Raw genomic sequence first — 139,594 nt, 5'->3', positions numbered from 1 at the left:
CCTCTGAACCTGTTCCAGTTTGTCTGCATCCTTCTTGATGTTGGAATATGTGGTTCAACTCCAACTGGTGGGTTGAGGCTGCATGGGGTTAAAAAGGGTAGCTAGAGAGGAGACCTCCAGATGGCTAGGCTAATACCTATCCTTTGATCTCCTGCTGTCTCTCCCTTCCTGCTAGACTGATATGCAAAGGATGTTGACCACATCTCCTTCCTCCTTCCTTCTTCTTCTTTCTCTTGAGAGGGAGAGCAGACATCTTCTCTTTGTCTCTCCTTCTCCTCTAAGCATGAGGGCAAACACTAGGCTTAGTGTTTGCATCTCCAACTTAGCTAGTTAGCTAGATGTAGAACTCTTTCCTATCAAGTATGTATTTCCAGAATAAAGTAGTTATTTCTTATTTTAAAGCTTAAAGTCTCTGTCTGACTAATTTGCAGGGAAGGTGTAATCTTTAGCAAAGATTCAAACACACATAAAGGCTCACTCAGTTTCTCCATTCCCAGTTTTGCCACTCTCCGACACTTGAAGTGTGGTGTCCAGAACTGGATGTAGTACTCAAGATGAGGCCTAACCAATGCCGAATAGAAGGGAACCAGTTCTGTTCAGGCTGTTCAGCAGTTGGGGCAGACTGAATGAGAAGGGGTGGACTCTTCTTCCTTAGAGGTTAGTAAGTGGGGTCTGCAGGGGGGATGTTATCTACCTTGGTGGTTGTGGTAGGGGCTTCCTGCATCAGCAGGGGGAGTAGAATTCTACGGTTCCTCCCTGTGTGGTTCAGGGTGGAGCCAGGCTAGGAGGATAGTGCCTGCCTGTCGTGCCAAGTGAGCGACGCTGGCAGAGTAAACCCACTTTTACGAGGATTGGCTGAGCCTGAGGCTTCATCGGGCAGCAAATGTAGAAGCAAAGCAGTGGAGGGGCATAGGGGAACTCAGCCCTGCAGCTGATCCAGCAGGCTTGAACTCCCCGTGGCCCAACACAGTATGCTGCCTTATTGTCAGACCATTGGTGCATCTAGCTCAGTATTGTCTACACTGACAGGCAGCAGCTCTCCAGGGTTTCGGGCTCAGGGGGGACATTCTCAGTCCCAGCCCTGCCTGAAGATGCCAATGGGATTGAGCCTTGGGCCTTCTGGAAGATGCTCTTTCATTGCTCTTCCTGCTGATCGGTGTTGACTTCAACTCTGCCTTCTCAGGGATCAGCTCTGCAGCCAACTTCTGTGCAGGGGACTCTGCCTGTCCCACATCTGACATCATATATGACATCAGGTCAGTGTGTAGTGTAGTACAGTAGTGTAGTGGCAAATTCAGAACCACAGGGTCCCTTCATTATAGTCACAGCCACTATCCCCCTTTTATACTGCTGGGTTGAGAATGAGATCCATGTTAATACCTTCTCCCATAACAATCAATCAATCAATCAATCTGTTTATTGCGGTCATTGACCCATAGAAAACATAAAATGTGCCAGCTAATAAAATTACATACATAGGCAGAAAGATATTGTATAACATGGCCATATAAGGTACATAGCAATGCATGATACATAGTACATAATATTATGAGAATGTAAAAATATAAAGTTACAAGGGAGGAGTAAAAGGAAAATAGCTCGGAACAACATATTATTAGGAAATTCAGGATGAGATTTGAGTTCTTTTAAATTGAGCTGCATTTATAAATTTAGCAACGGACAAAGTAGAGATCCTATTCAGGCCCCTCAACAGACAAGTTAGCAAGCGTTCTGGGGATTGATTAGTGTAGTTTTTCATAATCGGGAAAAGGTATTTATTACGTTCAAATGAGTAAAGTGGGCAATCAAGAAGGACGTGCGAAAGAGTTTCTATAGCACCCGATTTGCAGGGACAAATACGTTGGTTGTAATCAGTACCCCGATATCTTCCTTCCAGTACTGCTGAAGTTAGACAGTTGAACCTGGCTTTAGTAAATGCAATTCTGTATTTTGGAACAGTTAGGAAATCTAAATAAGAGGCATGCTTACTAATGTCAAAGGTCAAGTTAGAATAAAGAGGAGAGCAGGGACTTCCCAGGAGGATCCCTCCGCCTGTGCAGCCTCTGAGACGGCTCCCGTCTTGGATGACACTTTTTCAGTTTTAAATCCAGTCAGAAGGGTCTTTTTTGACTGGGGATAATTTCTTCCGGATAAGGAAGAAACGTGAGATTTCCCACACAGCTTTGTTGTGATTGTTGGAGACTGGAATTCGTCAGAATTGTCTGTGAAAGAAGGTCTCCCAGCAGCTCGGACGGAGCGAGGATTTCCAGCTAGCTCAGCTGAAAAAGTGACCCGTTTTTTTTTTCTTTAAAGAAAAACGGCCTAACAGGCAAGTATTCTCCTGTCTACACTTATTACTTTCTTATCTACACAGCTAAAGAGATTTGTCAAGGAACCAGCAATTAAGAAAACCTGGGTGAGCCAAAACTTTCCTTTTCTTTTACTCACAGAACTAAGGGGGAAGAAAATAAAAATAGCCTATCTTTTTTTATTGCAAAAAGCTGACATGGAAAATAGCATTATAAAGATTACAACGGATGAGGGTTTTCTTTTTGATTTATAAGACTTTTGTGTAATATATGTCTGGGACTATTTTTTCTGATCTACTTTTTTTTTTTGACGAATCTGCTCATTTTCTCTGCTACTAGTTATTTGGACGCTGTGAACTAAAGCTGTTTTTGCACTTCTGGGCATATAAGAGATAAGGGCTGTCTAGAGTGTGACGCCAGTTGGTTTGAAAGATTAACTCCTTTGTAACTGAATAAAGAAATAAACTGCTCTTTGCTTGGGACATTGAAAATTGAAGGAGTTTTGTTCCTTTGGCTTTAAGAATGACAATTAAGAAGATTATGGATGTACAAGAAGGGACTTTATCTTTAGACATGTTTCAGAAAATAATGAATGGGATTAACTCAATAAAACAAGAACTGAGAAATAATAGTCAAGCGTTGAGAATTGAATTTGACGAAATGAGACAGGAGCTGAAAGAAATTCAGGATTCTATGAGAAAGGAGAATAAAGATGGATCTGGAAAACCAAAAAAGGATGAAAGAGAAATTAAAGGCAAGGTTCAAACTATGGAGATTGGATTAAATATGGATATGGAAAAAGATTTGGATTTCCTGGCTGTGATGGATCCTGGAGACAAATATTACGGTTTGGAACTCAGCGCTGTCCCTGAAGGAATTGAAGAGATTGGAGATAAAGATATTATCGGTTCAAAAAAATTCCTGGACTGGAAGGATTTGATGGAACTTGAAATGGAGAAAGCTAACAGAATTAATCCCTGTTTTGCGTCAATGGAAAAATCTTCAAGAGATGTGCTAGTGTATCATATAAAAAAGAGGAACAGAGATGCGGCTTTGCAACAATACTTCAGTGATACGTTCGGAACTGATGGCAAGAAAATATCTGTGAAAAAGGAAATTCCTATCAGACTCTTATTAAGATTATTGGGCGCGTAAAGATGGAAGATGGAACCAATACGGATAATGGAAGAAGAGCGATTTGAAATTACTGGACTTAGTAGACTTGATGAGTTGGATTAATTGACATGTTTATCCAGAAAAAAAATTGATGGACATATATCTCAAGGAGTGGAAACTTCTCTTTGACTTTTTGTGGAAGAATAAAATGATATGATGTTAATGAGATTTGTAACCAATTAAGATAACCGCTGGAGGAAGGTGATTTTATAATCTATCAAGATACAGGCTTGTTATATATTATAGACTTATAGCTGAACTACGACAAATCGGAAGTCAATTTTTTTATATATATGTATATTTCTTTTTATTGTATTAGTTATGGATTTGTGTTTTTTCTTTTTGTATTGTTTTGGTTTTGAAAATTTGAATAAAAATTAATTGAAAAAAAAAGAATAAAGAGGAGAGCAGACTTTGTGTGCTGCTGCCATTGAACTTTGTAGTTCTAAATCTCTGAGTCGCATTCTAATATTGAATTTGGCTGTTACGGGATCTAACATAGGTATTCTGAGGATAGTCCTAATCTGGGAAGTTTATCCTGGAAGGTTTTCATCCACAGAGAGAGGTAGGTGTCTTCCCATAGTAGTCATAAATAACCGGGAGGGCAATCATAGGACAATTTAAGCCAGAAATTAAATGTGTGGACCCATGCTTGATATTCAAGCGAGGGTTGGGCAGCTTCCAATCTGAGAGCAGCATTCGAGACACACCTTGGGACAGCAAAGATTTGGCGTAAGAAGGAGGAGAGTACTGCTTCTATGGAGGAATTGTATGCAGTAATCCAAAGTGGGGCGCCAAATAGGAGTTGAGGGATGATCTTTGTTTTATAAACCTGAATGGCAGCTGGGATAAACTGCCCTCCTTTGATGTCGAAAAAGTGTAAAATGCTTTTCATAGTAGTCCGGGCAGTCGAGACAGCCGCACGGATATGGGGAGCCCAAGATAGTGAGGAATGGAACATTATACCAAGATATTTGTAGCTCGTAACCTGGGATATTCAGTTGCCATTAATTATCCAGTCAGAGATTATAATTTTCTTGGAAAACGCTAGAATTTTGGTTTTGGAGAATAGTAATTATTATCCAAACAGTATGTCATAAAAGCTCTAAACAGGCGTTTTAGGCCTATTTTGGAGAAAGATAAAAGGGCCGCATCGTCTGCGTATAGCAGGATGGGACATCTGTGATTGCTTACTTTAGGGGAGTGAAAAGTTGGAGAAAGACAGCTTGAGTACAAATCATTGATGAAAAGGTTAAACAGTAATGGGGCCAGGACACAGCCCTGTCTAACCCCTTTCATTGAGGGGATCGAGTTTGTCAGACCCCCATCACGTCCGCATCGAACACGAATAGATGTATTCTGATGTAAGTTATATATTAAGCATAGATGTCTTCTCCCATAACAACAGACATCCCTAGGAGCCAATCACCATGAAAGGGGAAAGTGTTAGCTAGTAAAAAGTGTCTTCTCAGTGGCTGACTCATCTCCTTTCACTCTGACTAGCTTCAATCAGCAGGAAAGGACAAGGAAGCATGATAGAAGAGTTGCTGTTGCATTCAGGTCCTGCTTGCATGCTTCCCTTTGGGGCACCTGGTTGGCTACTGTAAGGACAGGATGCTGGCCAAGATGGGCCCCCTTTGGGCTGATCCAGCTGTAGTGCTCTTCTGATGTTCTTTGTAGCTTGTCCTTCCTTTTCCCCTAACTAGCAGGATGCATCTTTCCTTTGTTGGGTTCGTCAGAGGTCAGGTGCTCCCTACATATTATTTTCTGCAAATACTATTACACAATAAGTGCAGGTGGGTGTTAAAGAATCACCACTACTACCACCAAATGTCAAATGCAAACTGTGAAAACTGAAAAAAAAAACCTTAGGCATGTCACCTGCTGTGCAAGAGTTAAAGTCCAGCAACTCATTAAGAATTAACTGTATAGTTAATGTACACTGCAATGGTAAGGCTCTTTTGTGTGCAGTGGGGCTTACTTTCTGATAAGTGGGTACAGGATTGCAGCCTAGGCTTTGATTTAAGGCTTGCATTGCAGGAAAGCAGGGTTCCTTTAACAGCTGTGTGTCAGGCAGAAATTTAACAGGTTAAGCCTTTTCTAATATGGAGATGTAATCATGGGGAAAGCTTCACACTTGTTCACATTACTTATGTGTGGCCACTGATTTATATTTGGGCCTTGGACTCCCCCTGCAAAAGGACACACAAATGTGCATGACACAAAGCATATGCAAATATATCCTGCAAGTGGACTGGATGGCCCAATCCATATGCAGTGAACAGGACCCAGAAATTTATGTTGGCACCCCTGATTGACATGATCCCAGGGCACAGGACTATCTTCTCACAAAGACAGACCAAGGGAGAAAGTGAATCAAAGCAGCAAAGTGGAGACCTGATGGAGGACCCCGACCAGTGTGAAGACAGAGGCAGGATTGTCTGTCTCAGGTGAAATTCTGCAACTGAGGCAGGGAACCAAAGATCATCGATGCCTTCCTAGTGGCAGCCACTTCAGAGAGTTGCACTCGGACAGTCCTTGGCTGGCAGCCACCACACAGCCAAACAGAAACACCCAGACCAGCAGCAGCTCTTCCGTTTCCTTGCCGTGCTCCAACCAGGGAGGTCTCTGAGGCCTCAGCGCCATCTCAGGATGGGGCAGGAGACCGAGGACGGCAGGCTCAGCGCTCCGCTCCGTCCTCTGCAAAGGCCCAGGAGGAGGAAGCGGAGGGCAAGCCCTCTCTGTGGCTCTGTTTGCCCAGGGAAATAAGGGGAGCGGGCAGCTTCCACAAACATCAGGCAGAGAAATTTGACTGGGGAGGAGGAGGTGGTGTGTGGGACGCTGCTGGTGCTGCCGATGGCGGGGACTGTTGCCCGAGGGGGGTGGGGGCAGCTGCACCCCAGAGCTGGGGCAAGCAGACTGCAGGCCCATCTCTGGCGGGCGACTGGGGTAGGAGGGCAGCCGGGTGCTGGGGCTCAAGACATCCTGGCCCTTCCTATCGAGGGGGGGGGTTCCCTCTGCAGCTGCCAGATGCTCCCGCTGGCTTCCACCTTCACCGTTTTGCCGCCCTGACCAGCCCCAGCCAGGCACACACGCCAAGGGCGGCCAAGGGTTCACCCCCCCGCCCCATATTGTCCGCAGCCCCGGCCGGGGAGCTTGGGGGTCCTGCCCCTTGGCCCGGCCTCTCCGGGTCCTCCCTACAGGGGGTGCTTCGCGCAAGGAGGGCTTCGGACAGCCCCCCGGCCGGTTGTGGGACCTCAAGAGCCGGAGGGGGGGAAGGCGGGCTCCCCGTGGGGCTGGGCCGCAGTGTCGCCGGGTCCGCCCGTCCTCCTCGCCGCTTTTCTTTCCGGGGGGATGCCCGGGAAACTCGCCCAACGCCCCGCCCACACGGGGGGTCCCAGCCCTTCGCCTCCCAAATCCGGTGAGACTCCAGAGAGCCGCGGCGCGGCCGCCGAGCAGGGGCTGCATTTTGAGGGGGAAACTGGAGGGCAGCGGCGATTCCTCCGCGCGGGGGTCCGGCTGTCGGGAGGGGCGGACCACACTGCGCCTGCGCGAAAGCATTGGCGGGAGCCCGGAAGGGGCGCCTCTCTAGCCTTGTCTATTGTCTTTCCCGCAGCCGGAAGCGGCTCCATCCCTTCGCCCCTTCTCGGGCCATGGTGGGGGCGGCGCTCTGGGTAAGGCTCGCGTGGCAGTGGAGGCGCTTTGCAGGCAGAAGTGTCCCTCCTTCCCCCCGTGGCTGGCCAGAGCAGGCAGCGCTGGGCAAAAATGGGGAAACGGTTTGGCCTCACCTCGGGCAGCGCCCCCTCCGTGTCCCCCAGTGCTGCTGCTCGCTCTAATCAGGGGCCGGACTAGATGCGCTCTAGGTCACCTCCATTCTCGCCACCACCCAGAATCACACTCCCAGCCTCTGGTTCATGCATGGAAAGAGTTGCAGCTCTGTCACCACTATGACATCCAAGGCAGGTCTGAGCTCCACCTACTGCTTAAGAGGGACTCATGAAGTATGAGGGGCGCGCGAGAGTGTAAAGGGAAGCTGCCAGCCAGAGCAGGCAATGCTCCTTGGGGCGAGGCAGTTCATGAACCAGCCAGGCAGCTTAAATGTCGCCGCTGGGAGCAAACCGGGTGTGACTCTTTGGGGCCTCCAGAAGCCCCCCCCCAGGCCTCACCTCGGTATTGGGCTGCCCTGCAGCTAGTCCCCTTTCCTAGCAGAGTACCCAACTTCAGGTGGCAGCTCCAGCTGAAGGGCAGGCTGCAGCAACAGCACCCCAACTGGATAAGGCCAATTATAGTCAACACATCATGGCCGGGGTGGGGGGGGAGTGGTTCCATGCGCCTTGAAAGAGGTGGTGATCCAACCACTCCTTTCTGGGTTCAGGTCTGGTTATGGGGCTGAATCGGCCTTGGTCACCCTGATGGATGACCTTTATTAGGAGAAGGACGGGGGAGTGTGACCCTGTTACTCTTAATTGATCTCTCAGCAGCTTTTGATGCCATTGACCATGGTATCCTTCTGGGTCGACTTGGTGAGAAGGGTACTGGAGGCACAGTTTTACAGTGGTTCCGATCCTATCTCCAAGGTCGTTTTCAGAGAATATCATTGGGTTTTTGCCTTTTGGCCCCCTGGCAGTTGTGCTGTGGGGTGCTGCAGGGTACCATCTTGTCCCCCATGCTGTTTAACATCTATATGAAGCCCTTGGGAGTGGTCATCAGGAGATTTGGGGCAAGGTGTCAGCAGTATGTTGATGATACCCAGCTCTATTTTTCCATAACATCTGAATCAGGAGAGGCCGTGCAAGCCTTTGACTGCTGCCTGGACTCGGTGGTGGGCTGGATGAGGGCCAATAAACTGAGTCTGAATCCTAGCAAGATGGAGGTGCTGTGGGTTGGTGGTTCCTGAGTTTGGATAATTGGTCAGTTGTCTGCTTTGGATGGGGTCGTACTCCCTCTGAAAGAGCAGGTTCATAGTCCAGGGGTGCTCCTTGATCCCTCTTTGTTGCTAGAGGCCCAGGCCTTTAGTGGCATTCTTTCTGTCAGCGGGACTCAGCAAAGAGGAAGCATTCAAAGGGACTCCTTCCACATCCAGCCACCGTCGTTGCCAGATCTCAGGAGCCGGTTGGAATTGGAGGCTGTGTCATCCTTGCTTGGTGGCCTGTGAATTTTCTTTCTGAACCTCCTTTGGCACCCCAGTTATGCCAGCAGTTCCTTCAACATGATCTCTTTCTGGCTGTGCAACTGCTTTTATATTGGCTTCCTCCATTTTAGGGTCAATATATATCCCCATTTTACAGCTGGGGAGGTGAGGTGGAGTGACTTGGCCAAGGCCAGCCAGAGCGCAGTTGGGGCTTGAACCCTTTGTCAGTCCAGACAAAACTCTGGTATCTGCATGGGGGGGGGAGAATGCAGGGCCTCCTCCTTCCCTCCTGCAGGGGCCAGGTGGGCCAGAGGTTGTGGGGGGGGCTCTCTCACTCTCTCTGTCCTCCCAGCAACGCCTTAAGGAGGCAACTGTGATTCTTGGCGGAGGCGGCCTGATCTTCACCTCGTACCTGGTGGCCAAGGGAGATGAACACTTCTATGCAGCGCGGCTAGTGCCGTTCCTGCAGAAGCTGGTCGGCCCTGAGACAGCTCACACACTGGCTGTTCACCTCCTTGCTCTCGGGATCCTGCCTCGCTCCAGCCAGGCTGACTCGGATGCACTGGTGCGTGTATTTGAGGGGTGTGGGTCGGTCGGTGGGGAGACGCTGGCTAATGCACTCCTGCTCTGGACCCTGCCAGTACTGCTGATATGCCCAGCTCCTTCCCTTGGGCCTGGCATGCCCCATCTATGCATTATCACGGGTCAGGATAGAGCCTTGTTCGTCTCTGCTACTGTTTAAAGTTTTCTGCTGGTTAATGGATGCTAACCTGGCTTTTTCTCAGGGGGTGGAAGTCTTTGGGTGTCGGTTTCGGAACCCCATTGGTATAGCTGCCGGCTTTGACAAGCACGGAGAGGCTGTCGATGGTCTCTTCAAGATGGGGTTTGGCTTTGTGGAGGTGGGGAGCATCACCCCAGAGCCCCAGGAGGGGAACCCCAGGCCCCGTGTCTTCCGGCTGCCAGAGGACCAGGCCATCATCAACAGGTAGGAGCTGGAGCAGAGGCCTTTGGAAGCTCCTGCAGGGGAGGAAGGGGATGCTGCAGGGGCTGCCAGTACCGTGACAGGAGGCGGTGTTCACTTGAGCTGTTTCCACCTCCTCCTAGGTATGGGTTTAACAGCCACGGCCACGCAGTGGTGGAGCGCAGGCTTCGAGCCCGACAAAAGACTCAGCGGCAGCTCACTGATGGTGAGGTGGCTTGTGTGCCCCCCCCATGAGTCATGGGAAATTCTCTCCTCCTCCTTACTGCCACTGCAGAAGTATTTGCTTGTGGTGGTCAGATCTGATGAGGAGGGTTGCAGGAGCGTAACACCTGCCTTTGGAGGGTGGCCAGAATGGGTAACGTTGCAAGTGCCTTGGAATGGGAGGGTCTCTGGATCCGGCCCTGGTCCCTTCCTAGAACAGCTCTGGGGTCTGTCCGAGCACCAGTGGCTGCTTCTGTTTGCCTGGCCTAGTCAGCCTGACAGCAGCCCCGTCCTCCCTGGGCACCTTATGCAGCAGAGTCGGCTTTGCAGCCTCCCTGAGCGGCCTTGTGTTCTCCCTAGTGGGGCTGCCTCTTGGGATAAACCTTGGCAAGAACAAGGCTTCTGTGGATGCAGCAGCTGACTACGTAGCCGGGGTTCGGGCGCTTGGCCCGCTGGCCGATTACCTGGTGGTGAACATCTCCAGCCCCAACACGCCGGGACTGCGGGCCCTGCAAGGCAAAACAGAACTGCGCATCCTGTTGGCCAAGGTGGGTATCTTTCCCTGGGTGGTGGTGGTGGAATTAAGCAGATTATTTGCCCATCTGAGCCTGCAGTCGTTGCTTGCCGTGCAGTGTGCCTCCTCCTCTTCCTGTTCCTCTCCCTCTCTGCAGTCTGGCCTGCTGGGGAGGGTGTTGCAGAGGCCTCTGCTCTGTTGTGCGGCCCAGGGGGAGGGTTCTCCTGCCTCTTCCTCCATGGTGGCGGGGATGGGAGGCGGGCACAGGGCAGATTAGCAGTGAAACCATGGCGACTGCAGATTCCATCGTTAGTGTCTGGGCAGGTACTTAAGGCAGTGTGACGCTTGTGCCCTTCTGGGCAGCGTGGACGTGCCCACGGCCTTTGGCCAACAGCTCTGTGCCCCTTCCTGGCAGGTGCTGGCTGAGAGGGACGCCCTGGCATCCAGGCACAAGCCAGCTGTCCTGGTGAAAATTGCGCCGGACCTCACAGCTCAAGACAAGCGGGACATCGCCAGTGTCGTCTGTGAGGTGATGGACGGTGGGGGGCAGGGGTGGTTCTGTGGCCTCCTTGATGACCCCTTCCTGCGCAGACCGCCACCTCAGTTCCTGCTGGTTACTCTGGCTTTGCGCGTGTGGCTCTCGATCGGTTTACGTGAGGGATTGCTTGCTCCGTGTCTGCCTGGCCAATCCCTTCCCTCTGTGGAACTGGTGCTCCTCCTACACATGGCTGCATAATTTCCATTCTGCATTTGCAAGGAGTTGATCCTTCCTTGTGGCAGCACCTGTCCTTTGGGACTCCCTGCCTCTTGACATTAGGCAGGTCCCCTGGCTATATTGTTTTAGGCACCATCAGCTTTATTTGTTTTTAATTGTGATGCTTTTGTGTGTTTTTGGTTTTAGGGGAATGTGGATTTCAGCTGTGTTTCACTTTTGTACACCACTTTGGAGGGCTTTTTTATCAAGCAGTCTATACATTTTCTAATAAATACATTTGTGGATTGGAGGGGCTGACCTTACAGGCCATGGGGGTGGGGGGCATTGCATATGCTGTGACTCCTAAGAGTGATTGTGCTCCCCTTTTCCCAGTTAGGCGTTGATGGACTGGTGGTCACCAACACCACTGTGAGCCGCCCCAGTACCCTGCGTGGGGCTCTGCGTGGGGAAGTGGGGGGTCTGAGTGGTGCTCCACTCCGAGAGCTCTCCACTCAGCTGGTCCGTGAGATGTACTGTCTCACCCGAGGTAAGTGGACTGGGGGGGGGGAGATGCTGGTGGGAGGACCAATGCGACCCCTCCCACCAGTGGCACCTTCCTGCTCCCCAGGGCAGGTCCCCATCATTGGCGTTGGTGGAGTCTGCAGCGGACAAGACGCCTTGGAGAAGATCCGCGCAGGGGCCTCCTTGGTGCAGATGTACACGGCTCTCACCTACAGGGGGCCGCCTGTTGTGGGCGCTGTGAAGGAGGAGCTGGCGGCCCTGTTGAGGTGAGTGGGAAGTGGGGGCCCCTCCCAGCTGCTGGAGGGGGCTGCCCTAAAGACCCTAGTCAGGGAGAGATGGTTGGGGGGGAAAGGGAGTGCATTGTTATAATAGCTGGTTTTTACTTTTATTATTTCTGTCACTAATAAAAGAAAACCTATTTTTGTTAATAACAGAGTAAACCCAGAAGAATCTTGAACCTTATTCTAAATGTCTAGGTAAGCTCTGCAAAAGAGCTGCCCTCACTGGATGAGATCTTTATTGCTTTAGGAAAATGTGAGGCACTCCTACCCTTGTTGGTGGCTTCTCAAGTTCCAGCATAAAGTTTTTCACCCGCATAGGAGGTCCAGCCTCTGATACCCTCAACCGACGAGGTAACTGGGATTCTGGCAAGCATTTCCAGAAGGATCAGCAGATGGAGGCCCATGGTGGCACGGGATTGGCCAGTAGAGGGAGCTGCGCAGACCTCCCAGGGCCCGAGAATGGCCTCTCCCCACCGAGGTCATTGCACTGGGCTCCTTATAACTTTCTTTGGTACCGTTACTCTGTTTGACATTGCAAGAAGGAGCCTCCCAGCTGCCACTCCCTTGTTACTCTTTGTATCGGCGCCAAGTATCTAGTCCTCACTACTGATGGTCTGTGCTTCTCTGGCCCTTCCTCATACTCCAGTTCTGTATGTTTTGGTTTCCTCTCCTCTAGACCTGCAGCCTGTTCTTATTATTTATTTATTTATTAAATTTATATCCCGCCCTTCCTCCCAGAAGAAGCCCAGGGCGAAAAACAAAAAAAACCTCTAAAACATCTTAAAAACTGACTTTAAAATATATTAAAACAAAACATCTTTTAAAAAAAAGCTTTAAAAACATCTTAAAAAGCAATTCCAACACAGATGCAGAATGGGATAAGGTTTCTACTTAAAAGGCTATTTGAAAGAGGAAGGTCTTCAGTAGGCGCTGAAAAGATTTATATATATATTTATTTATTTATTAAACTTGTATACCGCCCCATAGCTGAAGCTCTCTGGGCGGTTTACAATAACTAAAAACAAATACAATTTAAAATACATCTTTTAAAAAACAATTACAATAACAGAAATGGTGCCTGTCTAGTATTTAAGAGGAGGGAATTCCAAAGGGTCGGTGCTACTACACTAAGGTCCACTTCCTCCTGATAACATGGTATCTGCAGGAGGCCCTCACCTGCAGAGCACAGTGATCGACTAGGTATGTGATGAAGGGGTGCCAATCCCTCGGCACTCTTCACCGTCCCAGGTAATTTATTACACCCAAGGTAAAAGAACACAAACTCTGGCAAAAGAAATGCAAGAAGACAATAAGGGATGCTAAAAAAGAATTTGAGGAGCACATTGCTAAGAACATAAAAACCAACAACAAAAAATTCTATAAATACATTCAAAGCAGGAGACCATCTAGGGAGACAATTGGACCCTTGGATGATAAGGGAGTCAAAGGTGTACTAAAGAACGATAAGGAGATTGCAGAGAAGCTAAATGAATTCTTTGCATCTGTCTTCACAGTGGAAGATATAGGGCAGATCCCTGAACCTGAACTAACATTTGCAGGAAGGGATTCTGAGGAACTAAGACAAATAGTGGTAACGAGAGAGGAAGTTCTAAGCTTAATGGACAATATAAAAACTGACAAATCACCGGGCCCGGATGGCATCCACCCGAGAGTTCTCAAAGAACTCAAAGGTGAAATTGCTGATCTGCTAACTAAAATATGTAACTTGTCCCTCGGGTCCTCCTCTGTGCTGGAAAGTGGCAAATGTAACGCCAATCTTCAAAAAGGGATCCAGAGGGGATCCCGGAAATTACAGGCCAGTTAGCTTAACTTCTGTCCCTGGAAAACTGGTAGAAAGTATTATTAAAGCTAGATTAACTAAGCACATAGAAGAACAAGCCTTGCTGAAGCAGAGCCAGCATGGCTTCTGCAAGGGAAAGTCCTGTCTCAGTAACCTATTAGAATTCTTTGAGAGTGTCAGCAAGCATATAGATAGAGGTGATCCAGTGGACATAGTGTACTTAGACTTTCAAAAAGCGTTTGACAAGGTACCTCACCAAAGACTTCTGAGGAAGCTCTTCAGTCATGGAATAAGAGGAGAGGTCCTCTTGTGGATAAGAAATTGGTTAAGAAGCAGAAAGCAGAGAGTAGGAATAAACGGACAGTTCTCCCAATGGAGGGCTGTAGAAAGTGGAGTCCCTCAAGGATCGGTATTGGGACCTGTACTTTTCAACTTGTTCATTAATGACCTAGAATTAGGAGTGAGCAGTGAAGTGGCCAAGTTTGCTGACGACACTAAATTGTTCAGGGTTGTTAAAACAAAAAGGGATTGCGAAGAGCTCCAAAAAGATCTCTCCAAACTGAGTGAATGGGCGGAAAAATGGCAAATGCAATTCAATATAAACAAGTGTAAAATTATGCATATTGGAGCAAAAAATCTTAATTTCACATATACGCTCATGGGGTCTGAACTGGCGGTGACCGACCAGGAGAGATACCTCGGGGTTGTGGTGGACAGCACGATGAAAATGTCGACCCAGTGTGCGGCAGCTGTGAAAAAGGCAAATTCCATGCTAGCAATAATTAGGAAAGGTATTGAAAATAAAACAGCCGATATCATCATGCCGTTGTATAAATCTATGGTGCGGCCGCATTTGGAATACTGTGTACAGTTCTGGTCGCCTCATCTCAGAAAGGATATTATAGAGTTGGAAAAGGTTCAGAAGAGGGCAACCAGAATGATCAAGGGGATGCAGCGACTCCCTTACGAGGAAAGGTTGCAGCATTTGGGGCTTTTTAGTTTAGAGAAAAGGCGGGTCAGAGGAAACATGATAGAAGTGTATAAAATTATGCATGGCATTGAGAAAGTGGATAGAGAAAAGTTCTTCTCCCTCTCTCATAATACTAGAACTCGTGGACATTCAAAGAAGCTGAATGTTGGAAGATTCAGGACAGACAAAAGGAAGTACTTCTTTACTCAGCGCATAGTTAAACTATGGAATTTGCTCCCACAAGATGCAGTAATGGCCACCAGCTTGGACGGTTTTAAAAGAAGATTAGACCAATTCATGGAGGACAGGGCTATCAATGGCTACTAGCCATGATGGCTGTGCTCTGCCACCCTAGTCAGAGGCAGCATGCTTCTGAAAACCAGTTGCCAGAAGCCTCAGGAGAAGAGAGTGTTCTTGCACTCGGGTCCTGCTTGCGGGCTTCCCCCAGGGACCTGGTTGGCCACTGTGAGAACAGGATGCTGGACTAGATGGGCCACTGGCCTGATCCAGCAGGCTCTTCTTATGTTCTTAATTGATCCTGGCAAAATATCCTTCCCTGCCAAGGCTGTGCATGCTCACAACAGCCCTGCAGTGCAGGTAGACTGCCACCACCCCTTATACTGGTTAACCACTCTGCACCAAGGGGGAACTCAGAGCCCAGAAAACTTGCCAGGGGTTCCCAAGAGTCAAGAGCCAAACTGGTACTCCTTGCTCTGGAGCCTTAGGCAAACACCCAAATTACACAGTAGTCACGGTCAGTGGCCAAGGTACCAGGTTCAGAACTAACCTCCTGAAAGGAACACACACTGGTAAATAGAAGTAATTTTATTAAAGAATAAAAGAGGTACACAGTTACAGCAGCAAAATGGTTCCTTAACATCCACACCCCAAAGCAGCAAGGTAAAACATAGAGTTCAGTCACAACAGAAAACAAGAAAGCTATCTAACCTAGCCTCATACTTCCATGAAGGCATTCAATTGCTTAGCCACCTCTCCTCAGAGAGATAACAGTCAGGATAGTAGATGGCAAATGGAACCTCACCGGGCAACATCAAGTAGCCATGATGGGACCCAGAAGAGGAACAAAATGTAAAAGTTTTCTGCTCATACTTATGGCAAAATCCCCAGCAACAGCCAGAGACAATTATCCAGTCAAGGGCTTCTTCATGAGGTAAGGGCCCATCAATCACCGGCCAAATGGCACATCTTCCCTGAAGCTTCCCAGACGTTACGACCTTGATGGAACCAGAAAAGGGGTCAAAGACCAAGATGCAGCCTGTTATCTGCAGGCTTTCATCAGGGGATAATGGCTTATAAGATTATAAGATCAGCAAATCGCTTTCTGTACTGTCTCAAATTTGATGAAAGCCTGCAGATAACAAGCTGAAACGCGTTGGGTTTTATCTATAATAAAAGTTCCTATTTTCCAGTATCTTGGTCTTTGACCACTTTTTTGGTTTCTCTTTTGGATGCTAGCCACCCTCTGCTTTTACGACCTTGATGGAGCCTGGCCTCTACTGACATGCGGGTGTTCAGTTGGGCCTCCCTGATTATCTGCAGGTGGGAAGTAAAACTGCCAACTCATGGTGCTAATACAGAGGCCAGATGGTAACCTGTGAAGATCCCACACTGTCAAATGAAACCCCACAATTCATTGCTACACAACCATCTTGAGTCCAGGTTTTCAGGACTGGGTATATAAGGGCCAAGACAGTCTTTCAGGTGTCCTGGTCCTAAGCTGCATAGGGCTTTGTACACCAAGACTAGAACCTTGAACTTGGCCCGGCAGCTAATGGGCAGCCAGTGCAATTCTTCCACTCCTTCCTTGCCTACTTATCTCCGTTCCCAATGACCTTTCGCTTCCACTAAGACTGCAGTACCTTCCTGTTATTTGGCAGCCTTTGCAGCTTCAGAGCAGTGCTGGACAAAAACAGTCATTAATCTACACCAGTCTTTGGCTTTTTCATTCCCCCCCCTCCCCCACCCACAGGTAACACAGAGCTTGCTTTCATCGTTTGCCTGAACATCTGTCCTCTTGTCTGTATGTGTCTGCAATTAAAAGTGCACCGTATAAAAGAGGAGGTGGTCTTGGCCCTGCTGGTGCAAGAAGCCATCCTTGGTTTCCTGTGACTCACTGGCAGGTCACAAGTCCGTCTCTCCAAGGACCTCCTTAGTTACCTTTAGTAGCAGGGCTGGGGGTGGAACCAAGGGGTGGAGTTGGTGTTTTAGGGCAATAAGCACCCTGCTTGGGGTGCGGTTTTTACCTTCCAGGCTCCAAGAAGCCAGAGAAGTGGGCTGGGGCTGCACTGAGTGGTCTGCTCACTGGGTGCTGTCTTTTTTCTGTTGCGCAGGGAACAGGGATTCCGGAGTGTGCAGGATGCTGTGGGCGCAGATCACAGCCTCTGAGGACTCCTGGCATGGGCTTGATGTGACAACAGGGACCCTCTAGGGCACAGAGATGCTGGTTTGCCCAGAGGTAGCGGCACCCAGGGTGTGCTGCTTTGCAGTCCAGCTGGCCCTCTCCCGTTCCTTCCTTGAGGGGAGCTCCTCTCAGAGTCAGGCGCCTTCCCACTATTTCTGGCAAGAAACAAAGAAGCGCCTCCCTTGCCCCGTTTCCAGAACTTCCCGAAGGGGCTTCTTCATGCAAGCTGTCGCAACCGGGCAAGCACTGTGTGTTCCTGGCATAGAATGAACAAACATTGACACAGTCAGCGGCTAGCTCAGTCTGGCTTCTCTCATCAGGAATGACAAAGCAACGTGGGGGTGGGGATTTCATGCCGTGTATCCTCAGGGCCAAGAATTCCCTCCATCTGCTGAGAACTACTTCGGGCAGGTCTGTGCAGGTGGGGAATTCCAGTCTCTCTTGGGTGGGATATAGCACAATAGGAATATGGCAGACATGTTCTGTCTGTCTCATCCCAGAGCTGCTGCCCCCCCTGAGTTTGGGCACTTGGCAGGGACATGATCAGTGGGGTGGGGTGGGGTGAAATTGTATGGTATGTCTCCTGCCTGGTCTTCAACAGGTGGTGGATCATCTGTCCACCTAGTGGGTCTTTAAATAAAGCTTTTGGTTCCTTCAACTTGGTCTGACGAGCATTGGTTTTTTTTTTCTTTCATAAACAGTGTATTTGATGTTGTTGACTTTGATGGAAACCAGCACATGACAGATTCAGAAGCAGTGGCAAGGGTGGGCAGGGCTTCTTTTTGATTAAAAGCCAAGTCCAAAGGAGAGGATCTGAACAACAGCTGAGCATAGGCGGATCCCAAGGGTGGCTGTTCTGACATGAAGAGCTTGAACCTCTGGCTCAGCAAAGAGGTAGTACGGAAGAAAAAAGTTCCACTTTCCTTCATGATACATAACTGCAGAAAACAAGCAAACCCAAGTTAAGGTAAAATACTCAATTAGAGGTTATACAAAAACAGGAAAATAAAAAATTAGTATTGCATAAAGTAAGATGTATCCTGCAAATAAATACTAAGAATGCACTCTCACGTCCCTCTTACAGGCTAACTGCCAATTAAAACGAAGTGCTCCTTAAGATGAATTGGCCTGATGCGTTTCCTCATAAATGTGGGAACTACTTGAGAGGTTAGCTCCAGGCCTTATCAAAATAAATTCAATTACAACGGTGCAATACCTCTTCTATAACTACACCTCGGCCAGAGCAATTGTTACATTTCAAGATCCCAGAATCACAAATTTGTTATACAAAAACAAGGAGAAACTCTCATGCCACCAATTATGGGTAACAAGATACTTCGAAGATTTTGCTTCGCCACAAAGCCTTCTGAATTTCTCAACACCACATCTCAATCGACACATGCAATTAAAATCGTCAAGGAAGGCTGATAGGACAGCGAGGGTAAATCTAGAAGATCAACATCCAATGACGAAATTCATCAATGCAGATTTGACAACTATCCACAATAAATCTAAGATACTGAACATGCTACCTGAAGAGTTGCTGCTTCTTGAACTGTACCCCGACTTTAACTCCGAAGAACAGTTGGAGACTATCAACAGATTGAAAAACCTTATACAGACCCTGGAAAATGTAAGGAAAGAGACTAATTCACTTGATCCACGTGACTCCCTAATCGTTTCTAATTTCCGGGATGACGTAGATTCTTCACGGGACTCTAATATGATACAATCGTTACATGCTAGTCCCCTAAACCTACCTTCAACAGTCTTCTCTCCTATTTCTGTTATCCGAATCCCAGATGATAACATCCTTGAGAGCTCCCAATGTTATATAACCAGGGAAAGTGAGCATAGAGAATTGATTTCACAACGACATACAACTATGCGCTACCCACCAAACTGACTACAACCCAACCCAAAGGTGAAAGAATTAAAAATATTATCATGGAACATTGCTGGATGGATTAGGAAATCTACGAATCAAGCTACAAAAGACTTTTTAACTTCCTATGATATAATTTCACTTCAGGAAACCTGGACTCTAAACGAACCAACTCTTGATGGCTATATATCCTTTCACCTTCAAGCAACACCTAGTGAAAGGGGAGGAAGGGCTAAAGGTGGGGTTTGTACCTTTATTTCAACCTCCCTGAAGGCCAAAACTACAACTTCTGGAAAATTACAAGATCTGGCCATTGCTCTCACCTTGGATTTTATTCAATTCTCAATAATACTTATAAACGTATACTTACCCCCTACACGAAGCAATAAAATAGCCAACAAAAGAATTTCGTTGCTTGAGGCTTTTATAACCAAGCTGATGACTGAAAATCCTGAAAAAAAACTGATTTTACATGGTGATTTTAATGCTAGAATTGGTGTCTCAGATATGGCTCTTTATCAAAAGTATCAGCAATTACCTCTATTACCAATGGAGATAGCAAATATACCATCGCGTTCTTCTAAAGATAACGGCATAAACTATGCTGGATTATTGCTAATGAAGATGTGTATGGGAGCAAATCTCATTTTGCTAAACGGTCGAACTTCTGGTGACACCAAAGGGGATTTTACTTATTATTCATCTAATGGTTCGTCCCTTATCGATCTAGTGTTTGTTCCAATAGAACTTTTCTTCTTGATAAACAAACCTCATATTAACAACCGCCCGGAAAGCGATCATGCCAGTTACTACAGAAATTAATGTCAACTTAGCGGATGTTCACTTACCTTATAGGACATTTATCAACAATGAAATAGAATTACGGCCAGCTAGAGTTAAATGGATACCCAAACTTAGTACTGAGATTTCCAATATATTAAACGCCTCGCCCATTGTTAAAATTAAAGAGGAATTGTTAGAGCCTACCCCTGACACCAATTCACTTTTTCTTTTTCAAAAACTTATGGCAAGCTTACAAACAATTATTGTAAAAAATACACGGCCTTGTTTTACTCCCTATCAATCAAAATCTAAGACGTGGTTTGATAGTGAATGCGTGGAGATCAAAAGACAAATGATGGATACTTACCAGAGAGCCACTGCCTTGGGATCCCAGGAAGACTTACAAGAATACTGTGAAGCAAAGAAAAAATACAAATCTTTAATAAAGATCAAAAAACAACAAGAAAGAAACATCTCTTGACAGAATCTACTTAACGCTGCAAAATTAAAAAACACCAATATTTTTTGGTGCCTTGTCACATCTTATTGGCCAAAATCTCAACTTCAAAATTCTGCAAATGTTCCAGCTCACATTTGGGAAACTTATTTTTATAATCTCTATCTGGACGGAACTGATCTTAGATCAGTGCCATATCCCTCCAATGAGAGCATCCAGGACTGGCCCCCAGTAAATAAAAATGAAATCATCTATTTAATTTCTAACTTGAAACCCAACAAAGCCCCTGGGCCGGATAATATCCCCCCAGAAGTCTTCAAGGCTAATGTAAATTGGTGGGCCCCTGTCCTCGCCTCGTTGTTCACGTACATTGACTCATCTTTAGAAATACCAAAAGATTGGGGACTGACCACAATTGTCCCTATCTATAAGAAAGGCCCCTCTAATGACTCGATCAATTATAGGCCGATCAGCTTAATAAACATAATTAGCAAATTATATGCAGGCCATCTACATATAAAACTAGCTGATTGGATCGACCAGAATGATATAATAGCGATCGAACAAGCAGGCTTCCGCCCGAAAAGATCAATTTTTGATCATATATTAGTACTTCATCACCTAATTAAATTAAATTATTATTATTACTTTATTTAATAATTTGCATATAGCCATTGGCTGTTGCAAAAGGAACTATAAACATTTGTACAAAATGAAATAAAACGTTCTAAGTTAAAATACAGAAAAATTCAAACAATTTGGTTACAACAACTATTTGTGACGAAGGAGGCTCTAAGTTTCTTAGCTGCCAAAGCAAAATTGGCAATAGGAATTATTATGCATGGTTGAATGGAAGATAATAGGGAAATCACTATCTGAGTACTACTATTGTTTGGTTGAATTAGTGGTAGTATAAATCTCGCTCTTGGGATAGAAAACAATGGGCATTCTAGCATATAATGTATTAGATCTTCCGGGACTTTACAGCTTGCTATGCATAGCCTGTCGGCGTGAGGGATGCCTAGGTATCTGCCATAGAGATACGCCGAGGGCATCACCTGAAAACGGAGTTCAGTATATGCTCTTTGGAGGGGGGCACTTGTCAAAATATCCAGGTAGTGGGGCCACACTTGGTTAGGTTTGATCTGAGGAAACCATTTGGAAAATTTTGAGGTAGCAATTACTAAACTGTCTAGCTTTGCATCCTGATCGTAGATCTGTTGTCGCAGGGCCTTTGCATTTAAATTAGCAAGTATAGGAGGGATCAAAAGATATTGTACCCCCAGAGCAAAGAAATTTTTGGCCCAACCCCCATTTTCCATCTGCTCCTCCCAACAGAGTCTGACCAGTGAAGAAGGATCAGCAACCGAGAATTTCTTCCAGAGTCGCAAGAATGCTAAATCGACCCTGGCCATTAGGGAGGGAGAATTGAGTTTGGCTCTTAAATGAGCCGCTGGGGTGCCCTTGGGTAGACCCAGGATTTGTTTGTAAAAAGTGTTTTGGATCGGCTCAAGGGCTAGTCGCAAAGAAGGGCCCCAGATCTCACACCCATACAAGATGGCCGGTAGAGTTTTTGTTAAATAAAGTTTGGTCATGGGTCTCAACAGTTGGCCTCCCTTGGAATAAAATTTTTTTTTCAGTAAGCCGAGGGCCCTGAGTGCTTGACATTTAATGTGGGCCAGTTGGTGGGACCATGACAATTTATTATTTATGTATATGCCCAAATATTTGAAAGTGTGGACCTGCTCAATAGAATGTCCATTTAAACGCCAGATGGATTTGATTTTGCTATATTTCCCACATGTCATTATTTTAGATTTTTTGTAGTTGATCTGAAGACATTGGGAGCATCACCTAATTGATAAATATGCGGGCAGGGAAGGAGGGACCTTTTACACGGCCTTCATAGATTTAAAATCTGCATTCGACTCAATATCTCGCCTCCGTCTCTGGTCGAAACTAAATTATCTTGGTATGGATAGACGTCTTATAGCCTTAATTCAAGGTCTTTATAGTAATACCTCATTGCAAATAAGATGTAGTACCAAAGGCCATTTATCTAATCCAGTCCCAACTTCAAGAGGAGTCAAACAAGGCTGTGTACTAGCTCCTGTACTATTCAATATTTATATTAATGATATAGTACACAATTTAACATCAGTCTCTGCTCATCCACCTATTTTGGCTAAGAAACCGAGAAACATCCTACTATATGCGGACGACGTAGCCTTGCTCTCAAGAACCCAAATTGACCTGAAACGCCTCTTAGCCAAACTAGCAACTTTTTGTTCCACGGAATTATTGACAATAAACTATCAGAAAACTAAAATAATAGCTTTTACCCGTAAAAAAACTATCCATTATTGGCAGATCCATGGACATAAAATTGAACAAGTCAATTCTCTAAAATATCTGGGCTATGTATTCCAAGCTTCAGGTAGCCATCAGATGCTTAATAAACTTATGACTTCTAATGCACGGAGAACGATGAAAGCACTATTGACGTTCTATTACTCTAAAGGAGGACAAGCTTTCCTCCCAGCTATTAAAATTTTCAATGCCAAAATACTATCACAGCTGACTTTTGGCTCCCAAGTTAATAAGAACCTGAAATTCAGTGAGTTTGAAGCAATTCAAACCATTTTTTTAAGATCCATCATGGCAATTCCTACATGAGTTCCCAATAATATCCTCAGACTGGAAGCGGGAGTCCAATCAGTAGAAACTAAGATATGGTTATTAAGGATTAATATTTGGTTAAAACTTACTTTTAACCCCATTGGTCTTGCCCCTGATATCTTAAATGACAACTTCCAATCTGTTTGGGCAGGACTAGTGACAGATAAACTTTCAAAGATAGGCTTCTCCTCCCAACTTATTTCTCTTATTGGACCTGAAGCAGCTTTTGTCAACATACGACAGCGTCTGAAACACATAGACTACCAACAACAGCTATTGTTAATCAAAAACAAAGACATAATTCTAAATTCTTTACTCCAATGCCATACTTATTAAATTTAGAAATCCCCAAATATCGTAAAGCTTTTTCTCAGATCCGAATGGACGTCTTACCTTCAGCTGTTATGGAAGGCAGATTATCCAAAATACCGTACAAAGATTGTGTGTGTCTCTGTGGGGAAGATACAGTTGAGAACAACACACGTGTACTTCTATACTGCTCTCTCTATAAGACCTTAAGGCAACAACTAATTACCCCTCTGCTGTCGCCTTTTTCTCATAAATCTGAACTTTTTTGGTTGGAATATCTCCTAGGAGATACATCTTCAAAAACAACTGTGCAAGTAGCAAAGTTTAGTGCCGCTGCCCAAAATCTACGATGCAACATTCTAAAAGATTCTTTTAACTGAGAACATAAAAAATCCCATTTTGACTCATTCGATGCTACTTTGAACCCATCTCGATCAACATTCTTATGCAATTGTAAATCTTTCTCAATCTATTAGACACTTAATTAAAAATCTATAGTTTTACTTCTTTTATATCTATTTTAAATTCAAATTTATGTATTTTACTAAAATACCATATAGCATTTAGTTATATGTACACCCTGTCTTACTATGTTTTATGCTGACCAATTGGTCGAATAAATGGATTGATTGATTCCTCATAAATGGCCTCTTCAGTCGCCAAGCATTTCTAATCCTTTAGCTTCCACATAAAAATTGAGTATGAAATAAGTAGATGAAACTTGTCCAAAGGCAAAATATTTAAATCTCTGTTAGTTTCTGATTCCATGGCAAACATCCAAATTTTGTTGTTACGTGCCTTGAAGTCGATTATGACTTGTGGTGACCCTATGAATCAGCCACCTCCTTATAAACCACCCTGTTTAGATCTTGCAAGTTCTGGTCTGTGGCGTCCTTAAACATCCAAATAAGGACAATTATTTTCAAAAATCATTAAGTCATAAGGTAGGCCTATAACTGAGTGTTTTTACCTTAACTTTTTTTTGAAAAGGGGTTCCAGCACCAGTAGGGCGCCTGCAGCAGATCTTGGAAGCTCTGGCCAGGGAAGGGAAAGGGAGTTGGCGATTCTTTGGAGGCATTGAATGCATGTTGTTTTGGTCTCCATTTGTTAAGGACCAGCCTTTCAAGCTGGGCCCTGGCAGCCAATGTGGGCTCTGCAGCAGTGACAAAACCCACCAAGGAAGCCTCCATGCTTCTGTAAGAGGAGCAGGCTGTCCTAGCTGGTCTTGATGAGGCCTGCCTTTTTCTTGAACATCTATGATGACTAGCCTGGGTCCAATGGAAACACAGGAGAGAGCAGACTCTCCACATGCTTACACTTTTCCCAGTTGCTGAATGTGCACTTTGAACAGGTGTGGGGCCAAGATGGATCTGTGCTGCGCCTCCTTGGGAGGCAATGAGCAGCTGCCCTCTGGGGCATCCATGGAGCCTGACCAAATCTAGTAGAGTTAAGAGAGGGTTTCATTTATACATTTTTAAACCATCCTTCACAATAAATAAATACCTTAAAATATAAAATTAAAAAACAAACAATTTTTTTCAGCTTAAAGCAAGGTGCATCTTCACAGCACACCAAATCTCTATGAGGAGGTAATCCCCTGTACCTTTGCACTACAACATCAGCCCCAGACAGCACGGCCAGTAGTCAGATTGACAGCCGGTGCAGTTTATGGAAAAGGGGGGCTCTATGGTCCTGAAGAGGCACAACCCACAACTCTGGCAGCTGTATTCTGTCCTAGATGCAGCAACCAGACCATCTTCACAAGTAGCCCCATGTAGAGTGCACTGCAGTAATCTAAATGCAAGGGTACCAGAGCATGCATGCATGCCATTTATATCCCACTGTTCTTTGCTCCAAGATAACTCTTGCAAAGCTTTCCTGGTTCAGGAATGCTTGGAGCTGGAAATGGGGATCTGCCTGTGCAGACCTCTCTCTAGGTCTGCTCCCTCAGGCCTGCCCTGATCTTTTCATGGCCAGGAAGTAGGACCTGAAGTCCTCTTCCTGCTACCTGAGAGCAGGAGAATGTGGCAATGCCTGAGAAGGGGTCATATGCTGAGGAGCGCTGGCCCAGATCCACTTGGCACCTGATGGGAGGGCTTGTGCCTGGCGACTGGGAAGGGCAATGACCTTGGCAAGGACAGTTATTACAGGAAAATGCATGTACAGGAGACCACGCCTGAGCCTGGCATAAAAGGGACACAGGGTGAGCCCTTTCATCCAGATGTTCGGAGGAAGCCACAGGAAGCAGCAGCAGGTACTTGTCTGTACTCCCTCCCTCCTCCTTGTCCACCAGCCCAGAGCTCTGCAGATGCTTTTTGTGCTGGGTAGCTAATGTGGTTATTTGGCTCAGAAGTGCTGCCCCTTTTTTTGAGGGCTGCTGTTGGACCCCCTCTTAGGAAGACTGGGCCAGGGTGGCCCAGCCCTTTGCTATCTCCAGGAGGGAACGTCCCACCCCACACTGTGAGCTGGGAACCCATAGGAATTTTGGAACGGGGGGAGGAGGTTTTAAATTCTGCTCAGGGCAAGGAAAAGGGCCCTTTTGAGCACAACGTGCATTTAAAATGAGCTGGTGCACACCCAAGAACAACAGCTGTTTCATGCCCTGGAGCTGCACTCCCCCCAAAGCTCATGAACCCGTTTTCTTGGGACTGTTCCTGACCCCCACATGGTGAGCAGAACTGTTTGCGGTGGAAAGAGAGGCTTCCGCCGCAGGCTTGGACCTCCCTCCTCACAATGCTTTTCCTCACAGGATGTTCGTTCTTCTGGCTGGCTGGATCTGGGGTGTTATTGCCCTGATACACAGTGGAGGTTGTCAGACCGTATCCACAAAGGGTAGGTGTTGAAAGGGGAGGGGAGGTGAACCTTGGGATTCACCTGGGCTGCTGAGGGGGCTGGCAGCAGGAGGGTGGAGCAGTGTGAAAACAGCACAGGGTGGGGATTAGGGGCCGCAAGGTGAGCACTCCCCATGCCCTCCAGGAGCTGAACTGTTGCTCCTCCTCAGCAGAAATCTGCCCGCCTCCAGAAGAGATTGAACATGGGCATATCGAACGCTTCGTCAGTTATCAGTTGACCCTTATTACCAGCTACAGACTCCAATCAAAGGTAAGCATGGTCTGGCACTGCTGTGGTGCATCACAGACTGAACCTGGTCTCTAGACCCCCTCGCATGACATCCTGATGCCTACGCTGAAGTATTTTGGGCAGCAAGCAAAGACTTTTATTTCCCCAGGCCTTTTAAAATAATTTATTTGACTCTCTGCAGTTCACTGTTTTTAAGAAGGTGGAGGGTTTCTTTCAGCCCTTCAATGATTATTTTGTTGATTTGGGAATGGTGGTTTTGTCTGTTACAGGATATTTGTCCTGCAATTGACTGGAATATTAACACTACAATTTTTATTTGTTATAATCTGTTCATAGTAAGCAGAGTCCTATGGGTGACAAACAAGCAATGCCTTGCTTGCAACCTTCTACAGGCACCCAGCCGAATGCTGGGCTCAGTGGGCCTTTGCTCTAATCCGGCAAAGCAGTTCATCCAGGGACGTGATGGGATCTGGAGTGTCAGGGCACTGGGCCTCTCGTGTCACGCAGAGCACCCCATTTCCAAACCAGTCAGCAGCCTTGGCTAACTCTGGTATATGTTTCAGGTGCATTGAAAGGCAGTCTGGAGAATAAAGACACATTGCCAAACCAGAGCTCTTGTTTTTTGTAATTAAGAGCTGATATTAGTTTCCAGCAATATCAGATAGCAAGGAAGAAATTCTTTCCCATTCCCTCCCCATCAATTTTGAGCTTGTATCTGAAACCTCATCACCTCCGCCGCTGTGCCAAGGAGGAGGCAGGGGTCCAAAGCCACGGCGCGTCCCACAGCAGTCAGGAGGGTCTCAGCTTTCACTCTCGAGGTCCAGGAAACCAGTGTCTCCTCCTGAAATCCCCCCGTGTGTTGAGCCCTTTCCCTCCCTGCCCTGAGCCTGCCTCTTACCTGCTTTCTCAGGGCCGTTCCAGTGTGACCAGCAGACGCAGCTCTGGCTGAACAAAGCAGGCGATGCAGAACTTCCGGTCTGTGAGCCAGGTAAGAGGGAGCAGCCGCCAAGCTGAAGGGCCTAGCAGAGGCAGGACTTGGGGTACTGTCCCAAGGGCCCATCAGCCAGGAGCTGCCATAAAGCTCAACCTCCAAAGGGTACAGAAGAGCAGCCACAAGCCAGCGAAAAGGTGCCCAGCACATACCTCAGTGTGAATGACCAGGGTGGGTGGATGGCATAGATGGTGCCCCTTGCTCGGCAGCCCATTTGGAAGAGCTCCAAGTGGCAAAACTACATTTAAAATGTACTAATTAAAAGTATGTCTTACTTGCTGCCTTTCCAGCCCTCTGTGGTTTATATATTATTTGTTAAATGTCTTGGCCACTCAAAGTGGCTGCAGCTCCACAAGCTTTGCACACAGGTCCATCGTCCTTGAGCTGTGAGCATCCTGTTGGTGGGGGCAGATTGCACCTTTGTCCCCGCCAGGTGTGGGGGGGTGGCTCTTTGTGTGGCAAGGTGAACCAGGCTGGGGGAGGCTCCTGGGTCACAGGTGGCTCAGCAGGACAGGGAGGGGCCTTGCTGTTCCCACTGCTGTGGCTCAGGCAGCCTCTTCAAGCTGCCTCTTTGCACCCCCCCCCAGTGTGCGGGAAGCCAGAGTCGCCGGTCAGCCAAGTGCAACGCATCATTGGGGGCTTCAGGGCTGCCAACAACAGCTTTCCATGGCAAGTGAAGTTGCTCACCAGACACAATCTCACGGTGGGTGCCACACTGATCAGTGACCGATGGCTCCTGACCACGGGCCGCAACCTTTACCTGAACCACAGTGCTGATGCCCAACCAGAGGAGATTGCGCCCACCCTGCAGCTTTTCCTGGGTGATGGGCAGCCAGCTGGCCCTGTGGAGCGCATAGTCCTGCACCCCAACTTCACAGGAGAGGTGGATCTGGCCCTGCTGCACCTCCAGCACAACGTGTCTGTCGGGGCGGCTGTGATGCCCATCTGCCTGCCCCAGAAAGACTACGCCAAGCCCGGGCAGGTGGGCTTTATCTCTGGCTGGGGCCGCAACGTCTTCTTTGCCCACCCAGAGCGCTTGCGTTACGTGCAGCTGCCCGTGGCCGACCAAGAGGACTGTGCCACATACTACGCGGCCGGCAGGCCCTACGGTGTTGAGTTGCTGCTGGGCAACCAGACCTTCTGCGTGGGCATGAGCGAGCTGCGGGAAGACACCTGCTTTGGGGATGCCGGTGGGGCCTTTGTGGTGCAGGACCCCAACGACGACATCTGGTACGCAGCAGGCATCCTCAGCTTCGACAAGACCTGCTCCACCGCCAAGTACGGGGTCTATGTGCGGCTCTTCAGCCTGCTGGGCTGGATCAAGGAGACGCTGGCTGCTGCCCCCTGAGCCACGCCGGGCTCAAGTGCCCCCCTCCATACTGGGGTAAGCAGCGACCCCGCGGAGGTCAAGCCACGGCCTCCCCCTCCCCCAGGAGCAAAGCACCCCCCCACCTTTGTTCTACCAACCCATTAAAGTCCCAGGCTGTAAGGCACCTGAGGCCGGTGCGTGGATGGGTCACCGCCTGGGAACCACATGCAAGCCGCATTGGGTTTCTAGCATGCAAAGAAAGGCGAGGTAGAAATGTAAGAAACAACAATAATAATAATAATAAACAATTAAAGCTTTTGGTGGTTTGTTCTGGACAGCTTGCTGGTGGCTCTTGGGTGACTGGGCGCCCCAACCTTTTCCTTCGCAGGGCGGCACTCCGAGCAGCGGGGGCGCCCCAGGCTGAAGCCGAGCAGCAGGGACGGGCCAGCGGGAGCCCCGTTGCTCCGGGCGCCCTCTCCGCCGGCAGGGGGGGAGACGCCACCCGGCAGCCCCTCCGGAGGCCAGGGACCCCTCGCCGGGAGGGAGGGTCGGTCTCGGGGGCCCTGAGGGGCACCGGAGACGGGCGGGCTGCCGGCCGAGAGGAGGAGGAGCGCCGTCGGCTGTGACGTACGGAGGGCGGGAGAAGCCCCGCCCCCCGGTTCGGCCACTGCCGCCATAGACCTATAAAACTGGTAGAGGGACTGCAGTCCGAGCCGCGCTGGCGAAGCCCGTCGGGTAGAGAGCGCGGTAGCCGCGCGAGGTCTCCAGGGTCTGGAAGTCACCTACCGGGATTGTCACTCGGCAGCCCTGCGGGGCCCCTCCAACCAGGGTCTCTCTCCCCCCGCCGACCCGGCTGCAACGCGGCTGCGCAGTGGCCCCTTCACTCCCCCAGAATCTCAGTGAGGCCCCAACACAACTCTGAGGCACGCTAAGGTTTTCCTAGCTCTGTAACGCTCTTCGGCGGCTGTAGGAGCCCACACCAATGCTCGCGAGGGGGCGGTGCTACAACATCGCCTTCCGGCCGCCGCCGCGCCTCCTAGCGCCCACCACGAGGATGAAAAAGTTTCACTTCCGCCTCTAGTTCAAAACTGCAGGTTGCAGCCGCAGCCGCAGCCGCATCCCCTTTTGGAAAAGCTGCGGGGAGACATGATGATGTCCATCCAAATGGTGCTTTAACGCCAGGTGCTTTATCTGTTAACTATTTCAAGAACGTGCAAACTGTCATTGGAAAAGTAACTGATTTTTTAAAATAAACGTTAGTTATTTATTATTTGAATTATTTATTTATTTATTTATTTTATTTCATTTTTAAACCTCCCATAGCGAATAGCTCTCTGGGCAGTGAACAAAACAAGATTAAAATACAATATTACAATAAAATTACAATAAAATCAGCAACGTTAAACGAAAAACATTAAATGAAACACATTGAACATTAAAATGCCTGGGAGTATAGCCAGGTCTTAACCTGGCGCCTAAAAGAAAGTACCGAAGGCGCCAGGCGTATCTCCTCAGGTAGGCTGTTCCACAGTTCGGGGGCCACCACAGAAAAGGCCCTAGATCTAATAACAATCCTCCGGACATCCTGATGAGTTGGTACCCGGAGGAGGACCTTGGATACTGAACGAAATGAACAGGTAGGTTCATAGCGGGAGAGGCGTTCCACAAGGTATTGTGGTCCCACACCGTGTAAGGCTTTATAGGTCATGTTAGATCCAAACCCAACACGCAAGCTGTCCTGTTATCCCAGCTCACTTATTACACCCCGGGAGAGTGCGGAGCTGAGTAAATATGAACCCACTATCAGAGATCAAGCAACACAAAACAAAGCCTTTGCAAAGGGGACCCAATACTTACAAGCCAAAGCAGGTGAGCATGGGAACCGCGTTTATTGATAGATGGGGGTTTATATAGGCTTACCCCGAAGTTTACAGTATCATGTTCACGTCATAAAACATAAAGAAACAATTGCTAACTGCCATAGCTTTAGGACATATGTGAGAAACAAAAGGGGTACAGGAGAAGAACAAAGTGGAAACATTGCACTGTCAACTTGTCTACATATTTCACATGTCCTTGAGATAAGCACTATGCAGGAACGGACAAAGGCGTATGGGAAGAGGAGGTTCAGTTGCAACCGGGCGCCCTCTAACTCAAACACAGACATGGTATCATTATGTCTTGCATATCAAAAGGGAGGGATACAACTCGAGAGCTATGAGGGACAATAAAGCAGTCTTTAAACACAGACATTTCTGTGTGAAACATTTTGACAGCAATAAGCAAAGCCATAAGCATATATACGATATGAAATGCATAGTAGGGGAGTCTCCAGCGTAATCCGGCTTTTATTATATGAGCCACTGGAACGTCGGTAAGGGTCAGGTCACAAGGAAATAAATCTACATTTTATACCGAAAGTCAGATAAATGCCACTTTGGTTCTATTTCTCATGAAGCCTAAGCTGGTTTAGGTAAGACCAGTGAATTATAGTTTTATTAACACTGGGGTTTCAATTTAAACACAACACTGGCACTGGGGGTTTCAATTCAAACACAACAATCCCCCCTTTCAGCCCTGAGAGACTAGCTAGTCTCTCAGGTAGCTGTATCACCTTGCTTGGGTTGCCAAATCGGCCTTAAAGCCATTTCCATGTAAGTTGGTTGCGGTTTTCGGAAAATGACAGTGTGAGCTTGTTTATACAGACTGAGGCCAATTGCATCAAATTTGGAATAGCAGATTGAGGCTTTCGGGAAAATGAAGAAATCAGCCTATGCAGGCAGGCGGAAGCAAGCTGGATTAAATTTGGGATGCATTGTATACAGCAACAAACAGCTATTAATAATACTATAACTATTACAACATAAAACACAATCTTGCGTCAGTCTGCTCAACTTCCTTTTCAGTACATCGACCAAGGAACTGTCAAGTATGACTGGGCCTTTTGATACTACTAGAATGGCCCGTTTGCTTGGTTTTGGTCCCTAAAACTAAACTCAGAGACCTATAGAGATTAACTGAATAACATTAGAAATACATTGCAAGTAACAACATCCAGTATTAATAATAATAATAAAAAAACCTATTACTATAATCACATAAAACAATATCTTCTGCCAGCTAGACCAAAATTCACAGAGCCACCAAGGGCCAGCAGGCATTTGGCGACCCGTTAAGCCTCATAGGAAAAGAACAAGTCAGTGACCTGAGGAAAATGAAATGCAACAAATGCTACCATCTCAACAGTAATATTACCTTACCCACTGTTTTATGTCCCATTCTTCAAAGTCCAATTGCCATTTTCAAGTGGGTATATCACATGTATTGGTCATACAGACCTCACCTCTTACTAAACCGCTTATCACCCAGCCCTCCTCTGCCTCCTTTAAGCTGTAGCAGGAAGCAAAGGAGACTGTACTCCTTAAGTGACAAAGGGAACTCCCACTTATCCATGTGGTGAAGTGTGTGTTCCTTGTTTTGGTTGTCCCTGTCTTCTGTAAAATCCAGGCCAGTGGGGGGGGTCTCAATATAAGAAGACCCCCTATGTCTGTATATATTTTCTGATATGTGTGTTTCTAGTCAAGAAAAAAGGAAAACTAATGCTATTTCTAACGAGCAATGGGATTCCCTGTGGATGGGGGTGTATCCGCCAAGGATTAAGATAACATTTATGCGACAGCGTTTAACTCTGCCCTTGTTTTTCTATGCACAAAACCTCTGGAACGCATTACCAGCCGTGGGGGTATGTGTGAGTTGGAGTGGAAGTTATAGCTCTTGGCTTTTGCACCTCCTAGATTCCACTTGAACCAAAACGGGGTTAGCCAAGCTGTACCACTCCCTCCTTTTATGTGAAAGGCAGATGTACACAGATGACCTTTCACATAGGCTCCAATACTGACTTCCAGGGTGTGACTGTGCCATACGAGATGAATACACATTACAAGGGTTAATTAGACAAAGATCAGAATTCAAATCACCACAATGGGGTGCATTATAAGTGTTAAACCTTCTTTGGCATCCTTATCCCAGCCAAACAGGGAATTCCAAATACATCCATGTTACTATATCTGTGAGTGCTTATCTATAATGTAAATGACTGTATGGCAATCATGTGCTATCTAGAGTGTACTTGCTTCTCCATTTGTTTAACTGCTTCTAATTGTTTCTGTACATAGGATGAGAAAGTAGTGTCTGAAGATTAGCTAGGTCATAACCTAATGTGATGGGTTTGAGGTGTTGAAACAAATCTGGATTAACTAATATTCTCTGGATGATCCATACATGGACTTTAAATGGAAAGTCACATCCTACCTTAATACCACAAAGGCATCTATTGAAATGTTAGCATAGGTTGTATATAGTACTTATCAATAACATCATAATCACAAAATATTCTAAGGCTCATACACCCATGTCCAGAATATACAATAGTTGAACTTAATTCATTTCTTAGCATGAAAAAGCCATAAGATACATTAATCATTTTGAGAGAAAAGCAATCTTGATGGAATTCCAAACTATCATCTTCCTAGATTCTTAAGTGTTGACATCCATTCACATTAATTGTTACCTATTCCTAGCCATTGTAATGACAGAGTGAGAAAATAAACAAATGGGTCAAAACTTCACATTGATGAACCTTACATCTGAAGTAGCCAAATTCAGTAAAACCCCTATTACAGAATCACTCAGAAGGATTTGAAAAGTAAAAACATCTAAAGAACAAAACAGCCATAACATATAAATTATGAAGGGAAAACAATAACAACAACACATTCTTAAAGGACAATGCATAAACAGTTACATTCAATATTACAATGGAAATATTACAAAGAAAGCAAGTAAATAAAACAAATAAACACACTGTGGGATGGCTTGCACAAAGTTCATCCTGTTCCTGTTCATGTTCAGTTACAGCTTCCACTGAACATGTGTGTCTTTTGCTGATGTTAGGCAGAGAAACTGAAATAATGAAAGAATCTTCATTTCCCCCCCCCTTTTCCCCCGAGTGACTGTATGAAAAGATTGCAAACTTGCACAAGGTGCCCGTTTCAGGTTGCTGGCCAATATAAGCCCGAAAATAGTTCTGTGGTTAGGTAGAATGAAGCAGGCCTCTATGCTGTTATTGCAGCAATACAGGAAAATAGCATGCCAGTTGCATATCGTGTTATGGTCCTGGAGCACTTCAAAGATCGAGTCCAAAATGTCTCAAAATAAAAAATCTTCTATGATACACACGCAAAAGGAAAATGTTCCTTGGGGAGAAAACACTTCAGTACAGGAAGGAAAATATAAAAATAAAACATCCATGGCCACAGATGAGACTTCTGATTAAAGTGGACAAAACCAAAATATTGTCTTTGCAACAGACAGACAAAACACACAACAGTACAACATATTCTAAACTCCTGAGTTTCCCCATCCTCTGGCTATGTAGAGCCTTGCTCATGAAAAGCAGCCACGGAAAGCAGAGAAAAAGGATTTATACCTCTTGCTATGAATACAAAACAAAGAGATGTTAGTGGCACAAATAGATAAAGTTCTGTTCCAAATCAGCAGGGTGTTCCAATGGTGCTCATCCTGTATGCAGAGCAGTTGCTCTAAGTGCCCGTCAAGGAATAAATGCACTAACATGCGTTATAATTGCGAACATCATTTTAAAAGAAAAAAGTTCATTAGTAATAGTGTGATTTATATGCACAAGGTATGACAATGCATTTTCCTGTTGAAAGTCCTGGTCCATCTTCAGTCAAAGAGCAACTGGGGATGAGTTTCTGTTTTGGAAGCAAAGTAATATTGATTCCCAATGTGAATTCTAATATGAGGTAGACAATTACTGTGGCTGGAAGCTCTGCATTTTGGTCCCCTTTTGCTAATGAATTTACCTAGTCACAAGAGGGCATCTCATTAGGTTTAAACAGCAAGGTGGCCTCAGTTTTGCCTATCTAGGAAATGGGCAAATTATACATTTCACAGACAAATTTAAAACAATTACCTGGGATCGAGTACCTCAAGAAGAGGTTTTATTTTCCTTATGGAAGAAAGACCCTTCAGGAAGTTTTGTTGTTGACTTCCAAATATATATATATATTTTACTCAAGTTCAAAAGTTTCAACAGGTATAGGTTCTAATCCACAATCTACCAACAATGATGAATTCTACCCACAAGGCACTACATACAAATTTAGTTGGCACTTACAATTGCCTCCCTTTATATACAGGTAAATGGGTAGAGTAGTTTCAAAAGTAATTTTGTTATTTTTGCCCCTTTGGCCACTGACAGAAAAACTAACTGTGCCAGGCTTTTATCTACAAGCAACAGCCAAAGGTTCAGGTCTAATCTAAACAAAAGGAACTCTAGTATCTTAACAAAGGGGGGGGAAACCAATCTCTTTCCCTTTTCTGTGATTCTGGCTCAACATGCAGTAACAAAACAAACAAACAAACAAAAAAAGAACCACGTCAAAAGAAACGTAACATTTACAAGATAAGAAATAACTGACAAATAATGAAAAGCAAAACTTATTCTAGACAAAAATATCCCCCCCTCTGTGAACATCTGCTATTGGGATTAATGTCAAACGGCAAGGGCTGAAATAAGAAATTATATTTAATAAGTTACAATCACATAACAGACAGCACAATAATTAGGAAAACACAGCCAATCCGTCTTTATATAAAACATAGTAAACCATAGGGATCACGTTAGACTTAAAGCATAAAACTGCTGCAGAGAAAACTATCATCCCACTGTTTAAGCAGACTGGAGAAAACAATTTTAAGAAGCTTGAAAAGGAAGGGAGCTCCAAAGAAATAAAACGTTCCTCAATGGCAAGGACTGAGATAAGGAAGATATAAAACATTACATCAGGAAGGAAGATGCACACAAGTAATCTGTAGCAAGCAAGACAGACAAACACACACACACACACACACACACAAAAAAACCCTTAATAATCTAAATTCATATCAAATAAGGAGGTAGGGAAGAAGGAGTTAACCCAGTACAGGAACAGAAGAGAAAGAAACCCAGACATTCTAAAAGGAATCGCTTAGTTCAAATCCTATACTTTCTATAAAAAAAAATGCTAAGAACTACTAAGAGAACAGGTGGGCAGCGCAGCTGATCCAAGCAGTTAAAAGAGGAAAAGGTAAAATCAGCATGATTTATGAACAACAGTAATGGAAGGAAAGTTCCCTTGAAAGCAAACCCACAGAAAAACTTTCATACATACACTCAAAAAAAAGCTATCCGCATACAACCTCTCACTTGGGTACCCAACTCATACACATTTCTTTTATGCAAATCCTTCCTATTACCATTCTTACGTTCTTACTTCCCGGGAAAACACAAGCCTTACACACCTAGGAGTCTGACCCGTCCCTGGGCGTCCAGGTACGGCTGGTCTCGCACAATCAATGGCGTTTCCTTAGTCAATAACCGTTTCTCTTTTTCTCTTTTTCTCCTTTTCGCAAGCGCGTGACCGTTCCCCCCTGAGGGCCCCTCTCCTGGATCCTTCTCTTCCGTCTCAGCACTTGAATCGGAAGAGACTTGTTTCCGCGCCGGCCGAGGAGCCCCGCCTTCAGGGCTGGAAGGCGGCGCTGGCGCGGAAAGCATAATAGAACGACTTAAAATCATTCTTCTATCTGAGTCATCCTTAGAAAAATAACTTGGAGGGGGGGCCTCACCGGTCAAAGATCTGTCTTTCAGCATTGTAAAAACCCTGCAATCTCTGCACTCCCATCTGCCATAGGAGCCAGAAATGCAATTAATCTGAATGTTTTACCTCAATCCGCTCCCCTACTCCTCTTAAAGGAACGGGTTTAAAGGAGCCGCTCTTTGGCTACCGTTCACCCGGTGCCAATACTGCAGTTACCCGCGGTCTCGCTACCGCACAGAGCTCAATCATCTTTCTCTTTTTCAGGCCTCTCTTACGCACAGGCAAGTCCTCCTCTTGCCACAGCATACACATTATTCCCAAAGGGCTGTCCTTTACCGGCACACTCCCTTTATTTCCCATGACGTCTGATAGCGGGTTTTCCTCAACTGTGCTTTATCCCCAAAATGTCAAAGCCGCCCACTTGTGTTGGTAACCGAGGAAATCCTCGTGGCGCCTGTTATCAATTCAAGGGGTGCAATGGCAAAAAGGGGGTCCGCACAAGGGATCCCGGACGAGCCCCCAATTGTTAGATCCAAACCCAACACGCAAGCTGTCCTGTTATCCCAGCTCACTTATTACACCCCGGGAGAGTGCGGAGCTGAGTAAATATGAACCCACTATCAGAGATCAAGCAACACAAAACAAAGCCTTTGCAAAGGGGACCCAATACTTACAAGCCAAAGCAGGTGAGCATGGGAACCGCGTTTATTGATAGATGGGGGTTTATATAGGCTTACCCCGAAGTTTACAGTATCATGTTCACGTCATAAAACATAAAGAAACAATTGCTAACTGCCATAGCTTTAGGACATATGTGAGAAACAAAAGGGGTACAGGAGAAGAACAAAGTGGAAACATTGCACTGTCAACTTGTCTACATATTTCACATGTCCTTGAGATAAGCACTATGCAGGAACGGACAAAGGCGTATGGGAAGAGGAGGTTCAGTTGCAACCGGGCGCCCTCTAACTCAAACACAGACATGGTATCATTATGTCTTGCATATCAAAAGGGAGGGATACAACTCGAGAGCTATGAGGGACAATAAAGCAGTCTTTAAACACAGACATTTCTGTGTGAAACATTTTGACAGCAATAAGCAAAGCCATAAGCATATATACGATATGAAATGCATAGTAGGGGAGTCTCCAGCGTAATCCGGCTTTTATTATATGAGCCACTGGAACGTCGGTAAGGGTCAGGTCACAAGGAAATAAATCTACGTTTTATACCGAAAGTCAGATAAATGCCACTTTGGTTCTATTTCTCATGAAGCCTAAGCTGGTTTAGGTAAGACCAGTGAATTATAGTTTTATTAACACTGGGGTTTCAATTTAAACACAACACTGGCACTGGGGGTTTCAATTCAAACACAACAGTCAAAACCAGCACCTTGAATCTGGCTCGGAAACAAATAGGCAGCCAGTGCAGGCAGGCCAGGACAGATGTTATATGCGCAGACCAGCGGGTCCTCGTCAACAACCTGGCTGCCGCATTTTGCACTAGCTGAAGTTTCCGAACGGTCTTCAAGGGCAGCCCTACGTAGAGCGCATTACAGTAGTCCAGTCTAGAGGTTACCAGAGCGTGAACAACTGAGGCAAGATTTTCACTGTCCAGATAGGGGCGTAGTTGGGCTACTAAGCGAAGATGGTAAAACGCATTCCGTGCCACCGAGGCCACTTGAGCCTCAAGCAACAAGGAAGGGTCAAAAAGGACCCCCAAACTACGAACCTGTTCCTTCAAGGGGAGTGTAACCCCATCTAGAACAGAATGAACATCCACCATCTGGGCAGGTAAAGAGCTCACCAACAGTGTCTCAGTCTTGTGTGGATTAAGTTTCAGTTTATTAGCTCTCATCCAGTCCATTATCGCGGTCAGGCAACGGTTCAGCACATCAACAGCCTCACCTGAAGAAGGTGAAAAGGAGAAGTAGAGTTGTGTGTCATCAGCGTACTGATGGCAACGCACTCCAAAACTCCTGATGACCGCACCCAGAGGCTGCATGTAGATGTTAAAGAGCATGGGGGACAAGACCGACCCCTGAGGGACTCCACAATGGAGAGTCCAGGGTGTCGAGCAATGTTCCCCAAGCACTACCTTCTGGCGACGATCCATTAAGTAGGAGCAGAGCCACTGCCAAGCAGTGCCCCCAACTCCCAGAGCCTCCCCAGAAGGATACCATGGTCGATGGTATCAAACGCCGCTGAGAGATCAAGGAGAATCAACAGAGTCACACTCCCCCTGTCCCTCTCCCGACAAAGGTCATCATACAGGGCGACCAAGGCTGTTTCAGTGCTAAAACCGGATTGAAACGGATCCAGATAATCGGTTTCATCCAAGAGCGCTGGAGCTGGCCGGCGACCACCCGCTCCAGGACCTTGCCCAAAAAAGGGACATTCGCCACCGGTCTATAGTTGTTCAAAATATCTGGGTCCAAAGAAGGTTTCTTTAGAAGAGGTCTCACTACTGCCTCCTTGAGACTACCAGGGACTACTCCCTCTCTCAAGGAGGCGTTTATCACCTCTTTGGCCCAGCTGGTGGTTACAGCCCTGCTGGCCTTCACCAGCCAAGATGGGCAAGGATCAAGGGCAGACATGATCGCCCGCAGCATTCCAAGCACCTTGTCCACTTCCTCGAGCTGCACCAACTGAAACTCATCCAACAATGAAGGACAAGACCGCGCTCTGGACACTTCAATGGATTCAACTGTCATAACATCAGAGTCTAAGTCCCGACGGATGCAAGCAATCTTGTCCTGGAAGTGCTCCGCAAATTCGTTGCAGCGGGCTTCCGATGTTTCCTTAGTATCAGGAGGGCCAGAATGTAAAAGCCCTCGTACCACCCTAAAAAGCTCCGCTGGGCGGCAAAGAGATGATCTAATGGTGGCAGCAAAATATGACTTTTTTGCCGCCCTAACCGCTTTTACATACAACTTAGTAGAAGCACTCACCAAAGAATGACTACATCCGTCAGGAGTTCGCCTCCACCTGCACTCTAGCCTCCTTCTCTCTTGCTTCATCACTCTCAACTCCGGGGTATACCACGGTGCTGTTTGAGTTCTGCACCGAAGGGGGCACGCGGGAGCGATCATGTCAATGGCCCGGGTCATCTCCGCATTCCACAGATCGACCATGGCCTCGACAGGAGCGCCAGTGCTATCAGCCGGAAAAACTCCCAGAGCGCTCTGGAAAGCAACAGGATCCATAAGCCTCCGGGAGCGGACCAACTTAATAGGTCCCCCACCTCTGCAGAGGGAAAGGGCTGCCGTGAGTCTAAAGCTCAGCAAGCGGTGATCTGTCCATGACAATGGAGTAGATGAAAAATACCCCACCCTCAGATCACCATCTCCATGACCAGTGGCGAAGATCAAATCAAGAGTATGTCCTGATACATGCGTCGGGCCAGTAGCAACTTATGACAGCCCCATGGTTGTCATGGAGGCCATGAAGTCCTGAGCTGCCCTGAACAAGACAGCCTCGGCATGAATGTTGACATCCTCCAGTACCACAAGTCTGGGGGATCTCAACAATACCTCCGAGACTATCTCCGTCAGCTCAGCTAGGGAAGCCATTGGGCAGCAAGGTGGGCGGTACACCAATAGTATTCCCAATCTGTCTCCTTGGCCCAGCACAAGATGAAGACACTCCAAACCAGTCGCCGTCTGGACAGGGTGCTTGTTGAGAGAGAAAGAACTCCGATAGACCACAGCAACCCCGCCTCCCCGGCCCTCAGATCTACCACAGTGCTGCACCGAATACCCAGGTGGGCAAAGCTGGGAAAGAGCAACTCCTCCCTGCTCACCCACCCAGGTTTCGGTAATGCACACAAGGTCGGCACCCTTCTCCACAATCAAATTGTGGATAAGGGGTTTTTTATTAACGACCAACCTAGCATTTAAGAGCAGCACCTGGAGATCCGAGAGCTGGCTGACAGTACAACCAACAGTCCTGTGGATACGAGGAGAACCGGAACAAGGCACAGACACAACTTGTCTGGGACGAGTTCCCCTTACCTGGCACGTTATTATATCCCACTCTTCCTCCCAGCAGGAGCTCAGGGCAGCAAACAAAGACACTAAAAACACTTTAAAACGTCATAAAAGACTTTAAAATACGTTAAAACAAAACATCTTTAAAAACATTTTTTAAAAGCTTTGAAATCTAAAAAAAAAAGTTAAAACAACATACTGTTTTTAAAAAAGATTTAAAAACATATTAAAAAGCAATTCCAGCACAGAGGCAGACTGGGATAAGGTCTCAACTTAAAAGGCTTGTTGAAAGAGGAAGGTCTTCAGTAGGCACCGAAAAGATAACAGAGATGGCACCTGTCTAATACTTAAGGGGAGGGAATTCCAAAGGGTACGTGCCACCACACTAAAGGTCCATTTCCTATGTTGTGCAGACTGGACCTTTTGATAAGTTGGTATCTGCAGGAAGCCCTCACCTGCAGAGCACAGTGATCTGCTGAGTATGCAAGGGATAAGACGGTCTTTCAGGTATCATGGTCCCAAGCTGTATAGGGCTTTGTACACCAAGACTAGAACCTTGAACTTGGCCTGGCAGCTAATAGGTAGCCAGTGCAATTCTTTCATCAGTGGGGTGACATGTTGGCAATACCCTGCCCCAGTGAGCAGTCTCGCCGCTGCATTTTACACCAGCTGCAGCTTCCAGACCAACCTCAAGGACAGCCCCACATAGAGCACATTACAGTAATCCAACCTGGAGATTACCAGTATGCGGACCACAGTGGTCAGGCTTATCCCGGTCCAGAAACAGCTGCAGCTGTCTTACCAGCCAAAGCTGGTAAAAGGCACTCATATCCACTGAGGTCACATGGGCCTCTAGCAACAAAGATGGATCCAGGAGCACCCCCAGACTACGGACCTGCTCTTTCAGAGGGAGTACGGCCCCATCCAATGCAGGCAACTGACCAATTATCTGAACTCGGAAACCATAAACCCACAGCACCTCCGTCTTGCTAGGATTCAGACTCAGTTTATTGGCCCTCATCCAGCCCACCACCGAGTCCAGGCAGCGGTCCAGGGCTCACCCATGTCACCAAGTCTGCCCAGAAGGATACCATGGTCAATGTTAGGCGTAATTATGCCTGAAACTACAGGCAACCTATTGCAGATGCAAGTATAAAGCAATGAATATTTATCTTTGCCTCATTTTGTAGCTTTTTATAGCAGTATTACACATCTCAATATGACAGTTAATGACCAAGATATGCACCATTTATATGGGCGTTCGTATGCCCACAATATTTTCTGATAGTTCAACGATCATTTGTTAAGCAATGGCTTCCACATGCACACAGAGGTGGGTAGCGGAGTCCATTTTTAATATATCATCTAGTGCTTCTTTCCTTATGCTTGGAGGTCACTAATTTTTGACAGTGTGTGCTTGCATCTGGAAGTGTGGTCCTGTCAGGTTTATATGTTAAATCATCATTTTTTTCTTTTCCCTAGTCATATCTGGATCTGTACCTGAGGCTTGCTGGTCAGGCAATTTCTCCAGATGTCACATTGAAAAATTACTGGCTGGGGAAGGGGCGGGAAGCTCTGCTTCCTGGCAGGTCACACACGAAGCCCATTAACCCCTTCAAGGCCTTTCCTCTCCAAACAGCCCCATCTCCCTCCTTCTACACTCACCCACTCTTGGTGGGCTCTCAGTGGCCTTGAGCAAGGCAAATCCCTCCACACAAGAATATGGCAGAGTCAGCCTGTGCTCTCCATTGGGCAGCTCTTTGGGTCGGCAAAAGGCAGCAGTTAGCACCTCCTTCTGCCCTATTGCAAGTCCAGAAAGGAGACAGACATTTGCCTGGTCTCTTTGAAAGATAGAATTGAGCTTTCCACCCTGCCAACTGCTCCTCTCGTCCCAAATAGCTCTCGGCTCCTGGTTTTATCTTTTTATGTACTTGTGCTGAGAAAAGAAAAGGAGGGCTAAGACTCGAGCTGTATGCATCATCTATTTCCACCTGGGAAAACTCTCCCCCCCACGCACATTGCTGCAGGGATTGCCCTCTGCACCTAGGCAGTCACTTTTCATTAGGACATCTTGCAGGCCAATGTGTACCAAAGGATACCTTCAGAACCTAGGAATGTCTCTGCCGGCTCATCCCAGAGGTGCCACTGCTTCAGAGTCTCCTGCTTTCCACAGTAGTCAACCAGGCAGTAATTCCCCCTGTGGCATATCCCCAGCATCCAAGATCTGGTATTAAGACACGCTGCCTCTACGTATGGGGGCTCCACTGTTCTAGCATGAGCGATACCTGCTACACCAGTTTTTTAAAAAAAGTCTTCACTCCCTGGATGCTGTCTGCACCCTACTGCCGCTGCAGACAATACCTCCCCTTTGCTCCAAATGCGAGGGGAGAGCTTTTGCTAAACTGGCAGAGGGTCTTTCAGGTGTGCCGACAGGTGTCTGCATACAAAACATGTGGCAGAGGCTGAAGGTGGAGGAAGAAGAGAAAGAAGAGGGGATTACTATCAGTGGCTCCCGTCTCCTCACAGCTGACAATGCCCTTACTCAGAACAAGAGGAGAGGGCTTTTCGTGAAGCAAGGTTGCAAGGAAAGGCTGCTTTCCCCCTTTCTTCCTGGCAGCCAGCCTGCCTGCTTTTCTTGGCTCCTACTTCACTGCCCCCTCCTTTTAACATTTATTCTTGTTTGCAAGGCCGCTCAGATCTCACCTTTGATTCAGCTGGAGCCAAGGAGCAGTGAGGAGGCTCAGGAGTTGCTCGTCCCCCATCTCTGAGGCTAAATGTGTGCCAGCGTCCCCCCTTCCACCCCCATCTCTCTCTCCAATATGCTGCGGCAGTTGAGGGCTCCCCCTCCCATGTGCCCGAATGCATGCACGCCTGCAGGTGTTTGTGTTCTGCTCCGCTCTCATTCCCCAAGTACACACTAACCAAGTCACCAGTTCTGAAGATCATCCCAAGGCCTAAAAGCACCAACCCCCCTCCCTCAACCTGTCCACCCTTTTGTCTTCACAATCCAGCGCCCCCAACACTACCACATTGCTGCTTCTTGACGATGATTTTTAAAAAGCTGGGCAGGTTGGCTGAGGCCATATTCTGCCCCCAGCGCAAGGACCGGAGGAGGATCCAGGCGGGAGCCTCCTCTGCTCCCCTCCCCCCGCCCCGGCGCGCCTCCCTTCCGCGCTTCCCCAGCAAAGTCCTGAAAGCAGCGAAAAGCCACAGCCGGAAGCCCCGGGGGAGGGAGGGAGGAGCCAAGTCCCCCTCCGCCCAATCATAGCTTTCACTTTGCCCCCCTCCTCCATCGCGGGTGTGTGTGTCAAGAGCAACCCGGAAGCCCAGCCTCACGGCCGATCTAGGAGCAGTGTTTCTCAGACGTCTACGGAGGCTCTATGGTTCGGGGAGAGGCCAGAGCAGCTGCCGCCGCGGGGCATTATGGGGCGGGCAATGGCGGCGCCCGGCGAGCGGAGGGTCAGGCCTTGAAGTGGCCGCGCCGTGGAGCACCAGGTGGAGGCTGACGCGAGCTGGGCCCTTTCTCCCTCGAAGGCGCAGCGCCCGGAAGCTCAGCGAGCCGGGGCCTCGTCCGGGGCGGCGCCTTCTGGAAGCCCCGCGAGCGGCTGGGCCTCCTGAGGATGGAGGACACCCCCCAGGAGGCGTCGCTGCACCGGCTGGCGGGCCTGGCGCCGGAGACGCAGGTGGGCGGCCTCGTGGTCAAGAAGAAGAAGAGCGCCGCCGAGGAGCAGCACGTCTTCAAGATCCCGGCGCCGCGCACCTCCCTCCTGGGCCTCGATCTCCTGGCCGCGCAGAAGCGCCGCGAGCGGGAGGAGAAGGACGGCGGGGGCGGCGCGGAGGAGAGGAAGCGGTCCCGCGTCTCCTCCTACAAGGACTGGGCGGAGGGCCGGGATGAGGGCGCCGGCGGGGGCGACGAGGAGGAGGGCGACGCGGCCGGGCGCAGCAGCCGCAAAGACAGGTGAGGGGCACCAAGAGGCGCGGGGAGGTCGCCGTCAGCTGTGGGCTGGAAGCCCTCCGCGCCGCGCGTGGTTCAGGCCTTTTTTCTTTTCCTTACTTCTCCAGGCACTATCGTTCGGCCCGGGTGGAGACGCCGTCGCACACCGGGGGAGTCAGCGAAGAGTTCTGGGAGCGCAGCCGGCAGCGGGAAAGAGAGCGCCGTGAGCACGGGGTCTACGCTTCCTCCAAGGAAGAGAAAGAGCGCAGGAGGGACCACGGTCGGGAGCGGGACCACGATCGCAAACGGGACCGAGGTAAGCCCAGCTCCTCACTCTCCTGCCCCTCACCCCCCCGCCTTGTGTCTTTTCTTGGGTGGGCCGGGCTGATTGTCAGCTGTTTCCGCAGATGAGCGGGACCGAAGTAAGCGCAGCAGCAGCCGGTCAGAGCGGGAGGTCTCCTCAGAGAGGAGCGGCAGCAGTCGGAGGAATGAGCCGGAGAGTCCTCGCCACCGGCCCAAAGGTGCACTCTCCTCATCCCCCTCTGCCTGCAATCCGTGACAGACAGTGCCTGCAGGCTGTAGCCCTTTTCCTCCACGTGTGGGGCTGGCAAGGCAGTGCTGGGGTTTGTTTGTGTGGCTGCAGGGAGCTTAGGATGCATCTCCTTGGCTGATGGGCTGGACCCAGGCAGCAAAGGGGGCTGGTGTGGCAGATGGAAGGAGTTCAAGCCAACCGGTGCTCTGTCTGCTTCCTGGGTCTAGATGCAGCTACACCTTCCCGCTCCAGCTGGGAGGAGGAAGATAGCGGCTACAGCAGTTCACGTCGCTCCCAGTGGGAGTCTCCCTCCCCTACTCCCTCCTGCCGGGACTTGGAGAGGAGTAACCGGGGATCTGCTTCCCGTGACAGCGAGAGGCATGACCGAGAGCGGTATGGAGGTGCAGTTTGCGTTGTGGGGTAAGGCCAGCGGGTGAACGCCTGGCTTGAAGCTGTGGCTTGAGCAACCAGAGCCAGGCAGAGTTGGCTTTTTCCTTTGGGGCCTAGCACTGACCGTCCTCTTTCTTGGCTGTCCTTGCAGGTCTATCAGGAGCAAATACCCAGAGGACACCCCATTGCCAACCCCTTCATACAAATACAATGACTGGGCAGATCATCAAAGACACTCTGGTGCAACACCATGGCTCTCCAGAGGCAGAGGTGAAGGGCTTGGAAGGTTGAAGGGGAGGAAGAATGCCCTGTGGGCTGGGGCCAGAATTGGGCCTTCATGCTACTTTCCATTCCTAGGGAGGCGTGAGGATGGTGAGGATGGCATTGCTTTTGAAACGGAGGAGGAGCGGCAGCAATGGGAAGATGACCAGCGGGTGAGTGCAGCTGAATGCTGGTGTGTGTGTGTCTTCTTCGCAGTTTCCAGCCTTGTGGTTTTATTCCTCCTTAATAAATGATCTTTGTCTTGTGCCATGTTTTGCAGTGTGGTACAAGGTGAAGAAGATAAATGGGTTTGGGTGTGACGGTGAGGCATCTTTGAGCTGCGTGCAGAGAGGTATCTGGAGGAGCAGCTGCGATTGGCCAGTCTCATGGGGCTGGGCCACAGCTGCCATCTTCTTAGAATGAGCCTCTTGATAGTGGCAATGTGAATTCACAGGGTCAAGGGTTCTTACTTTCTCCCTTTAACTGTATTTACTCAGAGTCCTTATATGCTGAATGTTAGTTTACCTAAGGTCACAAGTTTCCAACAGCAAGTCACAAGTGGGCCAATTGTAGACAGAGACCCCACCCAAGGATTTTTGGGTTTTGGGAGGTACTATTTATTCATTTATATCCTGCCCTTCCTCCCGCCCAGGTTACTAGAAATTTTCTAATTGGGAGTCAAACTTCAGACAGCAGAATGTTCTCATAATACGTGCTATTTATTTGCATCTTCCACACTACAACTATTAAAACACATTGTAAGTAGCCTTAGCCATCTTAGCGGAAAGAGAAAATAAGGATACAGATGAGCAAGAAAGAAGCTGCTGTATGTATTCATTTAACGTCAAAGCGTACCTTGAAAGTCCAGCTTAACTTAGGTCACAATAGATAGAACGACTGCATTAGAACTCAAAGTCTTACTACAGAGCCAAAGTCACAACGTATATGGAAATATGTGTCACAATACATCTCGCCCATCAGATGACATAGATGGATTAATGATATCTGCAGACCTTCTTCAACCCACCTCCAGCTGGAGATGGTTGCTAAGCCTAGAGTGGTTTGGCTTTTTATATACTTTTTTATTATTTACTAGATTTATTAATTGCTTGATACCGGAAGGTCCCCAAGTGACTTACACAATTTTAAAACAAAACAAATAAAACACGCTATAAAAATGACAATAAACAACAAAACAATAGCAATACCACCCCCCGCACAGCCACAGTAAAGTTTGGCAGCATATTAAAACAAAACATTATCTCAATCTATGAAATGCCTGGGAGAAAAGGTATGTCTTTACCTGGCACTGAAAAAATGTCAATGAAGGAGCCAGGCGGACCTCACTGGGAAGCATATTCTACAGATGGGGAGCCACAACTGAAAAGCCCCTCTCCCTTGTCACCATCCTCTGAGCTTTCCTGAGAGTGAGGACCTGGAGAAAGGCCTCAGAGAAAGATCTAAGGGTCTGGGTAGGTTCGTATTGGGAGAAGCGTTCCAAAAGATACTGGGGTCGTGAGCTGTAAAGTGCTTCATAGGTTAAAACCAGCACTTTGAATTGGGCTCAGAAGCATATAGGCAGCCAGTGTAATTGGGATAGGTGTTATATATGCTCTGTTTGCCTTGAACCCGTCAACAACCAGGCATTCTGCATTCTGCACTAATTGATGTTTCCAAACTATTTTCAAAGGCAGCCCTACACAAAGCACACTGCAATAATCCAACCTTGAGGTTACAGAGCATAGATTATTGTAGCCAGGTTATCCTTGTCCAGTTGGGTTACAGTTGGCCCACCAACCTAAGCTGATGGAAGGCAGTCCGTGCCACTGAGGCTGCCTGTGCCTCAAGCCATAGCAATGGGTCCAGAGAACCCCAGAACTATGAACCGGCTCCTTCAGAGGGAACGTAACCCCATTTAGAGCAGGCCGTACACCACTCAGCCAGTCAGAGGAACCATCCACCCATAGCGTCTCAGTCTTGCCTGGATTAAGCTTCAGTTTCTTGGCCCTCATCCAGCCCATCATCACAACCAAGCACTGATTCAGCATATCCACTATCAGAGAGGAGGCAGCTTCCCATGGCCTTATTAGCTGCCTTCTCTACATGCCCCCTGCTAGAGGCAGCAAGTGGGACCAGCTAACCTTTGTGTCAACAACTGGTTGCCTTAATTAGTCAACCAGAAGTGCTCTCCTGGTAGCAGTTTCTTTCTCAGACCTACCAACAAATGGAATACCTTAAATGGTGTTCTGGTAGCTGCTATTATGTCAAATGTTATCAGATGTTTACGAGTCTCTCTTCCCAGACACCTTATCTCTCTGCGTTGTGCTACTAAACTCTGCTAGAGACTCACTGCCTTACACAGAAAGGGGGGCAAAGAAACCCTTTTCACAGAATCTTTTCAGTTTAGCAATATGCATTCTATAAAAGCAGCAAACTACATAAACTACATACCAGCAATAATATGTACTTTTCAAGCCTATGGGGGACCAAGCCCATTACACTCGGGTCTAACAAGGTGATGAATCATTGGACAGAGAGAATGGCGAAGCATTAAACGCTCTCTTTGAGAGCATGATATTTCTGGTGGTAGTGGGAGGAGAGGCCCTTCCCTGCAAGGTTGTGACGTCTTACTGACCTCTGGCACCTTTGGTGATGGCTGTGTTCTGTGGCCATCTAAGACTGCCTTCTGAGGTGTGGGGAACTCCTCTCCAGGCTCTGCCCAGGCTCTGTCTCCGGCCTGCCTTGCTGACCCCTTTTTTTGCTTCTCTCCCCAGCAAGCCGACAGGGACTGGTACATGATGGACGAGGGCTATGATGAGTTCCACAACCCCCTGGCCTCTTCATCGGAGGAGTACGTGAGGAAGCGGGAGCAGCACCTGCAGAAGCAGAAGCAGAAGCGCATTTCAGCTCAGCGCAGGCAGATTAACGAGGTAGGAGAGTGTCAGGGAGGGCAGCGTACAGTGCGTTGGCTGGTGCCACACACTTGTCACTGGCAGGGCTCCCCTGTGTCTGGGGGACAGCTGACTGACGTGGCCTGGCTTTCTGCGTGGCAGGATAATGAGCGCTGGGAGACAAACCGCATGCTGACGAGTGGCGTAGTGCACCGGCTGGAGGTGGACGAGGACTTTGAGGAGGATAACGCTGCCAAGGTCCACCTGCTGGTTCACAACCTGGTGCCTCCCTTCCTGGATGGGCGCATTGTCTTCACTAAGCAGGTAGGGCAGGCTCTAACGAAGTGGTGGCATAAGGAAGGAGTGGAATTGGGGAGCCCTATCCTTGTGGATCATTTTCCTTGCTTCCTTTCAGCCTGAGCCAGTGATCCCTGTCAAGGATGCCACTTCGGACCTGGCAATTATCGCCCGCAAGGGCAGCCAGCTGGTGCGTAAGCACCGCGAACAGAAAGAGCGCAGAAAGGTACGAGCGGAGTGTCTGCTGGGCCAGCCTGCCTTCCCCGTCATGGGCTGCCCGCCTCCTCGAGGCAAACCGGCTTACTGAGCAGGAACACTGCTGTGGCGGTTTGAGTTCTAATTTAATTAATTATTTTTAAAGAGTTTCGTCTTGTCTTTCATTGCACAAGCAAACTCACAATTCCACAATTGTGTAAATGTTGCATGTTTCAGTAAGTTGTGGTGCAATAGCAGGAGCAGAATGTTGGGTCAGTGAGGAGGAGCGGGTGTATTGTGCAGGGGGTGGTAGCAAACTCTAGAGATGTACCAGCAGGAGGCAGTAGAGAGGCTGGGCTAAAGGACAGGTGTGGTTCCAGGTTAGAATAGGGACAGCCTGTGCTCTCTGCTGGCAGCGGGCCAAAGCCTGAATTGTTTACATGGATCCGTGTGTGTGCGTGTGCGTGTGCGTTGCTGTCATTCCAGGCCCAGCACAAGCACTGGGAGTTGGCGGGCACCAAACTGGGGAACATCATGGGCATCAAGAAGGAGGAGGAGGAGGAGGGGCCGAAGCTGATCGTGGCAGAGGATGGCACTGTGGATTACAGGTAGGGGTCTGGCCTGCTGCAGGACCAGGGAGGCAGGAGCACTGCCACTGAGGCTGCAGAGGGGTGAGGGGTGGTCATGACACCGGACGTCTCTTCTCAGGACAGAGCAGAAGTTTGCTGATCACATGAAGGAGAAGAGCGAAGCCAGCAGCGAGTTTGCCAAGAAGAAGTCGATTGTGGAGCAGAGGCAGTATCTGCCCATCTTTGCTGTGCAGCAAGAACTGTTGACGGTGATTAGGTGAGCCCCGCCTTCTCCTTCCTGCTTCCTGGGTGGGGAATGGTGCAGAGGCTGCAGGGCATGTGCAGGTCAGCAGACTGCCTTTGAGGGGCTGGTGACAGGCCCTGCCTTCTCTTCCTGCAGAGACAACAGCATTGTGATTGTGGTTGGGGAGACGGGCAGTGGCAAAACCACGCAGTTGACGCAATACCTGCATGAGGACAGCTATACGGACTACGGCATGATTGGCTGCACGCAGCCCCGCCGGGTGGCAGCCATGTCTGTGGCCAAGCGTGTCAGTGAGGAGATGAGTGTGAGCCTCGGTGAGGAGGTGAGCAGTGCAGGGTGGAGGGGGAAGGCGGCCAGCAGGGAGCCCTCGTAGGCAGTGCTCTGTGTGGGTGTGGGGGGCTGGTTCCTGTTTTGGCTCAGCTGCAGGTATGATGGCCCCTGATTGCTGAACTCCCTGCTCATCCTGTGCCCTTGGCATGATGTGCTCTGCTTGCTCTCTCTCTTTCACCTGTCTGCCTTCTCCTCCCCAACATCTCCCAGGTGGGCTATGCCATCCGCTTTGAGGATTGCACTTCAGAGAATACTGTGATCAAGTACATGACTGATGGGATCTTGCTGCGCGAGTCTTTGCGTGAAGCCGACCTTGACCATTATAGCGCTATCATCATGGATGAAGCACACGAACGCTCTCTCAACACAGATGTGCTCTTTGGCCTTCTGCGTGAGGTCAGTACTTGCCGGATGGGCTTGTGGGTGGTAGATTCACTTAGACATAGTTGCTTATCTGTACCCTGTTCTAGAAGTGTGGGTAGCCCTTCTGGCGGTCTCTTGCAGCAACAGCAACAGACAATCTTGGGGCACCTTAAAGACCAGCATGTTTATCATGGCTCAGTAAGCTTTTGTGGACTCGGCACATGTCATCCGTTGCATGAAATGTTATTCTGAGCTACAGCTGCCGTAGATGTACAGAGCTGGGCAGGGAGTGAGGGGGGGCAGGATTGTGAACAGTGAGGTGACAGGGAAATGACATGCAGAAAGTACAGCCAGTCATAAGTGCCTGAATAAAAATGGTAATTCATAAAACAGTTGTTGATAACACAGGCCTTCTGGCATTAGTATCCAATTTGTATGTCTTGTCTTCAGTCCAAAAGCCGTAATGTAGAATTTTTCACCATTTGCATTACGACTGGCCTGTCTGACTTACATAAAATGCGGAATGGCATTGCCAACAGTTGATGACATACGTTATAATTGAAGATGAGTAGTGAATGGGCCTCTGATGTCGTGGTTGATGTTACCAGGTCTTGTCATTGTGTTGCCAGGGTAGATGTGAGGGTAGAGTTGGCGCTGTGGTCTGCCCCAGAGGAGGCACACACCAAAGTAAAAGGACACAAACGTGACATTAGAAAGGCAATATTGAGAAGGTAGCAGGGAAATGTTGGGAGGATGCTCTGTGTGTCACCTGAGAGTGGCTGTTGTGCAAAATGCAGCTTAAAAAGGAGCCTGCAGGGTGGTGCAGAGCTGTCGCTTATGGACTGAACTGGGACAAATTGTCCCTTGTGATGGCTGCTGCTTCGTCACCCGGGCAGCTCTTTCGTCTTTAGTTTAGAAACTAGGAAGCAGAGTTTGGACTGTGACTGCCGCTGCAACCAGGGAGAATTCCCTTGTTGCAAGAGGGTGTCTTTCTGTTTTTTCTGCATCTGAGAGAAGAGGTTGAAATGGGTTACATCTGCATGAGATTATTATCATTATCATTAACACCCTGCCTTTTGGCCCAAGGCCCTCAAAGTGGCTTACAGAAGACACAAATATCAAAATACACTATAAGAATACATCAATAAAATAATAAAGCAATGCAATTTACAAAACACAATTTACAAGAGTTAAATAACAAGAACCATCACAATCTACATTTCCAACTTAACACTTGCAGTGCTAAAATTGGCCCCGTGGTACCGTCTAAAAGCACATAAGTCTACGAGTCCACTACCTGGCTGGAGCTAAGCAGGTCTGGGTATGTCAGGCCTGGATGGATATCTGCAAAGAAACCTCACATACGCTGCCTTGAGTCTCATGACGGAAGGAGACTTAGTGCCTGCAATAGGCCCTTCCCGGTAGCTAACTCGCTCCTTGAAGCAGCTCAGGAAGGCAAAAGTTAGATTAGTCCTGAAGGAACACGCAGGCAAGGCTCCTGAGGAAACAGACCTGTTGCTGTCGCCTCCTCTTCCACCGAGCTGCCGCCACATGCGTGCTTGAGGCCGAGCCAAGGCCGCTGCAGGATCGGCATGAGCAAGGGCCATGCTGCGCGGGGAAGAGTCTCGGCGGGCCTGCTTGTGTTGGCAGCGCTACTGGTGGCACTGGTGGTAGGGCTCTTGCTGCTGCTAAAAGCACTACTGCTGGGCCCCGGCTCCCGCCCCCGCTGCATGCTCTCCCTCACTCTCCGACAGCTGCTCCGCCTCGGCTCCAGCTTGACAAGCTTGGGCGGAGATGGGGAAGAGTGGGAGGCAGGGGGGGCTCCCCAGCTGTAAATTTCCTCAGGAACTCTGGGGTCTTGTTGGTCTACCCAAAACAAAACTGTGGCAGCGTGGAGAGGATCCTAATCTCGGCACCGGTGTACTGGGTGGCAATGAGGGCTTTGAATCCCCGCCAGTTCTCGGGGTAGGTATAAGGAGCCCTGGCTGCCATCCTCCTTCTCCTTTGGAAACATATTCCTTGTTTCCTTGCTTGAGGGTAGGTGGGGCTTCCTCCTTGTTCCTGACACCTGCGCTCTCCTCCTCCTCCTCCAGGTGGTGGCCCGACGCTCGGATCTGAAGCTGATTGTTACCTCAGCCACCATGGATGCAGAGAAGTTTGCTGCTTTCTTTGGGAATGTGCCTATTTTCCACATCCCGGGCCGCACCTTCCCTGTAGACATCCTCTTTAGTAAGGTATGGAGAGAGCGGGGGGGGGGGAAGAACAAACAGCTGCCTCTTGCATTCTGGGAGGGCACATTAAGTCTCTTCCTTTCCCCTCCCTTTCAGACCCCCCAAGAGGACTACGTGGAAGCAGCAGTGAAGCAAGCCCTGCAGGTGCATCTCTCAAGCGCCCCAGGAGACATTCTGATCTTCATGCCAGGCCAGGAGGACATTGAGGTGAGGTCGGTTGGGTGAAAAGGTCCCTGGGCCCCCAGCCCTGCATGTGCTCATCCCTTCCCTCCCTTGTTGCAGGTCACCTCGGAGCAGATTGTGGAGCACTTGGAGGAGCTGGAGAACGCACCTGCGCTGGCTGTCCTGCCCATCTACTCCCAGCTGCCCTCTGACCTGCAAGCCAAGATTTTCCAGAAGGTATTGGACTGGTTTGTGCATGAGAGATCTCCCTGCTGGTGTGTGTAGAATCCCACCTACCGCAAAGCTCATAGCTTGGCCCTTTGAATTCTGCGCTCGATGAGGCTCGGAAGGCTTGGTTGGAAACTACCGTGCTGCTTTGGTGTGGGGCTTGCCATGTGTGTCCTAAGGGGGAGCAGTGATGCGTGCTGCTGTGTCCCATAGTAGAAGTTCCCCACTGCTAGCTTCAGGGCTTTGTTCTGCCACCTCAGATGTGAGCCCTGAAAGTCTGTCTTGGGTCAGCACAAGTAGAGTGGTAGCAGATTTGCAGTGCGGAGTGGTCGATTTTCCTGGAGCAGCATTAGGGTCTAAAGGCAACCTGGTGTGTCCAGAGCACAGTGGGAACGAGTGCTGTCAGTGAACAGCCAGGAGCAGCTGCAACTGGGGCCTGGAGCCTGGGCTGGCTGTAGGGGAGGAGCAGGTCGAGGGCCTTGGAGGAGAGTGCTGGATACAAGCCTAGAGCAAAAAGAATAGGCAAAAACCTGGAAGGGTCTTGCAGAGACAGGTATCAGCGCTCAGTATGATGCACCAGTGGGCAGGGAAATTCAGAGGAGACCTGGACCCACTGCTGGTGCTTACCTGAAAAGTGCCTGAATATACTTCCCCGCTTTAGCAAGATGAGTCAGTCCAAGGTGGTTGTCTCAGAGCTCTTCTCTTTGGCTGGTGGAGGGCTTGGGAGGAGATGGGAGTGGCCTGCTGCACGTGAACCTTTGTTTTTGGCAGGCACCGGATGGCGTCCGGAAGTGCATTGTGGCCACCAACATTGCAGAGACCTCACTGACGGTGGATGGGATCATGTTTGTGATCGACTCTGGCTACTGCAAGCTGAAGGTGAAGGGGGTTGGGTTGTGCAGAGCCCTGAAGCCTGGGCCATTGGGCTGAGACCTTGTCTTACCTGCCTGTCTTGCCCCAGGTTTTCAACCCACGGATTGGCATGGATGCCTTGCAGATCTTCCCTATCAGCCAGGCCAATGCAAATCAGCGCTCGGGGCGAGCTGGACGGACGGGCCCAGGTCAGTGTTTCAGGTAGGAACCACATGCATGAGGTGGGAGCTGCAGGTTGTGCCTTTTGCCACTGAAGTGACCTTTGCAGGAACCTTCTCTGGGCCATCCCCATCTGAGCGGTCTCCATCTCTCCTGGACAGGCTGTACACCCAGAGCGCATACAAGAATGAATTGCTGACAACCACTGTCCCAGAGATCCAGCGCACCAACCTGGCCAACGTTGTGCTTCTGCTCAAGTCTTTGGGGGTGCAGGACCTGCTGCAATTCCACTTCATGGATCCCCCTCCGGAAGACAACATGCTAAACTCTATGTACCAGTTGTGGATCCTCGGGGCGCTAGATAACACGGGTAGGGGAGAGCAGTCTGGTGGTGCAGCGGCTGTGTGGCCTGGCATGGCTGGGAGAGCCATCTCATTGGTGCTGCCTTCCCTTCAGGTGGGCTGACATCAACGGGGCGCCTGATGGTAGAGTTTCCCCTCGATCCAGCCCTCTCAAAGATGCTGATCGTGTCCTGTGACATGGGCTGCAGCTCAGAAATCCTGTTGATTGTCTCCATGCTCTCTGTTCCAGCCATTTTCTACCGGCCCAAGGTGTGTCTGATCTCCAAAGAGGGAATGGCTGGGTTTTCTGGGACCTTTGCAGCCACCGGGCAGCTCCTTCCTCCCTCACTTAACGTTCTGCTATCTCTCCACAGGGCCGGGAGGAAGAGAGCGACCAGGTCCGGGAGAAGTTTGCTGTCCCTGAGAGTGATCACTTGACTTACCTGAATGTTTACCTGCAGTGGAAGAACAACAGCTACTCCACACTCTGGTGCAACGAGCACTTCATCCATGCCAAGGCTATGCGCAAGGTGCCTGCTGGGGGAGGGGGAGGGGGGGGTCCAGCAAGGATGTGCAGGGTGCTGCGGGCTCCAGACTTGACAGCTCTTGCTGCCCTTCCAGGTACGGGAGGTGCGAGCACAGCTGAAGGATATCATGGTGCAGCAGCGGATGAGCTTGGCATCCTGTGGCACTGACTGGGATGTGGTTCGTAAGTGCATCTGCGCTGCCTACTTTCACCAGGCTGCCAAGCTGAAGGTGAGGGAGAACGTGTGTGCGTGCATGTGTGTGTTTGCTATTGCAGGGGAGGGTAAGGCAGACCACCGGCAGGGCTGCATCAGAGGTGCGGTGGGGGGGGTGAGATAGACAGGAGGACACACTGCCTGTTGTAAACAGTGGTGCTACCAATTGTTTCTCCATGTTCCAAGCCATTCCATTTGCCCTGTCTCTGAGGAGAGGCCAGACTTGGTACAGCTTCAATGCCACGTTCTGCGAGCAGTCACAATCCACTCCTCCTCCATTGGCCTTCACGTAGCGACTCCCAAGAGCCTCTTTTATGGTACTCAGTGCCCATGTTCCGGTCCCGCCTATAAGGCACTGCCTGCCACGCTCTCCCTTTCCTTACTCCTTACTTTCCTTACTCCTGCACGGTCTTACTGCTAAGCGAGTCTGGACATGCTTGGCTCACTGCTTCAGTCTCCTTTCTGGCCTGTTTTCAGTTGTGTGTAAGCAGCCTCAAAGGGACCATAGCTCATGGCAGAGCACCTGCTGTTGATGGAGAAGGTCCTGGGTTTCCTACCCATATCTCCAGCGAACAAGACCAGGTGCCAGGTGGTGCAAAATATCTTTGAGGAAGGATAAGGCTGTCAGTCATGACATACTGCCTTCATATCCGAGGCCGTTTGCTTCTGAATACCATTTGCTTGGAATCACAAGTGGGGAGGGCACTGTCATGCTCATCTCCCGCTTGTGGGCTTCCTATTGGGCATCTGGTTGCCTACTATGAGAATGGGCTGCTGGATGGCGGGTTTTTTGGCCAAATCCAGCTGCAGGAGTCGTCTTATGTAAAAACGCCTAGGTAGGGAGCCTGTGTGTTGTGCAAGAGGTACTGTGGGGGGTGGTGCTGGGTCTTTGCTGACTGTGTTCTCTCTCCATCTCTGCTTCAGGGTATTGGCGAGTACGTCAATGTCCGTACAGGGATGCCCTGCCACTTGCACCCCACCAGTTCACTCTTTGGCATGGGCTACACGCCTGATTACATCGTCTACCATGAGCTTGTGATGACCACCAAGGTGAGCTGGTGCACATGCGACGGCTGCTTGAAATGGTGCCAGCTCTGTTGCAGTCTCTGGAGGTGAACCCCAACTTCACCTGTCTGTCCCCCTACAGGAGTACATGCAGTGTGTCACAGCAGTGGATGGTGAATGGCTGGCTGAATTGGGACCCATGTTCTACAGCATCAAGCATGCTGGCAAGTCTCGCCAGGTAAGGGAGCAGAGCTGTAGCTGGTTTTGTAGCTGGGTTACAAGCTGGGTTAGCAAGGTTGGCGCTTTTTCTGCTGGCGAGGGGCAGACTTGAGCTTGCAAGGAACTCTGGTTCTCTCCCTCAGCACATCAGCCTTTGGTCGAGAAGTGGGTAGGCGTAAGACTTTTAAGGGGGCTGTTCCTTTGCATTCCCATAGCTAAAGTCATTCTGTGTATCGGAGGGGCAGAAGCCCTGAAAGCCTGGATTGGGTCAGCCCAAGCACGAGTGATAGCAGAGCTGCAGTCGGAATGGACAGCTGGTTTCTGATGGGATTCCTGCAAAGGAACACGGACCTCAAATCTAATTCGGGGAAGCGCCGCTAAAAGAAAGGTGGCCAGACTTGGGGTCACGTAGCACAGGCTCACTTGGCTGATCCTTTAACATTTGGGGTTCAAAACGTATTGCAGTAAAAAAAGAGGAGTCATACGTCGGAAGGGTCAGGTCAGCTCCCGCCTCCTTCAGTTGCACTCAGTCTGCTTGCTCTGCCCCAGGAGAGCCGTCGGCGGGCCAGAGAGGAAGCTTCTGCCATGGAAGAGGAGATGGCGCTGGCGGAAGAGCAGCTGCGTGCCCGGCGAGAGGAGCAAGAGCGCCGCAACCCCCTGGGCAGTGTCAGGTGTGCCTCTTGCAACAGGGCTGTGTGTGTGTGTGTGTACTGGGAGTGCTGGGCCTCCATCAGACAAGCAGGCGTGACCCTCAAGGCTTTCCCTTCCCTCCTTGCAGGTCCACAAAGATCTACACGCCGGGGCGCAAGGAACAAGGCCAGCCTGCCACCCCACGCCACACGCCAGCTCGCTTCGGCCTGTAACCGCTTCCCTCAGTTCTGTACAGAATACCCTGCTGTGCTCAGTTGGGCAGAGCCCATGCAGGATGGACATGGAGAAATAATTTTATTGTTTATATAAATGTTGCTGCTTTCTGACGCTATTTTGAGCAGTTGCTTTCGTGTGGCCTTTTCCTTGGGCTGAAATGGGGGGTGAAGGGGCAGCTAGGAGTCTTGCTGTGGGGGGAGGGGCAGTGGGGTGCTTTTGGAGTGTGTTTTAAGCACCTCTGGAGGGATCACAGCCACCCACCTCCTCCTCCTCCCATACACACTCACCAACATCACCATGTGGCTTTTGGGGAAAAGTGGTTGAGCACTTCCCCATTTATTAGCTTTGTGCGCACACAAGTTGTTTTTGTCTTTTTCACCTCCTTCGTCTTGCAAGTCCCATGATTAGTATATTGCAGGTCCCTGCCCATTCTTCTGCTGGAGCCCGGCGCAGCAGGTGCCAAGGTGTGCCCTCTGCAAGGGAGGGTCTCCCCGGCATGTGTGGCGAAGAACAGGTGTCCAGCAGCCGTGGACAGGCTAGGACAGGTTCCACTTTGTAGCCAGCACTGTGCTTCGCCTCTGGCTCAAGCTGTGAGAGCTGCAAACAATAATAATTATGGGCTAGCACTGACTCCCACCCGTGAGTAGACCCATGGGAGTTAATAGACATGACTCACTTAGGGTGATTAATGTAGCCAATGGGGGCCCATGTAGGCCAGCATCCTGTTCTCCCAGTGGCCAGCTAGGTGCCTCTTCTGGAAGCCCACAAGCAGGGCTAGAGCGCAAGAGTCCTCTCCCCTCCTGCAGTTTCCAACACCTAGTAGAATTTCTTTCTGGGTAAGTCTTAGTTGAATAAAGCCCAATGGTTGGCAGCCTGTGTGTGGCTACACAGACAAGTGGGACAGGGATGGCTTTTCACTCCCTCTCTGCCGGACTTGACTAACAGGAACTGTTGTGCTGCTTCTGCTGAAGTGCCAATTTGCTGAAGAAATCTCTGTGGAGATGTTGTGGGGAGATGGTCATGTATCTGAGTTTAGACCACTGTGCATTGTGTTGTGGTATCATCTTAGAAGATGGTGACGAAGGGGGAAGGCATGATTGCATCCGCTTGTCAACAAACGTTGAAAGGGAGTCAAAGCGACATCTGCATACCTAAAGACTGACAATTCTAGCCAGAGATTGCTGGGTAAAAAGTTTGCTTAACATTAGGAATGGACTAAAAATTGAAGGAAAACACATTTCCCTCAGAATACTGGCACAGATCTCTACTAGGAGACTGTTGGGGGGGGGTGGCTGCCAACAGGAAGATGAGGGGAGTTGGAACTGTGCACAGGCTCCCCCCCCCCGACCAGCCTTTGGAGAAGGGGGAGGCTGCCTGGCACAGCCGCTGCTGCTGGAAACGACTCTACCACTGGAGCTGGGCTTGCTGTTACCCAGGCACTTCCCCACAAAAGCCTCACCAAACGATTCCTTGTACCCTTTCTGGTGCTTTGTAACATTTTGGAACTGTTGAGCTCCCCCCAGCCTGGGTGCGTGCGTGAGCATCCCTAGAAAATACCTTTTCAAGCAGAGCTTGTGCACCCACCACCAGCCCCAAAAGATTAATTGTAAACCGCCCAGAGTGCTTCAGCTATGGGGAGGTATATAAATGCAATAAATAAAAGGAGCCCCTGGCTGGGATGTTGGCCCATGTGAAACAGAAGAGGAGGAGGTCTGGTGTCAACAAGGCCCCTGATGGTCTCCCAACGACACAGCCAGTGGGGGGGGGGTCTTGCTGCTCTGTGGCTGAATTGGGGGGGGGGGATGGGAGACCAGAAGAACACTTACTCATCCACTGGGAGCGTTGGCCAAGGCTGTTGCAGTACCAGATCACAGCTGTGGAAAGCCTAAAATAAGGGGGGGGCAGCGGGGGAAGAGGATTTCACTGTTTTAAAGAGGCCTTTTGCCCATTGCAGGAGATCTGTGGTCACTACTGTGCACCGCTTAATGCACGTATGACTGCAGAGCCAGAGGGCTTTCCCAGGGATGGTTCTGATTAACTCGAGTTAAATGCCTTCCCGTTAAGCAGCAGCGGGTTGGGTGTGCCTGCCCTGCTCTGTCCCCAGTCCTTCCAGCTCCCTAGTGCTTGGGGTCGCCCCCTCTCTTGCCAGTTCCCGTTATGGCAATACTGGCCCACTCTGCATTTGGGGGTCTGGGATTCCAGCACTGCAGACGGCCATTCACCCCCTTGCTGGGACACGGAGGCGCCCTGCTGCTTCCATAGGTGGAGTTCCTGGCAGTGGCTTGGTTAGGGCCACCTAGGAATCCTGCTGCACATAGGCAGGCCCCAGCGAACTGCCCCCCAGACCACCTGTAGCAGTTCAAGGGGGCTGGTGGCCAACAGCTCCTCCTTCCTTCCCCCCTGGAACCATTTTATGGGGTCCTGCACTGACAAGGTCACTCTCTTCCTTCTTACTGCTGCCCCCCCCTCACCTTCAGGCGCTCACACTCAATACGCCGCTCATCCACTTCGTTTTTCAAGTGCTTGTTCTCTTGCTGGAGTCTCTTCATGAGCCCATGGAGATGGCTGCAGAGAGACGCAAGCCACCTTCACAGAGGGAACAAACTGCAGCAGGCCAGGCTTGGGGTTGGCACAGGGAGATAACTTTGTGGACATGGAGAGGACACCCCCCCCTTGCGGTTACTTTTTATCCCTCACAATAATTGGAGACACAAGTGGAGCAGGGCTGGCAGGAGGGGCAGAGGGGTAGGACCCTGGGTGGAAGGTGGAAAACCCACACCACAGGAAGCCTGGAGGAGGGTCCCCCAAAGGTCAGCCAGCTGGCCCCACTTACTCCCTCTCGCCTGTCAGCTGAGCAATTTGTTTGATTTGGTCCCGGATCTTGTGGCCCAACTTCTCGTTCACCTGCCTGCAATGAGACTGCAGTTGGAAGGAGGCAGCTTAGGAGTCCCCACTTCCCAAACCCACTCCAAGAAGAAATGGGGACAAGGAAAGGTGGCTAGCGTTAACTGCTCCAGCCCCCCCCCCCAGTTCTGCCCAGGAGGAAGCACCAGATCGGAGCTGGCCAAGAGAACTGCCACCGTCAAAACTCACTCACTTCTGCTCCTTCACCCACTGGCTGACGTTGGCCACCACCAATTCACTCTCGTGGTGCAGGCGGTGGCTGTCTGCACGTGCCGCCTCCAAGGAGGTCTGCAGGGATTCCACCTGCCGGGTTGGAAGAGGGCAGTGCAGGTGGGTCAAGGGGGAAGCAACCTCAGCCAGCCTCGCTCCTCTCCAGCAGAAGATGCAAGGAAGGGCCAAAGACCGCCAGGCAGGGCCAGCTGAAGGCAGGACTGAGAAATGGCAACCACAGACCAAAGCTCCATCTAGACCGGCACCTGCTTCCCACCGTGTCCCAACAGGTGCTCCCAGAAACCCCACAAGTAGACCAGTGCTCCCCAGTGCCTGGTGTTCAGAGGGAGACTGCCCCTGGACCTGGAGGTTCCATTATGGCCAATACCTATTGGCACACCTCTCCTCTTCCTTGGGCTTATCTAAGCAGCCCGTGCCACACTTTGGGGCAGCAAAAGGCCTTTATTTGGTTTTCCCCCAAATCCATTCACTTGCCCCTCCGCTTCAGTGGATGGTCTCATTGTGGCACCAGCAAAATCTCAACCTTGGTCAAGTGTCAGCTGAGGACAGGACAAGACACATACCATTACGTGAACCCCAGACCTTAAAGCAGATGGAGACAGGTGGTGGGAAAGGGTGCAAGGGGAGTATTGGGGCTGCTCAAGGACAGCCAGGCCTGGAAAAAGGAGGAAGAAGGGTGGTGGCAGCAGCGGCAGCAGCAGGAGACGGTTAAGAGAGGAGCAGGAGAAGCTGGTCAGCAAAAGGGAAGGGAGGGAGCCAGAGACGGAGATCAGTGGATCTGCAGACAAGCCCATACCAAGGCGTGGGGGGGAGGAGAGTCTCTGCCGGGCATTCCCAGTGCACTGGGACCCAGGGGGGGGAGGGGGGGGGAGCAGAGAGTCGCTTCATCCCCTTTAAAACAGCGGCTCAAGGCCGGGCAGCTCACAACTCCTTGACTGTTGTCATCAAACTCTTCTGGCTCCCAAACTCAGCTTGGGAATGCTACCAGCAGGCATTAGGGGTGGGGGTGTAGCCAGAAGCCTTAATTGGGGCTTACAGTTGGAGAAAAGGGGGGCTGTGGGGTGACTGCTGAATGAGCCTCCTCTCCCTCGCGGCCGGCCGGGATCCCTGGGGAGGCTGCAGCAGCACAGGTCTTGCTGCCGCCCCCTGGCCTGAAGGTGCTGGGAAGACCCTCCTTACCTCCCGGCTGGAGACCACAAACTTCTGCCGGAGGAGGTTGGCTTCGTCCTGCAGGTCTTCTCTCTGCCAAGGCACGTGAGGGCACAGGGTCAGCTGCCTGCGGAGGCCGTTGCAGGGCGCAGGGGCCTCCTCCCTCCCTCCCTCCCTCCCTCCCTCCTCCTGACCTCCTCCGCTGCCCGGTGGCACTTCTCCTCCAGCGCCGCCAGCTCCACCTTCATGACCACCAGCTCCTCCTCCTCCTCCGCCAGAGCCTGCGCAGCCAACTGGTGCTCCCGCTGCCAGTGCTGCACTTGGCTGCCCAGCGTGCTCAGCTGCTCCTCGGAGGTGCAGGCCTGCTGCAAGAGGAGCCTGTGAGCCGGTGCGGGGCCAGGCGCTTCCCCTCCCTCCCTCCGGCCCAGGGCAGGGACACTCGCCTTCTGCTCCTGTGCCTTCTGCTTGGCCAGCAGCTGCTGCTGCTGCTCTTGGGAGCCAGCAAGCTCTTCCTCCAGGTGGGCCGCTCTGTGCTGCGCCAGCTGAAGCTCCGCCTGCAGGCAGGAGACCTCCCGCGCCCTCTGCTCCAGCTGCCAAGAAGAGAGGTGACGGGAGAGGGGAACTCCCAGGCAGGCAGGCAGGCAGGCAGGCAAGCAGCTGGGCTCGCTGGCTACCCTCCCAAGGAGCTCAGGGCACCTTGCCTTACCTGCTCCACTGCCTCCCTCTGGCTGGCCTGGCAGGATGCGGCCTGCACCCGGAGGTCCTGGGCAATGCTCTTGGCTGCAGCCAGGGTGTGGCCGCTCTGCTGCTCCCTCTGCTGGGCAGCGTGCAGCTCTGCGTGCAGCTGGGAGAGGGCTGCCTCCTGTCGCAACACCTAAGAGGGGCAGGGATTGCACGTCTGGTCAACCAGCAGCCCTATGGCGGGGGGGGGCAGCCCTGGCTGGATCCACTCACCTCTGCTGTCTCCTGCTGCAGCTGCAACTGGGCGTGTCCACAGCTGCTGCGGAGCTCCTCAAGTCCGGCCACGTGTTGCTTCAGCTGCTCTCGCAGGGTCCTGTTCTCCGCCTCCCGCTGTGCCAGGCAGGACTGCAGGCTCTGGCCTTTCCACTCCTCCTCCTGCAACTGCAGAGGCAGGCAGCGGTCAGGCTGTGGGGGACTGGGGACCCACCGACCCTGGCAGCCCTGCCCGGCGGCTCACCCTGCACTGGCTGCTCTGGAGGCGATGCTGCAGGTCTTTGCGTCCGAGGGCCAGCTGGCTCTCCCGCTCCTTGGCCCTTTGCAGCTCCCTCCGCAGATCCTCCTCCAGGTGCTGCTGCTGCCTCAGCTCTGCACGCAGTCCCTCCAGCACCGACTCATGCCCCTGCACCTGAGGGCGGCACCAGCTGAGCACTCCTGCAAGGCCCAGCTGAGGAGACAGCCGGCTGCCCTCAAAGCCCTCCACCGCCAGGCCCTCACCTGCTGCTGCAAGTGCTTCAGTCCCTCCCGGCTGCTCTGCAGCTTCTGCTCTAGCTGGGACGCTGCCTGGCAGTGCTGTTGGGCCTCTTCCAGGGCTGCCTGGTGCCGCTGCTTGCACTGGCTCAGCTCTTCCGTCAGCTGCTCCAACAGCTCTCTGAGGAGGCGGTTGGGGGAGGGGGCAGCGGCAGCAGGGAGAACAAGGAAAACGTCAGGAGGCCCAGCAGCCTGCTCCGAACCACGGCCAGCCAATCAGATGCCTCCAGGCCAGGCCCCAGCAGCCCCAGCCGGCTACCTTTTCTGCTCCGACTCCGCTTCAGCCGCAGACACCCTTTCGTTGAGGACCCGGACCTGTGCCTCCAGCCGGCGGCCAGCCTGTGTCTCGCGCATGAGCTCGGCGAGGCGCTCGCTCAGCTGCTCCTGGGCGCTGCGCAGGCTGCTTTGGGCCAACAGCACCAGCTCTTCCTGCTGCACCAGTCCCTGGGCTGTGGGGCAGAGGGGGGCTCTGAGATGCTCGCAGGAGCCCCCAAGGGGGGGAGCAACAGCAACTAGCAGGTGGGCTGGCTGGCTACAGCATTTGGCTAGGCCTTTGGGATGGTTGGAGGGCAACGGGCCCTAGGCCTGCTCCTCATCCCCCCACCCCCAGCTGTGCCTGCTGGGGTGGTTGGCACACACAGGCTGCCACAGCTCGCCAGGAGACGCGCACACACAAGCTGACTGGGGAAGATGAACAAGGTCTCTTGTTCTCATGGGTTTAACACCTTCCACGAGGGAGAGGTCGCCTGACTGCGGCTGCAGAACCAGCAACGGTCAAAAGTCCAGCTCAGCAGCTGGGGAGCCCAGGCTGGGTGCCTCTGGCAGGCCTCTGTGGCTGCAGGCCTCAGGCCCCCTCACCAGCTTGCTGGTGCTGCTCCTGGCTCTCATGCAAGCTTTGCCGCAGGGTCTGGGCCTCAGTGCTCAGCGCGGCACCCTCCGCTCTGCTCTGCTCCAGCTCTCGCTGTGCCTCCTGCAGGCTGGCTTCCAGGTGACGGGCCCGGGCCCGATGCCGCTCTGCCTCCTGGCCCTTCTCCTGCAGGGCACTGCGGGCACGCACCATCTCGGCCTGCGACTTGCGCAGCAGCACGTCTCGCTTCTGGATGGCCTGCGGGAGGGAGGAAGGGAGGGGAGAGTGGGTGGGAGCCAGGCCAGGAGTCCCCCAGGGCAGGGCAGCCGGCCGGCCGGCAGGAGGGCCGAGGGCGCACCTGCTCCTTCTGAGCCCCCAGCTGGCGGCTCTGCTCCAGCTCCAGCTCCAGCTGCTGGCCTCGTTGCTGCTGGGCGGCCCCCTCCAGCTGCTGCCTCTCCTTCTCGGCAGCCCCTTCCTGACGCAGGCTCTGCAGGCGCAGCTCCAGGCGAGCCGTGTCTGGAAGGAAAGAGGCAGTTGAGGCCAGTCCACGGCTGCCCATGGCAGGGGTGGCGTCGTGCTCCTGCCTGCTCCTACCGGCCCTGGCCTACCTTTCAGGGCGCTGTTCCTCTGCTCAGCCACCCTCACCAGCTCCAGCTTCAAGTCCTGCACCAGGCCCTGGTAGTCCTCTGCCTGCCGCCGATGCTCCGAGCACTTGTCTTCCGCTTCCAGCAGCTTCTGGGAAGGCCAAAGAGAAGCATGACTCAGCCATGAGCCCGGCAGCTCCCGTGGTGTGTGTGTGTCCCCCTCCCCCACGTGCCCTGGCAAGCAGAGTGGCCGCGGGCGGGGCCTACCTGCCTGAGGGTCTCTGTGCTGACTCTATGGCTTTCGTAGCTGCCGTTGGAGCAGCTGTGCGTGGCCTTGTAGGAAGCAAAGTCCCTGTGCACCGCTGCCAGCACCGCCTCTTGGTCTAGGAGCTGAAGAGCACACACCCATCAGAGCCGGGTCCCTCTTCCAGCCACCGGGGGGGCTTGGGCTGGCAGGGGCCAGGCTCACCTTGGTACAGGTGGCTGCCAGCTGCTCCTGCAGCTCCTGGATGGTCTCCTTGCACTGGCCGGTGAGCTGCCGGCCCTGGCCCAGCTCCTCTTGGGTGTGGCGCAACTCCTGGGCCATCTGCGCGAGGGCGTCTTCTGCCCGGCTGGCTTGGCGGCACTTGCTTTGCAGCTCCTCCTGCAGGACCAGCTGTTCTGCTTGCAGCCTGAAGATGGCGCCGTCCCTTCCCTTCACCTGCGGCAGGAGGGAAGAGGCAGCTCAGGGCCAAGGAGGCAGCGGCGGCAAGCCTGCTGCTGCTGGCTCCACTCAACCCCCTTGCTGCCCGCCTGCCCGCGCACAGGGGCCACACCTGGGTGCTGGCTTCCTCCTCCAGGCGCTGCAGCTGGCTCTCCAGCTCTCCGGCCCTGCCCAGGGAGGCCTGGAACTTCTTCTTGTAGAGCTCCAGGCTGGTCTCCAGGAGGGTGGCGCTGCTCTCCGCCTGGCCCAGCTGCTCCTGCAGGTACCGCTCCCGCTCGCTCTGGCGGGAGAGCTCTCCTTCCTGCTTCTCAGCCACTTCCTCGTAGTAGAAGAGCTGCGGGGGGGACAAGGAGGCAGTGACCCTGGGTGGGGGAGGGGGCGGCAGCGGAGAGGAGGCAGCCAGCGGCAGAGCTCACCTGCTCCTTGAGGAGCTGGCACTGCTGCAGCAGCAGGTCCAGCTCCAGGCCCTGCTTCTCCATCGTGCACTCACGAGCCTGCAGCTTGCTGAGGTTCTCCTGGTTGCGCCCCTTGCAGACGTCCAGCTCCTGCTGCAGCCGCTGCAGCTTGCCCTGGAGTTGGTCCATTTCGGCCTGGTGGAGAGAGAGCCATTGGCCCTGCAGCTGCCCCCGGGGGCGGCCAGCTTGACCCTGCAAGCATCACAGCCGAGGGCAAGGTCAGGGACAGGGGGACGCCTTGAAACATGGCCGCTCCCATGGAGCAAGTAAAGCAACACGCCCAAAGGGGCCAAAGGCTTCTGCATTCCACCCCCCCAGCCAGTTGCTCAGGGCCCAGTGCGGTTGAAGGAGCCACAGCCCTCCCAGGCACAATTAGGATGCAGAGCTTTTTTGGGGGGAGAGGAGGCACTGTGTGTATTGGGGGGCGGGGAGAGACAGAAAACTGCTATCAGATCGTGGGGAATCGGGGGCCAGCCAGAGTCTGCCTCCCACCCCCGGGAGTGCACTGACCTGGCTCAGGGAGGCCTCCTCCTGGCGCTGGAGCTGCTGGATGAGGCGCGTCTGCTCCACCATGCTTTTCTCCTGCTCTGCGCAAGAGTCCCACAGGCTCCTCAGCTTGCCCTGCAGGTGGTGGACCTGCCCCCTCAGGTGATTCACTTCAGCCTCCTTCCCAGCAAGCTGGCAGCACCAGGGACAGATGGGCATCCTCAGCAGGCCGCTGGGCACCTCGCACAGTCAGCCCCCCCCCCCGGCGAGTACCTGCAGCAAAGCCCTCAGGGCCCTTCTTTGCACTATGATGCCCCCCCCCCATGACTGCTTGTCAGGACGGATCCTGAGTTATTGACTCAGCCCATCTTCCAGGAGGGATGGTGTGGAGGGACCTGAGGCTTCCCTTCTGCACTCTGGATGCTGCCCTACGACTCCCTGGCTGGTTCCACACACCAGCCGGCTGAGGAGAGGGGTGAAGGGGGCCGTCAAGGGGATGCCTTTGGGGCCCAGAGCCAGATGTGTCGGAGGGAGGACTCCAGCCATGGGGTGGGGCTGCGACAGGAAGGGACAGTCTGCCGGCCTGAGGAGCCTGCCAGGGGGTGCTAGGGAGGGCCTGGCTCAGGTCACCCTTGGAAGCCCCGCCCTTCGTGGGCTACCTTTGCAAGACCACGTCAATGTCACCTCATCCTTCACTCGTGCCTGCTCCTCCTCAGTGGCTTTCAGGCATCCCTGGAGCTTCGCAATGGTCTGCTCACGGGCGTCCACCTGGGGCAGAAAGGCAGCCTGGGGGCATTCCAGAGACAATGCCTAGAACTTGGAACCTCTCCGCTGCCCTGGCGGCTGCGGCTTCGCCAGCATTCTCTCTCTCTTGGATAGGAGGAGCAGCCGCAGTGAAAGGGTGGTGGGCCTGGCCGGCCGGCCTACCTCCTGCTGCTCCGCCAGCACTGCTGCCATGTGGTGGGCCAGTTGCTGGTGCTCGGCCTGTGCTTCAGAGAGCTGCTCTTGGCATCGGAAGAGCTGGTCCTGCGCTGCCCGCAAGTCACCCTCCCTCTGCGCCGACTCCGCTTTGTGCTGCTGCAGCTGCATCCAGAGCACAGAAGACCCTTCTGAGAAGATGGGAGGGAAGCAGGAGACCCAGGGGGGCGTGCCGGGGGGGGGACCACACACAGGCACCCCCGTTTACAGCTGGAAGGAGCCAGGGCAAGCGGACCTGGGCCGTGGGGCCGGGCAGGAGAGGGCAAGGAGGCTCACCGAGTCTGGCAGGCGGCCAGCTGCTCCTCAGGGCGAGTGCCAGGGCTGAGCAGAGGTCCCGGCCACAAGCACGTGGCAGGGGTTTCTTGGCCTCACCTGCGCATCGGCCTCCCTCCGGCACGCCTCTTGCTCCTGCACAGCCGTCCTCAGGGTGCTCAGCTCCTGACCTCTCCTCTGCAGCTCCTCCTGGAGGATGCGGGACGCATGCTGCTCTGTGCTCAGCAGTGCCTTCTGTCGGTCCACCTGGCCCCAGAAAAGGCCCTTGGCTCAAGACCGGGTGGGCTTCTCTGGCCCCTCAAAATCCTCACTGGAAAGACTCCCCATGCACCACTGCTGGAGAAGAGGAACCAGAGAGGCCCACAGAGGCCACTGGGGCAGTGCAGCCCAGGAGCCCGTGTGCGCCTTTCTCAGGGGGTGGAGGGCTCACCCAGAAGAGGCCAGAGGCGTGCTCTGGAAGAGCAGCAGCTCAGGCTGCGCCATACCTCACTCCGCAGCATCATCAGCTGCTGCTGCTGCTGCACCAGGGGCCCTCTCCGCTGCAGCTTCTGCATCTCTTCCTCCTTGCTGAGGACTCTGGACTCGGTTGCAGCCTGGGAAGCTCGAGAGGTTGCCAAGTCTTCCTGCAGCTGCCGAACGGTGTCCTTGTACTGCTGCACCTGTCATGGCCGCAGCGTTTGAAACAAGCTAAGGACTGGAAAGCCTTGCAAAGAGTTTCTGCTGCGTGGTTAGTCCCGGCCTGATGCTGGCTGAATAGTGGTTGGGGGGGGGTGGCGGTGGCACAGGGCTTGAGGTTTGTTTTGCTCCCTCCTCCTGATCAGTTTTTAGATGCCAGGTGAAGAAGAGTTTCAGAGGGCATTTGGGAACAATTGAGTTTTATTACCTGTTCAACTGCTATAGTTTCTCTTGATTTTCTGGTTTTAAAATTATTTTAATGAAGTTTTACTGTTTGATACAACCATCTGATGGGGCCTGCCTTATCAGCCCCAAGGAACACAGGCAGCTGCCTTATACTGAATCAGGCCAACAGTCCATCTAAATTAGTATTTGCACTGACTGGCAGCAGCTCGCTAGGATTTCGGACAGGGAGTCTCTCCCAGCCATACCTGGAGCTGCTCATGGGGACTGAAGACGGGACCTTCCCTAGCAAAGGCCCACCTAGTCCTGCGTCCCGCTCTCCCGGTGGCCAGCCACATGTGTATGGGAAGCCCACAAGCGCGCAACAGCAGTCTCCCACTTGTGATTCTCGGCAAGTAGCATTCAGACATATCGCCTCAGATACTGGGGCTGGGATACTATCATCGTGGTGACTCCACTGATTTACGTACACCCATCCCAAAGCCATCAAATTGGTGGCCAGGATGACATCTTGTACAGTTCAGTCCTGCTGTCTCAGATTTATATTTGCCATGCCTGGATGTGTTGCTGGTGCTGCTCTTACTTTAAAAGCTGGTCTAAGTTTTTTGAGCTGGCTTGGATATATGCCACTCACTTCTGGCTTCGCTGAGGTAATTTGCTCACTCCCAATTTCTTTGTGTTCCAAGTGATGACAGCCTCTCACAAGTCTGGCCGGATGAAAGAACCATTGCCAAAAGTTGTTTGGGCAACAACGGGCATTCTCCTCCTAGAGTATTCTCGCTAAACTGTGAGCAAGCCAAACGTCCTGTCCACACAGACTAATGGAAATCGACCTGCAAGAGCTGGATGGCACTGCCTGGGGCACTGCCTTAAGCCGGTTCCAGAACGGAGAAAGGGCTGCTTTATTTGAGCTGCTCTCTGCTCCTAAATGCAGAAAGCTTTTCCTCATGCGGGATTTCCCCTCAACACTTTTAGAGGGCAGACATAACAAAGTCCCTGTAAAGAACAGATAATTGTCCTTGTAACAACAAAGAGGTGGAGTCAGCAGTACCTGTTCTTGTTAAATGCAGTTTTGATCAGAGGGCTACAGGAACACTGATCTACCCCATTACGCAGCCCTTCCCAGAACAACAGTCAAAGTCTCTCTTGAGAATTTTCTTAGAGGGCCCTTTTTAAAAAAAATTACCAACCATGTTGCAAAATGTCTAAATATTGCTATTCCTCTTAGACAATCTGTTTTCTATTTTAATGATCCTATGTAGTTACATTCTGTAACTTTTTATTTGTGTTCAGTGGACGTAAATAAATTATATTAGGTACATTTTGTAATCTAACTATGGGCTGTGTGAAGAAATACTTTGTCTGTCCTGAATCTTTCAAGATTCAACTTCACTGGCTGACCCCCCAAGTAGGATTATGAGAGACAGAGAGGAAGACAATGTCCCTCTCCCCACACTGTGCATGGTTTTAGACACCTCCATCATGTCTTTTCTTACTCAACTTTTTCTAAACTAAAAAGCCCCGAATGTTGTAACCTTGCCTCACAGGGGAGTGGATCCAATCTCTTGATCATTTTGGTTGTCCTTTTCTAGCTCTACAAGATCCTTTTTGAGTACTGCAAGTGTGGCTGTACCACAGAATTCCTAACATGCAATTTGCTCTTTTCACACCAGCTGCACATTGGGTCAACATCTTCATCAAGCTATCCGCTGTGACCCCAAGGTCTCTTTCCTGCTCAGAGCATCCCTTTACATTTGCTTGTGCTGAATCTCATTTGCCATTTTAATTCCCATTCACCCTGTTTGGAGAGATCCTTTTGGAGCTCCTCGTTTTGATGTTATCAGCAAACTTGGCCACTTCCCAGCTCACTGCTAACTCCAGGTCATTTATAGACACATTAAAAAGGCCAGGCCCTAATCCCGATCGTCGGGGGACTCCACTTTCTACATCTCTCCATTGGGAGGACCATCCATTTATTTGTACACTCTGGTTCCCATCCCTTACCCAGTAACAGAAGAGGACCTCTCCTCTTATCCCACAATCGCTGCGCTTACTCAGGAGTCTTTGCTGAAAGTCTAAGACACAAGGTCTACCAGTTTGCACCTATTTTATTTATTTAAGACATTTACATGCCTTTTAATCATTTGCATTTCTAAGCAGCCCATCCATATCCTTGCTGACACTCTCTACAAGGTGAGTGAGGAAGGACTTGCCCTTTCAGAAGCCATGATGGTTCTGTTTCAGCAAGGCTTGTTATTCTACACGCTTGGCAATTATGTTTTTAGCAATGCTTTCCACCAGCTTTCCTGGGACAGAAGTCAAGCTAACCGCCCTGCAATTTCCAGGCCACTGCCCCTCAGCATCCCCCACCCCCACTGACCCTTTCTAAAAATTGGCGTTACATGGTCCACTTTCCACTCCTCAGGTATGGAGGGGGATCTGAGACACAAATCGCGTATTTTTGTTAGAAGATCCGCAATTTCATATCTGAATTCTCTGGAACTCTTGGGTGGATGCCAACCTGACTGATTGGCCAGTTTTTCATTTGTCAATAAGGTCTAGAACTTTGTCTCTCATCACCACTATTGGCCTCAGTTCCTCAGACTCCTCTCCTGAGAGGCACAGAATATCTCCTACATCTTCTACTGTCAAGACAGATCAGAGAATTCATTTCGCTTCTCTGCAGTCTCCCTCTCCTCCTTTGGCACATCTATGACATCCAAAGATCCAACCACCTCCTTGGACAAGTCTTCTGGTGCTAATGCATTTTTTGGTGGTTAGTCTTAATTCAAATAACGACAACAACAACAACAATAGCAGCAGCATCCTTGTTGGCCACTTTTTGTGTGTTTTTTATTCTGATTTGGAGGAGACTTGCATTTTCTTGCCTGTGCTCATTAACCACGCTGGCATCTTCTTGGCTCTGGGGGTACCTTTTGGGATCTGAGCCATATATACTAGCTGAGCTTCCATTATATGTGGTTTTGAATAACCTCCAAGCACTTAGAAGAGATTTCATCCCTTTGACTTTCTCTTTCTACTTCCTTTTTGCCAGTCCCCTTGTTTTGGGGAAGCTTCCTCTTTTGAAGTCAAATGTGACTGTGTTGTATTTTCCTGGCTGTTGTCTGCTTACATATACGTTGAATTTGATAGCACTATAATCAGTGTTGCCAGTCAGTTCAATACCACTTACATCTCACATCAGGTCCCGGGTGCCACTTAGGATTAAGTCCACAGTCACCGCCCTGCTGGTGGCTTCCATGACCATCTGTTCTAGGGCACCATCATTTAGGGTGTCTAGAAATTTCACTTCTTTATTGGGACTGGAACACTCATGTACCCAATCTATGCGAGGGTAATAGAAGCCAGCCATTGCCACAGTGAACTGCTTCTCCATCTCAAGGTCACCTGGGCATTTTCAGGGCTACAGTTGTCTGTCCTCAGTACTAAATTATTCCTGAGGCCCAGTATTACCATCCATGGTGATTCTTTTGGGATTTCTAGCGTAATGAACAATTATGTGCTCCTGGATGTACAGAGCACCACCACCACTGCTAGTCTGCCCTTCCCGTCCTCCCTATAGAGAGTGTATCTGGAGATGACCATGTCCCACTGGTTCTCTCCGTTCCTCGGGCTTCTGTTATGCCCAGTGCCTCTCTGCCCTCCTCTAAGACCAAGCACTCCAGCTCACCCATCTTGGCTCAGAGGCTTCTGGCAGGTGCTGTTGACTTGGGGAGACCTGGATGAAGGGTGAGTGGGTGGGGCGACAGAAATACCCTCAAGCAAGCAGAGCCAAAATGCCAGGATAATTGGCAGGGAAGAGGGCATTACGTGGTCCTTTTGGGAGAGGCCCCTTTCCCTCTAGCACCCAGGAGAGGGTCAGAAGGTACCTGCTGCTCTGCTGCCTGGGCCTCAGCCACAGCTCTTGCCAGATCTGCCATCTGCTGCTTTTGTTGCCAGATCTGGAAGAACAATTGGGAGTCTGTGGCTCGTCCATGGCTGCCAAGTGCAAAGAGCCAAGCCCTGGAAGGAGTTTCTGGCTCAGGAGAGCCTCAGGCAGGCCAAGAGGGAAGGGGAGGGCTGCAGGCCAGAAGCTGCCTTCAGCCTGGCTCACCTGGCCCTGCTCTCTCTCCAGCACCAGGCCTGCCTCCTCTTCCAGCTGGGCTCGCTCCATCTCCACCTCCTGCACAGCCTGTCTGTGTTCAGCCACCTGGGGGCAAGGCGCACAGGCTTGGTGAAGGCCCCAGTGCAGCCGTGGGGGCTGGCGTGGGGCCTGGACTGCCTCCCCAAAGGAGCATCTCTCGGCAGGCAGGAGTGCAACAGGCTCTGCAGCTCCCCCCCAGTTCCCCTTTGCCCCCAAGGCTTTTATTCCAGGACTCTGTGGAAGGCCAAGCACCTCTACACCCCAGAAGAGAAGGAAACCAGGAGGTGCTCCTGTACCTGCGCTCTGGCCCTCTGCAGGCCCTCCTGCTGCTCCTGCACGTGGCCCTCCAGCCGGCGGACGAGGCCTTCCTGCTCTGCCATTTGCTGCTGCAGGACGCGGTGGGTTTCCTGGAGCCTGTGCAATGCCTCGCTCTGCTCCGCAGTCTGGAAGGCAACACGACAGCATTGGGGCCTCTGCCGGTTAACTGTAGGTCTTGGCCGTGCTGGGAGCGCCTCAGCCTGACTCCCTCACTGGGCAGGTGCAGCACCCACCCGGGGACGTTCAGGACTGCATCTCCCAACAGAAATTGGCCTAACAGTCACGGTCCTCTTTGGAGGGGGTGGAGGCGACAGGAGAGAGGGCTCCGCTTCTCTGCTGAGACACCCACTTGCAGAATGCCCCCCAGGCTTGTTTAGGGCCAAATCTGATACCTTTATGCTGCCCAAGAAAGACCTCTGTAACAACCAGCACATATTCTAGCTGGTTTTAACCAACATTTAAAAAGTGGGTTTGATTGCTTCTGCTGCTGATCTCTTTGTTCTGTTTTCTGATTGATTATATTGTTCACTTTTATCCATTAGCAAAGTGATAGTATATACGTTTTTAAAAAGATAATAAATAAATAAATATTGACAATCTGGCCTGTTGCACCAGAAACAGGTAGACAAAGTTAAAAAATAACACCCAATGCCTGTGGCACCTGTGGGTGCGCCAAAGCTGAAGCCCTGACAGGCCTCCTCTTGAGAAGCAGCAGCAAATATTCCCAATATGGAAGAAACTGGCTAGCTGTCAATGAGACAAAATCCATCATGATTAGCTCTCCTTAGAGACACCCCCCCCCGAATGCTGCAAGCTGAGAGTGGTAATATTCAAGGAGCGTCTTTGTAAGAACAACGAGCCTGGCTGCAGCTGGATCAGGCCCAAGGGGGCCCATCTAGTTCAGCCTCCAGCTGCCCGTCGTGGGAAGCCCACCAGCATTAAAGCTCAAGACCGCTGGAGAGCAAAGGAACGTTAAGTTCTGCTCTGAAGAGCCAGTTCCTCCTCCTCCTCCTCAGGTGTGCTGGGAACCCTGACAGGGGAATCTACGCTGCTTATCCCAGGGCAAAATTCAAATGGAGCACAGGGAAAGGGAATCCCACCAGAAAGGAAAAAGACAGCAGGCTTCACCTGGGAGCATCCAAGAGGAAGCAGGGAAGGTGCCCTCCACATTCACACATTATGTTTCATTCATTGTTTATTTAGACAATTTATATACTGATTAAACTTGCTTGTCTCTAAGCGGCCCCATGCCTCCCTGAAGGAGGAGATATCAGATGCGTCCGAAGTGCAAAGCGAAGGCAGCCATTCTGAGGAGGCGGTGGCAACAGCTGCAACCTCCCTTGCCGCAGCAGGGAATACACAAGGAATTCACCCCATTCAGCAGCTGGTGGTGGGAGGCCCACCTCTGCTGGCAGGAGCCTCTTGGCCTGCCGTGGATGGCTGAAGCACATCCCATCCAGCAGCCTTCTTTGCTCGACGCAAGACAAGCAGGCCACTCTCTGCCAGAGGCCTCCCTGCTCCTCTGACGCTTCGGAATCAGAGATGGAAGGGGCCCTCGTCCTCTTGCTGCCTGGCTGCCAAAGAAGAAGTTGTCGGCAATGAAGGTTTAATCCCCTTCGCCTTGCCAGGCCCAGCAGAGGATCAATAGTGTTTAGACAGCCAAGGAGATCCCTTTCCTGCCTAAAGCACCCGATCAATAGCAGCCTCTTCTCCTCTCCCTCTGCACACGAAAGAGCAAGCGCCAAAGAACCAGCGCCTTTGGGTGCATCAGGGTGACCACGGCAAGAAGCGGCTGCTAGCCACACACCTGGGATCACAGCTCCACTTCTGGGTGGCACTTCTGGCTGGATCCTGAGCCCAGAGTGCTCTTGAAAGCTCCTCTGGGCTGCTGGGCAGGCTGTCGTAGGAGGTGGGCAGTGGGGGCACCCGCAAGCAGCCGAGAGCCACTCTGGACGGGGCAGACCACGACTGCAGCTGGCCTCTCTCCAGTGTCCTGGAGCAGCAGGACAGGAAGGGCTCCAAGCCCCACAGGCCAAACTCCCTCCCTCCCATCTTCTCCCCAGTCATCCCAAACGATGGGTATTGCTGGCCCAGTCTGAAGTGAAGCTCACGCAAAGGCTTTCACTGCTGTGAGATGAGCCAGTGGAGACAGTCTGCACCTGGGAGCATCTCCAGGGAACCTTGTGGAGAAGGGGGCTAGAATCCAGAGGCACCTGGGGCAGGCAGGGGCCAAGCAAGGCTCTTGCTACTGACTGGGCTCAATTCGTGCCAGAAAAAACAAGGCAAAGCACCCCACCCCGAGCAGGAGACACATCCCATCCCCACACCTGCTGTAGGGCGACTTGGCCCTCCTGATCAGGCCATGGCAAGAAGCCAGAGAGGAAATCCCGCCACCCTTTAATTGCTGCCTTCATGTTATTCTTTTCAAGGCTGTGTTAATTGAAATTAAACAGCTGCCACGTTCTGGCTGGGACAAAAGCAATTTCTTCTCTGCTCCTCTGTGATTTAATGAAGACTGACATGCTGTGAGAAAACAATGGCTCCTTCAGCTTCCAACTCCCCTGATGCCAACAAGTGTGGCTAGATGAGGCAGGGAACAGCAGCTGCACCAGCACCGCCCCTGTTTATTGGACCCAGCACACCCCGCTCAGGGCAGGGACTGAGTTGCATTCGAATTCTGGGCAGCACCTGGCACTTCTCAAGCGGTGAGGAATCATGTGGGAGCCACAGGCGGGTGGTGCCAGGTGCCCCATGCCATGCCCAGATCATCCCCAGCTATCCTGCTGAGGGTTTGTGATGCCATCATTCCCCAGTGCGCTGCTTAAGGATGGAGCCTGCATGGTTCCACCTATTGCCCCAAAGGACTCCTCATCATGTCCTGAGCCACGAGGAGAGAGAGGGCCAACCTCACGCAAAGCTTTTGCCTTTATTCCAGAAGAAGCTTCTCCTGTTGGCACTTCACTGGCATCTGAGGCAAATGAGCCGCCCCAACCTGGCCTTGGTCCGGGGGGCTGCTGCTCCATTTGGCCTGGGCAGTCCAACCCGGCCTAGCTGCTGCTTGGCACCTCAGGGGCACGGGGAGCGGCAGGTCTGCCTCGGGCACACAGGAGGAGGGTCTTCAAGGGCCTTCCCAAGTGCTCCGTCCCCTAAGATGTCCATTCCCGAGTACAACGTGGTGAAGGGGGAGCTATCGATCTTTCCAGGACCTCAGCGAAGGGTATCCATATTGCTCTGTGCTGTGGGAAGTCATCATGGTGCGGAAAGAGATGGCTGGAAGGAGACGTCCAGGTAAGAGGGAGGGAGGGGGTGATGGTGGCAGTCTTCTGCTCCTCACGGGGACTGACGGTGGCCTAATCTCCCCCAGGACCGTGCATGCATCCAGCACCAGAGGTAGGATGCTTCTGATTCCCACCTGCTGGGGGGCCCAGGCGGCCAGAGCGCTGTTGTGCTCAGCTGGGCTTCCCATAATGGGCATCCGGTTAAAAACAGGAGGCGGGACTCTGCTGGGCCTTTGCTCTGATCCAGCAGCCAGACCCCTCTTAAGCCAGTAAGAAACATAATGTGGCTTGGATCCTGAGCCTCAGTCACTGAAGAGTGGACAGGGGCCCATTCTCCCTCTCTCCTCCGCTAACAGGGCTTTCAGCGCCACAAAATATTCAAAACGGCGCATGAGCACAGACCTCATTAATACCCGCCTCCAACATCATTAAGATGTTTCCAAGAAAATTAATTGAGAGACTCATTAAAAATAAATTAAGAAAAATGTGTTGCAGAGCGCTTGCTCTGAGCTCGTAAATCACAGCTCGAAGCTCCGGGCTGCTGTGTAGACAATTAACGCCGGCCAATTTGTTTTACCCTGACTGTGAAAATTAGAAAGCAGACGTGGAGATTAGATTAGGGGTGTCTGTCGGGCGGAACTCGGAGTGCATATTTTAGGATACAAAATGGAAATTAGGAAAACAACAAAGTCCAGCCAGATTTCTGTCAGTCAGGCTGATAGGCAGAGATGGGGAAGGACCACAAGGGGCAGGTTCCGTGGGTGCCATGCCACCCTGACAGGCAACAGATGCCAGGGCTTTGCACACAGGAAGGGGGCTCCCCTTGCCACCTGTTTCTGACTCTGCCCTCTGGGCTAAAGCAGAAGCTCCAGCTGCTGCTGGCCATGTGAACAGAGGGGGATCTGTTCTGCACTCAGATCACCCCCAGCTCACCTGCAAGTCGAACTACTTGCAGATCCATCAAGCAAGTCTCAGAGGACCCCAGCCCCAAAGACGGCTGCACAAGGAGAGCAGCACCCTGGCTGAGGGACTCCCAGGCAGCCTGGGGAGCCCGGTGGGCCCTCAGGATGGCACAACGTGGAGCTATCTGCTGAGCAGTCGGCTGACTTGGCATGCAAGTCGGAGGAAGAGATGGAGGCGGCTTCTCCTTAACCCCAAGCCCAGCACATCGCCGCAAACATACTCTGGCCCTCTGCCACATCCCTGGCATAGGCCAAAGGAGACCCTTTCCTGCCCACTGAACAACGGGGGGGTTGGGCTGGGCCAGCCGGCCAAAGACCCTGCCCACCTGCTCCCTTGCACCAGAGGGCCGCCTATGGCTTAGTAGTCTTGCTTGGAGCAAGGGGGAAAGGGGCAGCTCTCTGACGGGAGAGGAGCATCTCTGCTGTCAGTGGCCCACACAGGAGCCTCCTTCCGAGGCACTCACAAAGCCTCAAGGACTCAGGGAACGTCAGCCCAAGGAGGAACAAGCCTCCTGCCCCAAGAGTGGCTTCATCGAGGGCCAAGGAAGACAGCAATGCCCTTTCCCTGCTTGGCAGCCACCTCCGAGGGCCTGGAACAGGAAGAGGCAGAGAAGGTAGCGGCAAGGAGAAGCAGAGCCAAGGAGAAAGCACCCCGGTCCGTACCTAAGAAGCAGCAGGCAGAGCGTCAGCGGAGAACATGTGAGGAGCAAGGAGGAAGCGGCAGAGCAGTGGCACGGCAAGTGTGTGTGAAGAACTGTGTCAAAGACAGAAAACACAAAGATGGATGAGAACTAATTGCTCAATTAAAGACACCTCCCCCAGCAACGGATCCCTGGTGCCAGATGGCATTCATCCAAAACGGGGGGGGGGGCTGGAAGGCAGCCAAACATGGCACCCATTTATTTTATCTTTTTAAAATGGAGATTGAGGAGGAGGAGGAGGAATCCAGGAGGTCAAAGGCAAATGCCTGGAGAACAGTATGAAGGCAGGGAAGATTCCTTCCTGTGGAGACAGACCCTGCAAAGGAGACCCTTGCCCATCATCATGCGCTGAGGGTATCTGTCCCATGGTGGACAGACTGTGGCAAGATCCCCTTTACTCCAAAGCTCCTCAAGAGTGCTGGTTACAAGCAGAGAAGACAGAGGGGAAGAAGAACAGGGAGAGACGAAGGAAGGAAGGAAGGAAGGAAGGAAGGAAGGAAGGAAGGAAGGAAGTCAAAGGTGGCATTCTGAGAGACCTTGGGCATGGACCTCAATATCACAGGCCCTTCCTGGCCTTTAGTGCAGCAGTCGTGGTGGTGGTGGGGCAAATGGAATGCTGTGGGAGGTATTCAACTAAATTCTACTTAGAGTAGACCCACTGAAATGAATGGATATGACTAACAACTACAGAAGTGTTCTCTGTAATCCGTAAAGGGATGAAGATGTCACTGGGTTCTGAGCCCGCGTGCTGGCTTCAGTGGGCCTACTCTGAGTAGGAGTAGTGTTGAATATCACCCTCCAATATTAGCAAGAAGTTTAAGGAACTGGGAGTGCAGCCACGTGCACAGACCTAGAATCCCCCTTTGCTCACTTCTGCCCAACAGTTTCAAGGGCCAGAGATGGCCACTGAGGGCAGGAAACTCCCTGGGCTTCCCAGCATGCTCCTCTCTTTGATGCAGCAGGTGATGCAGACACAGACACAGACGTGCTCACGGATCTCAGAAGCGACGGGGCTCTGTGGGCATGTGTGTGTGTGTGTAGTGTACATAGCTGCCTCCATCTGGGGTGCAATTAGTAATTAATGCACGTCTTCCCTGTCCTTCTCTGCGCTGTGATGGGTGTGTGTGTGTGTTTGGGGGGGCTTTGCTCACGGTTTTTCCCCAGGAGTTCTGCAAAAAGGACAGCAGGGGTCTCCCTCAGCCTTCGCAAGCTGCCTCTGCCACCCCCTCTGCCTCCCCCCCCCCCGCATCTAATGCATAATTCCAAAATGGCAGCTTTTTGAACATTCACCTTGATTATCAGACATGAGGAGTGACTCATCCCGCAGTGACTGTCTGGCAGAGGGATGGGATCAGACAGCAGACAATGAGGGACAGGGTGCATTAACAGTGTCTATTACAGAGCCCTCAAAAATACCTTTGTTCTGTCAAAGATCCCATCATTTGCTAGTTGTGTTCCTCTGAAAGGAGGGAATTAAACACACACACAGAGAATCTGACACCCCCATTCTCAAGGATGCTGTGGGGAGAAAGGGGAATAGGCAGTGCTGCCCCACGTTTGTGGGTCCTCAAGGGCAGCAAGTTGCCCACTGGAAATTCATGAACTGACAGACAGAGAATAAAAGAGAACCATTCGTGGCTCTTCTCACACACCCTCCTCACCAGAGGCAGGGGACAAAATGGGGCTCCTCTCAGCCACTGTGGCTTCCCAGGCTTCTGGGGCGCTTCCATGAAACCTTGACTGGGGGAAGCAGTCGGGTCCCCACTTTGCAGCTCTGACTTCTGCAGGCACTTTCGGACGTGTGCATGCAGACACCTCTACTGTGCCACGCTGCTGCACACGCACTCCTCCCTGGCTGTCCCAGTGGCACCCCCCCCCGGCAGGTGCTTGGGGAGGGAGGAGCGGATCCAGCAGCCCAGGCAGCCTCAATGCCAGCCATTTTGACTCCCAGCACCAGACCAACGGCAGTGCAATGCTTGCGGCGCAGAAACCTTCTGTGAGACCCATGGCAATATGGCGGAGGAAGGAAAGAGGGGGGAAAGAGGAGGGGGTGCCCAGCCAGCCTTGCCTCCCTCGCCACCCCTCACTTGCTGCCCTGAGGGGACCAGGCTGCCCCCCGCCCACCTGCCTCTATGAAGATCCTGAGATGCAGCATGCGTGCGTGTGTTGAGGTGGCGGGGGAGAAGCACAGCCCAGGAAGCCACCCAGCAGCAGGAGGGGGAGCAGCTCGAAGGCCAGTCCGTGCCCACCTGCCCAAGCCACACGGGCAGCTGTCCTGCCAGGGAAAAGGGAGCCCAGCGCATGCCACTGTCTGCACTCGGGGTGGGGGAATCCGCTGCAAGGAAAGGTGCCACAGCAAAGCCAAGGAAGGAGGCTCGCCCCACATCCAACATAGCAGCTCCCAGTTCCTGCAGCCCAGTCCATGCAGTTCCTTGGACAACCTCCCCACCTCCTGCCTCGCCGAGGCCAGAAGGGAGCACCCAGGAGAGCCGACTTCTCTGCCCTGGAGGGACAGGCTGGCAGCGCTGAGGCTGTCCTAATCTCCCTACCCCAGCCCTTCACTACCCACCATACCTCTGAGAGGGCCAAGCTGTACTTGCTTCTCAGGGCAACCACCTCTGCTTCTGCTGCGGACAGTTGAACAGTTGCTCTTTCTCCCTGAAAGACAAGGCCAGACACATGGCTGGGGAAGAGGCCCACATTCCACTGGGAAAAAACTCGCACCCCCTGGGTGCAGTGCGGACAAGTGGCTCAGAGCCTCTCCCCTGGCCTTTACAGCTGCCTCCACTCTTCATGATCCCTGGCCTCACCTAGTCATAGAATCACAGAACTGTAGAGTTGGAAGGGGCCTATGAGGCCATCGAGTCCAACCCCCTGCTCAGTGCAGGAATCCAAATTAAAGCATCCCCGACAGGTGGCTGTCCAGCTGCCTCTTGAAGGCCTGCAGTGTTGGAGAGCCCACCACCCTAGGTCATTGGTTCCATTGTTGTACCACTCTAACAGGAACAGCCTTCCCTCCCTCCCCCTGTGACCCCTTGCCTTCTGGTGGAACATGGCAGCCAGCGCGGTGGAGCCAAACAAGGCTTGCAAACTCTGTGTATGTGTGTGGGAGTTGGCTTACACCTTGCACGAGGGCTGCACAACTGTGGAGTGCAACTAGCAGCAGTTCTGTGTGTTGGGAGTTTCATTCTGTTCCCTACCTCCTAACTGAGCAGAGCAAAGGGAGCTGCCTCAGCTGGTCCAGAGGATATATAAGTGAGGCAGCTCTCGGACAGCGAGAGAACAGAGTGAATGAACAGGGAGAGCTAACAGAAGTGTGGCAGTGGAATTGGTGCATCTTGCAGTACGCACCACATACCAGTAGGACTCTTCTGTTAACCTTCAAGGAGGACAGGACAAGGCACAGGCCATTCCAATACAAGTAGGAGGGGGAAGAAAAAAAGGTAAGAGGCACAATAGACGGAAAGGACACTCCAGTGGTGGTGACCTGCAAGGTGTGTGCAATGTTTGTTTTCTTGCCTGAGAACAACATGGCATACATGAGCAACAAGTGTAAGCGTGTGTTGTTGGAAGAAAAAGTGAGAGGCTTGGAGGGGCGGGTGGCCACACTCAAGGGTGTAAGAGAAGACAAAGAGTTCTTAGATGGAACGCTGGAACTACAACAGCAAGGAGAAGCTGAAAGCACTGGTCATAATTAGCCTTGAGAAGAGAAGACTGAGGGGAGACATGATAGCACTCTTCAAGTACTTGAAAGGTTGCCACATAGAGGAGGGCCAGGATCTCTTCTCAATCGTCCCAGAGTGCAAGACACGGAATAATGGGCTCAAGCTGCAGGAAGCCAGATTTCAACTGAACATCAGGAAAAACCTCCTAACTGTTAGAGCCATACGACTATGGAACCAATTACTTAGAGAGGTAGTGGGCTCTCCGACACTGGAGGCCTTCAAGAGGCAGCTGGACAGCCACCTGTTGGGGATGCTTTGATTTGGATTCCTGCACTGAGCAGGGGGTTGGACTGGATGGCCTCATGGGCCCCTTCCAACTCTACGATTCTATGTATTGTGCTATTTGGTGGCATGAGCCTGCCCTGGGAAGCTGTGGCCCATCATGGAGAGGCAGACAGACAGGAAATCTGGCACGCTTGGGAACAGCCTTGCTAGTGGGCCCAGTCGCCATGCAAGAACAGGCTTGCTCCTGCCTTGCCCAGGCCTCCCAACGGCACCCCCTCCTCTCAGAAACGGCAGAAATGGTGCGGGAGGAGGCAAGAGTCCCAAGCCTGAAATCAACCCATCACGCCGCCATTGTGCAGCCACCACAGGTTCAAATCCCTGCTCAGTGCCCTCTCCAAAGGAGACAGGACAACCTCACCTCTGCTCCCTTGACCTCCTCTGGAGACAGATGGGGCCACGAAAGAAAGGAGGAGCAGGTCACACCAAACCAAGGGTGACGTCAAATCCACCAGCGATATATAAAAACATCATTAAAATCATTTACATTCTAAAATATAGAAAGAACTACTCCGTTGTTGACCGATTTTCAGATGCAGAGACATATTCCCAGTGATTTGGTTTTTGGGGTCATAGAAAAAGTACAATAATATTTCATTGAAAAGGGAACTTTTTTGGATCCTCCAGCTTGGGTGTGTATCCGCACAGGTCTCAATGAAGATTTAGGACTGGCTTCCTTGCTATAGTCTTTCCATTCCTTCTTATGAAGAGTTCAGATCATTGCCTTGTTGCATTTTTCTACCATACATTTCACCTTTTAGAATTCAGAAGCCACCTGCTCTCAGTGAGTGTGTGTGCTCCTTCTCTTTTTAAGGATCAAGTCTGCTATACTAATGAGATACCAGCTTGCTAGCTGCACAAGGTATTCTGAGTCTTCTATTTTAATTCTTTCTTCCATATTCTGTTATAGTCAATCCTACTTTGCTAACAGCTTTGTTTACATATTTATATTTTTCTTGTGGAGTTTATGTGCAACCAATCCAAGCTGTTGAGAGGTTTTTAGTTTCCATTTCTTACTATGTTTCATTCTGATTGTCTTTCCCTTTGTATTCTAGCTTTTTTCAGCATCAAGCAGAGCCTTGTTTTGCTTATTTTGGGTAGATAGGTGTGTAGTTGTTTCCATATTTTAGAATGTAATTGATTTTAATGATGTTTTTAGACATACTTTGCAGATTGCCCTTGACAAAGGGTTGTGTCAACACTCGAAACACGTTGGGCTGCCATAAAAATTCCTCATTTTTCACTCTGTGCTACTTGCTGTTTTGGCACCTGGAGGGCCTCCCTCTTTGCTGTTTGGCCTGCCTACCGCACGCCTCTCTGCAAGGCTGAGGACCTTGCAAGGGGGGTTGCCGGCCGGAGGGCCCCTCTCTGGCAGCTCCCTTACCAGCAGGGAGCTGCCAGGGAGCTCCGCCCACAGGGCTTGCCTCTCCTCCTCCCGACTCAGCTGGGCTGCCTCTGCCTCCACTCGTGGGATCCTTCTGCAGCCCTCCTGGCTGGATGTCAGCTTCTCCATCTGGTGGGAGGGTACATGGTGGGTTAGGGGGAACCTCAGCCCCCCCAGCCTGCCCCGATGCAATCTGTTCAGAGGACATGCAAGGGGGGTAGGTGCTTTCAGTTTCCTGTGGGAGGGAGCTCCCAGCGGAACCAGCCGAGAAGGAGGTTTCATGCAGTCGCTCCCCCTCAAAGGCAATTTTGGCTCTGGCAGGGGGTCAGGGAGGGCAGAAGTGGCACTGCTGGCCAGCTGGGATCCCACCTGACATTTACTTGCCTCCAACTTCTGCTCTACCTTGTGGGCTCTCAGCACCTTGGTCTCGCCTGCCACTTGGGCCAGCTGCCTTCGACACTTACTGAGCTGCCAAGCACACACACGTTAGCAGAGAGACAGCAGAAGCGGGAAGCACCGCCTGCCCTTGCGGACAAGGCAACAGCACAGGCCGCCTGTAGCAGCTGCCCCAGCCACACCCTCCCAGGGGTACTTGTGGTGATTGTGGTGGGACTGGGGTGGGTGCACTCTCCGTGTTCTTGTGCTGGAATTTTAGTACTACTTTTATTATGTTGGGGGAGAGGAAGGAGGGGGGCTTCCAGTGCCCTCCGAGCTGAATTACTGACCAGGGCTACACCGGCTGAGCTTCAGCCACAGCGCAGCACCTCGGCCTCCCAGGCCATTCACTGGGCCCTGCCCTCTCCACGTGGACAGGAAGCTGCTTCTGGGGAAGCCCCCTGGAAATTGCCCTCCTAGCCAGCTGGCACAAGCACCGTCAGCTTCAGGCTGGACTGTTCTGCAGAGGGCCTCTTGAGAACCCGGCAGCACAGCAGGCACCTCCAAGGGCAGGAGGGCTGTCGTGCAGGCGCTGAAGAGCGGATCAGTTTGAGTGCTCAGGGCAAAACCAGGACCGTGGGAGGAGAGCAAGTCGCAACTCAGCATGGAGGCAGAGCCCTGCAAACCCCTCCCACGCATCAGAACACCAAGCGGGATTGGGCTGAGGTTGGGATGATCAAAAATCCCCCCACCCTGTAATGCCCAAGACCAGTTTTCTAGCCTTCTGTGCCCAGAGGCTAGGAGGGAGGAGCACCTTCACCTGCCCTCTGCAGAAAGCCAGAGCTGGTATGTCTGGAACAGGAAGAGGGACAACAGTGGCCTGGGCCAAGGCTAGCCTGCTTGGGGTGTGGAGTCTCCGATGCCTCCCCTGCGCTGTTGGCTCACCATGAGCTGCGTGGAAGCGGGCTCAGGCCAGAGCCCAGGAGCTCCTGAAGGAGGGGCCCATCTATTCCACCAGGAGCTCATCCATCCTGGCAAAAGCCTGCTGCTTCCTCTCCATGGCAACAGAGGAAAGGGATGAACTCTGCTGGCAGGTGAAGGAGGCGTGGAGCCAAGAGGCAGGGGCCTCCTTCCCAGCCCAGACTCCATCGCAAGAGCAGTGGCAGCTGGGAAAGGAGCCTGCACTGGGACCCTTGGGCTTCTGGGGACAAAGCCTGAGGCCTTCATGATGCCCCTGGGCCTGTGGACAGACAGAGCCGGCTTGTGAATAGCGGAATCCCTGCTGCCTGGACAGAGTCTGCGAGAGCATCAGCTGTGGCGGGGGCTCCTCTGCAGGCAACTCCTCCTCCACAGACGGGGGCTGGCCCCAAAGCTGCCTGCAGCTCTGCACTGGCAATGCCTACCTGGCGAGCCCAGATCTAGGCACCAGGCAGAGTCTGCCGCCCACTTCGCCCTGCAGTGGGGCTGCTTTCTCCTCCTGTCACCGCGTGGCAGCAGGAGGAGGAGGAGATCAATACGAAGGACATCTGTTCCCCTACAGCAGCCTCAGCGAGTGGCCGGGCCCAGCCAGGCGGCAATGGTGGCGCTCCCCTGCCCTGCCCCCACCAGCACATCGGTACCTGCTCCCAGGACTCCTGGGGCTGCTGGCTGCTGGCGTCCAGCTCTCGCTCCAGCTGCAGGACGCGGCTGCATCTCTGCTCCGGCTCTGCCTGCGCCTCCCTCCGCTTGGTCTGCAGCTGACAGATCTTCTGCTCCTGAGCATCCAGCTATCGACCCGCCCAAGGAAGGAAGGAAGGGAATTGGGGAGCCGGGAGGAGAGAGAAAGATGAAGGGGCTTTAGAGAACTGCAAGGAGCCCCGGCTCCAGGCAAGTGGGTGAGGGGAGGGCTGCCGGTATCAGGAGTGTGGCTCAAGTGGCAGGCCCAGAGGTCTGCCATGGGCACAAGGCGGCACGGATGAGCCAAGGCACCATCCCTTTGCCCCCGGCACAGCCTCGGGGGGAGGGGAGGAAAGGGGGCTGGGGTACCTGGTCTGCCAGGCGGTCTCTCTCATCCTGCCCACACAGGAGCTGGCTCCAAAGCCTCTCGGTATGTGCAGCCTGCTGCTCCTCCAGCAGAAAGGGGTATATACAAGGAGGGAGGGACGGAGGGAGAGGGAAGAGCGGATCGTGAATGTCAACCAATCAGCAGGGAGAGCAGGACAAGACTCGGGATATTGATCTGCCACAATGGCTTGTGCTGCTGCTGCTGCAGCCCCCAAGACGTGTGTGTGTGGGGGGAGATGGCCCAGAAAGGGCCAAGCGGAGGCCCAAGTCAATTACCGCAAGGAGGCCCGCAGGCCCCAGTCTGGGCAACGTGACATGTGGTCATTGGCCAGTCAGTCCTGCCACGGGAGCTGACCAGCTTTGTTTCCTGGCCTCTGGCACGCATGTCTGGAGGACTCCAGAGGCTGCAGCAGCACCGGGCTCAATGTCCTGCATGGCCCTGGGCAACAGGCCAACCTGAGACAGGGAGGGAGATGGCTCCCAGAGGCCTCCGGGGCTCCAGCTCAGTCCCAGCCCAGTGGGCTTCCAAGGAGGTCCCTGCACACCGGAAGACCCCCAAGAAGGGGCTGGAGCACAGAGACCCCCAAGACTGAGTCACCATCTCCAATGGGCAGCCTGAACCTCCACAGTCGCCGAGAAGGGGTTGGGGTGAAGCATCATCTGGTCCAGCCAAGGATCTTTACCTCCAGGCTCAGGTGCTTGGCGGACCTGGATGAGAAGAGGCATTTCTCATGAAGGGAGCCAGTTGTTGAAGCACTGCTGCCCTGGAAGAGAAACACCAGAGGAACATGTGTGAACGCAACATGAATCAGTGGAATCTGCTTCCATCCATTTTGCATGGCTGTAGAAGGGGATGAGAGAAAGTCATGAGGGAGGGAGACAGGTCTATCTGTGGCCGTTGGCCAAGATGGCTACGTGAAACCAGCTGGCGCAGGGCCAGGTGAGCAGGGCTGGCGCCTCACTGTCCTGCTCCTTGTGGCCTTCCCACTGAGGCTGGCCACTGTGAGACTAGATGTGCCTCTGGAGGGTACAAGGGAGAGCCTTGCAGAAGAAGTGTCTATTCCAGGTCCTACCAGAGTCTTCAGCCGCAACAGGGCTCAGGACTGTTGGCAGCACCTGGAGTACACTCAGCTTGGAAGCCCACCCCAGGGGCCTTTTCCCGGGGTGGGGAGAGACCGTCCAACCCTCGGCAGCCAAGAGAGGAGCAGCAGCAGCAGCAGACAAAGGATGCTTGCTCCTCCCCCTCTCCATCGGCCTACTGCCCCTCCCCTCTTTGTACCCCATCCAGCCTCCTGCTGCCGCAAAGAAGGGGGTGGCATTTTTAGAGTGAATCCCCCTCCCTCCCATTCCATGTAAGCGGGATCAACTCTGCTGTTCCTTTTCTTTTCAGAAGCAATTATGTTCATGTCATTTCTGGAGACATTTGCAGGGAGAGTGAGAGCTGGATTATCCCCCGCCCCTGTGACTTCTGCAGTGGAGGCAAAATATTAAATTAAAGGAGGTGTCTATGAAGCTGCTGCAGTTTCAGGTCAGAGACGGCACAGAAAGCAGTGCGCTCCGCTCTGCACCTGTATGCAAATGGCTGCATTAAAACCACGGATGTCAACTTGCAACACATCTCTTCTGCTCCGGGATGATCAAAGCTGATTGTTGAGGCAATTGCCACAAAGGAAAAGAAAACCGCAGCCCTCCTGCTCCTCCCTGGGCTCTGAGAGCTTAATTGTTTAGCCAAGCTGGAAGTGCAGCTCTAGCTCCCTTGTGCACACCCCCTCTCTCCCTTGTGCCTGCACCCCAGGACACACACTCAGTCCTTCCAGAAGAGGGGCGCAGGCCCAGCCAGCCAGCCGCAGGCAACAGCTGTCCAGAGCAGGCACAGGGATGCCATTGGCATGACATGCTGAGAGGAGGGATGGGCCTTCCTGGATGCTGCCCCTTTGCTCTGCCAGGCCTTGCCTTTGCAACCCGCGTGCGTGTGCTCCAGCACACACACACGGCTTTGAAAAAGCCCCCAGTGGGAACCACTGGCACAGTCCCAGCTGCAGGAGGTCACCCCATCCTTGGTGCTGCAGGGCAAGTGAAGGGAAGCACTCGCAAGGGGCCAAAGGAGCTGGGAGACTGACAGCCGACCCTGGCTCTCCCTGTCGCTTGACTAGGGCTGGGGGGGGGGGGGCATCCTGCCTCTGCTTCTGCCTCTCGGGGGCCACCTGGCAGCCGTGCCTGTTCCTCATGGACCTCACCGGTCCTCAGGGATGTGCCTGCCCCTCCTCCTCTTCCTGATCTGGCAACCAGCAGCAGGCCCTCCCTCCCTCATGTGCCCCCCCCGTCCTAGCTGTTCACCTCCAGACTCCCCCCTCCCCTGTGCCTCTTTTGCCTCGCACGCATTCATAAGGAAATCACGATGGCAGCCTCCTAACAGGTGAGGAAGAAAAGGGTTCTGCTTTGCAGGTTCAGTGGGCAGAGCTCAGAGGCCGGCGAGGGTTTCCAGATGACAAATGAGCCTATATATTCCCCACCCCTCGTGCCTCTCCCTTTGCACCAAGGATGTCTTAAGCTTGCCAAGGGAGACCAGGGCTTTCTTTGTCTTCATTTAAGCCTGAATTATTACCACTTCCCCCCAGAATGCAGTCAGCTTCCTTAGGGGGGTGTTACTGCTTGCCTCCCCTCCCCAATGGGTGCTGAAAGGAAAATGGCCGGTGTGTGGCTGCCCAGGGAAGTGGTGCTGCGACCTCCCTCTCTCCCAGCCGCTTCTCCAGCCTGCCCTTCCTGGCACTTCTATTCACAATTCTGGCTGCGCCTCAGTGTCCTTCGTTCAGGAAATGGCACAGCCCTGGCTCTGAATGGCATTTAACGTTTGTCCAGTTCAGTGTCTGTGGTTTGTTTGTGCTGCCTGGAAAAACTTTGATTAAACCTCTGGATTTCTCAGTTAGGCTCTCTCTCGGAGCAGGGCACGCCTTGACCTGGGAGCAGAGAAAAGAGGTCAGGAGGAAAATAGCAAGGCAAGGAGAGGCAGCAGCAGACAAAAAGGAGCCGAGGGCCAGGGGTGGCAGCGCCTGAGGCGCCTGCAGCCTCTGGGCCAAACATCTCACTGGCCAAGAGATCTTCCTCCAGGAAAAGGACTTTACCCCCCATTACCACCCGAGCTAGAGAATGCTGGGAGATTCACAGCTTGTGAACAATGTTTACACGGTAGGAAGACCCCCCGCAAAAAAAAGAAAAGGCCAGCAGAAAGTGGAGGCTGCACTAAGGAGCAGCCTTGAAGAATCCCTCAGACAGAAAGGCCTGCGGAGAGATCTGCTCAAGCGGAGAATGTAGCCCTGGGGATCAGAGCCACCCCTGGGACAGGGGGAGAGGCCACCCAGCAGCCATGCCAGTCCCCACCCCACCCCTGCCGCGTCCCCCCCCTCCCCCTCCCCCACCGCTTGGATTTCAGGTTAAGTCCCAGGCCCGCAACAAGCGGCCAATTCTTCCTCAAGCTGCTGCTGCTGCAATCCCAGGAACCACAGCGCCGAGACAGGCCCTGAAGCAACTGCATGAGGAAGGCTCCTCCTGTCACAGTCCCTCCGTGGCCAACATCTCCCAATCCAGGATCCCGCCAGTTAAACCAAGAGGAAGTATGCTTACTCTCACTGCCTTCAAATTGCCTTGACAGGTCTTAACTGTGCGTCTTCCATCATCACTTAGATGACAGACAGAAACCTCAGGTAGAAGTGACATCACCCCCAGGAGTTTGGCTACACCTCACACGCAGAGTGACCCTTACCCTCTGCAGCAGGAAGTTCAGCTGAGTCCCCAGGAGGTGCTTCTCCTGCAGATGGCATGCCACCTCCAAATCTTTCTGGGAGATTTCATTGTGAAGATTTGTGATGGTCTCTTGAAGTTCTTGGATTTTAGCCTCCTTCTCCAGTACCTACAACGCAGAAACACACCATGACCTTGGATTTTGGCAAGCAGTGGGGTGAGGCAGCACGGCAAGGCCAGTTGTTAATCAGCTACTCAACGTTAAGCAGCGGATCCAATCAGGGCTCAATTTGACACAAACAAAGGGAGCAGCAGAATAAAATGTCCTGGAGCCATGATCTCTTAGCAGACTGCAGCAGGCGTGACCCACAGGCCCCACTTTAGAGCGGAAGAGGCACCAGTCAGGACCTCCAACGCAGGCTCCTCCCTGCTGAAACCAGAATTCTGTTCCTGCACTTGGGCAACCATTTCCCCTTGACTTATTTCTGAAATTTATACCCTGCCCTTCAATGGCCAACCAGCATTTCCAGGGCAACATGCAAAATGTGTATTTTGCCTTTAGTAACTACAGGGAAGGACAAGAGCCTGCACATCAGAGCATGGCTGTCCCCCACCCCCTCCCTGGGAGATTAAGTGTCATGGGGAGAGAGGATGTCTCCTGCTGTGTTGGGCAGAGCAGGCTAACTCTCCTGCAGTCCCTCCTTCTGCCTGGGATGGAGAGGGAGCATATCCAGGCCGGCACCCCCTCTCCCCGCAGCAAGTACCCTGTGTGTGGAACTGCAGAGGCCAGGCAGAAAAATCACGTGGAGAAAGGGAGGACAATTTGCAGCAGGCATACCAAAGCCCAGAGAAGCAGTCGCCTGGTGAAAGTGGTGGTGGGGCTCTCCCTCCACTCCAAGGAGCTACCTGTTTGGGCTCAGCAACGGCAAGCTGGCAGGCCCCCCTTGCTGAGCTGCTGCCACATCTCCACCCGCTCTCCGAAAGGCAACCCGGGTGAACACAGCCCCCCCCCGGCAGCTCCAGGGAAGAGGACCGCAGATGCCACAGCACTGGGACCAGGAACGGCTCTTGAGGAGAACTGCTCCACTCGCCCTGCTCCCAGCCCAGGCAGCTGTGGACTCCGAGGAACACTTCCTGTTAGCTGTGGGAGGGAAGAGGAAGGCGCAGGGACCGTTCCCTGCAAACACCACCCTGGGAATGTTAATGATACAAAGTAGGAGGGTCACACAATGTGCCCGGCAGCTCCTGGGAAGCTACTTGGAGCGGAGCTCCCTTCATGAGGCTTCTCCTGAGGGCTCCTTGTCCGACCAGCAAGGCGCCCCAAGAGCCAGGGCCCGTGTGGGGCAAGGGCTGCACCTGGAGGCCTGAGGTGGCCACCCGCTCCGTTGCCCTCCTGCTGGCCCTGCACCTGCAGAGAAGTGGGTGCACCTGCCTCTCCTCCTGTGACCTCCAGTGAGAGGGGGAGCTCTCCCTACTGCCTCCCATCCTGATATTTCAAAGCAAGGCCCGCTCCACATTATTAATGCATTGGAAAGCAGACATCATTAGGTGTGGGAGACCATGTCTTTTAAAATCTGCAGACGCTTTCATCAGATTCCCCAGAGCCAGGCTGAGGTTCTCAGCACAGAGTCTTATAAGCATGGCCTGTTCTGTAGCAAACTGCACGGCTCGGCACTTTCCGGCACTTGACCCTTCCTTCTGCAGATGGAATTAATTTCCTCTTTGAAGATCCCGTGGCATGGGCTGCCGCTGGGCTTCTTAGGGAAGGGAACGCTCCCACAAAGGCTGCAATGGATGGCCGGCCGGCCAAGCAAAAGATCCCGAAACGGAAGCAGCAGCCGAGGCTTGGGAGAAACGCCTTCCCGAGGGCTCCTCAGTGAACAGGACTTGTTTTTTCTATGCAAGACACTCGCAGAAGGGCGGGATGTGCACATTCAGACCAGTGTCCCTGTCTGTCCTGCAGGATCTGGGCAGGTCACGCAGAACCAGAGCAAGCTAAAACAAACCTGCCCTCTGGCTGCTCGATGTCTCTCCCACCCCGCTGGAGGCTCCGGCCACCCTTACTTGCTCCGTGAGGCCATCGCTGCTGCATAGAGACTGAGAGGCCAATGCTTGCTCTGAAGGGCCTGGGCTGGCACTTACGGAAGCAGCTGCAGCACATCTCCCACGCCCAATGCCTCGTTTGGTCCCAATGTGCTGTGAAGAGGGCTAGCGAAAAGCATCTACGGCATTCTGTGTGGAATGGCTTGTGCCCAAAGGACCCTGCACTCACAGGGCAACGAGACCCTTCCAACTCTGCCCAGTCCGTCTCCACTCAACCTAAAGCAGAGTGCCGTTTCCTGGGACTGTCAGCGGAAGCATCCCTGTGCTGCGCACCAAGTTCTCATGACTACTCCAGCACAGCTGAAGCAGCAGCCACTGAGGGCCAAATCATCACAGAGAGGAAAAAGTGTTCAGCCCCCGCTTCCCCAGGAGCTAGGTCCAGCCCTCCCCCCTTTCCATACATCTGGTTACTTAGAAAGGAGAAGATGGTGCCTGTGGAGAGAGGCTGCAGTCTGGACTGGGCACCCCAGCCTTTGGTTCTCTTTCTGGTCTGTAACCTTCAAGCAGCTGCCACATCTCAGGGCTGCAGAGCAGGACTGCTTGCCAACCCCCTCCTCCCCCCTCCCCCTGGGCCTTGCATTGTGGCCAGTTGCAAACAGCTGCAGGCCTGTGCTGGAGGCCCCCCTTGCGCAAGGCTCACACACCAGCAGCTCCGGACGGAGAGAAGCCAAGGCAACAGCACCCCTCTCTGGCAGCATTCTGCCCCGACAAGGAAACCAGAAGGCAGAGCTGCTGCTAGCATGAGGGCGTACAGAGCCTTTCTCTTGGCTTCCTGAAGCCCCTTGGCCACGATCCATCAAGCAGCCTACCCAGGATGGGAGTGATCCCAGCTCTACAACGCGATGGCTGCAGCCTACATCCATGCCTTGGGTGCCAAGGGGGAGGGGGAGACCGAGCATCCCACATCATCGCTGTAGCCTCTTCTGGAGGGATGGTCTTACCTCCCACCAGCAAGGTTCATGGCCAGAGTGCATGTGGGGAGGAACGAGGACACGGCAGCTGCCTCCTGAATGCCTCCAGTGTTGACCTGCTCTGTCGATGCCTCCATAAAACCAGCCCCCTTCCACAGCCAGACTGTGCAACTCGGAGTCCACATGTTTCTGTTTCTCTCCTCAAGTGCAGGAGAGCGGCTGGCTGGAGATGCTGCAAAACAGCACATCCCACGGTGGGACCCAACACCAGCAGGATATGGGTGACCTCCCATCGTAAGCATGAGGTTGTCCAGGGAAGCAGGAATGACTCTCCTCTCTTTAATTCTCTGTTATGCCAGGCCCTTAAGGCAGCCATGTTGCCCACAGCACTGTCTTAAAATTCAAAATGTGCCCACTGGCACCCCAAAAAAGTTGGCGACCGCCTGTGCTAAACAACTGGGAGGGGGAGCATAAATACTGTACACATTAAGCTAGAAGATAGCGGAGTCGGAAACTGGAGTTGAAGAGTTACAAGAGAGAAAGGGTTGAAACTCCTTTGGACAGTGTTCAGACAGCACAAATGGAAACTGCAGCAGAGATGCAGATTAGTACCTATTGGCCTAGTTAGGGAAGCAGTTTAGAACAAGAATGGCTGGATACATTTATTCCTGTTTATTTCATTGTTTGCTCTTATGGGTAACTACTCAAACTGTAAAATTGCCTTTTTTCTCTATAACCATTTTCTCAAAAACTTTTTATCTTGTTGCCTCACTGAATTCTTAAGAAAAAGCATAATCTGTTTGGGAAAAATATGGCCCGAGGCCTTGTTGTTCATGCAACACTACCATAGCAGTCCCCCCAGTACTGAGAGAAGTCTTGGTCAGTTAAAATCTAGAAGGCTGAATGGTTGTTCAATAGAGGCAGCCAGAGAAAAAGAAACAGATCCACTTGGTGGCAGCGGTGCAGATCACGAGGAGGAAGGGCTGCTTTGACTGGCTTGCTGGCTCCACTTCCCTTTCAGAGGGCAGGCTACAGCCCGTGACATCACACATCTTTGGACAACAGGTTCACCATGTCCTCTTGGCCAATTGGTGATGGTCAGGATGACCCTTAGCCCATCACGCCCTGATTTTCTGTGTCATATTTAGGATGAAGGAGAATGGAGGTAATTCACAGAGCAGACCTGTTGGTCAGATTGAGATTAGGGCGCCTACGAGTTCAATTCCTCTCTCCCCAAAACCCTGCTGTGAACTGGGGCAGCTTGTTGATGAAACCAGGAGATCAGTTTTCAGTCTCCTGAAGTGACAGACCATCCCTGAGCCAATCTGCATGTATGCTGAGTGCACCTTTCAGGTGGTCTACATTGATGGAGAGGTGTTTTCTTCACCCAGAGAAACCGACAGAGAGATTCTTCCAGGAAGGCTTTGCAACGCATCCCCCCCTCCCACCCCCTGGATCTGTTGATGTAGATCTTCACTGCTGTGCTGTGTGTCCATTCAGAACAAGTTTCCCTTGGAGGGCAGGCTCAAAGTGGCCTAGAACCAGCCAGACGACTCTGAACTCTAGGACATTCATAGAACCCCTTGGCTGAAACTCTTCTAGGGACCGTGCCTCTTCACATAGGACTTCCTGGCCAATTAGGCTGGTGTCTGTTGTGATGCTGACTTGCATGAGGTCACTTGTTATAGAGACCTGCCTGGTAAGATGGGTCTTTGTCCACCATCTGAAGGATCACCTGACCTTGGAAGGGATAACAACCTCCAGGTTGAGGTTACTCATTCACCCTGTCTGGAAGACCACCATGAATATCTGAAGGGGACTGGTGTGGAGTTTGGCCCATGGGACAGAGGCCGTGCACAAGGGACCCTCCTCGCTATCGTCCCCAGAAGGCTGACAAGCTGCTGGTGCTGAGCTGTCTTTCCTCCCAAGCAAGGCCTGGTGTTCCAGGTGAGCATCTCTGCCCAGATTTATATGTAGGACCACACCCATGTGAGCGAGAGCCTGGGATGTCCTCTGCACTACTGACTGGCACCACAGGGAGACGCTACATTTCCTTTGCCTTCTTATCATGTGCTATAGATCCAGGCTTGCCTGGCAGGACCAGATGTTTCAATTTCAGCTGTTCTGCTTGCTCACGTGGACGTGGGGAGTGGCTGGTTGGTGTTCCAGTCTGGAGCAAAAGAGCAAAGACTCTGTGGCCCTGCAGACCAGCCACTAGCCTTGTTGGGGGGTGGAAGTGATGCCTGACTTCTTGGCTTTCCCTCTTCATCCCCCGTGCCTCTTGCTACGAGGCAGGAAGTCGACTAGAGATCTGGGGAGGCCCTGCTTACCTCTGGAAGAGATTCAGAAACTGCCTTTCGGCCACAGAGGACAGAGCCTTCCTCAGCCAGACGGCCTCCTGCACTCAGAGACGACTGCATTGGTTTACTAGACTCCCCACAGGCAACGGGGCACGGAGAGCCTTCCAGCTTCAAGGTGCAGCAAGAGTTAACACCCTCTTGGGCCACTATGGACCCATTTCCAGAATCCTGAACAACCTCCCAGACGAAAACAGTTGGCGACCGCGCTGTCCTTCAAACTCCCGTTGGATGGCTGTTCCCAGCATGCATTGCTACAGAAGTCAGGTGAAGCAGAAGCAAAGTGAAGACCATGAAAACAATCCTGCCAGCAGAATTAGCCCTGGTGTGGAGTTTTGGTGGTGGTGATGTACAAGCATAATGTAAATGTTCACATGTATTTGGGCACATCCAAAGTCTACAGGCCAGAAGAACAGAAGAAGCCAACATCTGCATGGGTGAGAGCCAGCAGACCCCCACCTGTAAAGCAAGAGAAGATGGGCTTGCAGACGTAGATGGGAACTCCCAGTTCACACAATGCCTGCCCAACCTGGCCAGAGCTCTGGGGAGAGGGTCTCCAGGACAGCTGCAGCCATTGGCAAGCGTAAGGAACAGGCACGACTGCTATCCGCCCCGCTTTGGCCTCGCAGCGCAGATTCTGATCGTCCCCCTCCCTCCTTCCTGCAGACTGGCTTGGCCTGCTCAGTATCTGCCTCCACTGAGGAGGGCAAGGCAAGCCTTACCTCTGCTCCCACCTTCTCCTGGCTGGCCCTGGCCTCTCTCGTCAGCATACAGAGAAGGTGCTCCTTTGGTGCCAAGAGAGCCCTCTGCTCCGTTGGCTCCATCTCCTGTCCCAGCAGAGGAGACCTACACAAAGGAAAGGAGGGTCAGAAGAGGCATAAACGCTGCAAGGGAGCTGGGGGAAAGGGAACAAACAAATTGTTTCAGGGATGCGCCTGTAAGCTCTGCTTTGCATGCAGAATGTCCCCAGTTCACTCCCTGGCATCTCCAGAGTGATGGGAAAGCGCTCGCTTGCTCTCTCTGCCTGAGGCCCCGAAGAGAACCGTTACCACTGAGACTATATTGGGTGAGAGGGACAGACAGTCTGAGTTGGAAAGAGGCAGAGCTCCCAGTGCCCATCCAGGCCACTCACGCAAACCACCAACCCTGTTCTCCTCTCAGGAGTGTTGCTTCTTGTGCGAGGCTGCTGCGGATGCACTTTGGGCTCTGGATGCACACGTCCTGGCCTGCAGAGCTGCAGCTGCCGCAGTGAGAGGCCAAGGAAGGGGCCATAGTCTGGATGCACAGGAAGCCCCAGGGCTTGGCTGGAGGGGTCTAAAGGGCTGCAGCTCAGTTTGCTTGGCATGCAGAAGGCCCCGGGTTCGATCCTGCACTGCATCCCCAGGTATGGCGGAGAGAGGCCTCCCTCTGAAACCCTGGAGGATCAGTGCTAGTCCTGATCTGGCTGGACCAAGGGCCTGATCCAGCATAAGGCAGCTTCCCATGTACCCCCAATCAGCAGGCTTTGTGACCGTCTCATCAAAGCCACATCGGAGCTACTTTTCAACACACGCCTGCCTGTTGCCACAGGATTCTTACTAAAATTTAATCCACCCCATGCTCTGGTTTGTGGCAGCCCCGATGAAGGTATAGCCATTTTGGTCTGTGCTAGAGGATCTCAGCATTGCTCTTCAAAGCACCTAATTTGTCACTCACTTGCTGTGGCATCCAAAGACTTTTTCAGATGAGTCGCTTGCATTCTGCTGGCAGGGAGTGTGACCGGGGTAGGTGGGCAGACAGACGGAGAGAGACTGAATTTTCACAGAGGTTGCCAGGACTCCTCCTGGGACAGGGTGAGATTTCCCCTTCCTGAAGAAGAGGCAGGCCTTTTGACTGGATGGAAATCCTACCTCTCAAGTCCCGGGGTGGGGTGGGGAAAGGGGGACACTAGCAGCTAAGATGAGGAAGGGAGCTCACTGGCATATCCTGAGTTTTCCTGCCTCAGAAGAAGAAAACAACAGCTTGCAAAAGGATACCATCAAGCTGCCTCTAACCCTTCTAAAAGGAATAAATGGTTTGTCTCCTTTTACTCAGCTTGTCTCTAAACTAAAAAGGCCCAAATGTGGTAACTTTTCCTCATAGGGGAGATGCTCCATTTCCTGGATCACTGGGAGGGAGGGAGATCACGCCCAACTATGCTTTCTAGAATGTTGGGGCCCCAGAAGGAGTCCAAGTGGGATTTGGCCACAAGGCCTGTGCTGGAAGATGCAGAGTAGATCAGAGAACAGGGCATAGAGGCTGATTTTGGTGTGTGTGTGTGTGTTCCATTTATCTTGCTCTGAAGCACTGGAACGACGAAGAGGGATGATAATGAACAAACTGAAGCCTTATCACTGGCCCATGAAACACACCCAAAGAGTCATTCATAGACTTTCCTCAAGCAGATGATGCTCTCAAGTGGGGTTCTGGAGGGGGAGGTCCAGACCCAGAACAGTCCAATTAGGAGTTTCCGTGAAGAGTTTGCAGTTTTGCTGGTGATACAAGACAGGGATGGATTGCATGCTCTAAAATGGAGGGGGGCTGATTATTAAAGAAAAATGTGAAGCATGACTCGTTTTGAGAACACTCATCAACACAAGAGATGGGGAGCAGCCAGATTGGGCTGTGACCCCGAAGAATTGGGGTGGGGCTGGGCTTCTGTTCACATGGAATTGGGTTATCAGTACAGAGTCTGGCCACTGGGTCTGCTCCCTGAGAGACTCAGCTTCCACTCACAAGAGAAACCACCACCACTGCCTGGCCTTCTCATTCCCATGGTTGGGAAAACACAGCAGCAGGCAGGATATGCAAATGAGTGTCTATGCAAGGCACACTTCCCTGCCTGCCTGGCCGTCTCTCACTGTGGACTCCCTTAACTTGCCTATATAACTTCTCCAGCCACTCTATGAAGCAAAACAAATTACTGAAATCCTGCAATAAGCCCAGCACTGAATTTAAAATAACAGCACAGAAATTCAGAAAATATATGTAAAACAAATGCCTTTCTACATATTCTATTGATCTGTGTAATTTATTTCTCACACGGTATTTGAATCTTAAATGTGACAGCTGGGCTTTCCTGATATGGAGTTTCTCTCCACTTTAACGAAAGACAATGTGTGACGTTTGCAAGGTGCATCTGTGGGAGCAGCGATTTCTCAGGCTGTTTATATGAGATCTTCTTTTAAGAGGTTCCGTTTCTCTTGCACAGTTCCAGCCAGGCCTGCCCTGAGCCCTCAGAAGCTCCACCCAGGCTCACTTGCCAGTGCCACCTCCTCTTAAAAAAGCATCAGGGAGTGAACGATGTGGAAGGCCTTTCTCTGCCAAAGACTCTGGGCAACACTGGACGGGGTGGACCACAGTCTGACCCAATATGAGGCAGCTTCCAAAGTTCAGGAACAGCAGTTGCTACCTCAGGGGACCACCTCTGTAACAGAGAGCTGGGCCATGTGGCATTTGTGGCCAGCCTCTGAACTGTGACACGTAAAGTGCACAAGAGGCTTGTGATGGGGTGGATCAGGGAATGCAGGCCTCCTATGCTCTCCACCCCCACCCCACATCCCCACCCCAAGCTCTGGCCTCCAAATTCTCCTGCTTCTGGACACTGACAAAGCAAAGAGTGCAGCTAGTGTTCTATCACTCTACCTAGTTCCAAAGCAGTTGGCCTATACTGGTGGTGCCCTGAAAGACACTGCGCAGATTCCTTCCACTGAAAGTATACAGAAGGATTGAATCTACACAGGGATTAATCAAATATTTGTTAAAAGATTTAAAGATTTCATACGCTGTGGAAGGCCATAATCACAGCCACCAGTGCAGAGCTGCACAGCCAACTCCTGTGTCAAGTCTTGTGCCAAGAGTGACTCTATCTCAACGGGCCAATGTGGATCCTGGGCCCTGCCAGGCATTTCTGTGGTAAAATTGTCAGATGCAAACCATGCTGATGTGTAGGTTCTCATGTCGTTTGCATAACAGCCTTCTACTACAAAAGGATGGAAACCAACAAGGAAAGCCTTTCTGCGGAAGCAAGAAGATGTTTAAACTCACAAAACACAATGCCATTGGCTCAGAGATGTCAAGATGGCCTTGCACCCGCTTACTACCAGCCATTGGAGGATGGGCAACACAAGGTCTGAGCAGTGCTCCAAGAGAACACTTCATGCAACCTCCAGAGCAGGGAGGAATAGGGATGCGTGCCCCCCTTGCTCCAAGGGCCACTTGCATCAATGGGAGCCACCCTGCATAGTCAGGGCAGAAAAACAGTGCCATTTCCGTAGGTGTGCCTCTGATTGGTCAGAAGCCCCAGTGCTAAGACACCATGAAAGTCACCCCCTCCTGCACTGTCCAGACCCTTGAGTTAAGCAGAGACATCGAGGGAGAGAGACAGACAGACGTATGAACGGGGGGGGGGGATCCCAAGATGCCTCCTTCTGGTGCCCAAGCCACTCCAGGGAGCTCTCCAGAAAAGCCTCAGAGGAAGAGGTGCCAGGAACCTGTCTGCTGCCCAGCCCCAAGGCCACTCCTTGAACTGTGCGGTGCTGCTGCTGCTGCAGGTGCCGTGAGGCACAGCCTTTCCAGGGCTGGGAAGAGCAGAGTATGCCAGGCCTGGCCTGGCCTGAGGAGGCAGGGGGTTTCCGTGGTGTTTACAGAGCAAGCCTCTGCACAGGACAAATTTGCAGACAGACAATGGCACTCATAAATTATACAGCTTGTTTGCATATTCCAGTCATGAAACATTATGCAAATACTGCCTGATTTGCATAATGGATTCCACTCACCGCTTCAGTTACTTTGTGCTTTTTAAAAACAAAATGAAATAAAAAGGTGAAGGCCAGTCCCCCCCCCCGTCTGCTTTGCCCTTTGCCTCCCGGGGGGGGGGAGGTCAAGGGAAAGGCACCCCAAGCCCTGGCATGGGAAGCGTTGGCCTTCATGGCAACACTTCAGCTTGGACCTGGTAAAGATTCTGCACCAGAAGCAACCATTTGAGCCAACGAGGGAAGCACGAGTCCGGCTGGCATGGGAAATCCTTCATGATATACAATAGAGACTATCTATATATGGGGTGATAATAAGCCAGGGTGGGGGTGGGGGACACTTCCTGCTTCCGAGAAGTGTTCGTTGGGAAAAGGGGGGGCAACAGGGGGTGGGGCTACGTTGCTTATTTATAACAAACTGAAATGGCAGCACATTCCCAAGGGGGAGGGGAGGGTGTCGCCAGCCGCTCTCCTGCAGGGCCTGGCTGTGCCGTACCATTGTGGGCGCCTCCTCCCTGTCCCCCTCCCCCCCCCCCGTGAAAGGCAAAACTGTGCCAGGCGGCTGGCTGGCGTCGGCACCCTGTGGGAAAAGTTGACTGTAATTCTTTCGCGTTTAAAATCAATTAATCCATGTGTTAATTAACGTCAAGTCGACGGAAGGCGGAGGGGAGAGCGAGGGAGGGAAAGAGGGAGGGAAGAAAGGAAAAGAGCTGCCTGCGGAGGTGGATGGCAGACTAGTTGGCACGATGCCATCCATTCAGTGGCAACGCCACCGTTTCGTGTGATAAGAGCAGCGGCGGGCATATGTTCTGGGTCCTGTACATGGGCCAGGCAGGGCAGAGACAGAGCCCAGAGCAGACACACAGCAGCAGCAGCCAAGGGCACAGGTGCCAAGAGGAGGACAAGCACGCACCTCCCTTGGACTCCGCAGATCCAGGGGCTCCCCGACAGGCAAGGCGCCAACTGGGCCTCCAGCATTCCCCTCCCCACCATTTCAGCTTCATTCTGCTGCAGTGGAGCCAGCATGACAGCAGACAAAGGCCGCCACCGCCGCCGCCATGATGCCGCTCCCCAGCTCGGGCTGGCATCGCGGAGCCGTTGCAAGACGACAGGAGGAGGAAGCTCCAGGGGCAACAGACAGCCCCCTGCCTCTCCTGGGCTGCTTTGCCAGGGGCAACTGGGCATCTGCCGCCACAGCAGAAGGCATACAAATGGGCTCTTCCCACAAGCCGCTGGCTGGCTTGCCAGGCAAGTTCGTTGATAGGGAAGAAATGCCAGCCCCGCCCACCACCAAGCTAACTGGAGGCAGCCACCACTGAAGACAAAAAGATACCACAGGAAGCCTCACAAATGCAGGCTCTGGCTGATGATGGCCGTCAGGGGACCACAGACAGCAGTGCCAAGCCTGCAGGAAGAGAGCCGGGAAAGAGTGGGGGGCAAGCGAGGACAAGCTGGACGGACTCCCTTCAGACCTCCGAAGGCAGACAGACAAGAAGCTTTGGGTTCTCAGGGCTGGAAAGAGGACATTTCACGATCCTTCTCTACGGACGCATGGCACCTGCGTATGAATACACGCATAAGGGCACAGGGACACTGGCACTCAAGGAGATAGGTAGGTACAAGGTGGGTGTGCTTGCATGCCCACTTGGGTTAGCCTGCACTCAGATTCTGTCTGTGTGTGCATGCATACGTATAGGCAATGCACATGTTGACGCCTGCGTATGTGCACATGTGTGTAAGTGTGAAAGAACAGGCGTGCCAGAGTGAGAGAGAGGAGGAGGGAGAGACTGAATGCCTGCATATACACTTGCCACTTTTCACCCAGGTATACAGAGAAGCCCCCCAACACACACACCACCAAACCTGCAGCAGCAGCAGCAGCAGCAGCAGCTTGATTTCCTTGCGTTGCTATCACCAGGGAGATGAATGGGGCCGATGGGAAGCCCTGCACAAGCTCCACTATGGGGGGTGGGGAGGGGGAGGGAGGGAGAGAGAGAGGGAGAGGGAGAGAGGGGGGAGAGAGAGAGAGAGAGAGAGAGAGAGAGAGAATACCACTACAGGATCTGCACCAACTTGAAGGCAGAATGAGCTGGAAGGTGCTACTCCTGACGCCCGCGTGGCATGCCAAATGGGCCAGCAGGGGCTGGTCTACAGCCCCACTCTGAGGTGCTGGAGGCTCTCTGGGGCTGCATTGTAGGGAAACAGAGCTGCTTACTTACGCCGCCTGTGCTGTTGTGGATCCTGAAAGGCTTTCAGCTGGCATCAGGCGCCGAGCCAGGGACGGGTGCTGGAGACAAAAGGGAGACACAAAAATAAAGTCATGCAACGGAAATATTAATTGGCTTCTCAGTTAATGGGGATTTACAAAATATGCTAACTGGGGGTTTGTTTCCCTCTTCGTCTGAAAAAAACCACCGAAGATAAAAGTGGGATTGGCACACCTCTCATTCGCACGGAAAATACTGGCACGGGATTTACTGCCAAGAGGCACAGCTCAGGATTAACAGCACTGGCATCTTTGGGGCATTTTTCCTTCTTCTTATGAACAAGCTTTTGCGGCTAATGAGGAATAATCATATTACTAATGAGCTACGGAACGTTAAGAGAAAAGAGGGGTGTTTTGTTAATTGTTCTTGTGCTGCCACATGGCTGGATTACAAAAGGCAGCATGACGAACACAGGACAAAACAGGGGGGGGGGTCCTCCTGGAAAGGGAGCAGCAGAGATGGGTGCTGGGTCATCCACCCTGCCCACTTGATCCTCCGCGCGTGCTGCCAACAGCTTGGGCTTCCTAAACTCCGCAAAGGGGATGTTCAGGGAAGAGGATCACCACCATCGCCACCACCGAGGAGCGGTGTTAATGTCTCCAGTGTTTAATCATCGTACAGTAGATTATTTCATATGCATATCATTAGGGCAAGCTACTGTGAGATGGAGAGCCCAGAGAGGTGCAACGTTGCAGGGGGGTTGTCTGCCGATGTGCGGAAGATGCCAGGAGCCAGACCTCCCTCGGAAAACTTTAGGAGTGGAATATATAACCTGGGACACCTCCGATTCCAGCAAGGATGCCTTCAAAGGGGGAACCTGAGGCCAAGCCAGGCACGCGCCACCAGGACTATCGCTGGCTCTGGGGGATGCCCTGGAAGAGCTGCCCTGCACAGGCATTGCTCTTTTGGGTTCAGATTAATTCCAGAGCAGAAAAAAGGGGGGCAAGGACCTCCGTGCGAGAATCACAGCCCACTTTCACAATGGCAAACAGTTGTCTCTTCTGTTTCCCTCTCTTGCTTGCTTTTCTTTGGGTGTCCCCACACCATCCATTCATCAATGACATGCTGGCTGAGATCTTTCTGCCCTGGCACCAGCACTAGCACAAGCCAGGCAAGGACGGCACCAGCGGCGGTACAGACCGCGGCTTAATACAGGGGACAATTTGTGGTTCTTAGACATGGCCAACATCTTAATTGGGGGCTTTTATTACGCTCAGACAACAGGGGGATGGTCACTGCTCCCGTTGGCTTTTCCTCTGATGCTGGATGGTTGGGCGGGGGGCTTCCCTGCTAGCAGAATGACCATTGTCAGATTCCCAAGCCATCATACCGTGGCACAGTCTTGGCTCAAAGCACAACTTAACTGGAGAATTTCAGACAGCAGAATTTTACCCTTCTCCCCACCCCTCCCCTCTTGGGCAACTATGAATATTCAGATGAGCTGGAATGAGAGGGTGCTATTTGTGGTGGCGCTGGTGGCAGCGGATGCTGCAGGCCGCCAGAACTAGGGAGGCAACATCCTGCTGTGGGGAGGGTTTGCTGCATTTCCCTCCCTGTGTCCATCGCGCTGCGGCACATGCAGATGTCGCTGTTGCTCTTCAAAAGACATAATGATATGCAAAAGCATAACAACCCCATTGGGGTGCAATGCATCAATGAAATAATACTCTCAGGAAAGAGGGAGGAGGAAAAACTATGACGCCCGACTGAAGGAATGTCCACGTAAATTTATTCAAATGAAATGGGATCAGGGGCAGGGGAGAGAAGTCAGGAGCCGCATGAAGTACAGGCCGGGTGGGGGAGGGAGCTCCTCTCTGCCATGCCCAGCACAGCAGGCGTGAGAAAGGACCTGGAAGAAAGAACATCTCAGGCTGTGCTGTTATTAGCCACATGTCTGGCTAGGTGGGCCCAGGTAGCATCCTCAGCCAGCTGGGGAGCTTGCACTGCTGCCAGTGCTGGTGCTCCAGAACTGGTGCCCAGAAGCCTCGCCCATGGGAGACGGCCAAAGGAGGTGGGAGGGTGACAAGGCAGCTGCACTAGTGCTGACGCCACAGGGCCTGCTGGGCATCAGTAAGACTTGGACCAGGCCAGAGCCCACAGGCTGCCACCACTACTGCCACAGAGGCGGCTCACCTCTGTGGACACCCTCCAAGGAACCTGCTCATTCCCACAGCACACTGCGCAGCCTCAGGCCACCTTGGGACTTCCCCAGAGGAAGCAGGTAGGTGGGCCTGACTGAGAAGCCACTGCCATCTTCCTCACATCCAGATTTGGGGGCCACTCTCATTCTCAGATCATGCATACAAACACACACACACACCCCACACAGAGTAGAAAGCAGCTGACGAGGCACCCCTGGATCCAACTCTCAGCCCTAGAGCCCCACAGCAAAGTTACGCAAGACAAGGAACTGGTTCTGCCCAGACCTTTCAGAGACACAGACAGGCTTGGTTCGCACGTCACACTAAACCACAGTTAAAATGAACGTATGTTTTAATGTGAACCAGCAGCATGCTCGTGCATGCTGCGGAAATAGCTAGAGGGAAACCAACCACAGTGCCGCTTGACCCAGGCTCACGCTTTCCTTCTCTCCACATAAAGCACAGACAAAAGTGTCCGCTTGTTCTTGGTTTGCCACTACTGGTTTGTTCTGAGGCCGTGTTCGGGCCCTGACTCATGTCCCTGCAATGGGGCAGCAGCAGGGGAGGAGCAAAGCGCCTGCTCCTCCTCCTTCGCATTTAAACAGCACTGGACTGAGTGTGACAATGCAAAAAGACCTGGGGGCTGTGGGCACAGGGCAGCAAGGCTGAGAGTGTCATGATATGGGGGGGGGAGAGAAGACCTACATCTGGGCCATGGGAAAAGACAAGGTTTCCAGTCCGGGTAATCCTCTGCGGGTCTCCTCAGTGGGACATCCCATGGGACGTCCTGTAAGGTGTGCATGGATGGGGGGCAGCCCCTGTAACTGGCCGTTGGAGCCCTTAATTAGGCTTCCAAGGGGAGGAAGAGAGCCTCAGGACAATTCTAAGGGATGCTTTAATTCCAAAAGAAGAAATCACTCAAAAAAGGAGAGCAAGTACATAAAAAAGGAAACAAGAGGGGGACAAAGAAGTTTAGGGTCAAGGCCTGGGCTTTGTAAAACACCCTACAACAGAAGACATAACCACAAATCAGAGATGGCACCTCAAAGTCCAAAGGGAGGGAGGAAGCCTCGTGGGGGCCAAAGAAGGGTGGCCACATGGCTTCTTTTTGAACAGGCAGAATATTAGTTTTAGGAGATCTATCCCCACATATTCCAGAAAGATCTGAGAAAATGACAAGAGACTTTTTTTAAAAAAAAGGAATCCAAACTCCATTAAACCAAAAATAAACCCACATGCCCAGCTGAAAAGTGACCCACTGAGGGACGGTGCAGCTGCCTTCTGCCAGGTGAGGCCATTTGTCAAGCTAGCCCAGTGTAACCTGCTCGGACTGGCAGCAGCCAAAAAGGTCTGAAGGTGTTCCTCCTCTTTCCTCCCAGCTCCTCTCCGAGAACAGAACCAAGGATCGTTCACACACAAAGCAAGAATCACGGTCCTGGACAGGGACAAGTGCTTCCCACTGGGGACTCAAGCCTGAGTGCTCACACTGCCTGTCTACAATAAAGCAGGCTACTTACCTAAAGCAGAGGTGGGTAACCTGTGGGGGCCCTCCAGATGTGGCTGGACTCAAACTCCCACCAACCCTTGGCTATGGTGGCTGGTGGAAGCTGGAGCCCGTCTACCTGGGGGGCCCCCACAGGTTCACCACCCTCGAGTTATACAACTTCTGCTCCATCTTTCTACCCACAAGGCAGTTTAGAATAAAATAAATAAAATAAATACAACAAAACAGAGAAACTGGTAAGAACAATATTATTCTCATCAAAATAATAATAACATCCTGTCCTTCCTCCCAGTAGGAGCCCAGGGCGACAAACAAAACTCTACAAACACTCTTATATCCCAGCCAGTGGAGAGCAGACAAAGGGAAGGCAGGGAAAACAGCAGAGAAGTGCAACAAGTATTTCACTGCAGAAGATGCTGCAATTTCCGGGAGGAAAAAGTCCCCAGCCCTTGTTTTCAGGTAATGCACGCTCAAGCAAGCTTCCTACAAGTGATGCAGCACACACTTTAGATCATCATCTGAGGCAGAGAAGAGCCACTTGTTGACTGAAGGCTGGAACAATATGAGAACAGAAGAAGTGTCCTGTGGCTGGATCAGGCCAATGGCCATCTAGTCCAGCCTCCTGTTCTCACCTGACCAACCCAGCCACACAGCACAGGAAGCCCGCAAGCAAGGCCTGAGGGCTAGAGCATTCTCCCACCTGCAGTTTCCAGCAGCTGGTATTCAGAAGCAGGCTGCCTCCGACTGCAGAGCACAGCCATTGTGGCTAGTAGCCTTGGATGCCGCTATCCTCCATGAATTTGTCTAGTTGCAAGCGCACTTGGAGGAAGCGGATTATCTGGATCCATTTCAATCGGGCTTCAGGCCTGGACATGGGACTGAAACAGCCTTGGTCGCCTTGGTAGATATGAGGAGGGCGTGGGATAGGGGCGAATGCACCTTCCTTGTCCTCCTTGATCTCTCAGCGGCTTTCGATACCGTTGACCACGTTATCCTCCTGGACCGCCTGAAGAGGTTAGGCATAGGGGGCACTGTATTGCAGTGGTTCCATTCCTTCCTCTCTGGTAGGTACCAAAGAGTGGCATTGGAGGATGAGGTCTTGGATCCTTGGCCTCTCACTTGTGGGGTGCCACAGGGTTCCATCCTCTCCCCGATGCTGTTCAACATCTATATAAAGCCGCTGGGGGCAATCATCAGGAGATTTGGGCTGCAATTTCATCAGTATGCGAATGACACGCAGCTCTACCTCTCATTTAAATCTTCACCGAGGTTGGCTGTAGAAACCCTGTCCAAGTGCCTGGAGTCGGTGAGTGGCTGGATGGGAAGGAATAAGCTGAACCCTGACAAAACCGAGGTATTGTTTGTGGGAGACAAGGGAAGGCTGGGGGATGTGGACCTGGTGCTCAATGGGGTACGATTGCCCCTGAAAGACCAGGTCCGCAGCCTGGGGGTCATTCTTGACTCCCAGCTGTCCATGGAGGCTCAGGTCTTGGCTGTGAGCCGGGCGGCGCTGTATCAACTCAATCTGATACGGAGGCTGCGCCCCTACCTTCCCAACCATCTGCTGCCACCAGTGGTACATGCCCTGGTCACCTCTCGCCTAGACTACTGTAATGCGCTCTACGTGGGGTTACCCTTGAAAACGGTCCGGAAGCTGCAACTGGTACAGAATGGGGTGGCTCGTCTGATTAAAGGCAGCCGCCGGCAAGATCACATCACTCCAGTGCTGAAGGAGTTGCACCGGCTACCGGTTGTTTACCGGGCCCAATTCAAGGTGTTGGTTTTGACCTTTAAAACCCTACACGGTTTTAGCCCAGTCTATCTGAAGGAGCGCCTCCAGCATCATCAGGGATGCCGCTCAACAAGATCAGCCTCAGAAGACCTTCTCTCGATCCCACCGGTTAAAACAGCTAGACTGGTGAGGACTAGAGAGAGGGCTTTTTCAATAGTGGCCCCCACCCTGTGGAACTCTCTCCCAAATGATCTCCGCCATGCCCCTTCTATGATAAGTTTCCACTGGGCCTTGAAGACCTGGCTCTTCAGGCAGGCTTTTGGGGTGGGTTAGGTTTTTACTGTTATGGTTTTAAATTTTAACGTTTTAATGTATTTTTTTTTATCTTGTACGTCGCCCAGAGTGGCTGGACAACCAGCCAGATGGGCGACTAATAAATTTAATAAATAAATAGTCCTCTTTTAAAGCCATCCAAGTTGGTGGCCATCACTGCCTCCTGTGGGGGCAAATTCCATGGTTTAACTCTGCGCTGTGTGAAGAAGTCCTTTCTTTTGTCTGTCCTGAATCTCCCAACATTCAGTTTCATTGGATGTCATTGAGTTCCAGTGTTATGAGGGAGAAAAACTTCTCTGTCTACTCTCCCCATGCTGTGCGTAATTTTATACACTGCTATCATGTCACCTCTTACTTGCCTTTTCTCTTTAAACTAAAAAGTCCCAAATGCTGCAACCTTTCCCTATAGGGGAGTCACTCCATCCCCTTCAACATTTCGGTTGCCCTTTTCTGCACCTTTTCGAGTTCTACAATATCTTTTTTGAGGTGAGGTGACCAGAACTGCATACAGTATTCCAAATGCAGCCACACCATAGATTTGTATAATGGCATAATGATAACAGCAGTTTTATTTTCAATACTTTTCCTAATGATCCCTGTGCCTTTTCCACAGCTATCTCACACTGAATCAGCGTCTTCACTGAGTTATCCATTATGACCCCAAGGTCTCATTCCTGGTCAGTCACTGCCAGTTCTGACCCCAAGAGCATATATGTGAAATTAAGATTTTTTTTGGCCCAAAATGCATCACTTTGCATTTGTTTACACTGAACTCCCATTTGCCATTTTACCACCAGTTCACTCAGTTTGGAGAAGTCCTTTTGGGGCTCTCTGCAATCCCTTTTTGTTTTAACCACCCTGTACAATTTAGTATCGCCAGCAAACTTGGCCACCACATTGCTCACCCCTAACTCTAGATCATTTATGAACAAGTTAAAAAGCATAGGAGGTCCCAATACTCATCCTTTGGGGGACTCCACTTTCTGCATCCCTCTGTTGGGAGAACTGGCCATTTACTTTTACTCTCTGCTTTTGATCCACAAGAGAACCTCTCCTATTCCATGACTGATAAGCTTACTCAGAAGTCTTTCGTGAGGTACCTGGTTGAAAGCGTTTTGAATGTTCAAGTACACTATGTAAAGTGGATCACCTCTATCTATATGCTTGTTGACACTCTCAAAGGACTCCAATAGGTTAGTGAGACAGGACGTACCCTGGCAGAAGCCATGCTGGCTTTGCTTCATAGAATCATAGAAATGTAGAGCTGGAAGGGGCCCATAAGGCCATTGAGTCCAAACCCCTGCTCAATGCAGGAATCCAGCTTAAAGCATAGAACACCAAGGCTTGTTCTTCTATATGTGTGGTTATTTTATATTTAACAATACTTCCCACCAGTTCTCCTAGAACAGATGTTAAGCTAACTGGCCTGTAATTTCTCCTGGATCCCTTTTTAAAGATTGGTGTTACATTGCACATTTTCCAGTCCTCCAGCATGGAGGCGGATCTGGGAGTTAGGAGATCAATAATTTCACATTTGAGTTCTTAACAGAACTCTCAGGTGGATGCCATTCAGACCCAGTGATTTCTCAGTTTTCATTTTGTCTAATAGGCCTAGAACTTCATCTTTTGCCACCATTATCTGCCTCAGTTTCTCAGACTCCCTTCCTGCATAAGTTTGTTCAGGAACAGGGATCTACCCTGTATTTTCTGCTGTGCAGACAAATACAATGATCTCATTCAGCTTCTCTACAATCTCCTTATCCTCCTATACCATACCTTTGACTCTCTTGTCATCCAAGAGTCCAACTGCCTCCCTGGAGTCTCTTGCCACTAATGAAGAATTTTTTGTTGTTGGTTAGCAACATGTCCCTCAAATTCTTTTTTAAGCATCCCTTATCGTCTGCTTGCATTTCTTTTGCCAAAGTTTGTGTTTTGTTCTGCTCATTCACTTTTGAAGGAAGTTTTCTGGCCTTTAATAGCGTCTTTGACTCTGCTCATTAACCACGTTGGCATCCTCTTCACCCTGGTGGTATCTTTCCTGATCTGTGGTATGCATTCCAGTTGAGCTTCTAATATTGTGTTTTTAAACACATTCCCAAGCATTTTGGAATGATTTTACCCTCTTGACTTTGTCTTTCAACTTCCTTTTTGCCAGTCCCTCACTTTGGGTAAATTTCCTCTTTTGAAGTCAAATGTGACCATGTTGGGTTTTCTTGGCAACTGGCCGCTTAAGAGCACTATAGTCACTGCTTCCACTTGGCTGAACAAGCAGGAACATCAGACTGGATTCTTAGCCTAGTAACTTCATAGGCAGCCCAGGCTGACAGGGCGCTGGCAGTGGGGCAGCCTCCCTCCCTCCTTGGATTCCCACTTTTGAACCCAAGCTGCGGCTTCCAGAATTCTCAGACGACCCCTGTGTATGGCCAGGCATTGGGATGGGAGGACAGTCAAACTACGATTTGGGAGGCTCGAAGATCCTATCATTTTAGCCTTGAATTGTTCATATCATGCAGAGGTTTGGGCCCGTGTTTGACTTCAGAACTATGGGCAGCCGATTTCTCAGCCTGAAGCCAACAGTTGTCCTTAAACACTCAAAACCGCCTTGGGCTCCTTCTGGGAGGAAGGGCGGGATATAAATCTAGTAATAAATAAATAAATCCTCTTTACATGGACAGGGTGTGAGTGGTGTGTGGCCTGCTTTAGATGGAGTCACATTACCTTTGAAGGAGTGGGTTTGTCGTTTGGGGGTTCTCCTGAATGTCTCCCTCATTATTAACTTTTAGGAAGAATCTAAAAACACTGTTGCTTACATGGTGACTGAAAGATCTGTTCCTGGCAACTCAGAAATTATTAGCTGTGAAAGGAGGCGATTGTGAAAGTTGCTGAATCAGTGCTTGATTGCAATAATGGACTGGATATGGGCCAATGAACTGGAGCTTAATCCAGACAAGAGTGAGATGCTGTTGCTGGGTGGTTCCTTTGACCGGCTGAGCAGTGTGCAGCCTGCTCTAGATGGGGTCACACTCCCTCTGAAGGAGCCGGTTCATAGCTTGCAGGTTCCTGGCTTCGTTGCTGTCGCTTGAGGCACAGGTGGCCTCAGTGGCATGGAGTGCCTTCCATCAGCCTAGGCCCAACTGCAACCCTGTCTGGAGAGGGATAACCTGGCTATAGTAATCTATGTTGTGGTGACTTCAAGGTTGGATTATTGCAGTGCACTTTACAGGGGGCTGCCTTTGAAAATGGTTTGGAAGCTTTTAGCACAGAATGTGGCTGTTTGTTGATAGGTTCAAGGTGAACACCAATTCTGTTCCAGCTACACAGGCTGCCTGTACACTTCCCAGCTCAATTCAAAGTGCTGATTTTGACCTATAAAGCTCTTTACAGCTCAGGACCTCAATATCTTCTGGAACACCTCTCCCGATATGAACCTACCTGGACCCTTAGATCTTCTGAGGTCGTTCTCCAGGTCCCCTTTCTGAGGGAGGCTCAGAGAGTGGGGACAAGGGAGCCTTTCCAGTTGTGAATCCCCTTATGCGGAAAGCACTCCCCAGGGAGGTCTGCCTGGCGCCTTCATTAACATATTTTCGGTGCCAGGTAAAGACTTATTTTTTTCCCAGGCATTTGTTCGACTGAGATGGTCTCCTGCTTTATTTATTTATAAATGTATTGGTATACCACTATTTTATTTCAAAAAAATCAAATTGTTTTACAATGAATAAAAAAACTGTACAGTAAAAGTCACTACAAAAATGAGGTTAAAACAAAGGTCAACTACTTGAATGTATTTAAAGAATTTGTTGTTGGTGGTTTTTATGTTTTTAGCAATGTGCTCCTCAAATTCTTTTTTTAGCATCCCTTGTTGTCTTTTTACATTTATTTTGCCAGTTTGTGTTCCTTTTTATTTTCCTCACTCGGATAAAGGAGCTTTCTTGCCTCGAGTAGTGTCTTTGATTCTGCTTGTCAGCCATGCTCGTGCCAACATGCACCACAACCACTGACTCCTCCTCAGGACTATCTAACAAAGCTAGATGATGGGTGACACTGGCAACCTTCATGCCAGGCAGGCAAGTCACTCTGCAGTCTACATGCCCATTTTACACACCCCACTACCTATGTTCCTAACGATCAAATCACCCCCTATGAGGATCCCTCCACCCCCAAGAGAAGTATCCTCGGGACAACAGGATATCCGCTCATCCCCCAAGGAATGGGTCCCTTCTCAGGAATCGTTTCCCTCTTCCTTGGCTAGACACTCTCCTTTCCCAAGGCACTCATTCTCCATGATAGCAGAAGAGGTATCATTCTGGGAGTGGAACACAGCTATAATGTCCCCAAAGGCCTCATCCACAAACCTTTCTGCCTCTCTCAGCTTCTTTGGGTCAGATATACATTTTATATACATGTTTAACATAAAATAGGTATTTGTGTGTGCACCTGTTGGGACCAAAACTACACTGCAAAATCCAAAGAAGTGCACAGTCTGACTGATGGCTGCATTCTGAGCCCCAAGCAAGTTCAGATTGTTAAACTGGGTCAGTCTGCTACAAAAAGTCATCCAAAAGAATTCCTCCCTTATTCCCATTTCAAAGCCATATAAGCCAGCATTGTTCAGCACATTTCATAGCAGATAATTCCACAAGTTAACATTTATTTATTGAAGAAGTCCTCTCCTTTGGCCCTCCTGAAAGCTATGCCAGTCAGTCAGTTTCATTCCTTGGCTTCAACTTCTAATATTATTTTGTGTGTGTGTTTGTGTGTAATAGTCCCATTTGCTTTCTCTATACCACACAGAACTCATGTACCTATTTCTGTCCTTCCCCTGATGCACATAAGACAAAAAATCCTGCATCCTCTGCTACCAGTTATAGGTGTCAGCTATATACCTACTGAGTCTTCTCTATGCTCACTGAGGCCACTTGTGAACAAATCTGCAGAGCTGCATCTTGATAGGAAAAGACAGATCATATCTGCATATTCATTTCTTTGCTGAGTCAGATCCCACCACAAAATGCCTTATTTTCTCAAGACAGGACAAATCTCTCTTCCACTCACTCTAATGCAGGTGTAGGGAATCTTTTTCCTTCCAAATGTTGCTAAACTACATCTCCCATCATCCATGGCCATTGACCATGCCTCTTGGGGCTGATGGGAGTTGCTGTAGTTCAGCAACATCTGGAAGGCCAAAGGACACCCACCCCTGCTGTAACGGGACCACACATCCCCCATAAAGGTAGGGGGGATAGGGAATACACCACACCTTTCAGTGGGCAGGTGAAGTTTTCACCTGAGCTTCAAATACAAAGTAGCAATGGGGATTCTTTTTTTGTATTTTTTTTTTAAAGAGAAACCTTTGGCTACCTTGTATTTAAAGGCAAGATGAACATTCTTAAAATTCACCCATGCTCCTTAAAATTAGTATCACACATGGCATTGTAGACATTCCCTTCAAATATAAATGCAACAGCCAAATTTTTCTACATGAAGACATGGGATGAATGCAAGAAGTTGTCCTTCAGATCATTTCTGTTGATGTGTCCAAATTCAACCCTGGAGAAGGAGGGAGGGAGGGAGGGAGGAAGGAAGGAAAGAAAGAGAGAGAGAGAGAGAGAGAGAGAGAGAGAGAGAGAACGTATATATCCACCCCCACACCATTAGCCCAAGTATACAGGCAGAGGCACTCTTAAAGTCAACATCTTCACTGAGCTGTCCACCACACCATCCTGGTGAGTCACCAGCAGACCCAGCAGTATTTATGTGAAGCTGGGATTTTTCACCGCAACGTGCATCACTTTACCCTGTTTTGCATGATGTTTGCCATTTTGTTACCCACTCAGCCAGTCTGAACATATCCCTTCGGCATTCCTTTCAATCTGTTTTTTATTGGCTTGAATAATTTGGCTCCATCTGCAAACCTGGCCACTGTTCAGTCCCTGTTTCAGATCAAATTAGGACTTGCAGTGTAAAAATGAAACTATGCAAATTAATTCTGAGTAGTCCTCAGTGAGTCTTATCTAGGCTGTAGAAAAATAACAAAGTCTCCAAGCACTTCAAAGACAAACCAACTGTCTATGGCATGAGCTTCTGTGGACCACCAGTGACGTGCTGGGAGGCTTTTGCTGCAGCAGACTGCACCAGCTGTGCGTGAGAGACATAGCAGGGGGAGCATTCTTGGGCAGTCCGAAACGTTCCATAGGCACCCAACTCGAATTTCTACAAGTTTCAGTTTGCTTTAAACTCTTACAGACTTTTTGTGTGTATTTTTACGTTCGTTTTATGCTGCATACCACCCTGAAATCTGAAGGTGTTATACAATCTATTTGAAAGAGAAAAGCCACCCACCACCTGCAATATGAAAATGGTAGCTAGAAAGGCACAAGTTTCATAGGAGCAACTCTCTCTGGCATTACTAACCCTAAACTAAAAAGACCCAATGCCTTTGCCTTTCTTCCCAGGACAGGGGCTCCAGACTCCCTTCGTAACCTAAGCTTGCCTGGAGTGGCTTCGGCCAGATAGGCGACACAAAAATTAAATTTATTATTATTATTACTCCCCCCCACCTCATTGGGGTTGCCCTTTTCTATGCCTTTTCCAGCTCTACAAGATTGACATGGGATGACCAGGCCTGTACAGTGTGTTACACAGGTAGCCTCCTCACCAGTTTATAGCACGGCACCAGGACATTCACAGAAAACAGCATTTAACAAACTGCTCAGTACACCACCTATCTAAAAGGCCTCCTTAAAAGTCACTTCATAAAGGCCCAAAGGCCCAGATGAAGAGTCCTGGCAAAAGTGGACCTGGGCCTGGCTTCAGCGTCCACCGCCCAGCTTCTTCCAAGGGCAGCATCAGGACTTCATGCGCTCCCACCCCAGTGGAGATCCCAGGTGAAAAGCAGGGGTCAGAGACCCTGCAAATCTCCTCACATAAAGGAAACGTACAAGCCCACCAAATACTTTGAGGTGTCCATAGATACTTACAAAAAAAGAAAAGAAACCTTTTAAAATAAGATGGATTCAAACAGCAAGCTTAGGTTATGAAGAGCTGTTATTTTTTTTGGACTGCCTTCAAGTCGATCCCGACTTATGGCGATCCTGTGAATGGGGTTTTCACAGTAAGCGATATTCAGAGGCTAAGAGACAGTGACTGGCCCAAGGTCACCCAGTGAGCTTCATGGCTGTGTGGGGATTCGAACCCTGGTCTCTCAGGTCGTAGTCCAACACCTTAACCACTATGCCACATTGGCTCTCAGAGAGTAGGCAATAAGCTCTAGCACTCTTGAGAGTGTCAAAAGACAAAATTAAGGGTAACTGGAGTGAACCGTCTTGCAAAAGATTGTGGGCAGGGGTCTCTTAACCAACCTTTTTGAAGGTACTGTACAGCTCAGGTTCTCCACATAGAAAAAAACAGCGTATTTCTATCCTTAGAGTCTTTTTTCAGCTGGCGGGGTGCGGGCGAGAGAGACCATCTGAAACATACAGAAAAGAGCCAGGACTACCCATCCTGTTTGCCTCTCAGCCAGAGACTTGGATAGCTGACCTTGAAAGTGGCAGTACTGACTGAAGATGTTCCTGTAATCTGTCCTTTTCTGTATCTCATTCCCCCCGACCTCACTCTTTACCGTCCCCAGCCCCATCATGTGTGAAGAAAATCCCTGCAACAAAGGAGAGCACTTCCACTGCAGAAAGAAAAGGCAGCCCTGCAGTCAGTGTCCCTTGTTAGATGGGGCAGCCACATGTCCAGGTGGGGCATTTGGGGGGAGGGGCACACAGTGCCAGTCAGCCCCCCCCCCACTCACTGATGGAGAAGATGCAAGGGCCAGGCCAGGGGAAGGGAAAGGCAGTGACTACCCCCCTCGTCCACCCAGAGTGTGTGTTAACTTACATACATGGTTTAATCTGTTGAGTTGTCTCACCCTTTTTTGAGAGATATCCCCAGGAATACCCGACTCAAAAGTTTGACTTTGCCTATAGCTACAGTCCCCTTTCAACAGTGGTCTTATTCTTCATGAATTGAACTACTTTGGTAAAGACAGTGAGCTCCAGAGCTTGGCTTTGATGCTGCATTAGTTACCTCAGTTTTAGATTCTACCTGAAAAACAAACTTGTCCATACTAAAAGTTAAGGGGAAAGGAGAGAGAAAATAAGTACTATAGGGTGTCTCCTCCTCGAGACTTTCTCCTTCTAGTCTTGTTCCTGGCCTTTAGATTTTCCTTCCTGTTGCACAATCAAGGGAAAACTTTTTAACTGGCTGCTTTATAAAGGATGAACTAAGCAATTGGAAGCTAATTGTGGAAAGCAATTGATTTTTTTTTTTACTGGTTGTTGGACTGATTTTTCTGTCCAGAAACCCTGAAAAGGCCTCATGCTGAGCTGCACATTTTGGGAAAATCAGAAATTAGGACTGAGTTACAGCCTAGGTGTCCAGCTAGCCAGCTAGCTAACTGCAGTGTATACAGCAATCTGTTCCTCTAGGGCTGTTTTCATCCTTTGCCATCAAGTATCAATAAAAAGAAGGAATAAATAGCCACTATGATTGTGAGTATAGCGAGTGCTTTAAAAGAGTAAAGGGCAGCCTTTTTTTTCAGATCACTTTAATTTATCTCTTTATTTCACTGTTTAGCAATAAGCACCCAATCCTGCTCTACTCGTTATAATAAGTGCAGAATAAACAAACTCTTACTTCTTACTGCAGGCAAACAAACATGCTTCTTTATTGCTGGCTGGGTAGAGCACACAACTGAAAATGAAAAGCAGAGCAAAGGAAAGTCTCAGGGGTGAAGTCTAACTCTAGCCCATAATACAAAGTTCTAATATTTAACTCTTCAAGGATCAAGTTACTATAGAGGCTGTTTTTTTTCAGGATCAATTAAGTAATTATAGGGTGATTGTGATCATGAAAAATTCACCTTCAGTCACGGAAAGTCTTGAGTGAGCAGACTTTTGGGGGCTTTTCCAGATGAGGCTTTTGTTGTGCACTCGCCCTGCCTGATTCACTGAATTTTTCAGAGGGTCCAATCCTTAAATTGCTCCTGTTGTTAAAACAAGCTATGATCCTTTAAATGGGGGTTGTCATTGTCTGTCATTAAAAATTAAAAAGATTACAATTTCCCCCCAAAATCCAGGGGGGGCAGTACCCTGATTCCCCCACCCCCCGGCTACAGGCTTGAGAAAAGGGAGGCGGGGACTGTACAGAGGAGACTAAGCAGGGGATGTGGGGGGGGGACAGGGCAGTGCAGGGCAAACTCTGATGCCACTCCACACATGCCCCCCTCCAGCAGAAGTGTGCTCAGCAGCGAGCCCAGCTCCACTTTCGGAAGGCCTCTGGCTGGTCCTGAGGCCAAAAGACTCACCACTCCAAGAGCCACGTCGCAAGTGGCTAAGAGCGTCATTGCTCTGCCAAGACATTGTTGTGCAAATAGATGCACAATGGAGAGGAGGAACGAAGCCCACCTGCCATTTGGTGCTACACATAACGCAGTTTATTAAAGAATTAAATATTTATAGACTATAAAGCAAGCAGGGCGATGGGTTGAAAACAGCGTGCTGAGAGGGGCATTATAAAACAATGAAGCTGTCAGTGATTGATCAAGTATGGAGAACACAAACGCGTTACAGAATCATTGCGCTAGCAGCAGAGACCCCCAAGTTGCAGGAGCCCATCTGGGTTACAGCAGGACACCTCCCTCCGCAGCCATTAATGGCGTGAGAGGCTAATGGAGAGTCCAGGCCACTGAGCGCTTGACAGCTGCACAGCCCAAGAGCCTCCCCCTCCGAATGGAAGCCTCTTCACCCCACCTCCCTCTTTGCAAGTAAAGGAGTTATGAAGCATCTCCCACCCCACTCACTCACTCACTCACTCACTCACTCTCTCACACACTCACTCTCTCACTCTCTCTCACTCTCTCTCTCACACACACACACTCACACACACACATCCATACCTCCAAACTTGAAGACAACACCACCCAACACATTTGAGACCACCTCTTCTGAAAGGTCAAGTCTTTGTCATGATAGCCCTTTAGTGGTCAGGAGGTTTAGGTACAACGGGAAGCCTCTGACAGAGAATCGAGACAGCTCCCTTTTCTTCTGCTGCACGGAACATATTACCCAGCCGGCAGTATAGATGCAGTCTGATATACAGAGCCATGAAAAAGTATTTGCCCCCTGCCTGATTTTCTGCATGGTTGTATATTTTTCGCACCAAATGTTATCAGATCTTGAACCAAACCTAGTATTAGGGGAAAGGGAACCTGAGTGAACAAATAACATAAATTTTTGATACTTAGTTCATTTATTTAAGAAAGTCGAGCAACACCCAATGCCCGTGTGAAAAAGTAATTGCCCCCTTAGACTCAAAACCTGGTTACGTCACCTTTAGCAGCAATGACTGCAACCAAACGCTTCCTGTAGTTCTTGATCAGTCTCTCACAGCTCTGTGGTGGGATTTTGGCCCACTCCGCCATGGAGAACTGCTTTAACTCAGTAACATTTGTGGGTTTTTGAGCATGAACTGCCTTTCAGGTCCTACCACAACATCTCAATGGGGTTTAGGTCTCGACTTTGGCTAGGCCATTCCTAAACTTTAGATCTCTTGTTCCTCAACCATTCTGATGTAGACTTGCTTCAATGATGGCAAGTCATCCAGGTCCTGATTCAGCAAAGCATCCCCAAACCATGACACTGCCACCATCATGCTTGATTGTTGGTATGAGGTTCTTCATGTGGAAGGCAGTGTTTGGTTTTTGCCAGATATAATGGGACCCATGTTGCTCAAGAGTTCTGGAACAATGTTAGAATGGCATAGTCATAGTCTAGACCTAAACCCCATTGAGATGTTGTGGCGGGACCTGAAAGGGGCAGTTAGGCTTTAGGTCTGGACTTTAACTAGGCCATTCCAAAACTTTTAAATTTCTTGTTCCTCAACCTCTGCGGTGTAGACTTGCTTGTGGGTTTTGGATCATTGTCTTGCTGCATGACCCAGCCATGCTTCAGCTTAAGCTGACTGACAGATGGCCTGATATTCTCCTGTAGAATTCTCTGATACAGACCAGAATTCATGGTTCCTTCAATGATGGCAAGTCGTCCAGGTCCTGATGAAGCAAAGCATCCCCAAACCATGACACTGCCACCATCATGCTTGATTGTTGGTATGAGGTTCTTCATGTGGAAGGCAGTGTTTGGTTTTTGCCAGACATAAAGGGGCCCATGCTGCCCTAAAAGTTCCATCCATTGTTCCAGAACTCTTGACGATCGTCCAGGTGCTTTTTGGCAAACAGTGTTTGATGGACAGATGAGTCATAGATGGAACTTTTGGGGCATCTACAGGAAGCATTTGTTGCAGTCATTGCTGCTAAAGATGATGTAACCATGTTTTGAGTCTAAGGTTTGGTAACCACGTTTCGTTCAAGATCTGATAACATTCAGTGCCAAAATATACAACCATGCAGAAAATCAGACGCAGGCAAAATACTTTTTCACAGCACTGTAACACAGCTAAATATTGGTATTTCAACTATGCTGGGCTCCAGGACTAGTGGGAAGCTACACAAGTATTGTAGACTAAATAAATGATTGCACCGCAGAAAGAAAAGCCTGCCCAAAGAACGCCACCATCTGGTTAGAGCATCTGGCCTGGGAGCATCTAGAAAATATGTAATTGATGAACAGGAGGCTGCAGCATGGGTTTCACCCAGAGATGAATGCCATGCCAGCCCAACCTTCTCTCCTTTTCTGATGGAATTACTAGGCAGATGGATTGTGGGAACTATATGGACATCGTATGCCTTGATTTTGGCTAAGCATTTAACAAGGTCTCCTGCGATATCCTTGTGGGATATCAAAATGTGGACCCTCCCCCTGGTCCTTATTTGAGCCACCACCCCACACTGTTCTATGGGGCCACAGGGAAGGGCAGCAATATGGTTCCTTGTAGCGCTGCATCTCTCAAGGAGCCATCCCCAAGGCAACAGTCCACTTGCTTCAAGACAGAGCTGTCAAACAGCCACTGACCTGGGCCCCAGCAAGAAGAGTTGCCTCCAGAGGAACAGGCAAGGCTTACTGAACTGGAGAAGTGGCAGTGATCCCCTTTAGGACCCCAGATACAGGAATGCAAGAGGAGCCGCGCAGCAGCTGCAGCCAGCCAAAGGGCCCCCCTCTAGTCCACCTTCCTGTTTTCCACAGAGCCCCATCCAAGGGAGGCAAGACGGCCAGAGCAGTCTCCCCACTTGCGGTCCCCAGCAACTGCTCTTCACAGACACACAGCCTCCATGACAAGAGGCAGGACACCGCCATAACAACAAGGAACCAGCAGAGCCTTCCGCTCCATGAATTTGTCTAATCCCCTTCAAAGCCATCCAAGCTGGCAGGCATCTTGTGGCAGAGAATTCCATAGCTTAACTCTGTGCTGCTGTATGAAACTTGCTTTCCTCTTTCCTGCGTCTCCCACCATTTAACCAGGACTCGCTTGCAAGCCGGCCTTAACAGGCAGGCAAACACTGGAGCTGGTCTCCTGCAGCATAAACGTATCTTGGATCCACCCATAAGGGGACCCTGACATGGCTGCACGATGCAGGCCAGTGCTAAAATGCCAGCCCAAATGCAACGAGCTGGCTCACTGGACTCTCCTTCACCACAGCTTGACCTGAGGCACTCCCGGAGCAGGCCCTGACAAAGGCAGGGCTGCTTAGCTCCTGAAGACCCATGTGAAGCCATGGCCACGGGCAGGAGGTTTCCCTTGCTGCAGTGCCTTCAGAGGTTTTGTGCCCCCAGCCTTTTTAAAGGAAGGCCCCTTGTCCATTTTACAGGCAACTGGCCGGGTTTCCCACCCAATGCCCCTCCCTTTCCACAGTGTTTATGAGATCTGCTGCCTACAAGCCACTGGCAACAATGCGCCAGCCTCCGCTGCGCCACCTCCATTTCACAACACAGGAAGCGTTCTTCAGATCCAAACACCGTGAGGTCAGCAGAGCTGTCGAGTCGCTGCTCTTCCCCCTTTAAAAGAGATGAGCTATTTACTCCCTAACAATTCTGCTTCAGAGCTGGTTTAGCATTTTTATTGGAATGTGAAAGCTCTTAAAAGAAGGAAAAAAATCTAATCAGGCAGAAGAGATAGAAAACTTGCTGAATTTTTGCTCTCCCCCCCACGCCCCCCTCAACCCTATCAAAAGCCCATCTTCCATTCATTGCTTCCCGATGTCATTATGACAAGCGGCTGCAAATCAATAGCAGAAGGGAAAGGCTGGGCCAGCCTGCATCAGCCAGTGATAAAGACTCCCTCTCAGCCTGCTTGGCTAATAGCACATAATAGCAGCCATTGGGGCCCCGCATTAAATCATACATTTCACTCGGCGTTTATTATGGGATTTTTAAAACTCCTCACTAAATTGGATTTTCTCGATGGCCTCTAATTTCAACATTTATCATTTAAAATTAAACTCCTCTATGGGGACAAGGAATGAAAGAGGGAGGGCAGGAGAGAGAAAGGGGGTAGGAAAAAGTTTTGTATTTTTCCTCTTTTTAAAATGAAAACTCATAAATAATATTCAAATTCCAGTACCGTAAGCCCTAAAATTTTTATGTATCTAAAATGTTTGAAGTTGGGCTGGAATTGCTTTGTGAGATTTGCCCTGGTGCTGTTAAAAAGGAAAGGGTGATGATGATGGTTTTAAAAACCATCCAGTGTTTTCTCTATTCAGATTTGGATCCTGCTATATCTAAAGGGCTTGGGGTAGTCCAACTTCTTTCTGTGCCCCAAATCTGGAGGGCAGTGTCCTATTGGCACTGTGCACAGAATTCAAGAGGCCTTCAGCAGAGGGGTCTGGGCTGGCTGGCTGGCTGGGGGAAGCCATTTCTGAAGCTCCAGCTCTGTGCCCAGGCCTGAAGGGAAGGGGGGACACAGCCCTGCCCACAAGTCTCCAAAACAAAAAAAAGGGAAGGGAAGGAGATGTTAACATGCATACAGTGAAGATGGCAGGTGCACGTGTCAGGAGCCACGCCAAACACATAAAAGCAGTTGTGGGGTGGGGGTGGGGAATGGGGCGGGTGGCACTGTGTGACACCCCCCTCCCCGAAGTGACTATGAAGGCGAAGCAGTTAAAGGAAGGACCAACAGTGTGTGTGTGTGTGGGGGAAAGGTCAATGAGGGTCCAGGCCAGACTCCAAACTTGGTGCTCCACACCTTTGATGACCTCCGCTCTCCTGAATCCCTTTCCATTCTCAGTGGTTTTGGGGGGCTACAAGGCCCACAACTGAACTTGTTGTTTGAAACAAGGCCTGAACAGTGGCAACGCAAGTGGTGACAGGCCTTGCCAGAGGCAGAAGAAGCACCCTCAAACACCCTCTCGTGACAGCACCACAGCAAGAGGGAGGGGAGGCCACAGCCACTTCCTTCCATTCAGCTGCCCAAGAACTGACAGAGGGTGGTGATAGGGCACCTCAGGGGCCACGGGCTCCATAGCACTGGCCCCCATCCCCAACAGCTCTCAGCCGATTGCACGCCAAACTCAACACTTTCTCCCAGGCTAGCCAAAGCCAGCCGCTCCCTCCAAGATACAGCACAGTTCACCTATCTTTGCAGCAGCCTGGAGGACACGGCTGAACAGAAGAGGCGCCACCCTGTGTGGAAGTGCCTTGCCTCAGTGCAGCAGGCCAGGCCTGGAAGAGATGCCCAGCACACCTCGTGGGGCTCCCTCACCGTTCCCTACAGTTCCAGAAGCCAAAACATCCTGTGGCTTATTGATCCCGGTAATCACACACTGCATTTGATGAGAATTGCTCAGTCCTTCCCTACTGGAAGTGTGTGTTAAGACACCATGAACTGCAATTAGCTGACTGGGATTAAATGCCCCACGGGGAGGGGCGGGGAGGGCTTCCCCAAACACACAACCTTCCCGTTGCTGGATCTCATAGTGCTGCCTGCCCAAGGATGTTGCTGGCAGGATGCTCTGTCTTGCAAGTGCCGGCTGGCAATAGCAGAGGAGGCATGAACAGCCAAGGCCCTTCAAGGACCGAGCGTGGTGAATCCGTTTGTTAAGGAGTTTGGGCCACACTGCAGAGACAAGACCGCTCCCAAGTGGAAGAGCAGCCAGGAAATGAAACAGCTCGGGCTGCTCAGGGTACAACTACCGCCCTGGGCCCCTGCTAGGAGGAAGGGCAGGATATAAATCCAATAATAAATAAAGAATAAACTGGCTCTTCGAAGGGTGCATCCACTCGTTCTCTTCTGCCACCCTCCAATTCACACGGCCCTGCAAGAAGGCGGCTCAAAGCTCAGCTCTGAACCTTCATGGGGTACCTTGGCTGGTCCTCTGTTCCAAACGTGAAGAGCAGCCATTGCCAAACAGGCAGGAAGAGCCGGAGAAGTGAAAAGGCCTCCTCAAAACCGGATGTAGCATTGCACGTCATGGCAAGCAAGGGGACCTGTCCACAAATACCTTTGGACTTGCACCCCACAGCAGGGAGGATGCACCCCAAGACTGCCTTTGAGGACACTTTCTGGGTTTGCAGGAGGGAAGGATCAAGCACCGTGCTGGTGAACCGCCTGAAGGAGCCGCCAATGGTTGGCTGGCAAATCATGGACTTCTGGCAGAGAATCCAAGCATCACCAACTGTTGCTCTAAGATTAAAATCCTCTTCATTTCACACAATGATTCAGTGTATATTTTGCAGCTTTTCAAGAGCGCACATAAGTTTTCTATTACAGGTCAACAACCCAGGGCAAATACAGTTCATGCTCTGCTTGAATGGCACTCTGCCCCCCCTTTCCATAAAGACAAGCCGTTCCTACTCCACCACTTGACTCGAGGGGACAAAGAGAACCTCAACAACCGGTGGACAAAACAGGAAGATGGAACCAGGGCACCAACCCTGCTCCATAAGACTTCTCTCCACCTAGACACAGCGCCATCCTGGGAAAGAGGGGACTGGCTCAGATGGCCACCAGCACAAGAGGTCTTTTTTGTACTCAGCACATCAGGCATGGACAGAGTCCCAAAGCAGCAGGAACAAGACAACGGGCTAAGATGGTTCTCCACCAAATCCATGTGAACATTTAAATGACCAGGATGGACTGCCAGCACCATGTTGGGAGAGGCAGGCTTGCCATTCCAGCAGCAGAGTTGGTCATTACGGCTTTGAAGGCCTCCAAGCAGGAGCTCTTGCCAAAGCTGGCGGGTCCAGCTCACAGGCTGTACCTTTGGGAGAGGGACTCTGCCCCAGACTGGGCGGCAGGGCTGGGCTCAGTTGGCAGCAGATAAAAACAAACGGTCCTCCAGCCTCGACCCAGAAACAGCTGGGTTCCGGGAGGATTGCACATCCGCACAGCTACATGAACCACAGAAGCACAACCCACTTTTACGTGGGCTCTGGGGCCCAATCCCTTGCATCATTTGCAGTGAACTGACAGAGAGGGCTCCTCCGATGTCCCTCAATGCTTCCCTCCGCCCCCTGGTCTCTCCACACCTTTCTCCTTGACTGTCTTGTCCAAGACAAATATCCAAAATTCTGCAAACCTCCTGCACCTTGCCACACATCTGGCCAGAACATGCCCCGTTCCGCTCTACTCTGGCTGCATCTGGAGGACCAGGTGGGCACAGGTCTGGGCACCCCATTTTAAGGAGGACATTGACAGTCTGGAGCGTGTCCAGAGGAGGGTGGCTGGGGTGAGCGAGGAGCAGCCTGGAAACCAAGCCTCAACAGTAACTGTTGAAAAAGCGGGGGGGGGGATGTCTAGCCTGCCTGGAGGGGAAGATGAAGGAAGGGCCGCCCTGGGCTCCTGCTAGGGAGAAGGACGGGATATAAATCAAATAACGAACAAACAAATAAGGAAGAACACAACAGCCCATTTCAGATCCCTGACAGGCTGCTGGCCACGCAGAAGGCAGAGCAAATGACCTCCCTGCTGCTCCAGAGGGCAGCACTAGAATGAGGGTGGGGGAAGAATGGCAGATTTTGGCTAAGGGTTAGGAGAAACTCCTAAGGGAAAGAGCTGCTGGACAGTGGGGCAGAGGCTGCCTCAAGGCCTGGCGGTGGGGGGGTTGCTCTTCTTTTTGCTGGAGGCAGTTTAAACAGAGGGTGAGCGGCCCCCGCCAGGGACAATATGGTTGCATCTTACACTGCAGGAGGAGGAGGCAGAACCGGATGAGCCTCCAAGGTTCCTTTGGACTCCCTGGTGAGGTTGAAGATGATGTCAGGGTGGGGCAACCCGCACAGCACTCAGCCCCACCTCCGCGGGCTGGCAGGGTGAAGGGCAGCCTCAGCTTTCAACTGCAGGGCCGTTGTGGGCAGAAGCCACAGCGTTGCCACCCTTCTCCTACGGGCCTGCAGCCCAAGGGACCCAGTAATGTTAAGGGTTTCAAGCCAGCCAATTCCCCAGATCAGCTAATCAAGATGCCCAAGTCTGGGGGTGGCAGACAGAGTAGACATCACCTTTCCAGCAAGAAATATCCATGGTAAGAAACACTCTCTGGAAGGAGGGTGGCGTCCTTTGCACAGTGCATGGCCTGGGGCCCTTATTACTCTCCTCCTGTGATTCAATTTGCCCTGTCCTAAAGACCCCTCCCAGCCCAACACACCAAATATGCACCTCACCAATAATTTCCCATTAATGTGATCTGGTCCTGACTTCTCCCTGACCCCCCCCCCCAAAAAAAAAACCACCTGGCTGGGCCAAGCGGGAGGCAAATGGCACAGGGAAGGAGAGGCAAAGCAAGAGGCCGCCTTTTTAATCCCACTACCTTTCCTGGCCTAAGAGCTCAAAAGCTTGCTACCTCCCCCCCCCGTGCAAACTGGGATATTTCTAGGCATCTACCCTGGCCCGTCCGCACATAAATAAAGGGGACAAGCAGAGGGACCTTCTAGGCAATCATGAAATCAGTGCATGAAAAGCAAGAGACATCATTACACGGGAGGGAGGGAGAGAGGGAAGAGGCAGCAAGAGGAACTTTTTCTGCTGATTTGCCTTTGAGATCGGCAAGGGGCCATTCTGCTGCTTACATTCCGTTGTCCTGGCAACATACGCCTGTAAAATAAAGATTATTAAAGCGCATATGATTATTCGGCTTCCGAGCGAATGAGGCAGTGGTGGTGGTGGCAGCGGCTGCTTCTGCATTCCTTATCAGAGGAATTCAATTTCTGCCCAAATTGTATTTCTGCCACCTCCTCCCCCACCCTGCCAGCCGCTCTTCAGTTGCAAACCCTCCCCTGCCTCCCCCTCACCATTTCAGGCAATTGCTCCTGCCCAGCCAAGCAAGTGGGCACAGTGCCACCACTAGGAAGATGCCCACCCAGCCAAACCACACTCCGGGTGTGCAAGGGGGGAGCTGCTCTAATCTGCCTACCAGGGATGACACTGGAGGTGCAGACGTGGGAACAGCACAGCGCAGAGGGATGCTCCACGATCCTCATGGCACTGAGGGCCAGAGAGCAGGCAGTGTCCTGCCACATCTGCCCCCCTTGTCAAAGTCCTGGCCCGGCAGCAGAGCACCGAGCGGCTGAGACTGAAAGCGCTCTGGATGGGGCGTAGGGGACCGCTGGGCAGCAGTGGACTGGGCCAGGCCAAGGAGAGGTGGCCCCTGGCATGCCTGGCAGGACTGGCCTGAAGGCTGCCCTGGCCTGAGCGAGAAATCTCCCGACGCCTGGCATCAGAGGGACACTGTCCGGGAAGAGGAAGGCAGTCTTGCCAGTAGCCACTGAAACACCGTTGCCCGCCGCCGTCAGTGCAAGTGAGCATTTGGGAAAGACCTGGAACGCAGCAAGCCCGTCCAGACTCTCTGCTGAGCCCCGAGTAGCTTGGCATGTGAATACCGCTTCAGCCACCAGCCGCAACTTCCAGCACTGGCCAGCAGGTGTCTCCACAGCCCCGGCAATCCAGGGGCTCCACACCAAAGACAGCTTGGTAGGACAGAAAGCAAATCCCAGCAACAGGGTCGCACCAGCAGGCCAAACCAAGCAGAGGGAGAAGGGGAGGGAAGCGCTCTCCCAGAGCAAGGCACAGAGCGGGCAAATGGCTGCCTGCAGGCCCAGTTTGTGGCCCCCGAGGAAACGACTTGCCAACACGGCCACTCATTTGAGAAAGTCAGAAGAAGGGAGGAGACCGGCAGCCATTCTGTTAGGGGCCCTAGGCATGCAGAGCGGAAGCCGTCTCCCTTCCCAGCTTTTGATTAGGAAACAGCGAGCCATTTAAAGGGGGGAAACATGCATCACGTTACCCTTGGCGCTGAGGAAACAAGATCTTCCTGGGCACAAGGAGCTTGTGAGCAAAACTCATGAAAGCAATAGGAATTTTCCTGCTTGACTGCTCCAGCTTCGAAGAAAGGAAGAATCGCGCTGAGGTACCCAAATATACCACCAAATATACCACATCAATGCCCATGTTGTGCTGCTGCCCATTTCAGTTAGACGACCAAATTGAGACCTCACACAATGGGGTTCTTTGGCCATGCACCACTATTGGCCTAGGCCATTCTCCCATGCACCGACACGAAGGAGGCAGGTTATCTAGCCCGTCTAGAGTTGCCCCTCACTCATGCCACCTAGTAGTGAAAGAACAAACAAAAAGGGATTGCTAAGAGCTCCAAACTGTGTGAATGGGCGGTAAATGGCAAATGCAATTCAATGTAAACAAGTGTAAAGTTATGCATATTGGAGCAAAAAAACTTAACTTCACATGTATACTCATGGGGTCTGAACAGGTGGGGACTGACCAGGAACAAGACCTTGGGGTCGTAGTGGATAGCTCGATGAAGATGTCAACCCAGTGTGCAGTAGCTGGGAAAAAGGCAAATTCCATGCTAGCGATCATTAGCAAAGGTATTGAAAATACAACTACCAATATCGTAATGCCATTATATAAATCTATGATGTGGCTGCATTTGGAATACTGTGTACAGTTCTGGCCACCTCCCCTCAAAAAGGATATTGCAGAGTTGGAAAAGATTCAGAAAAGGGCAACCAGAATGATCAATGGGGTGGAGCAACTCCCCTATGAGAAAAGGTTGCAGCATTTGGGGCTTTTTAGAGACAAGGCGAGTCAGAGGCGACATAACCAGGCAGCAGAAGCTTGGCACACAGGACAATAGCCCTTGGGAAGAGAGTCTCCACACACTCAGAAGTTGAGCTGGGGAAGACAGGCAGCATGGATGCAGGACCTTGCAAGGCCCATAGGCCTCCTCTTGCTGCTGCTCACATCAACCCCTCTCATTTGCAGTCCAGTCTGTGGGACGGCATGCAATGACTCACGCACACACGCACAAGGGCCAGTGTTGCTATTCAATTCCATTTCTTGGTCTGCCTGGGTCAGACTCCTGGAGCAGGAATATTCTTTTGAGAAGGGACAATCAGAGGCATACACAACTTTAGCAGTTCCAGACATGTACGCAAAGCCATTACAATCCTTGGCCATCTTATTTCCAATCCCTGCCTACTGATTGCCTTTTCCACCCCTGATGTATACAAAGCTGGCATTTCCAGCCGTTTGGGGTGCAGAAAAAAAGAAAAAGGAAGTTGACAATGAAGGCATTAATACGTGGTTAACATTGTGCTGCAACTTCCTTGAGTTACTTGAGTACAAGTGTCTCTCTCAGAGTGACTGGCAATGGGTACCCTGCCGTAAACTGCCAGGCCATCTCTATCAGCAAGGGACCTTGTGCCCTGGCACCCAGGACTGTGACCCCCCACACACCCACACACCTGAAATTTGTCCTCGGCTGCAGCCATTCTCATGACATCAGCCATTTGGCTCTCCAGCTCCTCCACTGTCTGAATCAAGATGGCGTCCTGGCCACTCACATCTATGAAGTCAGCCTGCAGAAACCTCACCTTCATCTGCAAGAGAAGAGAGTTTCTCGGTGAGACTTTTGGTGGAAGACACCCTGCCCCACGCTGGGAATTAGGAAACAAAGGCAGCAGTCCAGCTCAGAGAGCAGCCGCCTACGGCCGTCACAGACCCAGCCACAGGGCAAGGAACGCAGGGCTGAGTGTGCCTAGGCCTACTGCGCAGCTGAGACCAGTCCACATGGAGGGGCGGTGGGGGGAGGAAGGGCCTTCCTAGCCAGAGGAGGATAGCCCAGGGTCCTGCTTGCTTTGCCAGGAAGTCATCTGGCCACAGGAAAGGGCCCAGCTGGTTTTCTATGTACTAGAATTACTCTAGTAACCCAAGTGAGCCAATGAATTCAGGCAGCCAACACAGAACTTTGTGGCCAGAACCCTCCTTTCAACTCAGTGGTGCCTTGGGGAGTGGAAATGGCAGTGGGGAGGGAGAAGCCAACTGAGAGAGGGGGCCCGGCTGCTGTTTCCAGCCCCTCTAATCTTAAGCCATCAGGAGTGTTGCCTCACACAGCCACAGCCCTGGGTCAGTCCTGGGATGCAAACTGTAACAGTGAGCTTTTGGACCACACATAGGCGAGAAAAGCCCCAGCAGCAGGGAACAAGAGTCCCCACCTCACCACCACCCCGAATCCCCAGGAGTCACCTCTTAGCCCCTCAAAGAGCAGTCGCCCTGGTCCACCCCCTGCTGGAAAGCACCAGAAGGGACCAATCCAGGCTGCCCAACAGACCAAACCAGGGCCGGCCTGCTCTGTCAGCCTGCAAGTTCATGTGCCCAGATGGGCTGCAACCTCTGCCTCCCAGCTGCTTGCAAGAGGGCAGCAAAACTGCGCTTCACAATAACTGATCGAGGCAACCACCAAGAGCAAGGCATTCACCAGACGTCCCCACAAGAGCTCTAGCATGTGGAAACCGGATCCTAACCAAGAGAGCTACTCCTTTGGGGTCAAATAAAGTGATTAGCTTATTAAGCAGCAAGCCTGGCTTTTAATCAGCAAAAGTGACTGAAAATTCTCTTCTACATCCTGATAATTTCAGCATTTCTAATTCAATATTAGAGCCTAGATTCATTAACTATTCAGTTTATAGATATTAATGCTTAAGATGCATGCATCACCTGCCAAAACCTGAAGAAAAACTGTTTCAATTAGCCTTCATGGATCATGAATTCTACCCGCCGGGTATTTTTAGACAGAAGAGACAAACAGATTCCTAACAATGTTAACGCCCAGGTAGGATTTGTGTAGAAGGTCACTTAAGCAGAGCCAGGAGGCAAGAGTGTGGGGGTGGGGTTGCACCTTGAAATAAAATGGGGGGGGGGAACAGCAACTGATACTGCTCTGCCAATTCAGGCCTATAAGCAACCGTACAATGCAGAAGGCAGGCTGAAGCGGGGAAACAAGAGAGCCCCCACAGGATCTCTTGTCCAGCCAGAACTCTCCCAAATCTTTGCCTCAACTTGCCTCACCAGGCACAGGCAGACACTCCATTTTGGAGTCACCCACCTCCCCAAGGGCACCCCTTCACCTCAGTTACTGATGAACATAAGGACATAATTTATATCCCACACCTTCAGCATAAATTTATGTTCCCGTAAGAGCAGTCCTGCAAGTTAATCAGGCCAAAAGTCCATCTGGTTCGACATCCTGTCCACCCTGAGGCCAACCAGATGCCGATGGGAAGTCTACAAACAGGACCTGAGCGCCATAGTGCTCTTCCCCCATTTCTGCTTCTCAGCACCTAATACTCAGAGGCATTTACTGCCTCTGGTGCTGGAGATAATACACGGCCATCATGGCGTCTCCCTACTTTTGCATGTCATTCCTGCTGGGAAGAGGCAAGTTCTTCATTGTTACTGGAGCTTTGTGGGAGAAGATCACTCAGTTGTTAGATGTCTCCACCTATGGCCAAACACAGGAGGCCAGACGTAGTAACAAATCAATTACTACCACCATGCAGGAAAAACATTGTTTGTCTGTTATATGATCCATGCAAAGCAACGCTTCTCTTGGCATCAGCAGGAACTCCACATCTGACCCGAGACGTGAGGGTAGAGCAGGCTAGAGCAGCTCATGCTAGAGGGCCACGAGAGTGCCTGGGACACAGCAGACTTTGGGGGCTGACCTCCAAGGCCCAGGCTCTCCGTGTCAAAATCCACAAACAGAAGCAAACTGCCTGCCCCCAGATGCCTTAGATTTGGGAGGGTGAGAAGGAAAAGGCCTCCCTCCCTCAGGGCACCTTTTGGAAGGAAACTGGCAGGGAACAAGAACAGCAGAAGTGCCTTGAGTGCACCGAAGGGAAGGGAGGCATCCTCAGAGACTCTCCTCCTCCTGCCCGCCACAGATCTCAGCGTTCAGCTCTGCAGCCCACCACACAAACAAGCATGGCCCAACGGTGTCCCTACATAAAGCCACCCCAAGCGCTCCACTCTTTCCAAGAGAGAAAGGGAGGGCCCCCGAAAGAACTCCCCAGGCACAAACTGCTTCCACCTGCCTTCTCTGGCCACCTTTGCAGAAGGGTTACCCTGGCCTGCCCTGAACTCTGCACATGACACAGAGGGCAGCCAGTGCCCGCCTCCACGCTGGAGCTCCTGTACAGAGAGAACTGCCTCTGAGCACCAGGATGCAGGCCCCACAGCCAGCCCCTCTTTTCCCAAAGGAGGCCCCTGGGAAGGGTTCTGAGACCCACCCCAGCAGTCCTCTTTTGCCCACGGAGGAAAACGTGGCCTTGAACTCATGGTGTACCAGAGGAGTTCTGTCCACCCCACTTCCAGTGACAGCCAACAGAAAAGGAGAGATGTCAGAGAAACAGGCTGCAGCCACCTTGCCCCCAGCGTCACCTCCAACGACTTCACCTGGCATTGAAAAAGGGGCGCAGAGAAGAGATGTAGGGTGACCTTCTCAGATCAGAAATGGAAAAGCCAAGGCAGGAGCCCAGGGCCAACACCACAGAACTCTGGGGGAGCTCTGCCTGAAGCCCCCCTGCCACGTGAGCTGGGCAAACGCCACCCACAGCAAGCAGCAGCCCTGCCGGGGCACAAACACACTGGCGCTCCCGCCATGCCTCCACAAGGCATCTCTCAGCAGAGGCCTCAGGCGGGCAGCCTGAAGGAGTCTCTTGGAAGCCAACTGGTCAGCTCAGGACCAGGCCTGCTTTGCCCAATCGCCAGCCCTCCCCTCCGATGCTGTCAAGGGAGAGCTGCCTGCCTGCAGGCCCCACTCATCAGGGCAGTCATCTGCTCAGAAGCCTCACACACCTTCCCCACTGCCCTCTCCTAGAGGCCTCTGGGAAGAAGCCCAGCAGCAGTCATGAGCACGACAACAACGGCCGTTCGGCAGCATCCCTGGGGGTAGCAGACCCCCACGAGAGACAGCAATGGCCAGCAACTTGGATGGCTTTAACAGAAGACAAGATCACGGAAGATAAAGCTGCCCAGGGCTACTAAGCGGGGCGGATGCAGAGGCAGCCTGCTCCTGAATACCACAGAAGGGAGAGGCCCCTTGCGCTCAAGTCTCCTTGCTGGCTTCCCACAGAGATCTGCTGAACAGGGCTTGCCAGACTACAAGCCCCTTTGGGCGGATCTGGCTGCTGAAGGGCTCTTCTGCCAGTTTGAGCAGCACTAGTTTCCTTCTCTTGAATCTTCCACCTTTCAGTTTCACCGAGTGGCCCTGCTGGCTTCTAGCACTAGAGGGAGGGAATTTCCCTACTCATTTTCCACACACTGGGCATAATTGTATAATCTTCTATCATGACCCCGCTTACTCATCTTTTCCCCCCAAACTTCCCCTCCCCAAACCCCTTTTGCAGAGCTGCTCCACCTGCCCACACTCCTTTTGATTGCCCTATTCCTCTTCCATATCCTTTTTGAGATGCAGTGACCAGATACAGAAGTCAGTTCTATGCTACAGTTTGCTCATGGGAGAGCTATGCAGACACTTGCAGATATTCTCCGGCCTTCCAGAGGTGGGTGAATTGGTTTAAGCCAAGGTGGTTTCAATCTACAAGGGGGTGGGTGGAGGAGAAAAGGCCATTTAAAATCCTTGATCTAGATCGGGGTGGGGAGCACGTGAACGTTTTCCCTACGCAAATGAGGGTAATTTACTTAGGGTAAATATTTAAATGGAAAATTTCCTGGTGCCCTGCTGGGGTCGCCAACACAGCACCCATGAAGGCCTTCACCCACACTTTTGAATGAACTAGCTCTCTAGAAAGAAAGTTATGAAGCAAAATGTGCAGGTACCTTTCTAAGCAATTTTTGTGAAATGAGCCAGCATGGCTGTCCCAGCCTGTTAAGTATTTTTAGCCACTGAATGAAATCAGAACTGTGACTGATGTGTTCTTTGGATACCAGGCAATGGGGATCCCTGAGGGCCTAAAGAGCTGCTGTTTTACCCTCCCCTTTAATGCACTTTTCTTGCTTCTGCCTTGTTTTCTTTTTGGCTTCGGCATCTCCGTAGTACGCCTTTCCTTTTTTCCCTAGCAACCAGGATGCATCTTTCTGTAGTGTATTCGTTTGACATCAGGTACTCTCTAGAAGTTATTTCCTAAAACTGCCAAGATTGCCTGCCTAATATAGATTTGCAATTGGGATCCATTCACTGTTACTAATGAATTTATGAAATTGCTATTCCACACTGCTTTTATCAGATGTCTCTTGATTTTATGGTCCCTGTGCTTATGTATTTTATCTTTTTATTTAAAGTAACCTGGAAATATTTACATTGAAGGAGAGCATATACATTTTGAAAGGGTGGGCTTCTTCAGGAGCGGTCAGATCACCGCCTCTTTCAGGGTGGCTGGAACCACCCTCTCCCACAGCAATGTGTTGACCATACCCTGGATCCACTCAGTGAAACCCCCTCGGCAAGCTTTAATAAGCCAAGAAGGGCAAAGGTCGAGAGGACACATTGCTGCAGGGTCATCCTCCTGCAGGCAGACATCATCCATGAGGACCACCAAACTGTTTCAGTGCTAAAATCATTGCAACACCAGACTGAAACGGACTGTCAGGTCCTCATCAGTCTTGGACCCAGCCTTGTCTCAGGCTCCACCTAAGGGGAGGGGTCAGCATCCTGTGACGAGGCCTAAGAGAGGTCCTCTGTACCCGGAGCAAGTTCAGCCTCTGACATCAAGGCTGCACAGCCCCTGAGCCCAAGGAAGAGGCGTTGCCTCCGACGCCATCCGGAGGAGTACCCAACAACAGGCCCGAACTCCTCAGGAACAAATGTCTGGTTGCAGGGGGTCCATGGGAGTCAGCTACGGGTGGGGTGTGGTTCAGCAGCTCCAGCATACAATCCCCAGTCCTAGGCTCTACACCAGCTCTGTACCTGCCCTGCCTAAAGAGTGCCTGTGGACCCCAGCCTATCTCTGCCTTGCCTTTAGCTGTGCTGCTTACGGGCGGCTTGGCTCCTGACCCTGACTCTTGCCTCAACCCCTTGGCTTTGAGGTAGACTCTGGACTCTGACTTCGGACTGACTCTGCCCGGATATTCCCCCGTGCTGCCCTTACTGGCCTTTCTACTGGGGAGTCTCTCACCTCCTCAAGGAGCCCAGTGAGAACAGGGCAGGGATGCAGACAGCAGCAGCATTTGGCATCTCAACTCCTAGAAGCCCCCCCCCCGGTTCTCATGTGTGTTGGGGGGAAGGAATCGAACCCCCTGGAACCACATAAAATAGGGAGCTGGGGACTGAGCAATCGTCTCACCCAGCACCAGTGTCTGAAACCGACTTGCTAAACAAGATATTGGTGTTAGGTGGAGCAGAGATAAACCTGTGTGTGCTGCTGCTGCAGGGAAGCCTGTTGCCACTGGCTGAGATGACTGCATCGTGACAGTGATGCCAGGTGATTGACATGTAGTGGACCCACCCACAGCCAAATCCTGTTTCCCACCACCACCTTAGATGTCGGGGGGGGGGGGATCAACTCAAATCTGGATGACCACCCCTGGGGGCCAAGGCTCCTTTTCAAAGGATGCAAATGATGTGAATTGTCCAGAAAATTCTGAATTAGAAAAAAAACCAGAAAAAAATCCTATGCAATTTAGATTAATTTGTATCAGAAATTTTCCACGTTGCACAGGAAAGTTTTGTGATGTACTAAATGAGATTACTCTTTAGGGCATTTATTTTCTTTGCGTTTAATAAACAAAGCTTTGCAAAAGTACCTTGTTAATTTTTTTACCCAAAATATGAGGGGAACAAATTGAAGCACACTTAATATTGTTTTTATGTTATAGTTCATAGATTTTTTTATGGGGATAATTTTAAATTTTTAAAGAAAACTGCATGTACTTCCTTTACATTGTTTACATTTAACTGAAAACTGTTGATACACTAATAAATTTTAGGAACCCTGAGAAGAGATCATGATATTCTGACTGGGGCAGGGGTGGGGAGTTATTTATTTAATCATTCCAGTTTACTTTTACTCCATTTTTTACAACAATAATCAAAGCATCTTGCAAAAACAAAAAGACCAGATTAAAAAAGTTAGTTTTCATGGCTATGAGGTGGAAAGCGGCCAGCCCAGGAAGGAGACTGCCTTCCACCTTTGCACCCCTTTTGCTGTTAAAATCAGGACACATCCCCTACAACTGGGTTGAAGCCTGAACATCCCACAAACAAAAGAAAGGCCTACCTCTGTTCTGAATCCAACAGGCTCTTTCCTTGGCAAGACCTCTTCCCTATGGCCTAAACACAGCAGCGGCAAAGCAGCAGAAAAGATGAGGCCCTCAGAGCAACAACACTCCTAAATGTGGCTGCACATAGAAGGGCACACAAGAGAACTGCGGTAATGTAGCTTTTGGGGTCAGCAGAAAAACAAAGGCCGTGCTGTGCACCAGCCTGCTACAGAACTCAGAAACTTCAGCTGAGGCGGAGGCCCAGATTTCCCAGGGCTCACTTCGTGTTCACTAAGCTCCAGGCTGCTGTGGATGCTATTCAGCTGTCCCTGCCATGACACAAGTCCTCACTGTTCAATCACTCAACAGGTGCTTGCTAGGCAGGATCAGTCATGCAATGGAAGTGAAGTACCACAGGCTCTCTTTCTCTGGACTAGCTTCTGTTCTCATACAAGCTGGGCTGGAGTCCCCTCAGGCATCCATACTAACTCGTGGGTTGACACACAACTGCCAGGCTAGTGCTGGTGATTACTCAGCTGCAATTGGGCTGGTCAAACACATTTGAAAGTCCAACTGGAACCAAGACAGCTCACTGAGAAGCTGGCCACGGCAACAGGTAAAGCTTTTACTTGCAAAGGAAAACAAAGTTTAAGCTATAATTAAAAAATGTAAATGGACTGCCTTCAAATCGATTCCAACTTATGGCGACTCTGTGAATAGGGTTTTCATGAGGCTGAGAGGCAGCGACTGGCCCAAGGTCACCGAGTGAGCTTTATGGCTGTGTGGGGATTCGAACCTGGTCTCCCAGGTCCTAGTCCAACATCTTAACCACTACCATGATAGAAATGTGACAGAAAGGTGCTTGGAAGTCCAGGCCCAGGCACTTCAGCAAAGGCACTCCAACAGAACAAGCTGCCTGTACTGCCTCTTGCTCAGTTTCCAGGGCCAAAGGGAAAAAAATGGGTAGAGGTTTCAATGAAAAAAAACCCTGATTCTGTGCTTTTCCTTTAAAAAAAAAACGCAGCAAATTTTAGTTTTTAGAGAGGAGTTTCTCCCTCTGCCTCCTTTCCCACAACAAACAGAAGCTTTGCCCAGGCTACACCAAGGAGCACTTCTGAGCAACCTTACACCAAAACAGCAGATTTCTCAGGGAGGCTGCAAGATATTCAATAAAAAGCTTTTAAAGGCATATTTTTAAACTTGCAGCAGGAAAGCTTTTGTGTGTCAAGACAGTAATTCTTATAACAGCATTGATCAAAATGTCATTCTTTTATGAGTGTACAATACCTTTTAATGGCAACAACAAGCCATTAGGATTCTACACCTCTGTACAGCACAGACATCTTCCTGGAAAAAGGGAGCCCTGGCCAAGACACAGGGAAGCCAAGCAGAGACTCTCATCTCCCCAAATGATCTTCCAGAAGCCGAACTATTCAAGGCACTTGTGTGCCGGGCAAGGGCTTTTGCTTCCCATTTGCAGGAACGCACCATACTCTAAAGTGGCAATGCTTTGGCTCCGACTGGGGGGAGAGATCTGCTCTGAGGTTGCCCCCCTCTCCATGCTCCCCCCCCATTTTCTCATCCTGTCTGGCAGAGGATATAATACCTCCCTTTCTGTTATAGGCTTTTAGTTTCCAAAGATAGAAACTAAGCATCTAATGAACTGCCTCTACTCCGCAGCTTATTTGAAGCCCTCCTGTGCTCTGCTTCTTTGAGGATTATTTTTTTAAGCAGTATTGGAGATTGCACTTACTCTGCTTGAATGAAGGGTGAATAGAGACCTGGACAGCAGCGCACCAGCACTCTAATTCTCTCATCCAGCCAAAAATACCAGTGGGGGGGGGGAATGGTCTGTCTCCCCATCTCCAAGACCTTTCACGCATGCTGTTTATAGAATTCAGTACAGGCTAATGGCTGCCGTACAGGCGGAAAACTGAACCTTTCCAGATGTTGTGCCCAAGAGTGCTAGGGCCAAGACAAATATATACCCTTCCTACAAGGCCACATAATTTCTCAGGAGTGCAGGAGATGGAACAAGCCTGAGAGCAGAACTGGCCACCAGTCCCATGAGCCTTCGCTACCCTAATGGAATTAATATTGCTTCTTAATGCCACTATACGCTGTCTAAGATGGAAATGGGGCATTAATAACCGTCTTTATTTCTATTTATTCCACGCTGTTTACGGAAGTGTCTAGCCTTTTCTATTTTGCTCGGTGTCCTGCAGAATCCCAAACAACAATATTAATGGCTGCACCCTTTTCTTCAACTTCCCAGGCTTGCATTGTATGGCTACTTTCTATTTCTGAAGGTTGCGGGGAACTTCGAGACTTTTACAAAACCAAGCCAGCCTTCTTCTCTCTCTCTCCCGCCTCGGCATCCAGCCTGGTGAAGAGGTCTGGAGAACCCGAAAACCTGCACGCGCTTTCTGGGGCATTTTGGAGTTTTTCTGACGGGCCGACGCGGCCGCCTTTCACTTCTTTTCTGCCCTTGTTGCGTCTCCTACTATCCAAAGCAAACTCGGCGCCTTCGAGCGGCGTCCAGGAAGCCGCCACTGGCCGAGCTCAGGAGGCGCCCGGAGCTCCAGGAGCGGCCGAGGGGACCAAGTGGCCCTCCAGGAGCGGGCGGCGCTTGCCGACGGGGAAGCTGGTCGGAACGCGCCCCCCCGCCCGCGGCGGAGATGGGGCCTCAAGAGGCCGGAGCCGCGCGCCTTGCCCGCTCTGCCCCCGCCCGCGACCCAGATGGGAACGCCCGGGCCGCGCCGGGAGAGACCACGAAGGGGCCGACCCCCTCCCGGCCCGCGGGCTGCCAGCAGCAGAAGGCGGGCCCGGGGGCCGCAGGAGGCCCTCAGCCTCGAAGGGGCCGCAGGGCCGGGCTCCGGGTCCTTGTGCTGCCCCGCCGCCTCTTTCCTCACCGCTTCCCGCTCCGACGCGTCCACCATCATCGCCTGCTTCTTCAAACGGAGCCGCCGCCGCGGCAGGGCCCCGCCCACCACACGGCAGGTATGCCGCTCGGCCAACAGCGATGGGGCTTCTGTTCCGCCCCGCCTCCTCCCCGGTCTCCGTCCAATCACCGCTGCCAGGGGCGGAGACCAGCGCAACGAACCTTTCGCGGCCGCTGGAAAGTGCTGGCGCCTCGGAAGGCGGAGCCGCCGCAGGCGATTGGCTTCTCTTTCTCGTCAGCCAATAAGGAGCGGATCATCCCGGGTAAGTTCGGTGGACGGGAGCGCGGCCGCTGGTCGCTATGGCGACCGCCCGGCAGAGGCCCGGGGATGGGGCGGCACTCCCCCTTGCCCCGCAGGCAGCAAGTACACTGGTGTAGCCCCATCCTTTTCCTCCACCCCAGCCCCGATATTAGGGGCGTGCGCACGAACCAACAGACAGGCGCCCGAGAATGTCCTCCCCCCCTCCCACACGCGCACCGGGGGGGGGGGGGCGGCGCTCTCCGGATCTCGCGCCTGCTGGGCTTGCGGGAGGAGGAAGCCGCCAGGTAGCCTGCACCTAGATATAGAGGCTCCACGGAGACATCCCGCCCAGGAGCGTGCGGCAGAGCTGCGTCTCCTCGCCTCCCGTGGCCCGCCGGCCCGCCCCCGCCTTCTTCACCGAGGCAGCGAGTTCCACCGCTGAATTGCGCGTTGCGTGAAGCGGGGATTGGTGGGCTGGGGCGCGCGGGGGATCTGCCTCTTGCTTGTCCCAGAGCTTCCCTCAGTCAGGCTTGTTTGACAGCCCACCCCACAGGCCCATCCAGCAGAAGGAGCCGGAGCAAACCTTGGACCCCTGCCCTGAGAAGGGGGTTGGACTGGATGGCCTCAGAGACCCCTTCTGACTCTACTGTTCTATGACCCTCCCCTTTCTTTCTCCACAGAGAGGAGAGGGGAGATGGCCTCCCCCCTGATCTCCAGTCCAGCAGAGTCTGCCCTCAGAGCAACCTCCAGGCAGGCAGCCACTCCCCCCCAACCGGCTGGAGTAATGGCCCCAATGGGGGTGGCTTCAAAGGGGGCTTGGCCTCCTCCACGAATCTCTCTCATCGCCATAATTTCATTTGTTCATCACCTCATACCCAACACTCTCTAGGCAACTAAAAACATACAAAATAAAAAAAGTTAAAATCCCAACAAAAAGGTATAACTAAGACGCCGACATCAAGGCCCGAGTGCAAAGGAAAGTCTGGGCCTGATGCCTGCAGATGGATAAGGAAGGCACCAGGCGTGCTTCCCGGAGAGAGAGGTCCACAGCTGGGAGGCCACACCTGGAAAGGACCCGTTCGCATGTTGCCGCCTGAGGACACGAAGAAGGGCCTCTGATGATGAGCACCGGGTCCAGGTCTGTCCACGGGCCCTGGCCGCTGTGCCCTCCTTCGGGCCTTGCTTGCTTATGAGCTGCCCACAGAGGCATCTGGCTGGCTCAGGGAGAGCAGGACACTGGCGTCGACAGCCCCTTTGGCCTGGTCCAGTTGCTGCAGGACTCTTAGGGTGAAGGGCCGTTCAAAGGCAGGCCACCTCTACACAGTCACCACAGTTAGGAGCCCCTGAAAGGCATTGTATAGCCCCCTCTCCACCCCAGTGAGAGTGGACAGGGGCAGTGAGAGCTGTGGTCCAGCAGCACCTTGGGAGCACTCCCACTTTTAAATATAGCTCAGCCAGTTAACTATCCATCACTAGAACTACACAGAGCCGACGTGGGAGTCTTTTGGGCTGCCAGCTGTTGCTGAACTACAACTCCCATCAGCCCCAGCAAGAATGGCAAGGGGTGATGGAAGTTGTAGTTTGGCAACATCTAGCAGCCCAAAGGCTCCCTGGCCCTGGTACAGAGGGAGGCGGAAGAGCTCTGAAGCCAGCCAGTTCAGCTGAAGGAGCAGCAAACCGCCTGACTTCCTTCATCCTCCACAGGCTCCTGGGCCCTGCAGCAACGCGAGGTCTCCCTGCCTGGCCGCCTATTGATGCTCCCTCCCCAGCGGCCCCTTGGAGAGCACGGCAGAGCCAGAGTAGTCCTGCCAGAAGGATGGCACCGGTGGTGGCCGCAGCAGAGGCAGCCTTGGCCTGTGGCTTGAGCACCATCCCAGGAGCCTCAGCCGCGATTGGTCTCCGGGGCAGTGAGCTCCCCCAGAGCTCGGGAAGGCCAGACACCACTGC

The 139,594-nt window shown here is 51.4% G+C and overlaps 5 protein-coding genes and 1 long non-coding RNA gene across 10 annotated transcripts; 3 read left to right on the top strand and 3 right to left on the bottom strand.

Moving 5' to 3' along the window:
* The first annotated feature begins 7,165 nt into the window (after positions 1-7,165).
* DHODH (dihydroorotate dehydrogenase (quinone)) lies at positions 7,166-17,661 on the top strand. Of its 3 annotated transcripts, none has more exons than XM_061594695.1 (9): positions 7,166-7,444; positions 8,969-9,181; positions 9,402-9,601; positions 9,721-9,803; positions 10,160-10,347; positions 10,729-10,842; positions 11,401-11,554; positions 11,641-11,795; positions 16,933-17,661. In XM_061594695.1, exons 1-9 carry the CDS (start codon positions 7,400-7,402, stop codon positions 17,011-17,013), a joined length of 1,233 nt encoding a protein of 410 aa, XP_061450679.1. In that variant the 5' UTR covers positions 7,166-7,399; the 3' UTR covers positions 17,014-17,661. The 3 variants fall into 3 exon arrangements, with proteins under 3 accessions (XP_061450679.1, XP_061450680.1, XP_061450678.1); XM_061594696.1 differs by having other exon boundaries at positions 11,636-11,795; XM_061594694.1 differs by having other exon boundaries at positions 11,615-11,795.
* On the bottom strand, positions 16,564-24,594 carry LOC133369411 (uncharacterized). The gene is made up of 5 exons (XR_009758882.1): positions 22,897-24,594; positions 20,039-20,082; positions 19,259-19,350; positions 18,536-18,627; positions 16,564-17,941 (listed from the first exon to the last, which is right to left on the bottom strand). It is a non-coding gene; the product is annotated as an uncharacterized LOC133369411 (long non-coding RNA).
* Positions 24,595-25,270: 676 nt separating this feature from the next.
* LOC133369407 (haptoglobin-like) lies at positions 25,271-29,773 on the top strand. The gene is given in 5 exon segments (XM_061594691.1): positions 25,271-25,370; positions 26,118-26,180; positions 26,183-26,218; positions 27,108-27,185; positions 27,776-29,773. Coding segments are annotated over 5 exon segments (1,038 nt in total). The 3' UTR covers positions 28,537-29,773.
* A 153-nt stretch (positions 29,774-29,926) lies between these two features.
* On the bottom strand, positions 29,927-43,321 carry LOC133369124 (uncharacterized). The gene is made up of 2 exons (XM_061594042.1): positions 42,850-43,321; positions 29,927-42,608 (listed from the first exon to the last, which is right to left on the bottom strand). Exon 2 carries the CDS (start codon positions 39,361-39,363, stop codon positions 38,389-38,391), a length of 975 nt encoding a protein of 324 aa, XP_061450026.1. The 5' UTR covers positions 39,364-42,608; positions 42,850-43,321; the 3' UTR covers positions 29,927-38,388.
* A 162-nt stretch (positions 43,322-43,483) lies between these two features.
* On the top strand, positions 43,484-57,113 carry DHX38 (DEAH-box helicase 38). Of its 3 annotated transcripts, none has more exons than XM_061593793.1 (26): positions 43,484-44,104; positions 44,209-44,396; positions 44,488-44,601; positions 44,840-45,005; positions 45,154-45,272; positions 45,360-45,436; positions 48,038-48,193; positions 48,317-48,478; positions 48,570-48,677; positions 49,133-49,254; positions 49,355-49,492; positions 49,616-49,802; positions 50,021-50,206; positions 52,267-52,407; positions 52,501-52,611; positions 52,687-52,803; positions 53,566-53,673; positions 53,756-53,868; positions 53,988-54,196; positions 54,283-54,437; positions 54,542-54,697; positions 54,789-54,923; positions 55,832-55,957; positions 56,055-56,150; positions 56,681-56,802; positions 56,910-57,113. In XM_061593793.1, exons 1-26 carry the CDS (start codon positions 43,767-43,769, stop codon positions 56,992-56,994), a joined length of 3,735 nt encoding a protein of 1,244 aa, XP_061449777.1. In that variant the 5' UTR covers positions 43,484-43,766; the 3' UTR covers positions 56,995-57,113. The 3 variants fall into 3 exon arrangements, with proteins under 3 accessions (XP_061449777.1, XP_061449776.1, XP_061449778.1); XM_061593792.1 differs by having other exon boundaries at positions 44,840-45,032; XM_061593794.1 differs by lacking the exons at positions 56,681-56,802; positions 56,910-57,113 and adding an exon at positions 56,347-56,673 and having other exon boundaries at positions 44,840-45,032.
* Positions 57,114-57,298: 185 nt separating this feature from the next.
* On the bottom strand, positions 57,299-138,857 carry PMFBP1 (polyamine modulated factor 1 binding protein 1). The gene is made up of 39 exons (XM_061594690.1): positions 138,712-138,857; positions 137,378-137,633; positions 127,712-127,846; positions 101,267-101,334; positions 100,911-101,006; positions 94,998-95,121; positions 88,927-89,073; positions 85,850-85,930; positions 85,149-85,229; positions 84,743-84,889; positions 79,932-80,015; positions 72,395-72,541; positions 72,069-72,164; positions 71,845-71,916; positions 67,582-67,755; positions 67,196-67,342; positions 66,773-66,928; positions 66,530-66,613; positions 65,870-66,037; positions 65,321-65,494; positions 65,017-65,238; positions 64,671-64,901; positions 64,469-64,591; positions 64,226-64,352; positions 63,976-64,133; positions 63,629-63,875; positions 63,030-63,219; positions 62,738-62,891; positions 62,481-62,648; positions 62,237-62,404; positions 61,989-62,156; positions 61,726-61,872; positions 61,477-61,647; positions 61,313-61,375; positions 60,096-60,205; positions 59,832-59,906; positions 59,470-59,563; positions 58,825-58,883; positions 57,299-57,595 (listed from the first exon to the last, which is right to left on the bottom strand). Exons 1-39 carry the CDS (start codon positions 138,855-138,857, stop codon positions 57,535-57,537), a joined length of 5,319 nt encoding a protein of 1,772 aa, XP_061450674.1. The 3' UTR covers positions 57,299-57,534.
* Positions 138,858-139,594: the final 737 nt, after the last annotated feature.

This window comes from Rhineura floridana, chromosome 13 (assembly GCF_030035675.1).
Source record: "Rhineura floridana isolate rRhiFlo1 chromosome 13, rRhiFlo1.hap2, whole genome shotgun sequence".
NCBI lineage: Eukaryota > Metazoa > Chordata > Lepidosauria > Squamata > Rhineuridae > Rhineura > Rhineura floridana.
Note: the sequence above shows the minus strand (reverse complement) of the source record. Positions and strands in the feature narration are given on the sequence as shown.

Coding starts and splice junctions, on each gene's coding strand:
- DHODH (XM_061594695.1), top strand. CDS start 7,400: ATGCATGGAAAGAGTTGCAGCTCTGTCACCACTATGACATCCAAG. Junction 7,445..8,968: donor TCACCACTATGACATCCAAG/GCAGGTCTGAGC, acceptor CTGTCCTCCCAG/CAACGCCTTAAGGAGGCAAC. Junction 11,555..11,640: donor GATGTACTGTCTCACCCGAG/GTAAGTGGACTG, acceptor TCCCCAGGGCAG/GTCCCCATCATTGGCGTTGG.
- LOC133369124 (XM_061594042.1), bottom strand. CDS start 39,363: ATGGATCCTGTTGCTTTCCAGAGCGCTCTGGGAGTTTTTCCGGCTGAT.
- DHX38 (XM_061593792.1), top strand. CDS start 43,767: ATGGAGGACACCCCCCAGGAGGCGTCGCTGCACCGGCTGGCGGGCCTG. Junction 49,493..49,615: donor GAACTGTTGACGGTGATTAG/GTGAGCCCCGCC, acceptor CTCTTCCTGCAG/AGACAACAGCATTGTGATTG. Junction 56,803..56,909: donor AACCCCCTGGGCAGTGTCAG/GTGTGCCTCTTG, acceptor CCCTCCTTGCAG/GTCCACAAAGATCTACACGC.
- PMFBP1 (XM_061594690.1), bottom strand. CDS start 138,857: ATGCCTCTGTGGGCAGCTCATAAGCAAGCAAGGCCCGAAGGAGGGCAC. Junction 72,542..79,931: donor ACAGCTTGGCCCTCTCAGAG/GTATGGTGGGTA, acceptor GTTGCCTTCCAG/ACTGCGGAGCAGAGCGAGGC. Junction 58,884..59,469: donor TTGAGTGTGAGCGCCTGAAG/GTGAGGGGGGGG, acceptor CCCTTATTTTAG/GCTTTCCACAGCTGTGATCT.